The 121,896-nt window shown below is 45.7% G+C and overlaps 2 protein-coding genes across 4 annotated transcripts in view; one reads left to right on the plus strand and one right to left on the minus strand.

Moving 5' to 3' along the window:
* Nucleotides 1–10,375, minus strand: part of PEX16 (peroxisomal biogenesis factor 16) — a 36,324-nt gene extending 25,949 nt beyond the window's left edge. For both annotated transcript variants that reach the window (XM_082271090.1, XM_082271089.1), the window contains exons 1-3: nucleotides 10,209–10,375; nucleotides 4,787–4,822; nucleotides 1,375–1,451 (exon numbers count right to left, since the gene is read on the minus strand). In XM_082271090.1, coding sequence (XP_082127216.1) covers nucleotides 1,375–1,451; nucleotides 4,787–4,822; nucleotides 10,209–10,335 — 240 coding nt within the window. In that variant the 5' untranslated portion in view covers nucleotides 10,336–10,375. The remainder of the gene's footprint in view (nucleotides 1–1,374; nucleotides 1,452–4,786; nucleotides 4,823–10,208) is intronic.
* A 50,959-nt stretch (nucleotides 10,376–61,334) lies between these two features.
* LARGE2 (LARGE xylosyl- and glucuronyltransferase 2) lies at nucleotides 61,335–121,687 on the plus strand. Of its 2 annotated transcripts, none has more exons than XM_082269999.1 (15): nucleotides 61,335–61,476; nucleotides 88,799–88,977; nucleotides 91,445–91,647; nucleotides 93,762–93,844; nucleotides 95,661–95,784; nucleotides 96,932–97,103; nucleotides 97,635–97,739; nucleotides 98,731–98,843; nucleotides 98,930–99,055; nucleotides 100,797–100,949; nucleotides 104,646–104,800; nucleotides 106,644–106,922; nucleotides 111,092–111,238; nucleotides 120,739–120,934; nucleotides 121,020–121,687. In XM_082269999.1, the coding sequence occupies exons 2-15, from the start codon at nucleotides 88,884–88,886 to the stop codon at nucleotides 121,215–121,217; spliced, it is 2,148 nt and encodes a 715-aa protein (XP_082126125.1). In that variant the 5' UTR covers nucleotides 61,335–61,476; nucleotides 88,799–88,883; the 3' UTR covers nucleotides 121,218–121,687. The 2 variants fall into 2 exon arrangements, with proteins under 2 accessions (XP_082126125.1, XP_082126126.1); XM_082270000.1 differs by lacking the exon at nucleotides 61,335–61,476 and adding an exon at nucleotides 73,356–73,462.
* Nucleotides 121,688–121,896: the final 209 nt, after the last annotated feature.

The following is a 121,896-nucleotide window of genomic DNA, read 5'->3' on the forward strand; positions in this document are numbered from 1 at the left end:
TGGAGTTGACAGTGTCAGTGTCACAGTCCCACTATAAGTCGTTGACCACCGCCATTACCATTATTAAAAAAAAAAAAAAAAAAAAAAAAAATAGTAATAAAAATGCCAGTATATTTTATATATTTATATTTATTTATTTCAGGTACTTATATAAACGCTGTCAATTTACGCAGCGCTTACACACACACCGTAGTTGTTAGACTAACTTTCATGCAAATCTAACAATATACACCTTTTTTTTTTTTTTTTATCAAAGACAAGTAGCAGAATACATTTTGGCCTAAATTTAGAAAAAAAAAAAAAAAAAAAAAAAAAAAAAAAAAAAAAAACACAATTTAGATTTTTAAAAATTTTTTATTGGATAGGTTTTATAGCAGAAAAGTAAAAAATATTGGGGTTTCTTTTTCTAAATTTTTTAGGCTTTCTTCGTTTATATAATAAAAAAAAAAACACCCAGAAGTGATGAAATACCACTAAGGCTCCGTTCACATGTGAGCGTATGGATCGCGGGCAGAACCGCTGCGGTTCCGCCCGCGATCCGGAGATTTATTGCAAATCGCGGGACGCCTAGCGTTGCCCGTTGATTTGCAATAGCCCCCCAAACGCCGAGCGATGTTGCCGCGATTTCCGCCTGCCGAATCGCGGCAACATCGCGCAAACAAAATCGCGGGACGCAATACGCTCCAAAGAAGTACAAGAGCTTCTTTGGAGCGTATTGCGTCCCGCGATTTTGTTTGCGCGATGTTGCCGCGATTCGGCAGGCGGAAATCGCGGCAACATCGCTCGGCGTTTGGGGGGCTATTGCAAATCAACGGGCAACGCTAGGCGTCCCGCGATTTGCAATAAATCTCCGGATCGCGGGCGGAACCGCGAATGCAGCCTTAAGAAAAGCTGTATTTGTGTAAACAAAAAAAAAAAAAAACTAAAAATTATATAAAAATGTAGCTTGTGTAGAGTGCTGCATAAGACCCCGTTCACACTGGGGCGACCTGTCAGGCGACCTGCCATAGATTAGCACAGGACCCGTTCTAATAGGAGTGACACAAGTCGCTCCGACTTAGAAAAAGGGTCCTGCACTACTTCAGGGCGACCTGGAGCGACCTGCATTGACTTTAATGTTATGAAGTCTGTGGCGGCCGCTCCGAGGTCGCGGTGCAAGCTGCGCACCACGACTTCACAGGTCGCCCCGGCAAGTCGGGTCACCCCAGTCACCCCAGTGTGAACGGGTCTTAATGTGCAATTACCAGTAAAAGTAGCACAGTGCTGAATAGCAAAAAATCTCCTGGTCATGAAGGGGGTAAAACCTTCTGGAGGTGAAGTGGTTAAACCATGGGTGGAATAGAAATAAAATAATCCCCCCCCCCTAGTACTCACAGTGGGGGGAGGTTTCAGCAGCTCTTTCCTCAGGATCCCGTCATTCAGTAAGGCCAGAAGATTGGACGATGAATAAACTGACACAGAAAAACAGGCTGTAAGAACACTAGAAGAAGCAGCCAATCGCAGAGCTTCATTCACAAATAAATTACACAAATTATCTCAGCTCTGTAATCAGGAGCATTTCATTGAAGGTGGATTTTTGATGCAGACAGTGCGAGTCCCTACATTTGACTTCATATTTTATTATACAGGATTTATATATTGCAGCACTTTACATCATCCTCTTGTGGTCCCTGTACAGTAAAGCTCAGACTGGGAGAGGGAGAAGCAGTCTAGGGAGCCACAGTGAGTTGTGTCGCAGGGATCATGTGCTAATTAGGAACATGCTGCTGATAGGAATGGAGAGAAGAGTAACAGAAAGATGAGCTCATCTGTCCGCTGCTTCTCCTTTCATTGTCCAATCACAGTCTGGGGGAGGAACTAGACCTGTAAGTGTTACTTAACTGCAGCAGAAAAATCTGGTCTCCTTCCCTGCCAGACAGGACTGTGCGGCAGAGCTGAGTAAATCTCAGAACGAGATGAACAGGAGTAGAAATCCTGTGGCGGGTAAAAGCAGTCTCACGTAATGTGTCCTCAGTTGTTGCACGTCCGCAGTCTCTGATCATCTCTTGTTGCACGTCTGCAGTCTCTGACCGTCTCTTGTTGCACGTCTGCAGTCTCTGACCGTCTCTTGTTGCACGTCTGCACTCTCTGACCGTCTCTTGTTGCACGTCTGCACTCTCTGACCGTCTCTTGTTGCACATCTGCAGTGTCTGCTTTCTGTAGCATTACATTCACTGAATCGGGTCCCTCTTCGGCTCTCCTGGCTCCTCCCTTCTCCCTCCTGTTGAGTGCCCCCACATCAAGCAGCTCGCTATGGGGGCTCCTGAGCAGAGTCACAGCTCAGTGTGTCCATTCAGACATGGAGTCGTAGCCAGGCCCGCCCCCTCTTTCCTCATTGGCTCCCTGACTTTGATTGACAGCAGTGGGAGCTAATGGCTCTGGGCTGCCATCTCAGCCAATGAGGAGGGAGAGTCCCGGGCAGCCGAGACACTCCTACAACATCACTGGATAGAGATGGGGCTCGGGTAAGTATTGAGGGGGGGGGGGGGGACTGCTGCACACAGAAGGTATTTTTTAATCTTAAAGTGGAGCTCCAGCCTTTTCTGTGTTTATTAAAAGTCAGCCGCTACAAGAAGTGTATCTGCTGACATTTAACAAACACATACTCACCTGTTCCACGATCCAGCGATGCTGCCGCCCGAAGCCTCCATCCTCTCCCTCTGGTCTCAGCGGCACCGGCATCACTAGCGTGGGCAACCGGCTGTGACAGCTTGCGGCTTCACAGCCGGGTATGGACTGCGCGAGTCACGCTGCCTGTCTTGATTGGCCTGACATGTCCCAGAAGATTGCAGGGAGGGAGGGGGAGAGAAGAACTTCTGCTCTGGGCGCCGCGGTGTTCCGAGTGGGAGCGGGTACCTGTCAAAACTAGGTACCCGCTCCCCCCCCCCAAAAAAAATGACATGCCAACTGTGGCGGCATGTCAGGGGGTTAGGTGGAACTCCGCTTTAATGCATAGACTTTCACTGCCCTGACGACGTCAAACGTACGACGAAATGCTTTGGGAGGGACCAGACGTGACGTCACCACGCCCCTCGGCCGATTCTTACAGGAACGCTGCACCTGGTTCGCCTAGGATTTTTATACATGTTGGTTTACACATTGTATCATGTGAGTGTATCCTCTTATAATAAATAGAATTTCTTTTAACTGTATTACGCTATGGATCCTTCTATTTATTTTCATGGCCCTTGGATTTTGTATATCATCTGCAAACCCTTTGAATGAATTACCCTGGGGATTGCTATGAATGAATTACCCTGGTGATTTCCATGAATGAATTACCCTGGTGATTTCCATGAATGAATTACCCTGGGGATTTCCATGAATGAATCACCCTGGGGATTTCTATGAATGAATCACCCTGGTGATTGCTATGAATGAATCACCCTGGTGATTGCTATGAATGAATTACCCTGGTGATTGCTATGAATGAATCACCCTGGTGATTGCTATGAATGAATCACCCTGGTGATTGCTATGAATGAATCACCCTGGTGATTGCTATGAATGAATTACCCTGGGGATTTCTAGGAATGAATTACCCTGGTGATTGCTATGAATGAATTACCCTGGGGATTTCTATGAATGAATTACCCTGGGGATTTCTATGAATGAATTACCCTGGTGATTTCTACCTGGTGAGGAAAATCCTCAAAAAGCGCTCAAGGCTTGTCCAATAATTTGGAAGCCAAATCTATTTGGTAAGCGGCCAATTTTTTATCACACTTGCTGGTGCCCCCTTTTCTTTCAGGAGTTGGGAAGATTGGCTCTACCTGCATGCTGGGACTTGTGGTTCCTCCCTAAGGATAGTGTTTTCTTCACTACTGGAGTGTGTTTTCACTTTTATAATCCATGGACACTTTTTTAGGATAAGGACACTTCTTGCACGATCTCTATAATATATTTATTTTTGTATTTTTATATATTTATCACTGTGGTTGATGTATGAATTTGTTTTCACAGCACGTCATGTCACTTTGTTGCTAGCGCTGCACTGATTACTATAAGGCCCCTTTTACACTTATGCAACTTGTCCTGCGATTAGGAACTGCAAAAATCGCATGACAAGTTGTTCTCCATTATTTCCAATGAGTACCGTTCATATCTGTGCGACTTGAAGTTGCACCGACTTCAAAGTAGTCCCTGCACTACTTGTGTCCCAATTTTAATGCATTGAGATCCAAAGACATAGGCATTGCTTCAAGCCCAGTCAAAATCACATCAAATTTGCGGCAGCAAAATCGCGGTAAAATCATGCGACTTTTAGGTCGCACAAGTGTGAAAGCGGCCTTATGCATAGAATGCATTAAGATAAAAAAAACCTTCTGACTTTACAATCACTTTAAAGGTCCCCTATATCTATTACATTGACCACCACAGTGTTCACCAATAATAATAAACCAACTACAGTAGAATATGACGGCTGTCTTGTATGGGGAATGGACTCTGCAGACCCCTCGGTGCTTAGCGATCATTCACACCAACCTGCACACTACAACACATGCATGCTGGTCTTTATTTTCTACAGACAATGCGATGCGTTGTTACAATGTATCACACAGTTCACTTTTTTATTTTTTTATTTCAACTTTATTGAAGTGTCACAAAATGATCCTCCATTCATCTCCTCCATTGCAGCACGTTGCGACACACTGCGATGACACGCGGCGTTGCGTAATATTGCGCACATTGCATGTAGCATTATGGTTTCAACATGACACATAGAAAAAGGAAAGATTGTGCTTACCCAGCTCAGACAGCTCATGGGAATCGGTGAATCGTCCTTAGAAAGAGAGAAAGATGAGTGTTAGATTGGAAGGAGCAGTGCAACACAAAAAGATGAACTAAAAGCTGTATCTGATTGGCTGCCACTGGCTGGTACACAATACAGGCAATAATCCCAGCCAGATTAAAAACTATCCAAAGCCAAAAATAAAAAAATCACATTTATCGCAGCTCACCTGTCCTTGGATGTGGTGGCTGCATTCATTTTCTTTTTAGGCTTTTTTTCCACCTGGTAATCCTGCTAGAAAGGCCTAGGGGCCTTTTACACGGGCGATCCGATCCGCCTGTCAGTTTTTTTTAGGCGTATCTGATCGGATCCTCAATGCATCCCTATGGGGCAGTGGATGTCAGCAGAGACATCTCCACTGCTATCCGCTGCTATCCGATCCGACCCTGTCCGTGAAATCCGGACAGATGGAAACCCTATTTTCCATCCATCTGGAGGATCGGATCGGATGAGAATGGACAGGCGGTCCGTTATCATCTGATCTCCTCATAGAGGACAGCGGGGATCTGACAACTCCATCTCTGCACATAGAGCGGAGATGGAGCTGTCATCCGCCTGCTCAGCGGGGATCGGTGGATCGATCCCCCACTGAGCAGAACGGACTCCGCCGGGCAGTGCGCCCGTGTGAAAGGGCCTTAAACACAGAGAGTATATCCTGAATAAATCAAATCTTGGCAGCTTTCTTGTGCCTGGGAGGCAGAGGTCCAGTGCCCAGATTGGTGTCAGTAGGGCAAGGATTGGGGGTCAGTAGGGCAGTGGACGGTGGCTGTATTTACTTTTTATATTTTCTATTATTATTTATACTGTTATTTTTTACAATATTTTTAGGAGCCCCATGAGGAGGCTTTGGTGAAATATCAGGGGTCTAATCAGGGGGAATCTGCACCACATAGGATGATTAGGGTGTGCCAAGGCACACCTGGCACACCCTGTGGGCACACCTATGCCCAGACCACTGCCAGCTGCCTGCATAAATCTTTGAAAGGCTTAAGGCTGCATTCACATGTCAGCGTTTGGATCGCGGGCAGAACCACCGCGGTTCCGCCCGCGATTCGGAGATTATTGCAAATCGCGGGACGCCTAGCGTTGCCCGTTGATTTGCAATAGCCCCCCAAACGCCGAGGGATGTTGCCGCGATTTCCGCCTGCCGAATCGCGGCAACATCGCGCAAACAAAATCGCGGGACGCAATACGCTCCAAAGAAGTACAAGAGCTTCTTTGGAGCGTATTGCATCCCGCGATTTTGTTTGCGCGATGTTGCCGCGATTCGGCAGGCGGAAATCGCGGCAACATCGCTCGGCGTTTGGGGGGCTATTGCAAATCAACGGGCAACGCTAGGCGTCCCGCGATTTGCAATAATCTCCGGATCGCGGGCGGAACCGCGGCGGTTCTGCCCGCGATCCAAACGCTGACATGTGAATGCAGCCTAAAGGGTAACTCCACTTTTGTTGAGAAAATAAAAAAATAAATAAAAAAAAATAAAAAACATTCCCCTCTGGGTGATCTCTGTACATTGCAGGGATTTTAACGAACTTTGTTGCAGATTCCTACCTTTTGTTATTCTGAAGAAATCATTGTCTGTTCTCCTGTGCTGAGTGAGTCTAATTGGAGTGGGTTCATAATTATCTATCTGCTGTGGCAGCTGCAGAGCTCTAATGAGGAAATCTGCTGGGCCTGCATCCCTTTAGATGGAGGCCCAGCAGATTTCCTCATTAGAGCTCTGCAGCTCCTATTGGGAGTATTTTACCAAAAACGACAATATTGTTGCAGGGGATGCCAGAAATCTGACTTGTATCGTAGTGCAGACTTCTGGGAAAATTGGTGAGCCAATCACACAAGCAGGAAATGATGTTTCTGGGGTGTGGTCAGTATACATTCTGTGTACAGAACAGCTCCAGGTGGCCATATTGCATTGCATTTTCAGAAAAATTACAAAAGCTGCAGATTGAAAAGGAAAGTTTGTTTTAATAACATTCAATTACAATATGATTTGTGTCACAATTGTATACGCTATATTGTTTTTTCTTTATTTGCTGATTTTTTTTCCCCCATGAAAGTGGAGTTACCCTTTAAATTCCCAGCAGCTGAACACTGTACTACACAGTACGGCATTTAGGGTCATCTGCTTTCGGTTAGGGTTGCACCATTTTTTTTCCACTGAGTACAAGTATCGATACTTTCAGTCAATTACTGAATGATACCATTACCTTTGCAGTGCGATTTGAGCCCATACAAAATGAACGTGATTGGAACAGGAATACGGTGCGATTCCTGTCCCATTCATATGTGGCTTCCCGCACCGCTCCTGTGTAAACCCAGGCGGCAGTCACTACAACAAGCCTAGGTCCACAGAGGAGCGGTGGGGGAAACCGCATGCTATTTATGCAGGAATCGCACCACATTCCTGTTCAAATTGCATGCAATTAGTTGCAGGGCGATTTATTTTTGTATGGGCTCAATCACACCACAAAGAAATTTGGTTTCGGGTATCAGAGCATTTGTATGGGTATTCATTCAATACTTTTATTGCAGGAATTCTGTGTTTCAGGCGTACGACATGTACGGCCCTAAAGCCCCGTACACACGCAGAGATTGTTGGCCGTAAATTGTCGGCCAACGTCCGATCGGCCGATTGTAGGCTTGTTAGTATGATGCTTCCGACAACCAACTGCGACTTTTTGGCTGAATAAAATCTGGTGTGCATGCTATAAAATTTTTGTTGGCCAACAACACAACGGCCGATTGTTCCTCAGTCAGTACAGATTTCGGCAGACAAAAATCAGATGAGCAAGACTGGGCATGCTCAGAGAAGAAAAAACACACGGAAAGTCAACCATCACATGACATCACTTCTGAAGTTGGTTTTTGTTGGCCAACAAAAGTCCAGTGCAAGTCTAGAGCACATTTCAACCAACAGACAACACTGGACAAAAGTCGGCCGATTGGTCGGCCAACAATCTGTGCGTGTGTACGGGACTTAAGGCTCCATTCACATACAGGCGTTTCGGATCCCCAACTATTGCAAGTAGCGGGACACCCGCGCGATTCTTGTGACTTGCAATGGCACCCCAAACGCGTTGCGATTTTTGCCACTAATGTTGCCCGGTGAATCGCAGTAAAATCGCACAAACAGAATCATGGGACGCCTGTCTCCCAAAAGAAGTACAAGAAACTTTTTTCTTTTGATTCTGTTTGCCTGATTTTACCCCGATTCGTCGGGCGACAATCGTGCCGCGTTTGGTATGGCATTGCAAGTCACAGGAATCGCACGGGCGTCCCGCGACTTGCAATGGTTCGGGATTGCGGACAGAATCGTGGAAATTCTGTCCGTGATCCAAAACGCCAATATGTGAATGGAGCTTAAACGTGAGTACCGCCGATGGCTCTAAACAGCGTCCAGCTGCCAGGGATTTCAGCCTGTCATTGATTTTGGCAGGCTGCTGGCAGTGGGGCCGGATGCTGCACCTGTGCCTCCGGGGTCCAAGAAAGTGCCGGAATTCGATGCACATGGGCCATGGAGCCTAACACACTTCCTGCCCTTTTTAGAACTACAGAACACCTTCCCCCCTTATCTCCAGACATAAGAGGGAGGTTAAAGTAAAACTAAAAGGACATTTTTTTTTAGTTTTGGATAGAGTGGAGAGGGATTAGAACCCCTGTCAGTTTTTATTGCTGTCTGTGTCCCCATTAGGAAGATTCACAATCTCTATTTCTCCTGTTTACCATTATCATTGAAAAAAGAAAGTAAAAGAAAATCCCCAATTTCGGGTTGTCACTAGAAAAGTAATAGATGGGAAATCTTCCAATGGGGACATTGCTTCTGATGACCTGAGGAGCTCCCAAGGATTTTCCTTAATTTGCAGGGATTTCCTCTCACTTCCTGTATGGCTATGGGACAGGAAGTGATGGGAAATCTCCCCAATGGGACACAGATGGCAAAAAAGAATATAAAAAAGGAGTTATTATAACCCTCCTATACTCCAAAATGAAAAAAAAAAGTTTTTCCTATACTCCTACTTTAAGAGATGAGCGTGAAAAAGTCCTGAAATGCGTGTATTGCAGCAGCGGCCGCTATTGGTGGGTTTCCTGTTTCGGATCAGACAATCAGGACGTCCATCATGATAGAATCGGATTTATTGTTGTAGTTCCAGGAAAACAATCTGGTGCTTCAATGTAACTCCAACAACAAACTCTACAGCGCTCTTTATGAATTCCCTGCAGTGTCTGTCCCAATCTCAGCACTGCAGTGCAGGCTTAGGGCTCCCTCACACATGCTTTGCTCTTTGAAGAGTGATCCGTGTTCAGATCGCTCTTCAGAGAGCATTTGACAGGAGGTGAGGTGGCGTTATATCACCTGCTTTAACCCCTTGCACCCCACAGCAGCGCGCTGCAGCCATGTGCATTGCCTGTGGATGGCCCATGCAGAGCGGATCAGTTCACTTGTATGGGTCGCGTTCAGCAGGCGCTGCAACAGCCTAAAAGGTATGGAATAGCTGAGGGGGGTGGTAAAACTGCAGCTCAACCTCTGGGTTTTACTGTCCTCCAACTGCTAGCATGTATGAGCCCTTACATTGTTACAGCAGGCAGTAAGGCGGCAACATAATGGCTTTCAGCCAGCGGTCAAACCCTGTGGTGGGTCACTTTTCAGAGGAGCTGCAAGGTCTGCCGTAAGTGTAAGGGCTCGCCCACATGCTTGCGGCTCCTCTGAAAAGCGATCTGCAGTGTATTACTTTTCAGAGGTGTTCTGACAGGTAGGGAAGAGGCAATGTCACCCCTTCCCTGCCTGCTTTAACCCTCAAAATGCTGACCCAACACACTGCAACAGCTTGCCCTCGCAGGGTGGTTGTGGCACAGCACCATTCACTTATATGGGTCTCATTTGGCAGCAAGGTGCCGTTTCTTTTTGCAAAGCATTGCTGCCATGGCATGGGCACAGCTCCGTGCAACTGCATTGGTGTGGGCAGCTGGATGTGGGATTAGGGGGCGGTAAAACTGCATTTTTTTTCTTTTACAGACTTTAGCGACCCATGTGAATAAGACCTGAGTGTATCGGCGCATAGAAGTCACGGGCAATGCAGGTAAAATGTTGGCACCCGGTATTACCAATCCTCGGTCAATCAATGTTAACCCTTTCCACTACTAATCTTAAAGTCACAATGAAAACGCACATCAGCGCACAAAGGAAACGCATTGATGTAAATGGGCGCTAAGGACAGGCAGCAGGCGAGGATGCAGTATGAAGGGGGTAAGGTTCAGAGTGCGGGGATGCAGTATGGAGGGGGTAAGGTTCAAGGAGCAGATGGGTCACAGTGCAGCCTGACCCCCCTCCCATAGAGGGATATGGGTGTACAGGCGTTGTCACGGTCTATCCTCATACCTGCGATCAGGTAGGACAGCATGCGTACTGCCCCCTCCAGCTGGGTGGCCCCGGTGGGGTTGTGGATGACGAACTCCTTGTACCTGCGGCTCAGCTCCTCCAGCTTCTCCCAGTACCGAGCTGCCATCCTGCTCCCCCAGCTTCACCTCTTCCTGGTGACACCAAACTACCCCGCCTCTGGCCATGCCCATCTGTGGGCGGGGATTACAGATTAACCCCCTGTCTCCCAGACACTTTTCTGCTGTTTTAACATTGCCATGGCGTGTGCTGAAAACGAAGGCGGACAGTTCTTTTATTTAGTGCAAACTGTGGCCCTCCAGATGTTGCAGAACTACAAGTCCCATGAGGCATAGCGAGACTCTGACAGCCACAAGCATGACACTTAGCGGCAGAGGCATGATGGGACTTGTAGTTTTGCAACAGCTGGATGGGCCACAGTTTGCATATCCCTGATTTTGAAAGTCACAGCGCCGCTACAGTGAAAAGAACTCAATAAAACGTCACTTGTGACAGTTCAATAAAGTTCTAAAAAATGAAACAGTGCCAAGTGCTGGAATCAATGCAGGGAACCAGCGTATTCATACCATTCCTCCCAGCGCCGGTGCGTTCAGCGCAGCTTGATGGTGTGAATGACCCCCTTATGCTCCATTCACACCTGCCGCAATTCCAAATCGCTGCAAAGCGCGGGGCGTGTTTACAATGCCTATACCTCTAATGGCACCCCAATGGCAAATCGCAACGTGTGATGCTGTCACCCAAAAGAAGTTCTTAGACCTTTTTGAGCCACAGGCATTGCGGCAAAATCGCAACACGCAAAGCTTGTCGCTCAAAAGGGGCAGCAGCTTCTTGGCTCCTTTCACGCTTCTGCGACAACAAAGTTGTGCGACTCGCATTGCGATTGCTCCATTCACACTTCTGCGACTTGGGATTGCGTCATGGCAAAGTCGCAATGCGCAAAGCTTGTCGCTCAAAAAGGGTCGGAGCTTCTTGGCTCCTTTCACGCTTGTGCAACGACAAAGTTGTGCGACTCGCATTGCGACTTGCTCCTTTTGCATTTCTGCAACTTGGGATTGCGTCGCAGCAAAATCGCAACACGCAAAGCTTGTCGCTCAGAAGGTGCAGCAGCTTCTTGGCTCCTTTCACGCTTGTGCGATGACAAAGTCGTGCGACTCGCATTGTGACTTGCTCCTTTCGCACTTCTGCAACTTGGGATTGCGTCACAGCAAAATCGCAACACGCAAAGCTTGTCGCTCAAAAGGGGCCGGAGCTTCTTTGCTCCTTTCACGCTTGTGAGATGACAAAGTCGTGCGACTTGCATTGTGACTTGCTCCTTTCACACTTCTGCAAATTGGGATTGCGTAGCGGCAAAATCGCAACACACAAAGATTGTCGCTCAAAAGGGGCCGAAGCTTCTTGGTTTCTTTCACGCTTGTGAGATGACAAAGTCATACGACTTGCATTGCGACTTGCTCCGTTCATACTTCTGCAACTTGGGGTTGTATTGTGGCAAAATCGCAATGCGCAAAGCTTGTTGCTCAAAAGGGGCCGGAGCTTCTTGGCTCCTTTCACGCTTGTGAGATGACAAAGTCGTACGACTCGCATTGCGACCTGCTCCTTTCACAAATCTGCGACTTGGGATCTGATTAAAGGGGTCAGGACATGTGGAATTCAGTGCATGTCTATGAGGCTGCATTCACACCTGAGCGACGCGTTTCTGAGCATTTTTTGAGGATTTGTGTGCGTTTTTTTATGCGTTTGTGTACAGCGTTTTGACCTTGGGCATTTTGTAATTAGCCAAAAGAGAAAATTTAATCTGTTCTGTTTCATCATTTGATGCGGTTTTTAGCCTTTTTATCTGCTTTTATTTGTTATTTTATTGATAGATTTGTTTTTTTTTTGTAAGGGGTTAAACGCTGCAAATCGCTGCGGGTGTCAATATAAAGTTAATGACACCCCCTGATCGGTTCACAGATCGCAGTGCGAACCGTGAGATGGTGCAGCAATTGGGTCGCATAGGCGTGAACACCCATGCGATCCAATTCCAGTCCTGCACCATTTTGCTGCGAATGCGATGCGATTTTAGCCATGCAGTTTGTATGAGTGAATTCGCATCGCATGTGATCTGCACAGAAATGCGGTACGAATCACATGCGATGTCTGGGATCGCACCAGTATGAACCCAGCCTTACAGTAATGTGCAGGCTGCAGTGAATGACCTATTTGTGAAAATGCTTGTTCCCTGGCTGTCTCTGGCGTTGGTAACATTTTGGTTCAGATAAAAATGCAGCCAGTGATGTTGGATAAAGATTTCTGACTTTTCTCTGACTTCCCTCATCCGCTAGTTAGCGTCTCAGAAAATGCTGAAGCTGACGGATCAGCATGGGAGCCAGGCAAGCAGCATTTTCCGGTAAAGAGGTTAATAAAGGCAGCTTGTATATTTATTACTGGACGGGTTTATATGAATTAAAATAATAAAAATAAACAGAAACCTTAAGGGGATCAAGGGGACTGCCTTTGCTAGGCCTGCTTCTGAAAATGCCGGCTGCCCGGCTGTTGTGCTGATCCTCAGGATTCAAATATTTCATGCTCCCAGAATCAGGACACATGCAGATCAGACTTCACTTGCTGCATGATTGTTCCAGGTCAGGGAACCAGCAAGTCCTGAAACCAGAGGATCACCATGACAACTGCAATGTTCATAAGGGAGGGTCAGCAAGGACCGCCCCCATCTCTCTTCATTACATGATAAGCCGTCTATAGGAGGTCTCCTCACTACAGCTTATTGGTCATCCATGGAATGTGCTGTAACCCATGGCAACCAATCAGAATAAAAAAAAACTTTATTTAATTAAAGCACATTGGTATCGCTGGGTTGCTATGGTTACAATAAGCAGACATGGCTCCTGTAGTCCCCAGATTGCACATTCCCGTGCTTATATTACAGTCCTGTCCCCTTTAAGAGGAGAGCAAAACCCCAGCAACGCCCCGCCCCTTCATCTGATTGACAGACCAAAGTCCGGGGAACAATGAGAGCGAGGTGCGCATGCGTGTCACTTTCACTTGATCTGGTCTGGATTCAGGCAGGTGAAGCGATAGCCGAGAACATCGAGTGGGAATCAGTTTTATGGTGCTGACTGGGCACCGGGCTGGGAGAGAGAGAGAGAACCAATACCGGAGCCTGGAGACCCAGGAGAAGAAGGAGATGGGGGACAGAGTGTGAGCGGGGGACACAGCCACAGGTAAGAGGACTGACACTGATAGAGGGGGTGTGTGTATAGGGGGGTACAGGGTATGAGGACATGGGGGCTACAGGGTATGCGAACATGGGGGGTACAGAGTATGAGGACATGGGGGGGGGTGTATGGGGGGTACAGAGTATGAGGACATGGGGGGGGGTGTATGGGGGGTTCAGGGTATGAAGACATGGGGGGGTACAGGGTATGAGGACATGTGGGGTACAGAGTATGAGAATATGGGGGTACAGGGTATGAGGATATGGGGGGGGGGGTTGTATGGGGGGTACAGAGTATGAGGGTATGGGGGGGGGGTTGTATGGGGGGGTACAGAGTATGAGGACATGGGGGGGGGGTGTATGTGGGGTACAGGGTATGAGGATATGGGGGGGGTTGTATAGGGGGTACAGAGTATGAGGGTATGGGGGGGTACAGAGTATGAGGACATGGGGGGTATAGAGTATGAGGACATGGGGGGGGGTTGTATGAGGACATGGGGGGGTTGTTCGGGGGTAAAGAGTATGAGGACATGGGGGCTACAGGGTATGCGAACATGGGTGTATGGGGGGTACAGGGTATGAGGACATGTGGGGTACAGAGTAGGAGAACATGGGGGGTGTATGGGGGTACAGAGTATGAGGACATGGGGGGGGGTGTATGTGGGGTACAGGGTATGAGGATATGGGGGGGTACAGAGTATGAGGACATGGGGGGGGTTGTATGGGGGGGGTACAGAGTATGAGGACATGGGGGGTATAGAGTATGAGGACATGGGGGGATTGTTCGGAGGGTACAGAGTATGAGGACATGGGGGGGGGGTGTATGGGGGGTTCAGGGTATGAAGACATGGGGGGGTTTAGGGTATGAGGACATGTGGGGTACAGAGTATGAGAACATGGGGGGTGTATGGGGGTACAGAGTATGAGGACATGGGGGGGGGGGGTGTATGTGGGGTACAGGGTATGAGGATATGGGGGGGGTTGTATGGGGGGTACAGAGTATGAGGGTATGGGGGGGGTTGTATGGGGGGGTACAGAGTATGAGGACATGGGGGGGGTGTATGTGGGGTACAGGGTATGAGGATATGGGGGGGGGGGGTTTTATGGGGGGTACAGAGTATGAGGGTATGGGGGGGGTTGTATGGGGGGGGGTAAAGAGTATGAGGACATGGGGGCTACAGGGTATGCGAACATGGGTGTATGGGGGGTACAGAGTATGAGGACATGGGGGCGGTTGTATGGGGGGTACAGAGTATGAAGACATGGGGGGTTGTATGGGCAGTACAGGGTATGAGGACATGGGGGGTACAGAGTATGAGAACATGGGGGGTGTATGGGGCTACAGAGTATGAGGACATGTGGGTGGGGGGTGTATGAGGACATGGGGGGGGGGTCTATGGTGGGTACAGGGTATGAGGACATGTGGGGTACAGAGTAGGAGAACATGGGGGGTGTATGGGGGTACAGAGTATGAGGACATGGGGGGGGGTGTATGTGGGGTACAGGGTATGAGGATATGGGGGGGTACAGAGTATGAGGACATGGGGGGGTTGTATGGGGGGGGTACAGAGTATGAGGACATGGGGGGTACAGGGTATGAGGACATGTGGGGTACAGAGTAGGAGAACATGGGGGGTGTATGGGGGTACAGAGTATGAGGACATGGGGGGGTGTATGTGGGGTACAGGGTATGAGGATATGGGGGGGGTTGTATAGGGGGTACAGAGTATGAGGGTATGGGGGGGTACAGAGTATGAGGACATGGGGGGTATAGAGTATGAGGACATGGGGGGGGGGTTGTATGAGGACATGGGGGGTTGTTCGGGGGTAAAGAGTATGAGGACATGGGGGCTACAGGGTATGCGAACATGGGTGTATGGGGGGTACAGGGTATGAGGACATGTGGGGTACAGAGTAGGAGAACATGGGGGGTGTATGGGGGTACAGAGTATGAGGACATGGGGGGGGGGTGTATGTGGGGTACAGGGTATGAGGATATGGGGGGGTACAGAGTATGAGGACATGGGGGGGTTGTATGGGGGGGTACAGAGTATGAGGACATGGGGGGTATAGAGTATGAGGACATGGGGGGATTGTTCGGAGGGTACAGAGTATGAGGACATGGGGGGGGGTGTATGGGGGGTTCAGGGTATGAAGACATGGGGGGGTTTAGGGTATTAGGACATGTGGGGTACAGAGTATGAGAACATGGGGGGTGTATGGGGGTACAGAGTATGAGGACATGGGGGGGGTGTATGTGGGGTACAGGGTATGAGGATATGGGGGGGGGTTGTATGGGGGGTACAGAGTATGAGGGTATGGGGGGGGTTGTATGGGGGGGTACAGAGTATGAGGACATGGGGGGGGGTGTATGTGGGGTACAGGGTATGAGGATATGGGGGGGGGGGGTTTTATGGGGGGTACAGAGTATGAGGGTATGGGGGGGGTTGTATGGGGGGGTAAAGAGTATGAGGACATGGGGGCTACAGGGTATGCGAACATGGGTGTATGGGGGGTACAGAGTATGAGGACATGGGGGCGGTTGTATGGGGGGTACAGAGTATGAAGACATGGGGGGTTGTATGGGCAGTACAGGGTATGAGGACATGGGGGGTACAGAGTATGAGAACATGGGGGGTGTATGGGGCTACAGAGTATGAGGACATGTGGGTGGGGGGTGTATGAGGACATGGGGGGGGGTCTATGGGGGGTACAGGGTATGAGGACATGTGGGGTACAGAGTAGGAGAACATGGGGGGTGTATGGGGGTACAGAGTATGAGGACATGGGGGGGGGGTGTATGTGGGGTACAGGGTATGAGGATATGGGGGGGTACAGAGTATGAGGACATGGGGGGGTTGTATGGGGGGGTACAGAGTATGAGGACATGGGGGGTATAGAGTATGAGGACATGGGGGGATTGTTCGGAGGGTACAGAGTATGAGGACATGGGGGGGGGGGTGTATGGGGGGTTCAGGGTATGAAGACATGGGGGGGTTTAGGGTATGAGGACATGTGGGGTACAGAGTATGAGAACATGGGGGGTGTATGGGGGTACAGAGTATGAGGACATGGGGGGGTGTATGTGGGGTACAGGGTATGAGGATATGGGGGGGGGTTGTATGGGGGGTACAGAGTATGAGGGTATGGGGGGGGTTGTATGGGGGGGTACAGAGTATGAGGACATGGGGGGGGGGGTGTATGTGGGGTACAGGGTATGAGGATATGGGGGGGGGGTTTATGGGGGGTACAGAGTATGAGGGTATGGGGGGGGTTGTATGGGGGGGTAAAGAGTATGAGGACATGGGGGCTACAGGGTATGCGAACATGGGTGTATGGGGGGTACAGAGTATGAGGACATGGGGGCGGTTGTATGGGGGGTACAGAGTATGAAGACATGGGGGGTTGTATGGGCAGTACAGGGTATGAGGACATGGGGGGTACAGAGTATGAGAACATGGGGGGTGTATGGGGCTACAGAGTATGAGGACATGGGGGGGGTGTATGTGGGGTACAGGGTATGAGGATATGGGGGGGTACAGAGTATGAGGACATGGGGGGGTTGTATGGGGGGGTACAGAGTATGAGGACATGGGGGGTATAGAGTATGAGGACATGGGGGGATTGTTCGGAGGGTACAGAGTATGAGGACATGGGGGGGGGGGTGTATGGGGGGTTCAGGGTATGAAGACATGGGGGGGTTTAGGGTATGAGGACATGTGGGGTACAGAGTATGAGAACATGGTGGGTGTATGGGGGTACAGAGTATGAGGACATGGGGGGGGTGTATGTGGGGTACAGGGTATGAGGATATGGGGGGGGGGGGTTGTATGGGGGGTACAGAGTATGAGGGTATGGGGGGGAGTTGTATGGGGGGGTACAGAGTATGAGGACATGGGGGGGGGGTGTATGTGGGGTACAGGGTATGAGGATATGGGGGGGGGGGGTTTATGGGGGGTACAGAGTATGAGGGTATGGGGGGGTTGTATGGGGGGGGTAAAGAGTATGAGGACATGGGGGCTACAGGGTATGCGAACATGGGTGTATGGGGGGTACAGAGTATGAGGACATGGGGGCGGTTGTATGGGGGGTACAGAGTATGAAGACATGGGGGGTTGTATGGGCAGTACAGGGTATGAGGACATGGGGGGTACAGAGTATGAGAACATGGGGGGTGTATGGGGCTACAGAGTATGAGGACATGTGGGTGGGGGGTGTATGAGGACATGGGGGGGGGTCTATGGGGGGTACAGGGTATGAGGACATGTGGGGTACAGAGTAGGAGAACATGGGGGGTGTATGGGGGTACAGAGTATGAGGACATGGGGGGGGGTGTATGTGGGGTACAGGGTATGAGGATATGGGGGGGTACAGAGTATGAGGACATGGGGGGTATAGAGTATGAGGACATGGGGGGAGTGTATGGGGGATACAGGGTATGAGGACATGGGGGGGGGGTGTATGGGGGGTACAGGATCTGAGGACATGGGGGGTACAGAGTATGAGGACATGGGGGGGTGTATGGGGGGTACAGAGTATGAGGACATGGGGGGTGTATGGGGGGTACAGGGTATGAGGACATGGGGGGGTACAGAGTATGAAAACATGGGGGGTGTATGGGGATACAGAGTATGAGGACATGGGGGGTACAGATTGAGAACATGGGGGGTGTATGGGGGGTACAGAGTATGAGAACATGGGGGGTGTATGGGGATACAGAGTATGAGGACATGGGGGGTACAGAGTAGGAAGACATGGGGGGCTACAGAGTATGAGGACATGGGGGGGGGGGGGGTGTATGGGGGGTACCGAGTATGAGGACATGGGGGGGGTGTGTATGGGGATACAGAGTATGAGGACATGGGGGGGTTCGGGGGGTACAGAGTATGAGAACATGGGGGGTGTATGGGGGTACAGCGTATGAGGACATGGGGGGGTTGTATGGGGGGGTACAGAGTATGAGGACATTGGGGGGTACAGTGTATGAGGACATGGGGGTGTATGGGGGTACAGAGTATGAGGACATGGGGGTGTGTATGGGGGGTACAGGGTATGAGGACATAGGGGCTACAGGGTATGAGAACATGGGAGGTGTATGAGGACATGGGGGCGGTTGTATGGGCAGTACAGGGTATGAGGACATGGGAGGTGTATGGGGGTACAGCGTATGAGGACATGGGGAGTGTATGAGGAGATGGGGGGGAGGGGTTGTATGGGGGGTACAGGGTATGAGGACATTGGGGGGGTGTATGAGGAAATGGGGGGGTGTCTTTGGTATTTTGGGGTTGTCTTTGTATTCAGCCCTCTGTAGGGTGATTATTTTAATTTCCATGAAACGATATGGAATCCTTTCATTCCTAACACATTACCCAATCTATACCAATATAGATCCTAACCCATTACCCAGTCCATACCAGTATAGATATCCAGCATGATATTTTTCCCCATTGAGATCAGATGTGTTTTCAAAGTGTTCCTTTTATTTTTTGCGCAGTGTATATGGTGACATTGTATGGAGTACAGTATGGTGACATTGTATGGAGTAGAGTATGGTGACATTGTATGGAGTAGAGTATGGTGACATTGTATGGAGTAGAGTATGGTGACATTGTATGGAGTAGAGTATGGTGACATTGTATGGAGTAGAGTATGGTGACATTGTATGGAGTACAGTATGGTGACATTGTATGGAGTACAGTATGGTGACATTGTATGGAGTACAGTATATGGTGACATTGTATGGAGTACAGTATGGTGACATTGTATGGAGTACAGTATGGTGACATTGTATGGAGTACAGTATATGGTGACATTGTATGGTGACATTGTATGGAGTACAGTATGGTGACATTGTAGGGAGTACAGTATGGTGACATTGTAGGGAGTACAGTATGGTGACATTGTAGGGAGTACAGTATGGTGACATTGTATGGAGTAGAGTATGGTGACATTGTATGGAGTACAGTATATGGTGACATTGTATGGAGTAGAGTATATGGTGACATTGTATGGAGTAGAGTATATGGTGACATTGTATGGAGTACAGTATGGTGACATTGTATGGAGTACAGTATGGTGACATTGTATGGAGTAGAGTATGGTGACATTGTATGGAGTACAGTATGGTGACATTGTATGGAGTACAGTATGGTGACATTGTATGGAGTAGAGTATATGGTGACATTGTATGGAGTAGAGTATATGGTGACATTGTATGGAGTAGAGTATATGGTGACATTGTATGGAGTACAGTATGGTGACATTGTATGGAGTACAGTATGGTGACATTGTATGGAGTAGAGTATATGGTGACATTGTATGGAGTACAGTATGGTGACATTGTATGGAGTACAGTATGGTGACATTGTATGGAGTACAGTATGGTGACATTGTATGGAGTACAGTATATGGTGACATTGTATGGAGTACAGTATATGGTGACATTGTATGGAGTACAGTAAGGCGGTATATGTGGGATTGTATATGTAGAACATGAATGCAGGGTGTAAGTTTTTTGTATATTTTGCTTTTAAAGATTTATGTGAAAATATATTTATGGAGATTATTGCAGGATTTCATGTTGGTGAAGGGTGTTATATAGAGTACTATAATGCCCACAAATTGAATTGTATATGTGTGGAATGTACTCGGTATTGTGTGTATTACATCTGATGTGATAGTACATGAGAGTTTATTACACATCAGAATTGATCATGGGGGGTTGGGTCAGGTTGTAGATGTAGTAATCTGGCTGCACACCAGTTTTCTGATTGGTTTTATTATGATGGCAGTGGGGGTGCCGTACCTGATGGCAGGAAACCTGGAGGAATCTTACGGGGTCACAAAGATTACCCGCCTGTCTGTCCGCATGTGGGCCCCTCCACGTCACCTCGGTGTAAGCCAGTTTTGTGCGGCTCCCTGTATTTTTATAGCCTTCACCAGAACAAAATAATTCACGGTGGTCAGCAGTACGAACAGATTTAATTGCATGCTGAATAATTTTCGATTGGCAAATTAAATTCGACTTCCCACTCCATTCATCCCCCGCACAGTAAATGGCAATTATCTGCCACTCTTCTAAAATGAAAACTCTTCCCCTCTGTAGATGAGAGCAGTGCAGACCTCCGGTGATGTACTCTGCCTCCAAGCCAAGGGATCCCCTGCCTACAAATATGAGGAGGCCGGGAAACCTTGGTGAGGATTTGTTTCCGGTCTGTGTGCGGAAAATGTTTCATGCATCATCCCATTTATTAGCTTTTTAATTTTTTTTAGTTTGATCATTCTAGAGTCGTGCTTTAAAGATTTTCCCCTCGCCTTCTAACGTGGTGACAACCGTACAGTTTCTCACAAGCACAGAAAGGGTGGCAGGACTACAGAACACCTCCCCTTCGCCTCTTCTTCATAACATGGAATCAATCTTTGCTGTGTGCAAAACTGGAGGGTGGCAGAATCTGGAGCAGCTTTGCATGTCAACCAATCAGCTTCTGTCTTCAGCTTATTCAGTAAAGGCCCATACACAAGTGCAGATTGTCAGCCGAAAAGATTCGGCCGACGACCGATCGGCCGATTTTCAGCTTGTTAGTATGATGCTGCCGACAGCGCACTTTCGGCTGAAAAGAATCTGTCGTGCAGGCATTAAAATTTTTGTATGCCGACACCAGAGCGGCCGATTGTTCGCCAGTCAGTACAGAATTCGGCCGACAGACCGCAGATTTGCAAGACTGGGCATGCTCAGAAAAGAAAAACACAAGGAAAGTTAACCATTACATGACATCACTTCTGCAGTCGGCTGTAGTCGGCGGACAAAATTCTTGTGCAGTCTTTTGCACTTTTCAACAGACACGACAGCCCTGGAGAAAAGACGACCGATCGTTCGGCCGACGATCTGCACGTGTGTACGGGGCATTAGGCTTTAGAGCAGCTGTGTATGGCAACCAATCAGCTTCTACCTTTCATCTTCAAAGCCTAATTGAACAAGCTGAAGACAGAAGCTGATTGGTTGCCATGCACAGCTGCTTCAGATTTGATAATTTCCCCCAGTGAACCTCATGTAATCTCTGTGTGTGAAGCCAGAATTCCTGATCTGTAAACTTGCTGCAGCTTCACTGACCCAGAAAGTACTAAAGACATTGGATCTGCATGACAGCCAGAGAAGGAGCATTTTCTGGAGGAGAGGTCAGCAAGGGGGGAGATTTTCATGCTTTTTAATCCCTTTGAATGAACTTGGTGTTATGGAAATAAATGCAAAGAAGTGGAAAAGAGGATTCCTCTCCCTTCCTGTGTTGGCTATGGGACAGGAAGTGCAGGGAAATCTCCCTAATGGGACACAGGTGACAAAACAAACTACCTTATGTTATCCAAAAAGAGGTAAAAAATTTTTTACCTTTTTAGTTCTATTCTAAAGCTGAGTTCCGCCCCCCCCCCCCCCCAAAAAAAAAAAAAAAAAAGTCAGCAGCTACAAATACTGGAAATATGGAAATAAATGCAAAGGAAGTCGAAATGTCACCCCCTTTTTGGTGTGTTTTTTTTTTTTTTTTTGTAAATAATGGCAATAAATGTATAATTAAAGGGAAAACTTTTTTTTTTTTTTTTTTTTTTTTATCCCTTTTTGGATAGTGGTGAGAGTGAAAAATGAAAAAAATCTAACGTTTTCTGGTTGTCACCAGAACAGGAATAGAGGGGGAAATCTTCCATTAGTTCTGGTGACAACCAGGGATTCCCTCTTTTTGGAAGAGGATATTTTTTTAAATTCCTTTCTCTTCCTGTTTTGGCTATTGGACAGGAAGTGAAGGGAAATCTCCCTAATGGGACACGTGACAAAAAATAAGTACCTCATCTTATCCAAAAAGTAAAAAAAAAAGTACCCTTTAGTTCTATTGTAAAGCTGAGTTTTGCCTCCTCCCCCCCCAAAGAAAAAAAAAAAAATTTAAAAGCCAGCAGCTACAAATACTGTAGCTGCTGAGTTTTACTATTAAGGCCCGTACACACGTACCGATCGTCGGCATACAAACGTCGGTGGACGAAGGATCTGCCGATTGTACGCGTGTTAGTATGGTGCCTCCGACAGATGTCTGCGCACAATCCGCGGACAAAAGTCTTTCGTGCAAACATGAAAATATTTGTATGCCGACACCAGAACGGACGATTGTTCGCCTGTCAGTACACAATTCGGCCGACAGACCGCAGATTTGCAAGACTGGGCATGCTCAGAAAATAGAAAACACAGGGAAAGTTAACCATTACATGACATCACTTCTGCAGTCGGCGGACAAAATTCTTGTGCTGTCCTTGTGCTGTCTTTGCACTTTTCAGCAGACACCGACATCCCGGGGAGAAAAGAGGAACATTTGTAAGCCGACCATCGGTACGTGTGTACGGGGCTTTAGAGCACTTACCTGTCCAGGCATCCATTCTGGAATCGGCCATCATCTCGGCTAAGGGAAATCCTCCAGTTTCCTACTGCGCATTCGTGAACTGCGCTCTGTGAATGGACCAGCTGTGTGGAGGGGGCGAACTTTTGGCTCACTTTTCCATGGTGATCTGAGCCGGTAGTGGGAGTGGGGTACCTGTCAAAACCAGGTACCTGCTCCCCCCCCCCCCCCCCCCCCCAAATGTGTCAGAGGGGGGAGGAGGCAGACAAGCGGAGCCTCCGCTTTTGGGTGGAGCTCCAATTAACGAACAGCTCCATATACAGTTAAGGCCCGTACACACGTACCGATCGTCGGCAGACAAGCGTCGGCCGACGACCGATCTGCCGATTGTACGCTTGCCTCCGTCAGCGCACATTCTGCCGACAAGAATCTGTCATGCAAGCATTAAAATTTTTGTTGGCCGACACCAGAGCGGCCGATTGTTCGCCAGTCAGTACAGAATTCGGCCGACAGACCGGAGATTTGCAAGACTGGGCATGCTCAGAAAAGAAAAAACACAGGGAAAGTTAACCATCACATGACATCACTTCTGCAGTCGGCTGTAGTCGGCGGACAAAATTCTTGTGCTGTCTTTGCACTTTTCAACAGACACCGACAGCCCGGGGACAAAAGACGGCCGATCGTTCGCCGACGATCGGTACGTGTGTACGGGGCTTTAGGGAAGACCAATGTTGATACGGAGATTATGTTTTGTAGAGATCCTGAAATTGCTGGTTGCCAGGGGCCGCCGGTGTCCTCTGTTTGCACTGTAGACATGTAAAGGATAGCACGATTGTTACATGTGTATAGTCAGAGTTTAATTTTAAAATAATACAATTGTGTGCATGAGCCCTAAAAGTACTGAAGCCAGATATTGAACATTTTTCAGAATGAGCTGAGCAATGGAGGAGGGCCATTTAGGGCTCCTTTACAATGCAGCAGACTCTTCTGTACTTCCTATAAAAATCAATTTGCAATGGATATGTTGCCTCCTCTCTCCGGAGTTCTGCTTTAAGAATACAGTTTTTGCTTCCTGGGATTTGTTGTCCCCCCAGCAAGTGGCTGTCACTGGTTACCAATGAGAAGTGACGCTGTGCTATTCAGCCATCACTGACACCCTGCGCTGGTTGATGGTGTGATCTCACAATGCTTACTTTATTCCCTGGCAGTGTAGTGTGATATTTATAAGGCAGTCAGGCTTAGAAGATGACAGGTGACATGGGGGAGCAGCTTGTCACTGGCAGCACAGTACAATACTCTCCCTCCCGCCTGGGAAGAGAAGCTGACAATCCGGCGCCTGCACTGAGACGCTCTATTTGGAGACGCTCTGTGGTTTTCGTGGCTTTTCTTAGCTTGTGTGGCCTTTGGGCTCCGGTGGGAAGTTATACGATAAACGCTCATTTGTGGTTTAGCACAAAAAAAAAAAAAAAACCTTCCGTTTGTCTTTCATAAATAAATAATGTCTGTGTTCTCTCCTGTCTAAATATTTGCCCTTTAAAGGACCGGTAGATCTAAAACCTGCAACCTGCACAAAATAGATAATTACCACAAAGATTTATAGGACGGTCTTTGTATGTTTCTACTACATTTATTGATGGACACAGCTTCTTCTTATTCTTGACCATGGGGGTTATCACGCCACCTACAGGAGTAGGACACTGGGCAGAAAAAGCACCGCCTATGGGCAGTACTGATTAGTATAAACCTCTGTAGATGGCGCTATAAAATCTTATAGGCATGAATAAGAAGTTGTGTTCGTCAATTAACTCCTAGAAAGTGATTTTACAGTGAGTAACAAAATATCCAGTTTGTAGGCAGGCAGAAGTGTAAAGTTGTGTTGAAACTCCAGGGGGAGCTGTGACAGCCTGGACTCAGAGGAAATGGATTGGACGATGCTAGTTGGCATTCATTCCATAAAACTGAGGACATCTAGTGGTGGCAAAGAAGTACTGTGGGTGATGGCTCCAGATTGAAGATGAGTGATTTTATACGAGCCCATTATGTGACACTTGCCTGCAAATGAAGCCCACGTCGTCTCCGCTGGAGGCTGCATCCATCTTCACTCGTCTTCCTTCCGAAGTCTGCGGACTCCAGGTGTGCTACTGGCCGGAGCCGCGTGATGTTGCGCATGCGCGTGGGAGCCGCCGGTCACGGCACAGGGCTCTGAAGAAACGGCACAGGCAGCCATTCCTTCAGAGCGCATGCGCCGATGCTGTCACCAGCTGCATACAATGTAAATATCTCCTAAACGGGGGAAAGTTTAGGAGATATCATAGGCTTACCTATGGGTTCAAACAGTACCCAGGAGTTTACAACCACTTTAAAGTCTTGTTGTGTTTTTTTTTTTATTACAAACCGGTTATACTTACCTGCTTTGGGTAATGGTTTTGCACAGAGCAGCGCAGATCCTCCTCTTCTCAGGTCCCTTGCCGGCACTCCTGGCTCCTTCCTCCAGCTGAGTACCCCCACAGCAAGCTGCTTGCTATGGGGACACCCGAGCCAAGCCACTGGTCTGTTTGTGCATTCAGACACGGAGACTCTGCCCTGCTCCCTCTCTCTCCTCATTGGCTCAGGCTCACTCACTTTGACAGCAGTAGGTGCCAGTGGCGCCCGCTGCTGTCTCAGCCATAGAGGAGAAAGAGTCCCTGTACTTTGTGGCTCTTGTGCAACATTACTGGATCGAGATGGGGTTTAGGTAAATATTAGGGGGGTTGCTGCACACAGGTTTTTTTTTTTTTTTTTTTTTCTACCTAAATGCATTAAGATAAAAAAACAAACAAACCTGCCTTTAGAACCACTTTAACCGCTTTACCACCGCCCACAGTAATATTACTGCGGCAGAGTGGCTCGTTATCGTCTGACGACGTAGTACTACGTCGTCAGACACTCCCCCTTCTGGGCGGCGCTTGCGCGCCCCCGGAGGCTCACTCCCGCTGTTTTCATTCACAGCGGGAGTCGGGCCAGGGGAGGAGCAGCGGCGATCGCCGCTGCTCTGCCCCGATCGCCGGGGATCTAGTGTGGAGATCCGCCCGCCTGTGTAAACACAAGCGGGCGGATCTCCATAGTGACAGGGAGTGACAGATCGGAGTGTTCAGCATAGCTGGACATCCGATCTGTCCATGACTCACTCAGTCACCTCCCCCCCCACACGTCAGTAAGCACCAGGCATACATTAACCCCTCCCTCTCCAATAAAATTAACCCCTTCCCTGCCAGTGTCATTTTTACAGTAACAGTGCATATTTATAGCACTGATTACTGCAGTAATGTCACTGGTACCCCCAAAAGTGTCAAAAATGTCAGTCAAGGGTCCGATCTGTCCACCGCAATGTCGCAGTCCCGCAAAAAAAATCGCAGATCGCCGCCATTATGCGTAAAAAAAAAAAAAAAAAAAACACCAAAAATGACAGAAATCTTTCCCTTTGTTAGTAAACGCAACAACTTTTGCGCAAACCAATCAAAATATGCTTATTGCTATTTTTTTTTTTTTTTCTTTACCAAACATAGGTAGCAGAAAACAAATTGGCCAAAAATTTTTTAAAAAATTGGTTTTTACATCTTTTTTGGGGGGAATTTCATATAAAAAAATGTTAAAAATATTGTTATTTTTTCAAAATAAACGCTCTTTTTTTTTTGTTTATAGCGCAAAAAGTAAAAATCGCACAGGTGATCAAATACCACCAAAAGAAAGCTCTGTTTGTGGGAAAAAAAGGACGTAAATTTAGTTTGGGTACGGCGTCGCATGACCGCGCAATTGTCAGTTGAAGTCGCACAGCGCCGAATCGCAAAAAGTGGCCTGGACGGAAGTCAGCAAAATCCTCCGGTGGTAAAGTGGTTAAAGCAGGGTTCCACCCAAAAATTGAACTTCCGCTTATATGCTCACCCCCCTTCTGGTGCCACATTTGGTACCTTTCGGGGGGGAGCGGTGCTGTCCCTCTGAAGTTAGGCCCCCCTCCTTCTTCCTCCGTCACTGGGCCAATTAGAAAAAGTGCAGCGTGGTAGGGAGCCAGCTGTGAAGCCAAAAGGCTTTACTGATTGGTTCCCTTATCCTGAATGGTGGCGGCAGCACCTGAGAGCCGATGCCAAAAACGGCTTTGGGTGCCAACATCGTGGGATCCCTGGACAGGTAAGTTCTAATATTTAAAAGACGGCAGCTACAGTATTTGTAGCTGCTGACTTTTCACATTTTTTTTTTTTTTCCTGGGGGGGCGTAACTCCTCATTAAGTGGATTACAATTACTAAAGCACTATGTATCGTAAACAACTGCCATGATTGGATTGGATTCACCTTTCTTTCACCCTTATGCACATCTCAGTGCTGCTGATCTCATACAGCCTTATTGCAGCCACTTCTGTCTACATCAGGGGTAGGCAACCATATGAGCCTTGTGTGCTTGTGTGAGGGAGGTAGGTAGGCCAGGCGCATTGTATGCTAGAAGAAAAGGTGTCAAGTGGTAAGCCTGGCCGGCATGCATGTGACAACACAGGAAAGCAATTGGGAGACAGGAAATAAAGCGTTGTCACCCCATTACAGAAGTGCCTGAACAAGGACCTTAATGGAAGGATTATCTAGTAATGACTTGGAGTCACTGGCTTGGAGCAAGCATGCAGATAAGTAATTTTTCTATGACTTTTGCAGACTTAACTTAAGCCCCGTACACACGGGCCGAATCAGCTGGTTCAAGAAAAAATGGTCAACATTAAAGAGGTTGTAAACCCATATTACTTTTTTTTTTTACAACCTGTAAGAGAAACGCATAATGAGCTAGTATGCATCGCATACTAGCTCATTATGAAATACTTACCTTAGAACAAAGCCCCCGCAGTGCCACCCGCTCACCTGTATGATGAGCGACATGTCCAGTCGCCCGTCTTTGGGATCGCGGCATCCAGCCATCTGATTGGCCGGAGCTGCGGTGACGTCACTCGCGCGCACGCCGACAGTAACGGCGCGGGGCTCTGAAGAAACGGCACCAGCGGTCGTTCCTTCAGAGCGCATGCGCCAGTGATGTCACTGGCTGCATGTAAGGTAAATATCTCCTAAACGGTGCATGTTTAGGAGATATTTACAGTACCTATAGGTAAGTCTTATCATAGGCCTACCTATAGGTAAAAGTGTCAGAGGAGGGTTTACTTCCTCTTTAAGCCTTTGTGTGGGAGCCAATCCAACAGAAGCCAGCTAAGAATGCTGGAAAACCAGCAGCCAATCAGCACTCTCAGCCAATGGCTGAGAGTGCTGACCTAAGTGTTCTGGCAGGGGCGGGGGGGGGGGGGGATTTTTTTTTTTTTTCTTTGTATTGTTTTGTTTTGTTTTTTCCCAATCAACCTGGTGGGTTGAATGGAAAAAGCTCAGTGTACCAGGCTTTAAAGCTGTAGTAAATCCTGAAAAAGAAGGGAAAAAATTCCGGGCCCGCTGCAAGGTAATGGCATAATGAGCTAGTATGCATCTCCTTTATTTATAAGCTTACCTGTAGGTAAAGGTTGCAAAGCGCAGTTTGATGATATGATTGCCACGCATATGCATGGGCATGACATCATCACAGCCTGGCCAACCAAGCAGCTGAAGAGTCGAAACCCGGAAGGGAGAATGTGGCAGCACCTGTGCCTGAAGGGGGCGCTGACGGTGCAGTGCTGGAGGGGATCACTAGCCAGGTAAGTCTGCCATAATGTGGTACATACTATCGCACTATGGCTAAAATCTCCCAGGGGCCCATTTACTTTTTTATTTTTTTTCTGCAGAAGTTTATTTCCGCTTTAAATGATAAGTTCACCTTTGGGAACATGTTGCATGCTCCACCCACTTTTGTTTCACATATGTCACATGTTTCAAATGCTGCAGCTCTTGCCCAATTTTTTATTTTTTAATTTTTTTTCTTTATTTTTTTAAAATCAGCTTGGACGTGCGGGGCTCCGCCCACATGGGCGTGTTATTCATTCACACAGCTGTGTGTGTGGATGAACTACAATCACCGACATCTTTTGCGTCTGTCAGTTTGTAGTTCTCAATGAACAACCTGGGCACTGTGAAGCACTGTGGTGGTTCATTGTTTCTTCCTGTCAGATTGTACATCCCGTACGGGCAAGCACATACAGACACACAGATACTCGGACAGATCTGCAGGAGACCTGCATGGCAACAGCAATCTGCTAATGCAATGCTTTACAGACTCCAAAAAAATAAAAGTAAATAAATGCACTTTTTTTTTTTTTTTTTTTGTACCTGCAAAAATATTTTTATTTTTTTCGAATTCATTTTTTCGAGTGTTTTTTTTTTTTTTTAAATTAATTTCTTAATCTGGGTGAGCGCATACCAGAAACTTTTAGAGCCGGTTCACACTGCTCCGACTTGTCAGGCGACTTAGTTGCCTGACAAGTAGCTGCCAATGCTGTACAATGGAACCGTTGTAATCAGAGCGAGTCGCTCCGACTTTGAAAAATGTTCCTGCGCTATTTTTTGGCGAAGTCTGAGCGACTTGCATTGACTTCTATTATGAGAAGTCGTTTGAAAGCCGCGATGAAGTCGCACTGCAGGGGTGACTTCAAAGTGGCCCAAAGTCGGGGCGACTTTGAGTCGGATTAGTGTGAACCGGCTCTTAAAGTGGTTGTATCCCCTGTGTAAAAATAAAAAACAAAAAAAACCTCTGCAGGACAATGGCATAATGTGCTAGTATGCATCTCATACTAGCACATTATGAAATACTTACCTTAGAATGAAACCCCCACACGGTCGCCCGGCACCGCTGAGGGAGCTGACCTCTTCCCTCGATGTCTCTTCCGGGTTCGGCGGCTCCGGTGCTGTGAGTGACATCACTCCCGTGCATGTGCGCAGGAGTTCACTTTCCGGCAAGGCGCTCTGAAGGTCCAGCAAGATATGCCGGACCTTCAGAGCGCATGCCCTACTGGTGTCAGCGACTCCATGCAGGGTGAATTTCTCCTAAACCGTTGCAGGTTTAGGAGATATTAATTTTACCTACAGGTAGTTATAGGCTTATTATAGGCTTACCTGTAGGTAAAAGTTAAAAAGGGGAGTAAAATACCGCTGTAAGCAGGTGAGCATCTTGTATGGCTTGGATACTCCTATAGTGAGATTTTACTGCTTATGTTCCTGCCAGGGTGGATTTGATTTAAATCAAGTCCATTTTAAAATCACGATCACTAGTAAAAAGGCTTAATTAATTTAAAATCGACTTGATTTAAAATCATAATTTTTAAACCACAACTATTATCTCTGTCCCGCAGCGGCTCCTCCTCTAACCTGCTGTTGACTCACCAACAGTCCCATTTATTTTAATGGGACAGCCGGCTGGTGATGCCGCAGTGACGCAACAAGGTGAGGGACGTGGCGGCAGCAGGGGAGTGGATGGCCGCTAACGGGCGCTGCCAGGAGGGATCTGAAATGACAGGTGCTCTTTAAATGTAAGGACTTCTTGCTGGTAGTTAGTATGAAATTATGTGAATGCATCAATGCAGTGCATGTTCTCTCAGCTTGCAGAGCTTGGATTCATTGAATGAGTTTACCAAAAATGTAAATATTGCAGAATATACAGCCTAATGCTATACAACTAAGCTCCATTTCATGCTGAATAAACTAAATTATTAATGTATCTTAAACAGAAAACTATCTTTACTCCAAGGCATTTTATTCAAATAAGTCTAATTTAAATTAAAAAAAATCTGATTTAAAACATTTTTTTTTTTTTTTTTTTATCCACCCTGGTTTCTGCCCACCTTGAGGTTTTGGGTGTTCCCGCCACAGCTATCACATCTGTCTCGGCTCCTCTTATATTCTCCAGTTTTTTTTTTTTTTTTAAATAAATAAAAATCCGCCAGGCACAGATTTCCCATTGATGGTGACAACAGCATGCATGCAGACACCAGAAGCTCAGCAATTGAGTCCCCAAGGGATGGAAGTAACTGACAGGTGCTTTATCTGTCCAGCATCTAACTAAAGCTGAAATGTCAGTTTTGGGTGGAATTACCCTTTAATTATTTTATTATTTACAATGTAACCTTAAAGGTTAATAAAAACCTTTACATATACCAACTTGTGCTTTTATTTTTAGTCTTTCTAAATGGCTTAAAATAAGCCTTCTGTCAGCTAGCCGTGTAGACGCAGGATGTCCAGCGTCCGGCGCAGGGATGTATGGACCCGGCTCCTGATTGGACAGAGCTGTGTAACCTAATGCTGAGCTGCGCTATCATGTAGCTTTCTGCTGAATCTCAAGTGTTAAGTGGCTGAGAAGTTCAGAGATCAGTGACCACAGCGAGGTATATTTGGGCACCTCTATGTATATCCCTGGATTTTCCTGGTGGCTGTGGGATGTGAGGTCAGCCTTCGGGACCATCTGTCTTCTCTATCCCTGAGGGTGACAGACGCAGGAGCAGTGTGACGAAGGGTGCGAGTGGATTCGGATTCATGGGATGTACATCTTTAGGCCTCATGCACACAGGACGTTTTGGAAACTCTTAAAATCCTTTCCTCCTGGCAACTGCGTTTTTGCAGAAAAAGCACCTGACGCTTGTAAAGGTGTATAACGTGTTAAGGTGCGTTTACAGGTGTCAAGCGCTTGGGCGTTAATTCATTTTATTGGCCAGAAGAATTCTTATTTATTTTTCTTGCTATTGAAATTAATTCACACTCAAGCACTAAACGTGCCTAGCTTTAACCAGTTCTGGCCCGGAAGGATTTGCCCCTTAATGACCAGGCCATATTTTGCGATTCGGCACTGCGTTACTTTAACTGACAATTGTGCGGTCGTGCGACGATGTACCCTAAAAAGTTGATGTCCTTTTTTTTTCCCCACAAATAGAGCTTTCTTTTGGTGGTATTTGATCACCTCTGCGTTATTTTTTGCACTACAAACAGCAAGACAATTCTGGGAAAAAAATAAATATATATATATATATATATATATATATATATATATATATATATATATATATATATATATATATTTTTTTTTTTCGCTTTCTGCTCTATAACAATCCCAAAAAAAAAATCAAAAATTTTCATCCCTTTAGGCCAATTTTGTTTTCTGCTACATATTTTTGGCAAAAAAAATAATCGCAATAAGCGTATTTTGATTGGTTTGCGCAAAAGTTATCGCGTCTACAAACTAGGGGAAAGATTTTGTCATTTTTGTTTTATTTTTACTAGTAATGGCAGCGATCTGCGATTTTTAGTGGGACTGCGACATTGCGGCGGACAGATCGGACCCCTAACTGACATTTTTGACGCTTTTGGGGGGGGGGGGCAGTGACATTACTACAGTAATCAGTGCTAAATAATATGCACTGTTACTGTAATAACACTGGCAGGTAAGGGGTTAACCTAGTGGGTGATTAAAGGGTTAAATGTGACCCTAGGGGAGTGTTTTCTAACTGTGGGGGGATGGGCTTTTGAAATGATCATAGAGACCTGTGATCCTATAAAGAAGGATCACAGTCTCTCTGTGATCATTTCAGAGAGAAGGACGGTCAGCTGTGTTTACAACTGCCGACCATTCTTCTCTCTCAGCGGGGAGCGATCGCGGGTGCCTGGAGGCAATCGTGGCCGCCGGGCCCGTGCATTGGCATCCTTCTGCCTGGTGGGGGCAGGAGCGCGCCGCATTTTCTGAACGCAGTTGCTTTTAGAAAGAGAACCACATCTGCAGAATATAATGGAGTACAGCTGACCCAGGAAAGTTGCAGATGCACTGCGCTTCACCTGTGGTACAGGTAAACCGCAGCACATCAGTGTATAAGCAGCCTTATAGGGGCTCAGAATAATAAAGGTTTGCAGATTCTTTCATCATCCCTTCCCCCCCTCTGCACCCCCTTTAGCTGCAGTGGCCAGGGGCGTAACACGTGGCAGCTACAGAAAGAGTTCTATGCCCTGTCATGGTTGGTGGGTGTAGCACCTGTCAAGCATGACCCATTCAAGTGAATGCGGCCGCTCTGCAAGTGCAGTACAGCAAACAAAGGGTTAAAGCAGGCAGTATTGTTGCTTACTCACCATCTGTTTTAACCCCTTGGCCCCCGTAGAAGCATGCAGTTGCGGGGCACTTGCAGAGTGGCCCCATTCACTTAAATAGGTCCTGATTGGCAGGCAGTAGCACCCACTGAAGGCAACAGGGGGCTTTATTCCTGCTGGGGCATGTGTGCACTTTTTGGCTGCTAAAAGGGAGGGGGGGGGGCAGGGATTGGGGGGTCGAAGAATCATGACTCAACCGCAGGGTTTTTTACCACCCCACAACTTTACATGTGAACAAGCCCAAGGGTGCTGCTGCCAAATACACCTACTAGCTCATTCACAAGTGAAGAAGGCACTGCTGATCTTCTGAAAAGTGATCCAAGTGTGCTTGACAAGTGGTGAGGGGGTGATATGTTGGCTCCTCACCACCTGATTTAAACCCATAATTGCTGTGCAATGCACGCGATTGTGTCACAGTAGTACGGCAATTAGAAGTATAAATCAGATGCGATGGATGGGGGCGACACTGTGCCCGGTCATCTTTGGCTTCTCCCATGTTGTTCAGGCAGATCTCCACCTATTTAAGGTTACCTACCCCTGGCATGGGGGGAAGGGTTGCAACCCCTGGCAGATTATTTTTGCTGTCTTTGTACTGTGTGGGTGGGGGGCGGGGGGTCTGGTGAGCCTCAGACATGTCATAGTACTCCTAAGCTGTAATACACACACATCACTGTTCAGCTCAGGAGCTCATCTTGTCATGCGGGTCATTGCACACTTTGCTTTGTGCACTTCTTTCTGTGCTTGCCTTACTTTTTTTAATTTTATAGAATTTTTTTTTTTTTTTTTTTTTACACTTCAAAAAAAATGCAGCTGTAGCTCATGGATGTGAACTTGATTTTTGCTTAATGAGTGTGTGTGTGTGTATATGTGTATGTGTGTGTGTGTATATATGTGTGTATATATATATATATATATATATATATATATATATATATATATATATATATATATATATATATATATATATATAAAATATAATTTTTTTTTTTTTAAACCAAACTGTCCCCGATCTCTAGGGATCACAATTAAACCAATTACTGCACTCTATAAAATACAGCCGGGCGATGCCAGTGCACCGATGTGTCAATAAGGGACTCATTTGATGTCATTCTAAGCGTCTTTCTGCTCGCAGCGCATTTTATGCACTTGGAATATTTGCAGGTTCAGTAGCAGCAAAACTTCATTGTTTTTAATTGGGTGAAAGGTTTGTATTGATCATCTCTGACACATCACCTTTAACCTCTGGCCTCTGTCCCCTCCGGTGTCTCCTGCTGAGCTCAGTCTACCTCTGACCATTGTGGGGTGTGAGCACAGCTGCCAGGGATAATATTGTGTGTAGGTGACAGCGAGATCCCCTCCGGCTTCTACTTGTACCTGCTGATCGGAGCAAATATTTAACAAGCTGTGTGTGCTTTGGTAGCTTGTTTTTTGGCGTTATGTTATTGTGTTTATTTTAGGCAGTGGACTGGTAAAGTGGACCTGTTAATAGAAACCTGTCAATACTGATAAGGGAGCTGTCAGTAATAAAGAAACAAGGGGGTGGGGGTAATGGGAAACTAATAACCTTCTTCCTTTTTTTTTTTTTTTTTTATTATAAATCATTACTTTTTTTTTTTTTTTTTTTTAAATACATATAATCATGAAATACATATATTAGCTTCTGTCTAGAGATAGAAGGTATTCAGTATTAGCCAAAAATATTTTTAATTCCTAACTAACTGCTTCTGGTAATAAAATTAAATATACATTTTATATTATTATTTTATTTTAAGGCCTCATTCACATGTGTAGAGGAGTGCTTGACGAATTTTGCTTTGAATCTAGGGCCCAGCTAAAAAGGTTAGTAGCCAGTTTTTATTTTATTTATTTTTTAACCACTTGCCGACTGCCTAACGCCGATCTACGTCGGCAGTCAGCCCCTCACAGGCAAAGTGACGTAGGGCTACGTCACTAGCTTGTGAGGGTCTAGGGAGCGAGCGAGCGCCCCCGCGTGGTCACGGACCCCCCCCCCCCCCGCGCGTGTGACCAGCGGACCCGATGTCCGCCGGTCACTCGGCGATCGTCGGGGGAGAGGGAGAATGTCAGGCAGCTTGTGTAAACAAGCCACCTGTCATTCTCCTCGCTGTAAAGACACTGATCACATGGATCTAGTATGTAGATCCGTTGATCAGTGTCCTTACAGCTCAAGCCACAGCCAATCACAGTAGAAAGCACGCCCCTAGGGATACACACAGCCCCTCCCTCCCAAATAAAGTTAACCCCTTCACAACCAGTGTATTTTTACAGTAACAGTGCATATGTATAGCACTGATTACTGTAGAAATGTCACTGGTAACCCCAAAAGTGTCACAAATGTCAGTCAAGGGTCCGATCTGTCCGCCCCAATGTCGCAGTACCGCAAAAAAAATCGCAGATCGCCGCCATTACGCGTTAAAAAAAAAACAACAAAAATGACAAAAATCTTTCCCTTTGTTAGTAAACGCGATAACTTTTGCGCAAACCAATCAAAATACGCTTTTTGCGATTTTTTTTTTTTTTTTTTTTTTCCCAAACATATGTAGCATAAAACAAATTGGCCGAAAATTTTAAAAAAATTTGATTTTTACTTTTTTTTGGGGGGAATTTCATATAAAAAAAAATGTGAAAAATATTGTTATTTTTGCAAAATTGACGCTCTTTTTTTGTTTATAGCGCGTGATCAAAAAATCGCACAGGTGATCAAATACCACCAAAAGAAAGCTCTGTTTGTGGGTAAAAAAGGACGTCAAATTAGTTTAGGTACAGCGTCGCACGACCGCGCAATTGTCCGTTAAAGTCACGCAGTGCCGAATCGCAAAATACCCCCTGGTCAGGAAGGGGGTAAAATCTTCCGGGGCTTAAGTGGTTAACGAACAAATCTAAGGCTCCGTTCACATGTCAGCGTATGGATCATGGCGCGATTCCGCAAAAAAAAAATCGCAGGAAGCATTACGCCCAAAAAAGTACAAGAGCTTCTTTGGAGCGTATTGCGTCCCGCAATTTTTTTTTTTGCGCGATGTTACCGCGATTTGGCAGGCGGAAATCGCGGCAACATCGCTCAGCGTTTGGGGGGCTATTGCAAATCATGGGCAACGCACAGGCGTCCCGCGATTTGCACTAATCTCCGGATCGCGGGCGGAATCGCAGCGATTCTGCCCGCGATCCAAACGCTGACATGTGAATGCAGCCTTACAGGTGGAATGCGTAAGGCCCCTTTTCACACAGGTGGACCATTCAGATCCGCCTGTCAGTTTTTTTGGCGGAGATGCATGGGGTGACTGTTCAGATCCGCCAAAAAACTGACAGGCGGATCTGTCCGCTGGCATCCGATCCGTCAAATCTGGATGGATGGAAACCCTATTTTCCATCCGTCCAGCAGATCGGATGAAAACGGACAGACGGTCCGTTCCCATCCGATTCCCCCATAGAGATGCATGGGGACCTGACAGCTCTGTCTCTGCACACAGCTGTCATCCTCCTGCTCAGCGGGGGATCGGCGGATCGATTCCCCCGCTGAGAAAAACGGAGTCAGTCTGACGGACTCCGTGTGTGAAAGGGCCTTTACATGTTCCCAAAGGTGAACTTATCCTTTTAACCCTTTCACAGCCAGCGCCGGTTTTGCGTGTTTTAAAAAAAAAAAAATAATAATTTTAGGCCTGAAGAATACATAAAACCCCCAATATTATATATTTTCTAAAAGCAGACACTCTAGAAAATTAAAATAGTTCTACTACCAATTTTTTATGTCGCACGATATTACTGCAAAGGTCTAGGAAACACAAAATTTCAGTAAAAAAAAAAAAAAAAAAACAAAGGTTAACTTTAGAGGGTACAAAATTGCAATAAATTACATACATTTTTTTTGGGTGAATATAAAAGCCGAGGTTGCACGGGGGAAAAATGATGCCCAACATGTCAAACCTTAAACATGTCAGTACCCTATATTTTCGCTTTAAAAGCCAGTTTAGGAGAAGGCGGTCTGGTGCTAGAAGTATTGCTCTCATTGCGGCGTGTGCGGAGATATGTAACGTGTATCGCAATCAATGTTTTCAGGCGTAGACGCCCAGCCATGTGCGTTTACATTTGTACGTGCGTATATGTGGGGGATTTTATATGCTTGGGTGTAACTTTAATTTTTTTACATGTAGCAGGATTCCCAGCCATTTTGCTGGATATGGGTCCCCCTGGGTCACCGGGTGCAACAAAAGTACCTTTGTGCATGTTCCCCCAAGTGTGAGCACTGAGACAATCAACAGTCCGGTATCTTTGGGTTTTTATATTTATTGAGAACTTGGATAGGAGAAGGGATGAGTGGGATATTCCTTTTGGCTGAACTGTGCACAATTTATAGGGGACAACTGAAAAAATGCCTGGCGCTGGCTTGGTGCCGGTTAACGCTGGCCTGCTGCCTGTTAACACTGAACTGACTTCCGATCACCTCCTTGTGACTCAGTTCTTTTGAAGCTCCCTTAGGCACTCCTTGCTGAGGTAGCTACTTTATCACTGCTGCACTGCTGAACACTTGTACGATTCAGGGCCCACACCGGGAACCCTCTTTCACACACTTATCTTCAGGGCTTGGACTCTGGCACCCCCTTTCTAAGCTCCCTCCTGGTTATCTGGCTCCTGGATCCCTCCGACCTCCTGGAGTGGTTCCCCTATCCTAGGCAGACCCCTGGGCAGTTCACAGTACTCACAACTCTGCTTCTCTGGAAACTTCTGCCCAGCAGCTCCACTCGGTCCTCAGCACTCTGGATCCCTCTCTGCAGCTCAGCTCAACCTTCTGTCCTCCAGGCCGACTGCCAAGGACCTTTCCTCATGCTGACAGGAGGAGAGAAAGCCGTCACCCTCCTCCTGGTTAGCTGGCTCCTGGATCCCTCTGACCTCCTGGAGTGGTCCCCTATCCTAGGCAGACCCCTGGGCAGTTCACAGTACTCACAACACTGCTTCTCTGGAAACTTCTTCCCCAGCAGCTCCACACAGTCCTCAGCACACTGGATCCCTCTCTGCAGCTCAGCTCAACCTTCTGTCCTCCAGGCAGACTGCCAAGGACCTTTCCTCACGCTGACAGGAGGAGAGACAGCCGTCATCCTCCTCCTGGGACTCTGCTCCCCTTCCCAGGATGCATTGCGGCATATTCTGCCCTCTGGGATAGATGCAAGCCCTGGTGTGCTATTGGTTAGGTTTCCTCCACTGTCCAATAAGAGCCCTCATTGGATACAGTAGGGAGACTCCCTAAACTCAACAGGTACACCTGGAAACACATGACAGCCTAGCTGAACAATCCGGCCCCCCTGATAAGCAGACAGGGCCCCATACCCTTATAGTTTTCCTAGCACCTACCTAGGAGGGTGCTATATATATACAATTTAAAAAAAAAAAAAAACACACAATTTTTTTTAACTTTAACTGTTTTCTTTTTATCATAGGGGACAAAGAGTCTGTGTGTCCCCTTTCTTCCCTCCCCTCTACCTGGCGACACCCGCTATGCCATGGCCCCAGAGTAAGTGGAGTCCAGGATACATAGTGGGGGGGGGACACGCACAGGGTGTGGGGAGCATTAGGGGGCAGCAAAGGTGCCAAGAAGAAACTTCTTGTCGCTATTATGACCTGGCGCTGGGGTTTAAGCCCTGGTGTAGTGCAGAATTCACCTGTGCAAGGGCTATGTTTACCCGCATGGGGATACACAGGTTTTCCATGCACCCCCATGCAGGCAGTACCATTCATGTAAATTGGGTAACCATTAGCTGCATGGACCCAGCCTTTGCTCCCAATGTGACATATTTACACATGCATTGGCCCAAAACACGCACTGTCTGCACTCGGGACTGTGCACCTGCGTGGGTGTCAGATTAGGAGCAGAAGCTGTGTCCATGCAGCTGCTGCATCCCAATTGACATGAATGGGACTGCCTGCTTAGGAATGCATGGAATACCTGTGTATCCCTGTGTGGGTAATCCTAGCCCTCACACAGGCGAATGATGTAGTACACCCATGTGAATGAGGCCCAACTTGTCATCCTAAATCTGTGACCTCCTCTTCTCAGGTCCCTCTTCTGTGCTCCTGGCCCCTCCCTCCTATTGAGTGACCCATCAGCAAACAGCTTGCTATGGGGGCACCCAAGCCGAGCCGCCGATCCCTGTATTCATTCAGACACGGAGCCACAGCTCGGCCCCTCCCTATTTTCCTCCTCATTGGCTCACTGACTTTGACAGCAGTGGGAGCCGATGGCGCCGCACTGCTGTCTCAGCCAATGAGGAGAGGAGTCCCGGACAGCTGAGTCTCTTGTGCAACATCGCTGAATCGAGATGGGGCTCAGGTAAGTATGAGAGCAGCTGCTACAATGCATTGATAGAAAACCTTCTGCCTTTACAATCTCTTTAGGGAAAGTGGCCAATGTAAATGTACAGTATGTGATGCGCTGCATGAATTGTTGACCTTTCAGCCAGCTTCAGACCTCTGGCCCCTAATTCTCCTTTTTTATTTAATACCATTTGATCCATAGATTGGGTTAAGTGCTTCATTATCCAGCCCAGATGTTTGTGGAATGGAGCACCAGCGCTGGAATCCACCTGTATACGCAGAACATCCGGTTATTAGTATTATAAAGGATTACCAGGCAGACGGATGCAGAGGAAAACGGAGAACAAAGATTAGTGGTTGTGCCAAGCAACTTGGGCTAATCTCCTGTTCTCCTTCTCAAGTCTAATCTCGCCGCCATCTAGCCTGGGAAACTGCGGGACTTTGGTGTCCGGCGCAGAGAGTACGACTTCTCGCTCTGTGCGCTCTTTGTATCTGTAATGGCTGCAGAGTGATTGTCACAGTACAGTAATCACATCCGTTTCAGTGAAACCCGTATATGTCCGCTGTTTTATCTGCCACGATAAATAAATGTACACTGATCAGCCATATCATTGTGATCACTGATAGGTAAAGTGAACAATATTGATTATCTCCTTACAATCGTGCCTGAAAGTGGATGGGATATATTAAACAAGTAAACATGTTGTCCCTGAAGTTGATGTATTGAAAGCCGAAAAATGGGCAAGTGTAAGGATTTGAGCGACTTTGACAAGACAGAAATTGTAATGACTAGACGACTGGGTCAGAGCAACTCCATACCTGCAGCTCTTGTGGGATGTTCCCGGTCTACCAAAAGCGGTCCAAGGAAGGAAAACCAGCGAACAGGTGATCGGGATCATGGGCGGCCAAGGCTCATTGATGCACTCGGGAGTATAGACTGGCCTGTGTAGTCCAATCCAATAGATCTACTTCAGCTGAAATTACTGAAAGAGTTCATGCTGGTTCCCATAGAAAAGTGTCAAAACACACAGCGCATTATAGTTTGTGTATGGGGCAGTGAAGCCGCAGACCAGTCCGGGTGCCCATGCTGACCCGTGTTCACAGATAAAAGTGCCTACAATAACCACGTGGGCATCAGAACTGGACCGCAGAGGAAAGGAAGAAGGTGCCTTTGAGGTGTTGACTTGTCCACCAAATTCTCCAGATCTCAATCCAATTGAGCATCTGTGAAAGGAGGGAAAAGTGCCTCTTGAGTGTGGTAAAAGATTTATTACAATATATTACAGTAGCAACTTACATTAAAGTAAGTGGATTTGCATGTCCAGTGCGTCCTGCTCTGGGGGCAGATGTAGGTATGCACAGCATTCAGGTGGTGTCCGACAGCTCTGGAGGACTTGAGAGGCCCGCTCTGTAGTCTTCCGGGTCGCGGTGGACAGGATGGAGAAGCTGGTGCGGCGGCCGGCGGGAAAGTCTGACGTCACTGAGGTAGGAGAGGGCAGTCTGGGCTCACAACGCGTTTCGGAGCAGCCCCCCTAATACCTACCTGAGCCCCATCTAGATCCAGCGATGTCCACAAGTTCCTATGGCCGTCCTGGGCTCTCCCTTCTGATTGGCTGAGATACAGCCACGGTGCCATTGGCTTCCGTGGCTGTCAGTCAAAGTTAGTTAGCCAGCCAATCAGGAGAGAGGGGTGCGCTGAGGCCGAACAGCAGCTCTGTGTCTGACTGCACACTCGGAGGAGCTGCAGCTCGGGTGCCTCCATAGCAAGCTGCTTGCTGAGGGGGCACTCAGTGGGAGGGAGGGGCCAGAAGCAGCAATGAGGGACCCGAGAAGGGGAGGATCCGGGCTGCTCTGTGCAAAACCAACTGCAGAGGATGCAGAGGAGGGAAGTATAACGTGTTTTTTTTTTTTTTTTTTTTAAATAGACTTTACAATTACTTTTAGGCTCCGTTCACATGTCAGCGTATGGATCGCGGGCAGAACCGCCGCGGTTCCGCCCGCGATCCGGAGATTATTGCAAATCGCGGGACGCCTGTGCGTTGCCCGTTGATTTGCAATAGCCCCCCCCAAACGCTGAGCGATGTTGCCGCGATTTCCGCCTGCCGAATCGCGGTAACATCGCGCAAAAAAAATCGCGGGACGCAATACGCTCCAAAGAAGCTCTTGTACTTTTTTGGGCGTAATGCGTCCCGCGATTTTTTTTTTTTTTTGCGCGATGTTACCGTGATTCGGCAGGCGGAAATCGCGGCAACATCGCTCAGCGTTTGGGGGGCTATTGTAAATCAACGGGCAACGCACAGGCGTCCCGCGATTTGCAATAATCTCCGGATCGCGGGCGGAACCGCGGCTGTTCTGCCCGCGATCCATACGCTGACATGTGAACGGAGCCTTAGACCCCGTTCACACTGGGGCGACGCTACTTGCCGGGGCACCGCGACCTCGGAGCGGCCGGCACGGACTTCATAACATTGAAGTCAATGCAGGTCGCTCCGGGTCGCCCCATAGAAGCTCCGGACCCTTTTTCTAAGTCGGAGCGACTTGTGTCGCTCCTATTAGAACGGGTCCGCAGCTTCTCTATGGCAGGCGACCTGTCAGGCGACCAGGTCGCCCCAGTGTGAACAGGGTCTTAAAGGATCTGCTACTGACAGCTTGGTGCCAGATACCGCAGCATACCTCCAGAGGTCTGGTGGAGCCCATGCCACAATGGGTCAGGGTTGCTTTGGCAGAAAAAGGGTGACCTTAAGCTGTACAGTGGGGTGGGAGTTTGTAGGAATATATTTGTTTCTTCCAGCAGGTTCAGCAGTTCCAGTGTGTAGATTTCACCTAGTATTTTTTTTTTAAAGGTCTGTTTCTTGTTTATAATACAGAGAGGGTCAAAGTCTGAACCCGGCAGCTGGTTCCTGTTTGGTTATTTTTCTCCTGGTAATTGTGTGTGTATAACCTGCAGCTCCTGCCAATCTCTCACCTCCACCGGTCACATGTTTCCAGATAAACCTTTGCTCTGTGCTGCAATAGTGGACCTTGTGGGATTCACTTCCATTACTTGTGTAGTCAAAAGCAATAGCAGAACGTTCATTTTTTACTGTTAAATGTGTTTTTCAAATGACTGCCTGCGAGTCTGGTGCAATGTGGGAACTTCCGCAGTGGATTCGCAGGGTTCCCGCATCGCATCAATGTGAACCGGCACTCCATGTCAAAACAAGCAGCAGATTCAGAGATATGGGCAGCTGAACTTTGTATGTGAATTTTGACTTTATTTGTAAAAGCTTAAAGTGTTTGTAAGGGTCCTTTCACACCTGTCCGTTCCGCCGACGGACTCCGTTCTGCTCAGCGGGGGATCGATCCTCTGATCCCCGCTGAGTAGGCGGATGACGGCTCCGTCTCTGCTCTGTGTGCGGAGACGTTGCTGTCAGATCCACGCTGTCCTCTATGGGGGGATCTGATCATCCAATCCCATCCAATCCGTCAGACGGATGGAAAATAGGGTTTCCATCGGTCCGGATTTGACGGACAGGATCGGATCGGAAGGCAGCGGGTATTAGTGGAGATGTCTCCTCTGACATCCGCTGCCCCATAGGAGACGTATGGGGCATCCGATCAGATCCGCCTGAAAAACTGACAGGCGGATCTGATTGGACCGGATGTGTGAAAGGGGCCTAAAGGCTCAAGGTTTTTTTTTTTTTTTTTTTTTTTTTCCATGCTAAGTATGAAGGTAAAAAGCTATCTGTGTGCAGCAACCCCCCCCCCCCCTAAACTTACCTGAGCCCCATCTCTTTCCAGCGATGTGCACGAGAGCCTCGGCTCTCCCGGATCTCTCCTTCCTCATTGGCTGAGACAGTAGCGGTAGTCATTGGCTCCTGTTACTGTCAATGAGGAGAGAGAGGGGGGGGGGTAGGGGGCTAAGCCATGCCCCACTCAATTTTTGAATGGATACACAGAGCCGTGGCTCAGGAGCTCGGGTGTTCCTATAGCAAGTTCCAATGGCACTGCTGCTGTGCAAGTGACCTCCTGTAATCATTTGGCAGCGGGGCAGCTGATGGACATGGCACCAGGAGCTAGCGGAGATCACTGTAGTAGCAGTGGCTTCAGTGATTTCCTCCTTCCACGAGGATCCCACTGGCATGCCAAACAAATACTTACATTAGTCCAAGCTCAATCAATGTACCCAGGTAGAAATTACCATACCATCATACCATTTATATAGCATGTATGTATAGGCCAAACTTTTTTTTTTTTGGTACCATTGCCCTTTGACTTGACACTGTGCAGATGCCTTTCATTGCTCTGGGATAGCCATGCTGCCTTTTGTCACTCTGACTGCTGTCATTAATGGAGAATATATTTGATTGGCGTACCGGATTGGTGTGAATGGTTATTGCACATTCCTGGTGACTATGACGGTGTAATGGCCATGTAATCTGCAGTGTCTTGTTTTGTTTGACAAATAAACATTGATAAGCCCTGAACATGCAATTAATGGCCATAAATCAATCGGAGAGATCATTACTCAGGCTCTGACTTTGATTGGGAATTGTCATGAAGTACTGGCTGGCAAAAATATTCTCCTCATCTATCACTGCTTGCTTTCTGGTTTGCCTCCCATCCAGTGGCTCCCCTTCATGAGGAAATTTAAGTGTGTTGCTTCCTGATCCGAACGCTTTCATGGAATAATATACAGTTTAATGAAAAAAAAAAAAAAAAACAGTTTTGAACAGTCAGCAGGGGGGAGCTTCTTCTCTGTTTTTAATTCTATTCCTCCTGTTGGAAAAACAAAATCAGTTTGAATAGCTCAAGCTGAATTAAAACCACTGAAGTGAATGCATTTGAAATGTAACTCCTAACCCTGCTTATGTAAGTCTATTTGGGGCTTTCGTCTTTTGATTACCTCCAGTTCTCTCATTTCTCTTCATAAAACATAAATTGTATCTGTTTTTTGTAATAATAAAAAAAAAAATCTACATTTTCAAAGTCCCTTTTTTAGCTGAAATTCTTCTTTAGGTTTATAATGATAAAAAAATTGCCTAGCACTGCTTCTCCTGCCTAAATTATGTCCAGTGTTGGAGACTAAAAATGGGTTTTAATGAGAACCAATAAATGTACCCAAAACCATTCAAATTTCACTTTAAAGGGGAAATTTTGGACCAGTATAAAAATTTTGAGCAAGCTAGATGGTATTCCTGTATGTAACGAATACGTCCTATATTGTGTCCATCAGAATATCTATTACCCATTATCTGCAAGTGAGATGCATTGCTTGCTATTATCAGACCATGTATGGTCACCTCTAGGGGCCCATGAACAGTCTTGGCTCTCAGGTATTGGAAGGCCTAGAGGCCCATGAACAGTCTTGGCTGTCAGGTATTGGAAGGCCTAGGGGCCCATGAACAGTCTTGGCTGTCTGGTATTGGAAAGGCCTAGAGGCCCATGAACAGTCTTGGCTGTCAGGTATTGGAAGGCCTTGAGGCTCATGAACAGTCTTGGCTGTCAGGTATTGGAAGGCCTAGGGGCCCATGAACAGTCTTGGCTGTCTGGTATTGGAAAGGCCTAGAGGCCCATGAACAGTCTTGGCTGTCAGGTATTGGAAGGCCTTGAGGCTCATGAACAGTCTTGGCTGTCTGGTATTGGAAAGGCCTAGAGGCCCATGAACAGTCTTGGCTGTCTGGTATTGGAAGGCCTAGAGGCCCATGAACAGTCTTGGCTGTCAGGTATTGGAAGGCCTAGAGGCCCATGAACAGTCTTGGCTGTCTGGTATTGGAAGGCCTTGAGGCCCATGAACAGTCTTGGCTGTCTGGTATTGGAAGGCCTAGAGGCCCATGAACCGTCTTGGCTCTCAGGTATTGGAAGGCCTAGAGGCTCATGAACCGTCTTGGCTGTCGGTTATAAGGTAAGACCTAAAGTAGTTGTTGATTCTTGGGAGGCATCTATAGACTAGCTGCAGGTTTGTGCGTGATGTAGTCTGTCATGCCACCAACAAAGTCGTCCATTCTGAATGGTCTGTTTATGGAACCAATATTGACTTTTGTCTGCTGATGTGCTGACAGATTGACTTATCAATATGCAATTATGGCCTTTGCCTGATAGTTGGTAATTGATGAATTACTATAGAGAATTGCTATGTAGTGTAAGGTTAGTATGTGGTCAGGACCTAATATAGTATTCAGTGCTTTCGCTCGCTGAACAAGTCACGAGTTTACATTTCTTTTCTTTGGGGTTTTCAGTTAAAATTGTAAAGCTGCACCCTGGGCAGGTGTGTAAATAGACCATTGAATTGCATCTAAGGGAGCGGTTTTACCTTCTATGTAAAGGATATTTATTTCTGTCTATCCAGTCCTGAGATTTAAACAGCCCAGCCAGACAATAGAGCCAGATTGGTGACCTGATTTTTTTTTATTTTTTTTTTATTTTTCTACTGCACCAAGTAATACAGCTTGGTCTCCTTCCCACCCATAGTCTGTGATTGGTGAGGTGAGATCAGGCAGATGAGCTGAACTCTCTTCCTCTGCTCTCTTCTCCGCTCACCATGTTGCTCATCGTATTTGCATGTTGTAGAGCCTGATTGGCACCCCTCCTCCTTCCAGTCATGAATGGTGTCCTACACAAGATAAACGAAGTTGGACTATGAAACCTATACTTATTGCATTTTAATTATGTTTTTTTTTTTTTTTTCTTCAGCTTTAAGGGATATTTTTTGCAGCTTTTTTTATCTTGGCTGACCCTTCCTATCTGTACATTGCACTCCCTGAGGGGTAGGTGAGGTGACCCAATTAAATCCGCCCTGTTCCGTCTTGTATCTCTCCAGACTTTTTTTGTTCCTCCGGTGTTGGCTGTGCATTTAGAAATTACCTAATGTATATAATTATTGTGGTTGTACAATGATGCTATCATTTTAATTGCCTCTCCATTATTAAGTTTGACCTTATTGATTTTAGTCCAGCATTTGTTGTTCCTCCCTCTTTGGGGGATGCGATATTTGATGCTTTCTATAATAACTGTGTATGGGTAGAAAACCATTGCAAACAAGGCTTTGGGGGAAGAAAATGTCTCTTAAAGCCGAAGTATAGTGTTTTTTGTTTTAAATCCAAAAAGAACCCCCAAAATTTCTGGTGTCATCAGTTTAATGTCAGATTTAGGCGATCGCTGCTCTGTATATCGTACCTCCTGCAGTTTGGACCAGCTTACCTCCTGCAGTGTGCGGGCTTTCACTGCTCTGCCTCCTGATTAGCAATGTCATCGATCACTGTGATTGAGGAAGTTATCTTCCTTGTGTGACCATAATTCTTCACCCCCCTTGTAGTGCAGGTAGGGCCTCATGCACACAGAACGTTCAAAAACTGGAAAAAACATGCTTTTAGCTGCTTTTTTGACTAGCAGTTGTGTGCGTTCTTTGGCGTTAACCTTTTTTTGTGATTTTTACAGTAAAAGCACACCCTATAATGTGAAAAATCTAAAAGCTTGTTACAGCATTTAGCAGCGGTTTTTGGTGTTTTGTTATTGTTTTTTTTTTTTTTTTTTTTTTTTTTAATTCAAAGTGTATTTTTCTCCAAAAAAACTGAGTTTGAAAGACTTGCGCAAATACAGTGTGACATAAAAGATTGCAACGATCGCCATTTTATTCTCTGGGGTCTCTGTTAAAAAAAAAAAAAAAAAAAAAAAAGAAAGTGTATGTATATATGTATATAGAAAATATATATATATATATATATATATATATATACACACACACACACACACACACACTTTTTTTTTTTTTTTTTTTTTTGCAGAGACCACAGAGAATAAAATGGCGATCATATCAATCTTGTATGTCACACTGTATTTGCGCAGAAGTCTTTCGAAAAAAAAAAAAAAAAAAAATGTGTATGTATATATAATGTGTATGTTTGGGGGTTCTAAGTAATTTTCTAGCAAATAATACTGATTTTAACTTGTAAGCAACAAGTGTCAGAAAAAGGTTTTAGTCTTTAAGTGCCGGTTCACACTATAGCGTGTGCGGCGATCGCATGTAATATCGGAGTGCACTGCTCCTTCATTAAATGCGATCGGATGTGCAGTGCGAATTCAGCCATACACTTTGTATGGCTAAATTCGCACTGCACCCGCACAAAAGTCGCACATGACCCTTTTTTTTTAGCCGCATCAGGATCGGATCGCACAGTGGTTCACACTTGTGCGATCCGATCCTGTGCGTACTGTCAGATCGCACTGCGATATGCGATCAAACTGGGGGTGTCTAACATTTAATTGACACCCCCTGCGTATCGCATATGGCAGTGTGAACTGCCAGATGTGCGTTTGCGATGCGGTAACAGGCTGTGAATTCGCAGCCTTCCCGCATCGCACAAGTGTGACCCGGCACTTAGAGGATAAACTGCCCTCACTTACGGATGGACATTCATTCCTTTGATCTAAGTCCCAGTTCACATATGTGTGATGACAGACCTCACATGTGATTCGGAGCGCACTGCTCTGAAAATCACATCCGATGTCTGTGTGATGCAAATTCAGCCATACAAATTGTATGGCTGAATTCGCTTTGGATTGGGACAGAACATGCACAGGACCCTTTTTTTTTTTTTTTTTTGGGTCCGCAGCACAATCTGATCGCATGGTGGTTTACACCAATGCGATCCAATTAATGTCCAAACTGACAGTTCGCACTGCGGTATGCGAAATGACCTGGGGGGTAACGTTAACTTTGTATTGACACCCCCAGCGATTCGCATATGGCTGTGTGAACTGCCTGCAATTTGAATGCGATGCGAGAACCCGCAGTGGATTTGCAGGGTTCCTGCATCACATATATGTGAGCCAAACCCAAAAAAAAAAAAAATGATACGATACATTGTGTTTTATAGTTATAATGTTAATAAACATTGGAGGCTTCTTTTTTTTTTTTTTTTTTTGTCAGCTGTGAGTGAGCAGAGAACGGCTTTGTAATGGCCCGTACACATGTACCGATTGTCAGCCGTAAATATTCGGCCGACGACCGATCGGCCGATTGTAGGCTTGTTAGTATGATACAGCCGACAGCGCACTTTCGGCCGAAAAGAATCTGATGTGCAGGCTTTAAAATTTTTGTAGGCCAACACCAGAACGGCCGATTGTTCGCCAGTCAGTACAGAATTCGGCCGACAATCAGCAGACTTGCAAGACTGGGCATGCTCAGAGAAGAAAAAACACACGGAAAGTTAACCATCACATGACATCACTTCTGCAGTCGTCTGTTGTTGGCCAACAAAATTCGTGTGCAGTCTTTTGCACTTTTCAGCGGACACGACAGCCCTGGACAAAAGACGGCCGATCGGTACGGGGCATAAGAATCAAGGGCACGCCGTTTTTAAGATGGTGGGGAGGCGAATAGAGATCGTGATTCTTTAACGATTACTCAAGCAGATCTAATGGAGGGGCGTTTAGAGGCAATAAAAAAAAAAAAGTCAGTCGCTGTAAAATGTCCTGTGTGCAGGAGCCCTTAAGAGGGAAAAGCCTGTTTGTAGTCCAGTCTGGGTGACAACCATGACTCCCTTCTATATACACACTGGAGTAAGTATAGAGACTGGGAGTGTTACTGGCAGGATCACCGGGTGACCATATAAAAGGGGAGGAGCCTTAAAAAAAGAAAAGGTATGCAGTCACCACATCGAAGGATTGGAAAGCTGCTATATCCGGTGTGAAATAGTCTTGCTTTCCATTTTACCTGGTTTGGTATCCTTCAAAAGTAGCGCCTCTTGTGTGGTGGGTTTTTTTTTCCTCTTTCAGCGGTAAGACAACTCATACCGCATTTCTGGAAATCAATGCCCCCCCCCCCCTTTTTTTTAAACAGCTTGTTTCTCTTACAGGACAATCCTATCCCCTCTTATTTGGCAGTAGATAGAGAAGGAGCCCCAGGATCTTCCTTGGGGGGCCCCAGTTGGTTATATGTTGGGGTTCACCTTACCTGAGGGGATCCTCTTCCTCTCCCCCCCCCCCCCCCATTCCTGGCCTTGAGATTCCCTTGAGACCCACGCCATCTCTCTTTCTTTGCTTTTCATACTTTGTCTACTTTTCCTCCTCTACTCCACTGTCCCCCCACACTGCAATTATTATCTTTGCTCTGGGCCTGGCCCTTGGGAGGTCAATCCTCCCTTTTTTGCTCCCATAGGGACAGAGAAGGCTGGACTTGTGTTGTATGCCTTCTTTTCTTTTTCTTTCTTTTTGTTTTCTTGTCTGTAATTCCCACTTTAGTACATGCCAGTCTACGTTCTTTGCATCTGGACAGGTACCTGTATATCCATACTCCATTACACTTGACAACCTACTGGCTATTACTTGTATTATTATGATATGTTGAAAACCAAATAAACATATATATTTGACTGTAAACTGATTCTAAAGGTTTGTGTGTTTTTTTTTTTTTATTTATTTAATTGTGCAAAACCACTGCACAGGTTATATATAGAGTAGCCCCGATCCTCCTCTTCTTGGGTCCCCTGTTGACGCTCCTGCCCCCCCCCCCCCTTGACCAGTGCCCCCAATAGCAAACCGCTTGCTATGTGGGCACTGATGAGTGCTTGCTTCTGAGCCCTGCTCTATGCGTCTAATAGACACAGAGGCACAAATCGGCCCCACCCCTGCTCTCTCCTCATTGGCTCACTGTGTCTCAGCCAATAAGCAGAGAGACTCAAGACTGCCAAGGCTCCCATGCACATTGCTGGATCAAGAACGAGCTCAGGTGAGTATTAGGGGGTGTTGTGTGTGTGTGGGGGGGGGGGGACAGCACACAGAGTTTTTTTTTTTTTTTTTTACCTTCATGCATTGAACCTTCAGCCTTTAGAATCCCTTTAATGAAGAATTCCTATGTATGTATGAATGTGAGTTAGGGACCTTTGATTGTAAGCTTCTAGAGGGCAGGGACTGATGTGAATGTGTAATGTATATGTAAAGCGCTGCGTAAATTGACAGCGCTATATAAGTACCTGAAATGAAATAAATAAATTCCTGAATATTTCATACATAGTTACATTGGTACAGCTTGGACCAATGTAACTATGCGTATGCCATACCTGGCCGATCCCCCTGGTAGCTGATAATCATTTAGACACTGCGTCTATAGTGATCTCCCATTTTTTTTCCTGGTCCCATGCTTCACTCTGAACACAGAAGGTCGGCCGCTCCGCTCAGGCGCCATTTAGATATTGCTTTGCAATTTCTGAATAAATTCAAAGTGTTCTCTTTTTGGAGGAAGTGAAGAGGCGATGTGGTGGTGTCACTCTCTTCATCTCATCCAATTGAGAGCGAATCTTCCTTCTAGGGACACAGTAATAAAAACCTGATGGGAGTTCTAATACCTCTCCACTCTACGCAAAGCTAAAAAAAAATGTACTTTAGTTTTACTTTAAGCTTTAGTGGTTTTGGGTTGGGGTCTTGGTTTCGGCACACCTGCTGGGCATAGCAGAAGAACATTACATCCAAATAGATGTCAATATTGGCAGCAGCTGCAGAGAAGGCCGATGACGTCCAGTACAGTCTGTAGGAGGGACAGTATGAATGATCTGTTAGATGCCATTCCAGCGCCGACCATCCGCTGAGAGGGAGAGTTAAGTGGATGAATCATTGTCCCCTCAGGCCAGCAGTGATTAGGTGGCCTTGGGGTTGTTTATTCTCTTAATGGGCTTGTGGTGACAGAAGGATTGTGTGTCCTGGGGCTAGAACACTGTAGGCCTTTCTCTGTACATGGTGTCACTTTTCAGAGAGCGATCTGTAGAATGTTGCTGTCACTGAGACCTTAAAAAGAGGACCTGCATTTTCCTGGTGTCTGCTCCACTGTAATCCTATCATTTTACAGCACCCACCATAGGAATTACAATGGATGGATTCTAAAGCTGATCATAGACGGACCGCAATTCATCCAGTTCAGCAAGGATCTGCCAAATTTCCATCCATATACAGTGGGGAAAATAATTATGGTCCCCTGCAGATTTTGTAGGTTTGCCCACTTACAAAGAAATTATGGGTCTATAGTTTTTATCTTAGGTGTGTTTTAAATGATAGAGACAGAATATCAACCAAAAATCCAGAAAAAAACACATGATACAAATGTTTTAAACTGAGTTGCAGTTTAGTGAGTAAAAGAAGTATTTGATCCCCCTACCAACCAACAAAAATTCTGGCTTCCACAGATTGGCTACAGTATGTGCTCATGTGTTACACGGATTAGTCCTGTCCATTTTTAACAAGATGCTCCTAATGACAACTCATTATGTTTCTAAAAGGCACCTGTCCACAGAATCTTTTTTCCATTCAAACCCACTACCATGAGCAAGACCAAAGAGCTGTTAAAAGACAACCAGGATAAAATTGTAGACCTGGGCTGGAATGGGCTACAAGACCATCAGCAAGAAGCTTGATGAGGAGTGGGCAGACTTACAAAATCTGCAGGGGTTTAAATAATTATTTCTTTCGTTCATTGATAGACAGAGCTCCTGATCTTCATAACCATTGGGTTATACTGCCCCCTAAAGGAGTAGGACACTAGGCAGAAAAGAATCTGGCTATGCCTATGGGCAGTCCCAGGGGATATAAAGAGTAAGGACCTAATTTCCTTGCTGGGATCTCTGGTCCTGGCAAATAATTTCCTTTTTAGATAGAAATTTTTTTCTCCTGGTTTTTTTTTCCTGTGAGATCTACAATTAACTGCCGGCCTGGACGACAGGCTGGATAATCTAGATCCAGTGGTCACCCCAGTCTAGCCAGGGAGCGCACGCAGACCTCAGCTCCGCGCTAGGTCGGCCGTGACCTAGTCCCACTGGGTGGGGGCTCGCCTGCGAGTTAAACGCCTCGGGAGGTCGCATACGACTGGGTCTCGGTCCGAGTCGCAGTGTTTCTTCTGGCCGACAGCACCCTCCACCCCCCTCATTTCAATGGCGATGGGTTCTGTCTGAAGCGGTGACTGCCTGGTTCCTGATATGGTGAGTAGCTGCCCCCTCTCTCTCCCTGGAGGGTTTTGGGGTGGACCAGGGCCTCTCCTTGGGATGGTTGGACCCCCGGGTTCCCCTCCTTCCCGTCAGGCACCTCCCTTTCATCTGTCCCCTATCCTACCCCCCTCCACTTATGCTGGGGCTGTGTGGGTGGTCTGGTCCACCTCCTGGGGATTTTACCCTTCAGTATCTAACGGAAATATAAGTATCTGTTTTGGGCAGATTGACCCTTTTTAAGGTAAATATTTATCGTTTAGAACCACTTTAAAGTGGAACTAAAGGCAAAACCTTTTTTCATTTTGGATAGAGCAGTGGAGGGTTATACCCATGTCAGAATTTTGTTTCACCATCTGTGTCCCATTGCAGAGATTTCACTTCACTTCCTGTCCTCTAGCCAAACAGGAAGTGAGAATAAATCCCTGCAAATCAAGAGGATTTCTTAGGGACCCCCAGGTCATCAGAACTGGTATACCAATTGTAAGATTTCCTTTCTTTTAATTTTCTGGGGACAACCCAAAATTTGGGTAGTTTTTTTTTAACTTTCAGTGATAATGGTAAACAGGACCAATAGAGAGGGTGAATCTCCTTAACAAGGGCACAGACAGCAAAATAAAACTGGCAGGGGTTCTAATCTCTATCCAAAACTTAAAAAAAAAAAAAAGAAAAAAAGATTTGCCTTTTAGTTTTGTGTTCACTCACATTTTAAAGTATTATTTACATTGTTGTATATCTTTTATGGTGTCTCTTGCCTCTATGGCTGCCACTTGGGCATTTCTCACATACAGTACAAGTGTGTTACCGTAGTTCAATCCGACATCTCAGCACGAATATTTATTATATATATATTATATTTTATATATGTTTTATGAAGTTTACATTCCTGCCGTGCTCGCTGCTCTCCTTCCCTCCTCCAGCACCCCTTGGGGCTCCTCACAAGTACAAGTTTGTAGTCTGGCTCCTGTCCAGGCTGTGGCCTCCAGAAGAAGCTGTCAGGAGGATGTTTGATTGGTTATCCTGTCCACACACGTAGATGCTACATTCCACCATCCGGCTCTGTGTGTGCTTATGTCTGTTAATTTAAAGGTAAAACAGAATTTTTGCAGACACCCAATTGTTACCCCAAATTAAACATGGGAAGTAGCAAGAGTTGCTGATCTCCTGCTTGCTCACCGGTCTAAAGATAAACTTGCTGTCTGTTCATAGCATAGTTTATTTAGGGATCATCTCACCCAGAACTGATATTTCAGTTTTTAGATGGTGCCTGGCTTCATGCATCATCCATAGACTTTTTTATTAAAGCGTAGGCACTCTAGCCTGAAAATCTCTGCACCTTCAAGCAGAACTCCAGTTACTTTTTAAAGTGGAGCTAAACTCTGATACTTTCCATTCCTTCACTGGTCTTGTGACCCTTGCTGGCACCGAGATCTTCTACCCAGCTTCTTCCAGGTGTGTCCACATTGGGATATCATCTCTGCTCTGCATTCTGGGGCAGCACAGAGGCTAAGGGGTTAGCACTTCCCCCTGGCAGCATGAGGGTTGCCAGTTCAAATCCCAGCCATGGCACTACTGGCATGGAGTTTGCAATGTTCTTCCTGTGCCTGTGTGGATTTCCTCTCACACTCCATGCTGGTATGAGTTTAGGGACCTTAGATTGTAAACTCCTTGAGGGCAGAGACTGGTGTAAATATAAAATATGTAAATATGTAAAGCGCTGTGTAAATTGATAGTGCCCTATACAGTGGCTTGAAAAAGTATTTATACACCTTTGAAATTTTCCACCAGTGCCACGAATCAGTGTCCACCAGTGCCACGAATCAGTGTCCACCAGTGCCACGTATCAGTGTCCACCAGTGCCACGTATCAGTGTCCACCAGTGCCACGTATCAGTGTCCACCAGTGCCACGTATCAGTGTCCACCAGTGCCACGTATCGGTGTCCACCAGTGCCACGTATCAGTGCCACGAATCGGTGTCCACCAGTGCCACGTATCAGTGCCACGAATCGGTGTCCACCAGTGCCACGTATCAGTGCCACAAATCGGTGTCCACCAGTGCCACGTATCAGTGCCACAAATCAGTGTCCACCAGTGCCACTTATCTGTGTCCACCAGTGCCACTCACACAGACCAAGCAGAGATAATGGAATATATATACCATTTTATTTATATATATATATAAATACACCATATAGGCATGGCTGCAATGTGGGGAATGCCTGGCTAATCTTTCTTCTTCCTGGAAAGTCTGATAACAAGTCGCTTCAATTAAGATAAGGAGGCGACTCCCATTGAAGTATATGGGACAAGTCGGATCACAAGTCGCCTCAAAGTAGTACAGGATCCTTTTCTGAAGTCGGAGCGACTTCAGTAGTGCCAATTAAGACGGCACTGATTGATTAACATTGCTTTTGTTATGTCAAGCGACCTGGGGCGACACAAGTTGCCTCATAAGTCGCGCTAGTGTGAATGGGCTCTTAGAGACACTGCAAAACTAAATGTATTAAATATGGAAGAGAAGCATGTAAAAAATAAGTTGCATTCTAATTATTCAGGTACACATTATAATATGTGTACCTGAATGGGTGCTGAAGACGGTGGGGTGTTTCTTTCTTCCTAAAAAAAAAAAAAAGTATACCATCCTTCCATTGGCACACAGTGATTGGCCATTGTGTTGGTGTAGTGTATTGATGATTTATCCCTCGTGAGGATGAGAATGTACAATTTGTATTATAGGGAGTACAGCTGTGGTGGGGTACACACCTGCCTGGTAGTCCTGTATACTTTTTGGAAGTGCCACATTCTGGGACCTCAAAGTAAGTGACCCCCTTCAAAGCCTAAGAGTTAGTGTTTCCAGACCGAAGAACAAAAATCTCGATTTACCAGTCCTTTAAAGCGGTAGTATACCGCTTTTTTCCACTTTTAACTACAGGTAAGCCTATAATAAGACTTGCCTGTAGGTACAATTAATATCTCCTAAACCGGCACGGTTTAGGAGATACTTGCACTGCATGCAGCTCACGCGAGCGGCGCATGCGCTCTGAAGGTCCGGCGGACCTTCAGCTTTCCTTGCCGGGAGCTTGCCGGAAAATGACTCCCGCGCGCATGCGCGGGAGTGACGTCATCGCGGCTCTGGCCAATCACATCGCCGGAGCCGCCGAACCCGGAAGAGACGCCGAGGGATCATGTCAGCTCCCACAGCGGTGTCCGGGGGTCCGTGTCGGGGCTTCGTTCTAAGGTAAGTAATTCATAATGAGCTAGTATGCGATGCATACTAGCTCATTATGCCTTTGTCTTGCAGGGTTTTTTTTTTTTTTTTTAGGTTTACAACCGCTTTAAAGTGGAGTTCCACCCTAAATTTATACTTACCTCCATCTTCTCGCTCTGGGTCCCCTGAAAAACAAATGAATAATCGCATATTTGTTTTATTTTTTTTTTTACTTACCTCGTAAAGAAGTGAATATACTTGCCTTACTTCCTTCTTCCTCCCTCTGCGGCCACGGCCTGTCGTCACTTCCTGGATTTGCAATGATTCCTGGGAGCTGAACGTCATCGCTCCCAGGAATCATTGCGCCTGCACCGGCCCGGACGTCAGTTCCGGTGCGCGCGTCATCCCCTTCTAAACAGCTTCTGGGCATGCCGCGCGTGCACCGGAAGTGACGGCTGGGCCGGTGCAGTGCATCGTGGGACTGAAGAAGACGGAAGAGGACGCAGAAGAGGATCGCGCTGGCTTCAAGCTGCCCACACCTGAGATGGCAGCGCTGGACAATACTTTTTCAAGGTAAGTATTTCTCCTAAAAGGTAAGTGCAACCCGGGACAGATCAGAGGCTAGCCATTGTGGAATGTACTAGCCCTGACTGTCCCGGGGGTATTTTTATTAAAAAATGTATTCCCAGGGTGGAACTCCGCTTTAAATGTGGTGGCCGCATTTGTTTTCTTGTTTTTACCTGGTGATCCTGCCAGTAGCGCACTTCCCGTCTTAGGCCCTGTTCACACCTGAGCGTATTTAAGCTCGTAAAACGCTCATCTCTGAAGTCTCAAAACGCATAACAAGAAAAATCCTATTAATTTTAATGGCCCCTGTTCACATCTGAGCATTTTGTCACCTGAAGCAAAATGCCTGAAGCTCAAAAAGGTATGTGAGCTTCTTTTTTGGCAGATTTCAAGCATTTTTGTTAGATGTCAATTCCTGCCTCCAAGTCCTAAAAACGATACTCAGGTGTGAATGGAGCCTTATGCTGGCCATACACGCACAGAATTTCAGCCAAAAATGGTCGTTATAGGAAAGATCTTTCGAAAATCGGGCTGTTAGTGAACACAAGTTTACCGACGATTTTGATCGTGTGCCCGACTAATGTCAATTGATCCATAGCGAAAACTTTTATCATTTCCACGAAAATTTTTACGTGTATGGTAAAATTAAACGAAAATAATATTCTGACTCTTATTGCGCATGTTATCGAACGATCATTATGATCATGAAAACGATATGTAAAAGAGTTTATTCTTTCAGTTAGTGGCCAATTCGCTTTCGACGACGAATAATCGTTCAGTCTGAAACCGGCAGAAATTCTGTGCCTGTATGGCCAGCATTGGGATGACAACACTCGCACACTGTGCTCTCCAGAACATAAGGAGCCCACAACAAGAAATTAAACAATGTAACTGATGACGGCTCGCTAGGTTTCTGGCCGAATAAAGGATTTTTTTTTACTTATTGATGAAACCTTTTTTGGTATATTAAAAAGACTGAAAGGGACAAAATAGAAGTTTAGGTTCAAGCTTGCATACGCTTTCATTTTAAAAGGCATTCGGGAGTGGAGAAAGGAAATTGGAACTTGTTGTAGCAAGCAAAGCGTTTTACTAGAGTTTTCACAAACTGTACAAAGCTTGTTTAATTACACTTCAGTATGATTTGTGGAAAGAGTTTTGTGGGGATCAAGAGGAAGAGCAGTACAAAGTACTGGGGATAGCAAACTATCCAACATACTTTAATGGGCAAAGCACAGGTTCACTTTAATAAAGCGGAGTTCCTGCCACAAAATCATGCCTGTAGATTTTATGGCATCCACTTCCTTATCCTTACCTGAGCAAGAATTGGATATTCCCGGCTTTTTTTTTTTTTTGCTTACTTACCTTATTAGAGAGGATAATATACTCCCCTTACCATCCACTTCCTCCTTCCTCCGCCGCGGCCCGCGCCGTCCCTTCCGATTTGCAATGATTCCTGGGAGCTGAACGTCATCGCTCCCAGGAATCAATGCGCCTGCACTGGCCCCGACGTCAGTTCCAGGTGTAGGCGCGTCATACCTTGCTAAACCGCTTCTGGGCATGCCCAGAAGCTGTGCAGGGATGACGCTGCAGACCCGGAAGTGATGTCGGGGCCGGTGCAGTGCATCGTGGGACCGAAGAGGACGCAGAAGAGGATCGCACTGGCTTCAAGCTGCCCACACCTGAGATGGCAGCGCTGGAGAAGAAATTTTTAAAAGTGAGTATTTCAAGGTAAGTGCGAACCGGGACAGATCAGAGGCTAGCCATTGTGGAATGTACTAGCCCTGACTGTCCCGGGGGTATGTTCATTGAAATTTTTTTTCTGTGGCCGGAACTCTGCTTTAACCACTTTACCTCCGGCCACTGTGCCTCTACTGCGGCACAGTGGCTCGTTATCGTCCAGCGACGTACACCTACGTCGCTGGACTACTCCCCCTGTAGGCGGCGCTCGCACGCCGCCGGAGGCGCGCTCCCGCTGTTTTCATTCACAGCGGGAGTCGGGCCAGGGGAGGAGCGGCGGCGATCGCCACTGCTCTTCCCCGATCGTTGGGGAATCTAGTTTGGAGATCCGCCCGCTTGTGTAAACAGAGCGGACGGATCTCCTAAGTGACAGGGAGTGACAGATCGGAGTGTTCAGCATAGCTGAACATCCGATCTGTCCCTGACTCACTCAGTCACCTCCCCCCCCACACGTTAGTAAGCACCAGGCATACATTAACCCCTCCCTCTCCAATAAAATTAACTCCTTCCCTGCCAGTGTCATTTTTACAGTAACCGTGCATATATATAGCACTGATTACTGCAGTAATGTCACTGGTACCCCCAAAAGTGTCAAAAATGTCAGTCAAGGGTCCGATCTGTCCGCCGCAATGTCGCAGTCCAGCAAAAAAAATCGCAGATCGCCGCCATTACTCGTTTAAAAAAAAAACACCAAAAATTACAGAAATCTTTCCCTTAGTTAGTAAACGCAATAACTTTTGCGAAAACCAATCAAAATACGCTTATTGTGATTTTTTTTTTTTTACCAAACATAGGTAGCAGAAAACAAATTGGCCAAAAATTTTAAAAAAATTTGATTTCATATAAAAAAATGTTAACAATATTGTTATTTTTTCAAAATAAACGCTCTTTTTTTTGTTTATAGCGCAAAAAGTAAAAATCGCACAGGTGATCAAATACCACCAAAAGAAAGCTCTGTTTGTGGGAAAAAAAGAACGTAAATTTCGTTTGGGTACGGTGTCGCACGACCGCGCAATTGTCAGTTAAAGTCGCACAGCGCCGAATCGCAAAAAGTGGCCTGGACGTAAGACAGCAAAATCCTTCGGTGGTAAAGTGGTTAAGTGAGATGGCAGGACCAGTGTGCCAGGCAATTATGGTTCCATGTATCTGTAGCCTACACAGAACTCTCATTTACCTGCTGAGACCCCAAAAAAACACTGTACTTCTTGTATAGGGAAGCCTATAACGCTTTCCATTTCCTCCCTCAAGGCAGTTCTCTTTGCTTGAGTGGCCAATCACCAGAACTAACCATTGTCGCATAGGGATGTGGGGAGAACCTTAGGCTGGCCAAACTCAATACTTGTACAATTTTCCTTTTTAGATTTACCAAAACCATATAATATGAGGTCAAACCTAAACACTTTCAATTTGTATGCAATCAGGCCGGCCCTTGCACTACATAATTTAAGGTAAATCTAAAGAAAATTGTATAATGTATGACCAGCCTTAGCTCCAACTGGGCAAGGTGAGTGCCTACTTAAGAGGAAAATGGCCATCACAGGATTGAGTGGTAGGTAAGTATAAGCATCAGAGGGTGTCTCCTTTCCAGCATCCCAGTTACTTTGTCTTGGATGGGCAAAGCACTGGTTAATGTGGCACTTCATTGCAGTTCTATTTATCCCCAATCTGACCAATCCACCATGAGATGCTCCAAAGCCTGACACTGTTTGTGGCAGCTGCAACCCGAACTTGGGTGAAATCTATAATCTTATGCTTGCCACACACGTCGCAATCTGTACATTTCCCTTTTAGCTCTACCAACAACTAGTGCAAGTGCCTGCACGATTGCATACAAATTGAATGAATTGTTTATGTAGGTCCTCCTATTACATGGTTTTGGTACATCTAAAGTAAATTGTGCAGAGATTGGTTATGGTCCTCTTTGCTCTTCCATTTCTTCCAAGCCAGCCAAATGGCTTGGGGGGTTCCTGTTTGATGGCAGTCCATCAGACGCTGTATATATGTACGTTTTTTTTTTTGGAGTTCATCAAGGATGCTACTGAGAAGAGCAAGAGAGAAACAAAGTCCCTTTTGTGGGACTGCTGATCAGCACTTGAGCACTAAAAAAAACTTTCACACAAACTTTCTGATCAGAAAAACAGGCAGACCTGATTGGACCCTCCACTCTTCTCTATGGAGTGGTGGATGTAAACCATCTTGTCCATTTACACCTGCCTACCTCCAATCCGATCTGTTCTGGCAAAAACAAACGAAAGGGGATCTGTTCCCCTCCGTCTGGCCAGATTGGATAAAAGGACAGTCAGGTGTAAACGGACAGCCGTCTGTTTACATACATTTGCCCATAGAATAGAGCGGGCTCTGTACGTGTCCGCTCTGCATAGGCGAAGTGGACACAGAACGGACATCCATCTACTCCTCTCAGCAGGGGATCAGCAGACATATCTCCTGCTGAGTAAAAACTGATCAAGCCCATGTGAAAGGGGCCTTTATGGTGTGTGTGTGTGTGTGTGTGTGTGTGTGTGTGTGTGTGTGTGTGTGTGTGTGTGTGTGCTTTTGACATTTTGAAATGCACATTAAACGCAAGTCCTCAGGTTTCCATCAATGGTAAATGATCCATCTATGCCCAGCACTAGAGCTGGGCATAGATGACTCATTTAAACCAGTGGCCTCTAAACTGCGGCCTGGGGGCTGAATGCGGCCCTTTGCTTGCATTTATCCGACCCTTGGGGCACATTTCATTCCACTGATGCCAATAATGGGGCGCTGTTCCTCCCACCGGCACCGACGATGGGGCGCTGTTCCTCCCACCGGCACCGACGATGGGGCGCTGTTCCTCCCACCGGCACCGACGATGGGGCGCTGTTCCTCCCACCGGCACCGACGATGGGGCGCTGTTCCTCCCACCGGCACCGACGATGGGGCGCTGTTCCTCCAACTTTTATTCCCAAAAACCACAGTCTGGCCCCCCTAAAGTCTGAAGGCTCTTTTTGTTTATAAAGTTTGGAGACCCATGGTTTTAACAAATGGATTCCTTCCTCCACATAATTGAGGTGAATGGAGGAACCCTTCCCACTGAGACATTGTATTCTGACAGCGTGGACTCTGTCAGAATACACTGATTGGTGGCTGCAGCGACTGATCGAGAAACATTTTCCAACAAGCCATTCAATGGAAGTCCATCATTAGATTGATTTTTGTTAAGCGGGAATGGCCACACAGCTGGTCCCTGGTGAACCAGACGAATTTCAATCCAGCTATAGCCAGCTTACTTCTGTGCTTGACCCTCTTTGCCTGGTCTTGCATTCCTTTGGTTGCAGCTGGTCCTATTGAGATGCGTTTGCATTGCAGTCAAAGAAGGTCAAACAGGCTTTTGCATTAAAATGTACATGTTTCAGCAGATGGAAAAGGCCGTTTGCAAACAACCCCCATCCCTACATTCTACTCTCAATGGAAATGTGTGTTGTTTTTGATCCTCCATTATTGGAAAGTTCTGATTCTTTATACAGCATGGCAGAGGTGACCTCTGGCAGACTTGTTTCTCAGACTTCGTCCCAGCCTACTGTAGACTGATAAAGCTGAGTGGATGCCATTCCTTGCAGAGTTGGGAGGTGGCTGTTGGCTGGGGGGGAGGGGGGTTGTATCTGCAGGTGTAGGAGGGGCAGGGTTTTTTTTTTTTTCTCTGTATTCTTTGAAGCTGAGAACAAGCAGGAGGATACAATTACTGCCCCCCTTCTGCTGCAAGACAAAAGTAAAAGTTTTCCTGACTGTGATACACTGGGCTGAGACAACTTTTCCCAAGAAGGACGGTTCTGCACCCTGGCTACAACTCATAAGGTGAGCACTCACCACGACTGACACTTGGACTTTGTGGACCAGCAGCATCTGCTCACATCTGTCTGCTCTTAGTGCAGTATAGGGTTAAGATTTGTATAGCAGATGATTGTGCCTGGCTTGCATGCCAGGAATGCAAAGCATCATTTAGGGGGCTGTTCTGGGTTCAGAGATGTCATGATTGCTTCCAGCCATAAAGTAAACCCAGCTTTATTACATTGGGAACGTTTTTTTTTTTTTTTCTGTGCCCTGTCCCTTTTTAGTATTTGTATTCCTGTATCCGGTTTTAGATTTGGCCATGGGTGCTGTGTGCCTCTCTGGCTATTGAGGGACTATTGCGTGCCAGGAAAGTGTTGTCCTTGTAGAAGTTTTAAATAGTATGCAAGAAATAGAACTGTTAAATCTCCGTTACTTTTTTATTTATTTTGTAAAGCTGCCTCTAGTGAAGATATTCACCACCCTCTGTTCTGGTGATCTCTGTCACCGAGAGAAAATGTGATGAGTATTCCTAAAAGGGAGGTGGGCTCTTCCAATATGGACATCTGTTCCGGTGACAACTGTCTAGAAAGAGTTTTGCCTCATTTCCTGTTGTGTCTCGGGGACAGGAAGTGAAGTGGAATCTCTTAGGCCCCTTTCACATGGGGCGAATCCGTTTGGATGGACTCCGTTGATCCGCACTGAGCAGATGGATGACCGGTCCGTCTCTGCTCACTGTGCAGAGACGGGTCAGAGCCCTGCTCCCCTCTATCCTCCATGGGAAGATCGGATGAAAACGGACAGCCTATCTGTTTTTTATCCGATCCGACACGCTATGTGCGCCATCCGTCTGTTTTCTCAGCAGATCTTGTTGGAACTGATGCCAGGCGGGTGTCCGCTGACATTCGCTTCCCCCATAGAGGAGAATGGGTGGCCCAATCCGGTCTGCCTGAAAAACGGATCGTGTGAAAGGGGCCTTAGAATAAAGTTTTGGCTATATATATATATATATATATATATATATACACACACACACACTTTGAGCTGCTTATAGGTGGGATTGACTGTAACAAATAAAGTTGAGTGGCCTATGCCGTTAGCTGTTTTTTTCACTACAGATGGGTATAAAGGTACAGAAGATCCGATGAGGGGGAATTTATGAAAACTGGAGCAAGCAGAATCGGGAGCTCATTTTTAGGCCCGGGTCACACTAGAGCAATGTGATTTCAGGTGCAGTTATGTAGCGGAAGTTGTTTGCAATTTTGGCACGATTTTACTTTTGTGCTTATACTACTACTTTTGAGGTACAAAGGATTTGCCTGGGAAGAGAGTTGAGGGTTAAAAAGAAAGAAGTACAGACTAAGCTTGTTTGCAGGTAGTTTTCTTGTGGATGTTCTGCACTCCTGTGACCCGTTCTTAGCTGACAGCACGCTGAGCAGAGAGAGGTGACTGACTGTCACCAGCTCTATGCTCATGGAGCACTAAACAGAGCGATCAGCGGTGTTTTGATTACTCGGTTCTCAGTGTGGGGACAGCTGCAGCATCAGACCGATGCTGCATCCACCTAGGTAAGTATGATTTCTAACCCTTAAAAAGAAAAACCCCAACATATCTTTCTCGTTCATCGACAGACGCAGAGCTGCTTAATCATAGACTATAGGGTTATGCTCCTCCCACTAGTGGGAGGAGCATACCCCTATAGTCTATGATTAGGCAGAGCTGCGTCTGTCAAACTTCAGAGAAAAGGATTTTACGGTAAGTTTTTTTTTTTTTAGTTTTTTTTTTTTTTTTTAAATTGCTTTCAAAAATGTCATCAGAATCACATGCAATGTATGGGGCCAAAATCGTTCTGAAATCACACCAAAGTAGTATAGAAACCTTTTCCCAAAATCGCTCCATTCTGAGTTGCATTGATGTGAGCAAGCACTTAGTTATTTTGTCAACCCGAAGATAGAAGCTAAATGGTTGCCATGCACAGCTCACATGATTTCAAAGCCAAACATCAGTGCGACTTGCACTGCCGATTTTCATTGCGGCTTGCGACTTCGTTCAACAGAAGTCTATGCAAGTCTCAATTAAATCGGTCAAAAGTCATGCAGGAACATTTTTCATAATTGCTGCAACATAAGTTGCGGCGATATGAATGGCTCTATTGCCGGCAATGTGGTGCGACATGCGATTTGGAACTGTCAAGTCGTACCGGTGTGAATGGGGGCTAAAATTGAAAGATAGATATGCAAAAGATTGGTAAAAACAAAATGCAAAAACTTAAGGCATACAAATCATTTTTTTTTTTTCTCCGGGTGACTTTTACCTGTGAAAGATCTTTTTATGCAGGTAAACCCATGTTCACACTAAATGCGGGTTTAAAATCATGCGAGTTCAGCTGAACACAATTTTGAACCCGTATTTCAGCTTCACGCTCAGCATACATGTTACTATCTAAACATATGATCCTTCTAAAGGCCCGTACACACGTACCGATCGTCGGCATACAAACGTCGGTGGACGAAGGATCTGCCGATTGTACGCGTGTTAGTATGGTGCCTCCGACAGATGTCTGCGCACAATCCGCGGACAAAAGTCTTTCTTGCAAACATGAAAATTTTTGTATGCCGACACCAGAACGGACGATTGTTCGCCTGTCAGTACACAATTCGGCCGACAGACCGCAGATTTGCAAGACTGGGCATGCTCAGAAAATAGAAAACACAGGGAAAGTTAACCATTACATGACATCACTTCTGCAGTCGGCGGACAAAATTCTTGTGCTGTCCTTGTGCTGTCTTTGCACTTTTCAGCAGACACCGACATCCCGGGGAGAAAAGAGGAACATTTGTATGCCGACCATCGGTACGTGTGTACGGGGCTTTAAATCACCTTCATATTTGCCACAACTATATTCTACAGGGACCTGCCTGAACTATCTAATCAGTGGGTGTGTAATCAGGCAGGTCCCTAGTTGTTGGCATATTTATGAAGGAGACCTCGTGGATGGAATCAGTCTCTGAACGCCCCGGATTATATTTTGTGACAAATCTACAAGCATTGTTCCATTGTCTCAGCAAAGATTTTTTTTTTGGCATGCATATTTGTCCAATTTGAACGTTTTGTAGTCTCATTGTGCATCATTACAACACACTGTGAGCCTGGGAAATTGCGTCGTGCGGGGGCAGAATTAACACCTACATTGCCCAAATAATGCTAACAGAGCTCAATGCGAAAATGATATCGGGTGCACTAAGCAAAAAAAAAAAAAGGTGTTCTGCTTCACACTGGGGAACCGTCGACTCGGGATTGTTCCTTATATTAGAGAATGTTTTCTTCCAATAAATAAGATGGAACAGCTTACACTCTTCAGGAACCACTACAACTGTCAGGTAGGCCCATCTGTTTTTCTATGGGGCTCATAGATATTCGGGGGCAGTTTTGCAATCTGGAAAGTTTTGGCTGCATTGAGTTACAATCCATTGTCTGTGGGCAGCCGTAACAGTCCTGATCATCATTACACTGGGATTATCTGCCTAGGACCTCTTCATTGTCCTAAACAGGGACGCATGTGATATTGTTGGGGGTGATAATTTCAGCAAGCAGCTTTCTTCTTCGACAGATCTAATCTTACTAGCAGGTGAAGGTTTCCTTATTTGCTTAAAGAGTAACTCCACTTTGGTTGAGAAAAAACTGTCTCCTGTGAGAGTTGTATGTAAATTGCACGAACTTTAATGCAGATTCCTACTTTTTGTTAATCGGAAGAAATAGCGGATTGTGTCCATGTGAAGAGTGAACAGGAGGGATTTCAGAATTATCAATAAGCTGCTGCAATTGAAGGGCTCTAATGAGGAAAGTGCCAGGGCCTGCATCCCTTTAAAGACAATCTCCTACACAAGTGTTATTCCGGTAAGGTATTGAATGACTCCACAATACGGAGATATAGCCTCAAGCCTTGCTGCCCTCAGACTGGGGACATCCTGAAGACACTATAAAGAACAAACCAGAGAGGGCACACCAGCCTAGTGCATTATCCCACATTGTTTAACCCCTTCCTGCCAATGTAACACGTATATGCAGCCCCACTGCACTGGGCTTTGTTCCGTGGGGCCGCATATATACGTATCTCCTGTTGTGCTGGGAGCATGCCACACAGAGCACTCCCAGCATAGGGGGCAGGGTCCTGCCGAGAGCCCCGGGCCCCATAAGAATGATCAGGACCCGGATCTCCCGATTCCAGGTCATATGATCGCTGTGGTAGCCTTTGATTGGCTACTTTAGTGATCAGCCACTGTGAAGCCTGTCCCTATATTTATTTATTTATATTTTTTTTTCTCTCTCTCTCTCTTTTTGTGAGTGGAGAGGAAACAATGTATCTTTCTCTTTCCTTGCAGAGAGGAAAAAAAAGTGTTTGTAAATATTAAAAAAAGATACATAGACAAAGCAAGGTCCATTAAAGCGGAGTTCCACCCTAAAATTTTACTTTGGTCCATCTTCTTGCCCCGGGTCACCTGTAAAACAAATGGATACTCGCAATTTTTCTTTCTTTTTTTTTTTTATAACTTACCTTGTTTTAGAAGAAAATATACTCACCTTACTTCCTCTTCCTCCCCTCGGCGGCCACGGCGAGTTGTCACTTCCTGGCTTGCAATGATTCCTGGGAGCTGAACGTCATCACTTCCAGGAATCAATGCCTGCTACATCTAACTGCATAGTAATGAATAAAAAAAGAAACATTTGATGCGTTAGGCTACATGTACACTAGCCCAGCCTTTTACATCCAGGGTGCTGAGGCACTCTGGTGTGCTGTGGCACCCTGGTGTGCCTTCCTGGGTTCTTCAGGGGTGCCTTGGCAAGGTATGACGGCGCCTGCACCGGAACTGACGTCGGGGCTGGTGCAGGCGCCGTCATACCTTGCCAAGGCACCCCTGAAGAACCCAGGAAGGCACACCAGGGTGCCACAGCACACCAGAGTGCCTCAGCACCCTGGTTGTAAAAGGCTGGGCTAGTGTACATGTAGCCTAACGCAGCAAATTTTTTTTTCTTTTTTTATTCATTACTATGCAGTTAGATGTAGCAGGCTTCCTGGGGTGCTCCTGCCCCCCATCTCCAGCCTCTTGTCACATGTCTCTGCTCTACGAACTTCTTCTTCTCATGCTCCGCTATGTGGGAGTGCGGCTGCTTTGGAAATAGGTAATTTTTTGTGACACCAGCTTATAATTTTACAGGTTTGCTTTTATTTAATATGTCTCATCACTAATATTGGAAGTGTGGTGCAGTCAGGTGCAGACATAGAAGTACACAGTAGGTAGGTTTCATCCCAGCAGTTTATTTTGATATAGCCGGCATTTAACACCACAAGCATTTTAAATTGTACCCTGTGCACCGTGCTCATGAAGCTGCAATGCATAACTTGTGTGTACAAATGACGCTGAAGTTTTATATATAAAAATAAAAAAGTGCGACTGTATCCGTTCTGTCGCTAGTCTGTCACTTCCTATGTAAGTGTTTTCAGCCGCCGGTGCCAAGAAAATGAAACAAAGGCTGATTCTTGAACGTGGCTCCCCCAGACAATTGCTGTGTGTAAGTTTATTATGTAGGGGTGTGGGTGTATGTACATAATGCATGGATATATTATACTGGCGGTAGTATGCAGGCATGCAGAATCTGGGATGTCACAATGTGACCCGCTATCGCTGACCTTGAGTCTTGGACTTCACACACTTTGTATCTTTCTGGCAGTTTCTATTCGGGTCTCCTGATGGGAGTTCAGTCTGGAAGTTTCTTGTAGTAGACGGGAGCTGCTTGCATGTTTGTCATGAAAGGTGGATTGCATTTTGTTGCTGATATGTTTTTGTACTGTTCCTGGGCTTCTATTTAGCAGAGGATTTTTCCAGCAATAGTTGAAAGGAGAATGCTGATGGACAGAACTGCTAAGAAATTATTTGCTTGGTTCACCATGTTTGTGTTTTTTGGGGCATATTCCTTTGAAGGTGCCACTCATCCGTTGGCCGGATTGCTAAATCTATTTTATGAACTCCTATTTTAGCTTAGAGGCCTTATAACTTTACCTTCTCCAGGCAATTGTAGAGCAGGGGTCAGAAGAATTGATGATTTCTTTCAATCTGGACTTTTTATTTAAAGCGGAGTTCCGGCCTCGGAAAAGTTTTCTTTTTTAGAAAAAAATACCCCCGGGACAGTCAGGGTTAGTACATTCCTCAAAGGATAGGCTCTGAACTGTCCCAGGTCGCACTTACCTTTTTTTTTAGAAGAAATACTTACCTTGAAAATTTCATGTCCAGCGTTGCCATCTCAGGTGTGGGCAGCTGAAGCCAGGGCGTCCTCTTCGGTGTCCTTTTCCGTGTCTTCCTCGTCCCAGAATGCCCTGCATCGGCCCTGCTCGTCACTTCCGGGGTAGGCGCGTCATCCCTGCACAGCTTCTGGGCATGCCCAGAAGCTGTTTAGCAGGGAATGACACGCCTGCACCGGAACTGACGAGCGGGGCCGGTGCAGGCGCATTGACTCCTAGGAGCGATGACATTCAGCTCCCAGGAGTCATCGCAAGCAGGAAGTGTCGGCGCGGGCCGCGGCCACAGAGGGAGGAAGTAGAAGGAAGGTAAGTATATTTTCTTCAAAAACAAGGTAAGTAAACAAAAAAAAAAAAAAAATTGGGACTATTTATTATTTTTCAGGTTCATGTCAGCAAGCGGATGGCCCAAAGTCATCTTTGAGGCCGGAACTAGAGGAATGCCAGTTTTTTTCCCTTTTTTTTTTTTTTTTTTTTTTTTTAATTTAGAAACCCTCTCACCAGTACTGGAGCCAGTTTTTCACTGGTCTTAGGATCCCCTGTGCTGCCACCTTAGCTGTGCAAGCCGGCTATGGCATCCTGCTGTTTTACAGCTTGCTCCCCACTGTCAGAAAAAGGTACCCGCTCCCATAAAAAAAAAACCTAACGGTAGAGAAGAGGCAGCTAAAGCTGGTCATAGTTGGATCAAAATATTGGACGGCCCAGCAGGGATTGGCTGAATTTCAGTCCATGACCATTCCCGTGCATGAGAAGTGCATCCAATGATCGACTTCTCACAAACAGGACTACTGGAAATTTTCAGTTTGATCAGCGTTGCAGCCAGTTGGCTGCAGCGCTGATCAGTGTATTTTTATACCTGAGGAATCCCCACTGTCAGAATACAAAGGTGCAGTGGCAAATTCGTTAATCCATCTCAATTGTGTGGATAGAGAAATACGTTGTTTTTTTTTTTAAATCCCAGCATTAGGATACACCCCACTAACTATTTGTGCCTCCACACACTTTCCTGAATCCTCTATAGAGCAATGTGCCCGGCTGTAGCTCTTCTCTCCCTTCCTCCTTCTCTTATAGGTGTCACGAGCCATGGGCTCCTGCTGCTGTTAATTTAATCCTGTAAGGGGAGGGAGTGGGGGCAGGGCAGGGTCTTACTGTGTGCGTCTGTGGATGCACACAGTCTGGCTCTGAGCCAGTCTGCATGGGTGCCCTCGTATCGTACTGCTTACTATGGGGCACTCGTAAGATGAAGGGGAGTGGGCCGGCGGGGGACCATCAAAGAAAAGGTATGGGGCTGCTGTGCAATATTACACAAAGCCTGTAAGTATATATTTTTAATTTAAAATAAAAAAAAATGCCTTTTAGAACCACTTTAGGTGAAGGTCTGCTTTAATTTAACTTACAATATTGCAGGATATCAGAGTATATTGTCCACTAGCCAGATGCCACTTGGTTAGCCAATACAGTTTGCCTGCACACAAATTACATTTTCAAGCATGTTTTTTTTCTTTTTTTTTTTTCAACATCCTAGATTCTGGTTCATTTCCTGGGCTGCCAAATGATGCCCTGATATGTGCAGACACCTATAGTGACCACACTTTGATTTTATTGTCTGATCGATGTGTAATTCAGTTAAACTGATCAAATCGGCAAGCAATCAAATGGCCTTCACTTCCCTATCAGTCACTTTGGACTTGATTTTTATCTGGAAAATTATCGATTTTTTTTGTTTTGCATCAATAGGTAGCACTGGGATTTGTTCATAAATACGAATGTACGTTGATCAGATTTTGAGACAGCATGGTGGAAACAGACATCTTAGCGTAACTATCATTTAAAATCCACTTCTACATATGTGGCGTATTGATCTAATTGGTTGTTGACTGTAGGTTGATTATTCCTATTAAAGGGCTTGATTTGGAAAATAAATCGATCATTTAGGCTCATTTCCACCTGAGCATAGCGCAGCAACCGCTGCTGCAGCGTGTTTTTTGAATGTGTCTTTATTTTTCAGTGCCGCGTTTTGAAGCAGCACCATTCATTTGAATGGACCTCTCTCCACTCCACTCCACTCCAAAAACGCTCCAAAGAAGCTCATGTTCCAAATCATGGCACAGAGCCAGGAGTGTTTGGCGTTGCAATTTTTACTGCGATTAAACTGATTTGTCGCTTGACAATCGCAGGAAAATCACCTGCGTTTGGGGTTCCATTAAGATAAAATGGCATTGCAAACCTGTTGCGCATTTTGTCGTGATTTCACCCGTAAATCAAGCCGCTCAGGTATAAACAGTGCCTTTTCGAAGTGTGTTAGCTACTAGGGATCGACCGATTATCGGCAAAGCCGATATATCGAGGGCCGATATGCACTTTTTCCGATATATCGGAATCGGCCCCGGAGGTTGCCGATATTTCGGGAAAGTGTTTGTACCAGAGTGATGCCTGCAGCTAGAGGCATCACCCCGGAACCGGCGTCCATAGCTGACGGTCGGCTGTCTTGTGATGACAACCAACGCGGCTGAGAAGCCGCTGTGCTGTCATTACAAGGAGCGGGAGGAGACGCCAACCCCCCCCCCCATCCCCGCCGCCGCCTTCCACTTGTGGGACAGGGGACCCGGGCAACCAGCCTGCATGGCCGCCAAAGACCCAATCAAAGCCGCATTTGGCTCTGACTAGGTCTCCATGCAAAAACCTGGAAGTGATGTCATGGGTGACATCACTTCCGGGTACTGTCTGGCGCCAGATTTAAAAAAGACGGCATTCAAAACAGCCTTGGGGTTTTGAATGCTTTTAAGTGCAGAGGAGGGGTTTCGGTCTTTTAGACCCCCAGATCCCTCCACAAAAGACCTGTCAAAAAATAAATAAATCAATTTTTAAATGTACAAAAATATCGGCCGATACTGATATGCATTGGCCAAAATATCGGTATCTGCAACGAAAAACCAATATCGGTCGATCACTAATGGCTACCAGCAGAAATTGGCTCAGTGTATGGCCAGCATTAGGTGCCGTGGGTGGACAGAGGTCCCTAGGATTGAGGACACACCATTCCTCTCCTCATCCTGCTCCAGAAGCCGCTCACACCTTCTGCCAATTACAGATTTCCCAGCAATTTTTATATACTTCATGAGCTTTTAATGAGGATTTACAATGCTGGAAAGCTGTCATTCTTGTTCCCTAGGGCAGCACTGAACGGGTTCCATCCTCCACATGACTATCTCAATGAGCTGTTAAATTGGGGAAGGTTCAGGCTATTTCTGGCCACCCTGGCCTTAAACAGGTTAGGATCTGTCAGATCGTCATCATTTATGACAGAGGTGTTACACAAGAGCCTGCCTCTGACTGATATAAAATTGAAATGGCTTGAAACACAACAACTATATAGCAATTGAAATGCTGCATATTGTTGATAATTGTGTTGATCCAGCAGCTATTCTCAACAAGGGTTCCTCCAGACGACTTTGGGGATTCCCAAAGCTGTGGATGATTGACCTCAGATTTCATGGTGCTGCATAATTCTGGGTACAAAGCCACTTGACAGAGCCAGCGGTATGACCTCAATAATCTCTAAAGGGTTAGTTCACCTTTTAGAGAAAAAATGTAAAGGTGAGCCAACACCAGACACCCTTCTCCATCCCACCCAAACCTCCGGGGTTTCCAAGCTGTCCGCATTCTTCCTCCTGACCATCAATGAGATCTGAAAATTATTTGACTTGTATTTTGGGGAGAAAAGGTGTGGGGATAACAATCGCCTGTTCCTGGCATTTTCAGGCAGATTGGATAGTGATTTGAGGTCAGCCAGGCTCTCCAGCTGTAAAGCCTAGTACCCACGATCAGAAAATTGTATGAAAAATACCGCTTTCCAACCAATCCTGCGATATTCTGATCATTTAGTATACAGCTTTTGAGAGACTATTACGGCATTTCATCCGAAATTATCTGAAGGGACAAACACACATTTTTCTTGTACGATACCTACGTATGATTTCCATTTAAACTATACAGTATTCATCCGTAAAAAATTGGAAGCACAAGATTACGCATGCTCGGAAACTAAATAATAGAATACATTATATCACTTCCGAAAATGTATTCTACCGTACATAAATTTTCATAAGTTGAGAACCCTCTTTACTTTCGATTATGAGCATGCAAAAAATAAAAATAAAACGGACAATCATTTGTCTGAAAATATCCTCGTGTGTTCATGATTAAGGGAAAGAAGTCAATTGGGAAGGTCTAAAACTTGCCCCTACAACTATTGTTCTCCCACTGATGAGATTGTATCAGCTTCTGCTCCCAGCCCTGTCCATCTTCCTTACCTATTGACTCAAGCTTGGCTATACATGGTGCGATTGTATTTCCAGACTGTGTTGATTGGTGGGGGGCAAATATACCTCCTGAGGAGCTATTGAGTTCTCCTAGCGGGAGGGGGGTGGGGGGGGATACCTCCTGGGGAGCTATTGAGTTCTAGTGGGAAGGGGGGGGGGGAATGCGGGGAGCAATCCCGGCCAGGAGAACGCAGTGTGTCACAGGCAATAATTGCATTAAAAATCCAACAGGCTGGTTGTACCCAAGTTGATTAATCAATCAAGTTGGATACAATCTGCCTGCCCATACATGGTGAAGCATTGTGCAGGTGCTGTCATTTCTACACCCTCTATCATGCTGTGATGCCTACACCCCGACCCTGTAATACCAGACCTACTCTATGTACGGGGATACCCATTGTGAGAGTCCATTGTTCACTGCCGATGCATAAAGTATTCAAAGGCCCATTTCCACCTTGGCCTTACACTATATTGTGCATTGTTTGGTGTATCAATACCGAACACTTTTTGTCCCCAGTGCGCCACAACACCGCACGTTTGTGGTGCACCGATGGTCAGGTGTGTTTATTTACTGCATGAATATGAGTAAGGGGGGGCTCATTCCATACGGGGTTATAAGGGGATCCATTGGAAAAGAATGAAGTGGAGGAGTCGCAGTAACCAGTCGGTGCTTGGTGTACTGCAAATCCATTAGAAAAGAATGAAGTGGAGGAGTCGCAGTAACCAGTCGGTGCTTGGTGTACTGCAAATCCATTAGAAAAGAATGAAGTGGAGGAGTCGCAGTAACCAGTCTGTGCTTGGTGTACTGCAAATCCATTAGAAAAGAATGAAGTGGAGGAGTCGCAGTAACCAGTCGGTGCTTGGTGTACTGCAAATCCATTAGAAAAGAATGAAGTGGAGGAGTCGCAGTAACCAGTTGGAGCTTGGTGTACTGCAGACAGAGCTGCAAAAATCAAATGGTTAATGCATTTATCTTCTTGCTCTGCCCCTTGAGATGGAGAAAGCTGTTGCTTGCGTTTAATCATTTACTGTTTTTGAGAATGAAGTCAGAACTGATCAATGTGGACCACAGGTCATTGGGTTCTAGTGTATCGTTGGCCTTCATCTATGAAGCTCGCTCTCTCTGTTGACGGGGCTCTTTAAAAACGTTCCTTTTGTTCATGATTAGGAAAGTTTTGACCTTGAACTTGAAGTTAATTACCTTTCTTTAACTTTTGACACGTTTTCTCACTCGCCTCTCCACACCTACTCACACCTCTGCTGTCCCCTCCCTGTATTCAGCTTCTTACCATCTGTGGTTTCCACCTCCTCCTCTTCACATTCTGCACAGAAGGGGTGTACAGACAAAGCCGCCATCTCCTGTACTACAATACCCCAGGACTGATTAGGAATGCAGGTACGGAAAATAGTGCTTTGCTTGACGATTGCACCTCCGATTTGCTGTTGTCCTCGTGCACTGGTCCTCTTTTGACAAGACTATTTCGGCTTTTAATGGACTTTGAGTGGGTTCATCTGCACGTTGGCATCCTTAAGGTTTTTGGACTCCACATTGAGATCTCTTAGCTTTCATTATCTTTTAATGTTAAATTGTTTAACATCTTAAAGCTTTGCTTGTCGACTCCAGAACTTATGTACTGTATCCCCAACAGGTTATGGTTTTAAGATTTTTTTTTTTTTCTCAATGAGAACAGCTGCAGTTATTTACTGATCCAATGACCTAAAAAGTCTAGCTAAAACTTTTGTTTGGTGAGGAAGGATTGGAAGCCGTGTCAGGTTCTTACTGCTATCTTCAAGGGAAGCTTCCCTTCACTCGCTGTCAAGGGCAAGAAAGGTCTCACCATATGGGAAGTGAGGGCAAATCTGCACCCGGGACACAGATGTCCTGCCAATAAAAACTAACCACCTCCTATTAAAAATACCTGCAGATTTGACTTTTTAGGGGTTAACTGAGATCTGAAGTAAAAATAAATGCTGCTAAAATGCTGGGTGACTGGTCTTGTAATCCCCCCCCCCCCCCCGCCTCTGTAGTTTATGCACAGTGCAGCACAGTAATGTCACTGCTACTTATTTTTGGGTTTGCGAAGGCATTTGTTGCACACAGAGCGGATTTATATGCTTTTTTGCCATATTTCAAATTCGTTTTTTGTGCCCAGAGTTCAGCTTTAATAAATATGGTTCTGCACCTGAGAGTACCACGTGGCTAATGAGACTCTACACACGTGCTGCTAAATATAATTCTTGTAGTGTAGAAAATACTTTACTTAAGTGTTACTCCAAATTTTTTTTTTTTTTTTTTTATGAAACATTTTATTGAAAATTTTTTATAGGCATACGGGTAAGGTTACATTGAATGCATATACAGAATTTAGAGAAAACCAAAATGCAGTTTAAACAAACCTCAGTAGTTGTAGCAATAAAACATGACAAGCGGCACATAATTAATAATAAAGAACCTATTGAAACATATGAGGCTCGGTTCACACTTATGCGATGCGGGGAAACTGCGAATTCGCAGCCTGTTCCCGCATCGCAAACGCACCCCCGGCAGTTCACACTGCCATATGCGATACGCTGGGGGTGTCAATGTAATTTTAACGACACCCCCAGTTTGATCGCATATAGCAGTGCGATCTTGCAGTTCGCACAGGATCGGATCGCACAAGTGTGAACCGCTGTGCGATCCGATCCTGATGCGGCTGCAAAAAAGGGTCCTGTGCGTCTTTGCTGCGGCTGCGGTGCGAATTTAGCCATACAAAGTGTATGGCTAAACTCGCACCGCACAGCCGATCGCATGTAATGAAGGAGCAGTGCGCTCCGACATTACATGCGATCGCCGCATCAGTGTGAACCGGCACTAAAGGAGAATAGGCACATGAGCTAGTCCAGAAAGTCAAGGCAATTTGAGCAATAGGGAGAGCGTTTGAGTAACAAGAAGGGTTCGGACTAATAGGGAAAGCGCGCCCTGAAGGCGAAAGGCACTGTGGGATCCCTTGGCCATATTAGAGGGAGATGCGGTCCAAACTTAGGAGGCACCTGGGTACACGAACGGGGGGGAAGACACCCCCAAGGGGAACACACTGTGTCCGCGGTCCCCGAACGTGCGCCCGAGGGGGCTGTGAGAGGACCTTACTCGGAGATAGAGGGAACACGGGGATCAAGCAGAAGGGTGGGATAATTGGTAGGTGCGGATAATTGGTAGGTGCATGTGGACTACTAGGTCGTCCACAATATTTTAGGGGACGGGGGGAGAGATAAGAGGGTAGAAGAAAAGGGGTGGGAGTGTGGCGAGGAGACAGTAACAGGAGGAGTGGTCAAGGAGGAGAGAAGAAAGCGGGGAGAGGGAGAAGGAAAGAAAAAAAAAAAGGGGGGGGGGGAGATATAAAAACGGAAGAACCCGTCACATCTACGATTGAAAGAGGGAGAAAGCTACCGGTTAGCCTGCCGGTGTTACTCCAAAATTATGTATACAGATTATTTATTTCTATTTAATTTTTTACCCTGGTAAGCCTATAATATTAGGATAATTGGCTTTTTTATGTCTTCAAATGGTCAAACATTCATTGACACCGACCAGGCTTATCCCGGTATGGACCGCCCTCTGCATTTTTCTCTCCATAGAACCTTTTTTTTTTTTTTTTCTTTTTTTTTGTTTCTCCTTCACACTGGTATTTTCTACACCACACAACGGTTTGCGTTACTTTAACCCTTTCTCTTTGATTAACATCACTGTAATGGCAAAACTCAACATGGACAACATTGCACGACCTTCTTACTGGTAACAGGGCTTGCCACTGGGAACCCTGTGGTCAGTGTGAAAGTGATATGGCAACTGCTGTCAGAAATTTGTATTGGGGGGACTTTAATGACATTTTATTGGTACCTGTAAAAACTGCCTTGCATGGCCCCCTGGGGGTAGAGTTCACATGCCAGGCCATGGCAGTAAAAAAGGGCAATTGCAGGCAAAGTGGTAAATGCATTCCAGGCAAAGCTATAGGGACTAGAAGCTATACAGGCACCATTTTACCTAACAATGGATTTGTAATGTACTTTTGTGATCAACTCTACTCTGCATAGGAAGTTGACACTTTTTGTATGCTGTTCTATAGATTCTCCACCCCACCTCCTGCCTACTCTTCGGAATAGTAGTGAAATCACCGATAGTAAAGTCACCCAAGTACTTCCGCCCCCATCCATTACAGCAGTCTTTCTCAATCTTATTCCAATGAAGAAACCCTTGAAATTACTTGTCCGTCTCGGGAAACCCTGCAAATACTATATTGACTGCTCATGGTACGTTGGTGGTATAGCCACTTGGAAGGATGCTGCTTACATTTGTGGTCAATTATGGCACTTTTCCACTGCAAGCACCGGCTCGGCTCTGCTTGGCCCTGCTTGGCCCTGTTTGGTTTTCCACTGCTGGTACCGCATGGTACGGCGTTGGAACGGTTCGGTACGGTTTGGTATGGTTTGCTTTTCCACTAAAGTAGTACTAAAGTAAGTGGGTGGGATAACGATTCTCTGACCAATCAGTGGCTAGTAGTGACAGTCAGCTGCATGCAAAGGATTGTGGGATATGGTACCGGTATGGTACCTCTTGGAACCACAATCGAGGTGGTACTGTTTTAGAGAGCATTACCGTTCGGTTCCATGTAGTGGAAAAACGCTGCCATACCGAACCGTTCCTACACCGTACCATGCGGTACCAGCAGTGGAAAAGCACAAAAGCGAGCCGAACCGTTCGGTTCCATGCAATGGAAAAGCGCTATTTGAGTTTTCAAAAGTGGCAGAAATTGCCCATTGCTTGGGACCCCTAGCAACCTCTGGAGGAACCCTAGGATTCCATGGAACCCTGGTTTGGAAGGGCTGCATTACAGACTAGACACGCTTTGTTGCAAGCCTGATTTAGCTTTCAGGTGTTTTGTAAAAGACCAATGTCAGGTAGCTGTATTGGCTAAAGCCCCGTACACACGTACCGAATGTCGGCCGAACGATCGGCCGTCTTTTGTCCGTTGCTGTCCTGTCGGTTGAAAAGTGCTAAAGACTGCACACGAATTTTGTCGGCCAACAGCCGACTGCAGAAGTGAGGTCATGTGATGGTTTACTTTCCGTGTGTTTTTTCTTCTCTGAGCATGCCCAGTCTTGCTCATCTGCTGTTAGTCAGCCGAATTCTGTACTGACTGGCGAACAATCAGCCGTTCTGGTGATGGCCAACAAACATTTTATAGCCTGCACACCCGATTCTGTTCGGCCGAAAAGTCGGAGTCGGTTGTCGGAAGCATCATACTAACAAGCCGACAATCGTCCGATCGTTCGGCGGCCGAATATTTACGGCCGACAATCGCTACGTGTGTACGGGCCTTAAGTAAAAAAAAAAAAAAAAAAAAAAGATTTGAGGACTTTTGCAGGAGTAAGCAGCCTGAATCCTACTCTGCACTTTGCACTTTCCTCATGATTGTGCATGGGTCTAGCTCAGCTTTTCTCAGCTTTTTTTTTTTTTTTCAGTCATTGCTCCTGTAAAAAGAATGCAAAGCCTTGAGGCACCCCAGTCTACATGGGACCCCCCACCCCCCTCCCAATCCTGGTCAAACTGGGTCCCATGCTGGCAGCACCCTTGTGCCACCCAGGGTGCCTTGAAACCCTGAGCTAGCAAATCTGCTGTCGAGCCAGATTGTTACTTCTTCCAGTCATTGCAAACGTTCTCTTTAACATCCGCTCTGTTTATTGGGTGGTCATTAGGACATTGCACTAGAGAACGTTGGTTTAAATGCAGAAATTCTTGTCCTCATAAACTTGGTATTGCTCAATCCAAGAATAAATTTGTGTGTTTTTTAATACGTTAATAAATGGCCTGAACTAATGAACCTGCGCATATAGCTGGAAGCAAATCTTCCTTGGAGCTACCCCGGTGCTTCTATAACGACCTTTATTAACAGAGGCTTCCAGTTAATGGATTAGAAATTAAAATTCCACAGAGCAGCCGTGAGTGGTGTCATTCATTATGAGCAGTAATGGCGAGGAGGGTGTGCGCGCTTCATATAGGGGGCGGCCAGGCCCGTAGGGAGAAGCGTTTCAGGAATTTCCAGAGTTTACTAATTATTATCCTTTTTTTTTTTTTTTTTTTTTTTTTTTTTTTTCCCCTCAATATGTATTTAAGAGGGGGATGGGAGACGTTAAGTTTTTTTTGTTTGAAATTCTTTACTCTTAGCACTCCCTGGACTGGCTAACTTCTATGTATTTTTCTTATGTATTACTCCTCGATCAGCCAAGTAGTGTAATTATGGCGCTTTTCCACTGCATGGAACCGAACGGTTCGGCTCGCTTTTGTGCTTTTCAACTGCTGGTACCGCATGGTACGGTGTAGGAACGGTTTGGTACGGTACGGCGGCGCTTTTCCACTGCATGGAACAGAACGGTACGGCTCTCAAAAACAGTACCACCTCGATTGTGGTTCCAACAGGTACCATATACGGTACCATATCCCACAATCTTTTGCATGCAGTCACTATTGGCCACTCATTGGTCAGAGAATCCCATCCACCCCATTGTTATCCCACCCACTTAACTTTAGTACTACTTTAGTGGAAAAGCAAACCATACCGTACCGAACCGAACCGCTCCAACACCGTACCATGCGGTACCAGCAGTGGAAAAGCAAGCAGGGCTGAGTAGAGCCGAGCCGGTACTTGCAGTGGAAAAGTGCCAATAGAAGGAAACCAGGCCAGATTGAGAGTAAATGGTTTTTAGGGTTTACAGATTAAAGCGGTTGTAAACCGCTGGGTGTTTAATTTTTTTTTTTTTTTTACGGACCTGCAAGGTAAAAGCATAATGTGCTAGTATACATTGCAAACTAGCACATTGTGTGAAACCTACCTGAAAACGAAGCCCTCCAGTGATGCGATGTAATCGCTAGAGGCAGCGTCCATCTTCACCCGTCTTCCTTCTGGATCCGCAGGCTCTGGCTGTGTGCCTGGCCGAAACCGTGGTGACGTCACAACCGCGCATGCATAGGGGAGCCGTCATTTACAGCACAGGTTTCTGAAGGAACGGCCCGGGTGACCATTCTTCAGAGCCCATGCGCAGGTGACGCCATTACTCATAAAAAGTAAATCTCTCCTAAACGGTGCACATTTAGGAGATATTTACAGTACCTATAGGTAAGCTTTTATTATAGGTTTACCTAATAGGTACAAATTATGCCTTTTGAGTTTACTTCCTCTTTAAGTAGATCTAGGCCAATTTATTTATTGTTTAGGATAGAGTAGGGAAGGTTTAGCCCCGGTTCACACTACAGCGATACAGGGTTCCCACATTGAATATGTGTGAACCGAGCCTAGGAAATGTAAAATTTTGCAGTTGTCACCAGAACAAGAGGTGAGGGAAAATCTTCCAATATGGCTCACTTCTGGTTATAGCTCCAGGACAGACTAAAAATAGCCGACCGGGGTGGTTAGCAACCTTTTTTTTCCCCCTAAACATTAAACTGATCTTTAAAGCGGTAGTAAAAGGCAGAATTCGTTTTTTGTGACCTGAAAAGTAATGTCATATTGTGCTAGTATGCATCGCATACTAGCACATTATCACATTACCTGAAAACAAAGCCCTCTAGCGATGTCCTGTCACTGCTTGCTAAGACTTCCATCTTCACCCGGTCTTCCTTTCGGGAGTCCGGCTGTGTGACTTCTCGGAGCCACGATGACGTCACTCCCATGCAAGCGTGGGGGAGACGCTGTTTACGGCACAGAGCTCTGAAGGAACGTTTTAACAGGGGTGTGTAGACTTTTTATTTCCACTGTATAGGTAAGCCCTATCCTTGGCTTCTCTATAGGTACTAGTCAGAGATGGGAGTTTACGTTTTTATAATGCCCATGAGGCCTTGAGATACATACAAGTAGCACAGTGTACCTGCTTATAATTCATCCAGACATTACTGTAGTGTCCCAGGCTTCCCTATTCCCTGGATGGTAATCCGGTTATCTGAGAACCCCTGCTTGTGGTTTGGGAGTGTTGTTCCCATCCTCAGTCACTGCAGGCCTTTGTCTCTGAAGGGAAGAAAAAGGAAAGGTTTCACAGCAAAAACAGGATTCAAATCTTTGCATGTGACTAGTGATTTACATGGGATCAGAGTTGGAATGTGATACCGTACAGAGAAAGATTAGAAATTACGCAGCACGGGTTTTAGTAAAAATGCTTACAGGGACCCTTTTCAGCTCTGCTGCGTTTTTTTTTTCTTTTTAATTTCTTTTTAAAGTGGTTGTATAGGCTACAGGTTTTTTAACTTTTATGCATTCTATGCATGAAGGTATAAAACCTATGTGTGCAGCCCCCCTAATACCTAGCTGAGCCCCCCCAATACTTACCTGAGCCCCATCATGATCCAGTGATGTGCACGAGAGCCTTGACTCTTTGGGGACTACCGCTCATTGGCTTAGACAGCAGCTGGAGCCATTGACTCCCACTGCTGTCAATCCAGTCAGTGAGCCAATGAGGGGGCAGGGCTGAGCCGTGGCTCTGTGTGAATGGACATGCAGAGCAGCGGCTCGGCAGTGAGCATGCTTGGGTGCCTCCAAAGCAAGCTGCTTGCTCTGGGGACACTCGGCAAGAAGGGAGGGGCCAGGATGGCCTGTGGGGGGGGGCCTGAGCAGAGGAGGAGCAAAACCACTGCACAGAGCATGTAAAATAAAAATGTATCTTTTAATATCACTTTACCGTTTTCCAGGCTGTCTTCTGTTTTGCTTGGAGAAAAAAACTAGTGCACAGAGCTCAATAGTTTAAGCTGAAATTTCCACACAGGCGAATGAGCCAGAGCAGTGGTGACTAGGGGTGCATCGATCCGACTTTTCTAGTCCCGATACCGATACCTGGCATTGTGTATCTGCCGATAACGAAACCGATCCGGAACTACACAATATGCATGCGGCTGCAGTACAGAGCAAAGCCACTGCTTCATGTGTGTGGCTCCTCCATTCACAGGCGGAGTGCATCTGATATCACTCCGCCTGTGAGCCGGACCTATACAGGAAGTAGCGGCTCAGTGCAAGTAAGGGACGGCTGAGCCGGGACTCAGCAAAACCAGATCGGCCCGTCGTGGATCGGTTAATTTTACCGATTCCCCCGATACAGCTATTTTGGCAGTATCGGCGCCGATATCCGATCCTAATATCGGATCGGTGCATCCCTAGTGGTGACTCCCCCTCTGGCTCCATGACTGCTCTAGAACTTTGCAGGGTTTGTTAGATAGTCTGAGGGCAAACCTCCTCTGCTGTGCTTTCTGTAGAACACCCATAGTGCCCCTGGACACCTGAGTCATTGGTCCAGCGTTTAGCTCCTGTAGATGTCAAAGCTGAGCAGATTGTAAAATGGTTTGTATCTTATGTGGTGTGCCTGTATCTTCTCTGTTAATACAAGTGCAAAATGCAGTCTGCGGATTAGAAGATCCTATCCCACTCTCCGATTAGAGAGCCAAGCTACTCCAAAAGTAATCCCCCCCCCCCCCACAGCCCCAGAGGAGGAAGGGCAAGGAAGGTACCAGAGATCAGCGAATACTTGTCTGACAAGCCCAAAATTGTCCTTTTTATTTAACGTCCTGGGACAGAATCTGAGAACAAGATGAATATCTTCAGGTGTCTGCATTCCTGAGGCTGACAGCTGCATACTCTGGAAGACACCGCCAGGTTGTTCTAGGCACATTTCAGGCCGATTACTGCTTCTTTAGTTAATGATTTCCTTATATAAACCCAAATAAAGCAGCATTTTATATACTTACAATCATATACCCTTCATCCGGTTTAAATAGAGCTGACCTGTTAACCCCCCTCCATGTGCACATGCAGGATACGAAAATCCGCTTTTGTCAAAAACAAAGCTTTAGGTCGGACAGAAACCTCCCGATCTTACCTATGTATCTAGGTCAGTGTTTCTCAACGTTTTTTTCATTTAATGCACCCTTTAAAATTCTGCACAATTTTTACGGCACCCCATTCTAAAATCTAAAAAACGAACGCAGCAACATCCACCCATGTAGAACACCAAAAATTTAGAGGTTGAAAGGGTGGCCAATGAAAACTGGTGGCTTTGTGTAACTAGTAGGCGGCTTGATGATCCTACTGCTGGCTTGTATACAATTTTGGGCAATTTTTAGGTATTTTGCCAAGGCACCCTTAAACTTGAAGGCACCCCAGGGTGCCCAGGAACCCTGGTTGAAAAAGGCTGATCTAGGTCATGGTGTGTATATATAGTTAAAGTTTGTGATTTGTAAATGATTACCTTCTGCAACAACCCATTCAGTTTGAAATAGAAATTAAAGGCCAAAACATTTGTGTATAAATATAAAAAAAACTTTATAAATACCTTTTTTTTTTTTTTTTTTAATGTGATCACCTTCCCTCTGTTCTCAGCTGCATACGAGGTGAGGGAGGAGGAGAAGCAGCAGCAGCACACTGAGCTTCCCAGTGAATGGCTGTGAAGGGGAAGGGGCATGTCGGGACCAGTCTGATCATTGAAAGAGAGCAGGCTGCGTTCCCTGCATAACTAGAGAACTGACCACACTAGGAATGTTGTGCTTGTATGCCTAGTGTAGTCCGTTTTTAATAGGAAAGCAGAGGGACTGTCAGGAACACCAGGGATTTCATACAAAGAACAGGAGACTTTCTCATACAAGTACGTGGTACAACAGGCACATATAAGGAATATGAAATGTTGGGGTAACAAACCCTTTAAAGTCAACTGGACTTGTTCTGTAATGATGGACATTCCGTAGCTTTCCCAATCTTGTTCCTGAATCAAGGCTCAGGGAGTCTTAGGGCAACCCTAAAGGATGGTAACAAGTGCTTCCTGCATCGGACCAGGCGATGGGCTCATTCCTGGCTTTTCAGTAAGAAGAGAGGTGGCTTTTCAGTAAGAAGAGAGGTGGCTGGTGACAACTGCGCGTTCCTGCGATTATATTGGAGATGTCACAAGAAAACAAGTGGTGTGTCCTGAAATTGAGCAGGGTCCAGGTTGTCCTATGACCTCTTCCTCTCTCGGAAACCTGTGCACATGCGTTATGTCAAACTCTGCGCTTAGATAGGTCCATAAACAGCCACTCCATACGGATAGATGCTGGGCTAATGAGGGATACCTGGAGGTGTAAAAAGTTTAAATATAGTAGAAAACGCTTGTTGTAATTCCCCGGTGAGTGGTCGGTGCATTGGCTTGTAGTGTCCTCCTATTACCCAAGCAAGCATATAGGTTAAAAAAGGCCGGCAAGCTTGATCTTTCGAAATGATTGAGTTTAATAATCCAGGTGTAGTATAAAATAATACAGTCCAGGTGTAGTATAAAATACAGGGCTTACGCGTTTCGACGTGCATTCATCATTGTGGAAGATCAAACTTCTGGCTTTCGTTTACCTATATAGGTGTAATAATTACCTAATGGCAGAGAGGCTCATTACAACACATATTTTACAACTAGGTAAATCTCCTCCCTTGTTTGGAAGCATTCGTTTACTTTATTGATTACTGTTAATTTTTGAAGAAGGTTTTCAGCAGCAATATCTTTTATTTTTCCTGGTGTCCGTGTCTTTAGCCATGGATTATGTGCATAATACTGTCCATATATTATCCAGAAACCATTCCCATCTAACGCTGGTCCTGCTTTTCCCATATTTTATGTGTAAGTTGTTGGGAAACAACGCAGGAAATCTCATATCCCGACACATCAAATACTTAATTGCTTATTACGTGTTTGTATTGGGCTTTTTATGAGAAATGATGCAGGAAATCCCACAGCCCACAAAGCTCAGAAATCAGACTGAGGATTTCCAGGAGCTTACATTGACACCAGTCCCTCCCTGCGTCTCCTTTTATCTTCCACTGTAAACTGTGTAGACTAATGCTGCAATAAGGTGTGTCAAAGGGATTGGGATGGCCGATCCCTAAAATCTCAACCTAAGGGATAATATTGAGCAGTGCTGGTGTTTGTGTCCTATATCCCAACCTTACCTTGATGTAAACCTAAATTAGCCCTCACCTGTCTGATGATGGTCTAATGACGAAAACAAATAGCAGCTAATATTCATTCTTAGTCACCTCTCCTCCCCCAACCTTCTGATGTACAAAGAAGCAGCAACTTTTCAATGATGCAATTTTATATGGGTTTCCTCCCTGCATGAGGGTTTGCAGTCTTAGACCGACAGCACTATGGAAAGCCGTGGAACCATGTCTGGCTAGCAACGCTCTTCCCTGTTTTGTGTAATCTGCTAGGTTTAAAAGCACAGAAGTTGATTTACTAAAACTGGAGATTGCTAAATCTGGTGCAGCTGTGCAATGGTAGCCATTCCGCTCCCAGGGTTTCTTGTTAAAGATAAATTAAACAAGCTAAAGTTGGAATCGGATTGGCTACCATGCACAGCTGCACCAGATTTTGCACTCTATTAATAAACTTCACAGTCCACCTTTGTGACCATGTTTTAGGTTATACCCATATGTAGTGTGGAACATGAAACGTATTTGCATTATCCCACCCACAAACTGCCCCCACTTTTTTTTTTTTAAAGTAAAGCAAGTTTATTTGTGGTTTGAAATAAAAAAAAAAAAAGGTACAGAAACGCATAAACATACGATTTGCAAAAGAAGGTACACAGTGGGATTAACATCATGTGAAACAGGTAAACACATTCACTATTCAGTATAAGGGGAAATTGTACATTACACCATATCTACCCAAAAGGCGGTGTGGCACATACTCAAGTATAAAATACCGCTCATACAAGCAAAAACGGTGGGTTCAAGCCTAAAGCTGAACCCCGTCTACACCAATGATGTCCAACCCTTGAAGGACTAAAGTAACAGTTCAACAGAAGGCCTAGGCATTGCATGTCCGTGTATTCTCCAGCCAACGACTCCAGTTTTTGTCGGACTTGTTAGGGCACCCTCTATGTTTTTATAGCAACCTTTTGTACCGAAGGGTAGAGTTAACTTCAGTTGTCCAGTCCTGAAGTGTGGGAGTGTGAACTCGCAACCACATTGTGGCTATGAGTTTACGTGCACGAAAGAGTCTCGTGAAGAAAGGTAGTAAAAAATTTGTCAATGTCATCATCGGGTAAAAGACCCAGGACACAGGGTTGAACGTCCAGCTGCAAGGGAGATCCCAGGTGATCATGCAGAAATTTTAGGAGTATGACTGGATGTCCAGGCAGGACCAAAGGAGATGTATGAATGTACCCGATTGTAATGGGCAGGGGGGGCAGCAGGAATTATAAGAACGGCGTTATCTAGAAATTCTGAGTGGGGTGAGATAAGCCCTGTGCAAGATGTACAGCTGGGTCACACAATCCGAGAGTTTGGGTGAGGACAGTCTAGGGCTATCCAGAATGTCGTCCCAGTCTGCCTCATCCAAGGAACCTGCGTCGGACAACCACCAATACTGCAGACGTTCCACCTGTCGATCAACCTCAGCACTGCGCAATTCAGTATAAAGCACAGAGATGAGACCCTCATGCGTGTCACCCATCAGCACCTCCAGCAGAGGTGTATCTTTCAGGGTGGGGATTTGTGTAGGGAATTGTGCACATAGCGTGTGACGCAACTGCATGTAACGGAAAAACGTGTGGGGGGAGGTCGTATTCAGATTTTAGCGAGTGAAAGGAACGGACACCTGAGTCACACATCACTTGGCCTAAATACAGTACTCCCCTGTCCACCCAAAGATGACACAAACTGCCCCCACTTACCCAAATCGTGGGGTGCTTATTACTGGAAGATCTTGCTGTCTTTTGAAATTGGCTCAGCTGTGTGTTGCTCCACTCTTACAACCTTGTAATCCATTCACAGGGACCTGTGAGCAGAACATTTCCAAGTTTCATCCATACGGCGGCAGAGGGACTCGTAGATCCCAATAGGTTTCGGAGTGCCATGATGTCACACTATATATTCCAGCCTGCAGTTGCTGCACCTGATCAGCAATCTTCAATGCAAGACCTTTATTAGATATACTTTTTTTTTTTTTTCCATTGGTCTGGGTGTATTTTACCAACTTTTTGCAAAAGGTTATTTAGATAATGAATCCATTTATAACCATTTTTTTGTTCTTTTGAAGTTTGGCTTTTCCAAACTTGTGCTTTCCCACAGCAATCTAATATCAGATTTTGAGAGAAAATTATAAACCATTAGCTTCCTTTTTTATAGTAATGGAAATACCAGGACAAAATTATTTATATAGTCTCCGTAAAATGAAAATTCTAAATGGCATAGGGCAAATTTAATAAAGTGGTGAATTTTCCATGTGGTTTCAAATGTTAAATGCTTGATTCATCACCAGTGAATGTTTGGTGATAGTCGCATTCACCACTTTATAAAATATGCCCCTAGATGTATACATCTGATCTGATAGAGATCCAGAAAGAAAACTTGGGTCAGAGGAAGGACCATTCTTGATCTTGGTTTTCTTCCTAATGCAGACTTGGTAATGTAGGGTTTTTCCTTTCTTACGGTCAGGTTGTCTCTTGAATCGAGTATGAGACAAGTGAAGGGGGAATTCTGCTTCAAACTGAGATCTTCATTAATAGATTTCCTCTACACATCTAATCTTAAAAAGGAAATTTGTGATGTAGCCTTTTTGGGTGGGCTGGAAGGAAGTCTGTATGTGTGAATTCCCTTTGCGTCCCTTCTCATTGCTTGGAAGTTTAGGAGCTTGTTGGAGAATTAATTGGATGGTCAGTGCTCCGTGAGATGGCTTTGATCATTATCTGGGAAATAAGCTGCTGGTTACAGCTATTGTTTCACAGCTTTGGTAATTAACTAACTATTTATTTTAGTAGGCCTGTCATCCAGGCAGAGGATTGGCACCTGATGTCAGTGCTTCAAAGAGGAAAACTATACAACATGTTAGCAACTGGATATCACTGGTTGTTATTAAAGTCATACTAATGGATCGAAGGATTGGAGCACCATACAGACATGTTGAGATAGAAACAGGAGGTTTTATCCCAAACCTGTGGCAAACACCATACCCAACGCGTTTCTGCAGCCTCACTCCAACCCCCCTTCCTCCCCTTCCTTGTCTGGGCTTAAGAGAATGACTGTTGGGGGACTCGGCTATCGATAATCTTTGTATATTAAAAAGTATTGATCTCCTTCAGCAGCTGGAAGATGAAGCACTTAAAGAAGATGTAGATTTTTTTTACTCTACAGATATTCCTATTTTTTTCAACTGCTCGAGTGTCCCAACAGCTTTTCCCCAAGGTCCTAATTAAGGGGGTTGTGTGAGGTCCCCGAAACGCACTGGGCTATTGAGTTTGCTAAATGTTTGGAATAAAAACCACCTTTTTGATCTCAACATTTTGGTACAGTGGTTCAATGCTTCAATCCAACCATTTTACTTCTCCATGAAGGTCCCTCTGTGCATGGAAGCAGCCAACCCATCACCCAGATGCCCCATAGGCATATTACTAACAGTTTTTTTTTTTTTTTTTTTTTTTTAAATACCTAAAATAGGTACAGAGTAACATCTACCGATTGCAATGATGGCGGACCTTGGCACCCCAGATGTTTTGGAACTACATTTCCCATGATGCTCATGCACTCTGCAATGTATTTGAGCATCATGAGAAATGTAGTTCCAAAACATCTGGGGTGCCAAGGTTCGCCATCACTGACTAGGGTCTGTAGTGCCATCTTATCCACAATCTCAACCATTGAAGTCCTAGGCTGCCTTAGGATGAAGGGCCCCTGAGTACATGATTACAGTTTCAATTCTAAAGGTGATTTTATACCAAATCGTATAAAGAGATCCATTTGATTTTAGTGTTTTCTGAGTCCATACAAATCCTTATCTAATTCTCAGCCCTGATGAAGGGGTTGTTTTGTTGCCCCTGAAATGTGTTTTGATGTTTTAGTTTGGTTGAATGATGAATAATGAGAGAAATCCGGAAAGGGGAACCTACCTACCTATCTATATATATATATATATATATATATATATATATATATATATATATATATATATAATGTAAATGATCTAATAAACCTGCCCCATGGAGATGTATATTAGAGTTTAAACTACTAATTTAAAAATCAAAAATATTGCTGATACATCTCAATTCTGTTGAGGTACAGTAGTCCCCCTTTAACATGGTCTAAGCAGTTTAGACCTCCATTCTCCATCCATTACTTCATCCCTGTGGCCTGAGTCTGCTCTGATTTAGGCCCCGTTCACACTTGTGCAACCTAAAAGTCGCGCAATTTACCTGCAATTTATTTTTTTTTTTTGCCGCAATTTTGCCACAATTTTTTATTTATTTATTTTTTGTATAAATCTGTTTATTAAATAATTTTGCCACAATTTTGACTGGACTTTAAGCAATTCTAAAATGTCTATGGACCTCCAAAATGCATCAAAGTCAGACCAAAGTAGTGCAGGGACTTCTTTGAAGTCGCACAGATATGAACGGTACTCATTGGAAATCATGGCGTATGACTTGTCATGTGACTTTGCAGTCCCAGGTGGCACAAGTGTGAGAGGGACCCTAATGTTTAACCAGCACTGATCTAACCGGTTTGCAGAATTGCCTGGTTCACAGGACAACCAGGAACTAATCCCCTTGTCTTGTGTCTTTTTATTATTGTCGTGTAATATTTCAGATTGGATGATCTGTACCCCGTTTGATGATTGTTTATTCTTTCTTGAAAACGAATAAAATGTCCTTTTAATAAAAAATAAATTAAATAAATCCTTTTTGTTGTCTCATTGACAGATTGTAGAATGTTGCCTTCGGTGATCCTGGACTTCCCCACCTGACCGTTCCTGGAAGGCACACCAGAGGCGCCTGGGACCGAATCATGCTGTGCCGCAACAAGTCCCGCCTCTTGATTGTCACCATTTTGCTGCTCTCCGTCGTGACCTGGCTCTACCTGTCTGTCGGTGACACCGGATGTGAGTGTATTCCCTCTGTACTTCACATGTGGGATAGTAGGGCCTTAAAATTTTATAGCCAAACCCTATTTTTGTCTGCTTTTTGGATGGAATAAGGAATTGATGAAGTGATGCCAAACCTACAATATTTACCGGCCATTATCCCTTCTCTTTATGTATAAAGCTGTTAACTTGAGTGAGTCGCATTCAGTACTGCCTGCCAAATGGGCCTATTTTTTCCACCCCATGTGTGAATGAGGCCCTTAAGAGGAAATGGGCTCTAAGTTGTGCAGACCCAGATCAGTATAGTAGGTGTATAGCCATACAGAGTAAAACGCTTATTGTTGTGGCTCCCGGGAGGTATAGCTGCAGCACGTTTTGCCCATAGACCTACATTACAAAAAACTCTGTACATGGCTATGCATGCGTAAACGCCGTCGCTCACATTTGCATGCGTGCACACCTATTATTATTCCAAGCATACAATTTTCTGTTTTAAAAAAACATGCTTGTGCATGTAAATGCAAGATTGAGGAAAAAATATTCCTTTTCGACAGATCCCAGCCCCACACTTCCTGATTCTAGAAAAGAACGGACAGAAGGCGCACCAGCCTAGCGCATTATCTTCAAACCGTTTATTGTAAATAAAATTTAATACACATCCTACTCACAAGGCAAATGTGAAACACGGGCAAAATATATACAATAGAGGCCCAACAGGAATCTCCACTGAGCATCCTCTGCCGGTGCAGGCTGTGGTGAGATGTAGCCCTCCAAAAAAAAAACACTTATGCGTTTCGGGATGTCCCCCCCCTTCCTCAGAGCTAATTGGAGGTATGAGTGGCAGAGCTATTTGTACTTAAGAGGTCACGTGACTGACAGCAGTTGCTCCTCCCCTTAGTGGGCGGATCAAACAAAATAATAAATACATGCATAACAATACCACATAGATTCAATACGTAATGACCTCCATGATACAATAGAATCAAACATTGCAAAATTGACTCCTAATATTTTGCATGATCGTTGGAATCCTAAAATCCGTCTAGGTATGATTGCAAGGGCAAAAATAGTATTTAATAGTCTATCCCTGATATAGCAAATGTTCCCTGTAACTGAATAGTCTTTGCTCCGGTTATATGTAGGATCAGACCGTCGCACTTCCTGATTTCTTGCCAAGGCAAGAATGACGTTCTAGGTTTTCATTTTTATTTATTTTCAGTTGGGTAAATCGGAAGTGTTGCATATGAATTTCATGCTTGTGATTTTCACCTAGTTGGTAGTGGTTACATATTGGCCAAGCAAAATTTAAATAGCATTTATGAAAGAAAAAAAAAAGTTGGTTTGAGAGCTGAAGCCCAGATTACATGCACAGCTGAAAGAGGCAGAGAAGTGACTCACTCAATCCCTCTGCCCTGCAAAGCCCCAAATAGAGAGACTGTCTGAAATAAAAAAAAATAAAAAAAGACTTCTCTGCTACTTCTCTGCTCTATCTATAGAACACCCAGAATCCTCTGCAAAACCAGTGCCTTGGGTGGACAGTCTAATACATGTTTATTTGTGAATAATGACTAGACAGAGTTAAAAAAAAAAAAAAAAACCTCAGTTAAATATATGAGGAAAAAAAAAGATGAAATAAACAATTATAGTTCAAACAGAACCAAAGGCAAAACTTTTTTTTTTTTTTTCCATTTTGGGTAGAGTAATGCCTCGTACACACGCATCGATTATTGGCCGGGAATTTTTGGCCAACGTCCAATCGGCTGATTTTCGGCTTGTTAGTATGATGCTTTCGACAACCGACTCCGACTTTTCGGCCGAAAAAAATTTGGTGTGCAGGCTATAAAATTTTTGTTGGCCGTCAACAGAACGGCCGATTTTCCATCAGACAGTACAGATTTCGGCAGACAAAAATCAGATGAGCAAGACTGGGCATGCTCAGAGAAGAAAAAACATACGGAAAGTAAAACCAGCACATGACATCACTTCTGAAGTAGATTTTTGTTGGCCGAGAGAATTCGTGTGCAGTCTAGGCACATTCCAACCAACAAAACACAACTAGGACAAAAGTCGGACGATCGGTCGGCCGATAATCGTTGCGTGTGTACTAGGCTTTAGGGAGTCATAACTCTATACTTTTTATTTATTTTGCCATCTGTGTCCCATTGGGGTGATTTCCCTTCACTTTCTGTTATAGCCAAAACAGGAAGTGAGAGGAAATCCCTGCAAAGTAAGGGAATGCCTCGGTGATCCCCAGGTTACCAGAACTAGTGTCCCTATTAGAAGATTTTCTCTCTTTTAATTTTCCAGGGACAACACAATTTGTTTTTTTCTTTCTTTCTCTTTTAATAATAAACAGGACAAATAGAGAGGCTAAATTTCCCCAACCAGGACACAGACCGCAATAAAAACTGACAGGTTTTCTAATCCCTCTACTCTATCCAAAACTGTAGCCATGATTGTCTGAGTTTTGTATTGCCCCTTTCAGATGGTCCGTCCCCAGGGGTTGCCGCTCCGCGTCTTCCCCCCAGAGTTCCCTCCCATCAGGATTTGGAAGCCCGCCTTCAGGAGGCAGAGGAGGAGAACCGAAGGCTGCGCCTGCAGTTGGTGGAGCTTAGAGGTGAAGATCAGGGAATGGATGGAGACAACAGCAGCCAGTGTTCTCAGAGGAGTCTGACTGAGAAATGCGAGGTGAGTGACTCTACGTCTGGAGTTCATTACCGCCACCGTGTATCGTCTTCTGCTAAACATTTAGTGACGTCCCAAACTTTCCCACAACAAACCCCCACTGCTGCTTCACTTGCTAGAGAAATATTTACTCATTCCTCATTTAGGAGTGGACCAAACAGTCAACAGTTTAGAAAAACTATTATTAGCAATGCCCAATCTAGTTAAACGTGACCGGACAGGAATCAAAATCCTCTTTTGGGAAACCTTAGGTGGAAGCTGTCTTCCAGGCTTCTATTGGATATCAACTGACTGTCAGAGAATTATTTTCCGCACACACAGTAGGTGAAAATGTGAGATGTCCTTTATAGGAAACTACTGCTTGGAGGCAGGGATGTAAATTAAAAAAAAAACAATTTCATTGGGGACTGCATCAGTAGTATGGTTTCCCTCAAAGGGCCAGTTGTATCTGGGGTGTGCTATGTGCAGAGTTCAGGGTTACGCTATGTACAGAGTGCAGAGTTCAGGGTTACGCTATGTACAGAGTGCAGTGTTCAGGGTTACGCTATGTACAGAGTGCAGAGTTCAGGGTTACGCTATGTACAGAGTGCAGAGTTCAGGGTTACGCTATGTACAGAGTGCAGAGTTCAGGGTTACGCTATGTACAAAGTGCAGAGTTCAGGGTTACGCTATGTACAGAGTGCAGAGTTCAGGGTTACGCTATGTACAGAGTGCAGAGTTCAGGGTTACGCTATGTGCAGAGTTCAGGGTTACGCTATGTACAGAGTGCAGAGTTCAGGGTTACGCTATGTACAGAGTGCAGAGTTCAGGGTTACGCTATGTACAGAGTGCAGAGTTCAGGGTTACGCTATGTACAGAGTGCAGAGTTCAGGGTTACGCTATGTACAGAGTGCAGAGTTCAGGGTTACGCTATGTACAGAGTGCAGAGTTCAGGGTTACGCTATGTACAGAGTGCAGAGTTCAGGAGTAAGTTACGTGCAAAGTTCAGGGTTCTGCTATGTACAGAGTGCAGAGTTGAGGATTGGGGTTACGGTGCAGAGTTGAGGATTGGGGTTACGGTGCAGAGTTGAGGATTGGGGTTACGGTGCAGAGTTGAGGATTGGGGTTACGGTGCAGAGTTGAGGATTGGGGTTACGGTGCAGAGTTGAGGATTGGGGTTACGGGGCAGAGTTGAAGATTGGGGTTACGGGGCAGAGTTGAGGATTGGGGTTACGGTGCAGAGTTGAGGATTGGGGTTACGGTGCAGAGTTGAGGATTGGGGTTACGGTGCAGAGTTGAGGATTGGGGTTACGGTGCAGAGTTGAGGATTGGGGTTACGGTGCAGAGTTGAGGATTGGGGTAGGGTGCAGAAGTTGAGGATTGGGGTAGGGTGCAGAGTTGAGGAGCGGGTTGGGTGCAGTATGCAGAGTTGAGGAGTGGGGTACGCAATGCAGTGTGCAACTCAAACCCCCCCCCCCCCCCCAAAGCTTCCTGCATCTCTGTTCTCTTCTACCTTGCCTGACTCCAGTACCTCCCTGCGTAGGTGATTCTTCCTCGCTTTGCAGGTAAATAGTTCTCTCTCTCAGATTGGGGAGATCTGTCCCCACCATGAGTGCGTGAAGGGATCTGTTAGATTCAGGCGCTGCTGAGAGCAAAGCTGCCCTTAAAAATAACAGAAGGTTTTTGTGTTTACAAGTGACAGCGGGAAGCAGGAGTGGAAGGTGAGATCTGGAGGTGGCGGAATGGAGTTCTGTCATTGTTCCAACTGCAAAACTGAGTACAAGGGCAACATGACAAGGACTTGTGTTTTGAAATATGTGGCTTCGCGTATCATATGGGCCACTATTGCTGACTTCTGAAAATACTTGTTTGCCTGGCTGTTAAGCGTGCCATTGGCTACCATACTTCTCAGTTGCTAACCATAAACAAGTATACTGATCGGGTATCCTCACTTCACTCTTTGCTTGCCTGAGGTCAGCATTTTGCAGCCACAAGGTCTGAATTATTAGCCAGGCAACTAGCATTTTCAGAAGACGGGTTTAGCAGCAATGGTCTGCTCCTCTGGGTACATGCGTGTATGAAGAATGTAGGTTTTGCCATCCATACTGAACGCCCCCATCTCTTTGCCTCTCTTTCAGCTTATTCACGTTGCTATTGTTTGTGCCGGCCACAACAGTAGTAGGGATGTGGTGACTTTGGTGAAGTCCATACTGTTCCACAGGTGGGTAGTCTACTGCTTCATAACTCTCCATCAGAGTGCAGGTAATGCCCAACTCCAGCCCAAACTTTCACCTTTTTGGAAAGAACAGGAAAAAGTTACAGCTTCTTTCAGGATTTAGGGCTTCTATAGGACAACAGTGAAAAAAGTCTTAAAGTTCTATTTAATCCCCCAGTTTTTAAAGCACTTTCAGCAGCTGATTAAATAACTTACAGAGTATAGAGCTTCTTTATCATTTAATTAGGGCCGGGACAAGGGGTGGGCGGGATGGACGGCTGCCCTGGGCAGTGTGGCATCATGAGAGGTGGGGAGGGGATTTGTGTTGACGGGGAATTTGGGGGGCGGCAGGGGGTTTGGGGTATTTGGTGTGGGGGCTTGTGCTGGGAGAATAAATGGGGGGGGGGGGGGGAGTTTGTGCTGGGAGAGGGAATGTGTACTGGGAGGGGATGGAGGGTTTGTGTTTGGAGTTATTTTTTATTTTGCGGGGGGGGGGGGGATTTGTGCAGGGAGGGGGGATTTCAGTGGGGTGGATTGGTCCTGGGGGGGGGGGGGGGGTTTGCTGACATATAATGCTCATACATCTTGGGGGGTGGGCGCAGTTTGGCATGTTTGCCCTGGGCTTTAGATGACCTCACCCCAGCACTGCATTTAATCCTTACATATGTTCCTGTCTTTGTGATGGTGGTGACATGATCACTGCCCCAGGTTTCCTGTCTTAGGGTGGCTCCTTTCTCTTCCAGGGTTCTGTGGAGCCACCCCTGCATGCACAGACTAGAGTTGTCTCCCTACACTGTGTACATCAATGGAACCACAGGGACCCATAGTCTAGGACAGTGTTTCTCAACTCTGCGCCCGGTCCTCGGGTTACACTAACAGGCCAGGTTTGCAAGAAAACTGAAATACATGACAGGTGATATCACTTGCTGCTCAGTGATTGCAGTATTGTAGTCTGCATCTTCCAAGGTAATACTTAAAATCTGGCCTGTTAGTGTGCCCTGAGGACCGGAGTTGAGAATCACTGGTCTAGTTTGACAAGACATTCCCATAGACACACTCCTAAATCCTTGTGGACAGCCTTCCCAGAAGAGCTGAAGCTGTTATAGCTGCAAAGGGTGGGCCAACTCAATATTGAACCCTATGGACTAAGAGTGGGATGCCATTAAAGTTCATGTGTTTGTAAAGGCAGGTGTCCCAATACTTTTCACAATATAGTGTATGTTGCTGGTGGTTTTTTGACTGGTAAACGAATGGCCACTAGAGGGAGTGTATGCAGATCTGTATATAAAATGAAGTAATCAAAACATGGACCAGCAAGAGGGTAAAAAAACTATAAATGTAATCAAAAGCTCAACGGCATTATATTGTGTTGTCCCTCCAACATCTCGGGGCTTAAGAATAGACTCTTTTGTAAATGTATTAAATGGCACAACAAAAGCTATGGCACTGCATTGTTTGGGAGTCTGAGGCATGCTGGGAGATTTCAGCAGAGCCAATGTAACGCTCCCAGTGAGCATGCTCAGCACTCCTACCTGGACTGTTTGGCCTCATAGGAATAGTGGGATCTTTCTAAGCGAGTCAGATGATCAAATTAGACTTGACAATAATGATAGAATAACGCCGCAGGGAAGTATTTAATGAACTTCTCAGCCGCTGCCGTTATGAGCTATAAGACAGGCTGACCTTTTATCCCCTTCACATTTCTGTGCTGGCCGAGGGCTTTATTGGTGGAGTAAGAGGGACAATATTGTGTAAATCTCTTATTTATAATCCCGGTGTTTTATCTGTTCTAGATCTTTTTTGTGTTGTTTCCCCTTCGCAGGAGGAATCCGCTCCACTTCCACCTGATCACAGACTCGGTGGCTTTGCGGATTTTGGGTAACCTGTTCCAGACATGGATGGTTCCGTCCTTGTACATCAGCTTCTATAATGCCAGTGACCTCAAGGTACCATATCCAGAACTGAGAGCATAGATATGTGGCAGCTTTATCCATGGCATCCAATCAGATTCCAGATATTATTATAGTGCAGAATGGATAGCAGGCACCTCATTGGCTGTTATTGGCAACCCCTTTATACCTTGTGTGTGTTTCCAGTAGTTTGTGTCTATTCCCCTCCCAAAACAGAGGTGTCACTTCTGGACTTGTTTGTTCCATATCCTAGAGCAGTGGTCACGGGGGCCAGATGTGGCCCTTTTGCTTGCTTTTATCCAACCCAATATTTTATTCACTGACATCAAGAAAGGGAATCCTTTCTCCCAATGACACCAATAGTGGGGCAAAATTCCTCCCAATGACATCAACAGTGGGGCCCAATGACACCAATAACGGGGCACAATTCCTACCAATGGTGGGGCTCAATGACACCAAAAACGGGGCACAAGTCCTAACAATGACACCAATGGTGGGGCCCAATGACACCAATAACGGGGCACAAGTCCTAACAATGACACCAATGGTGGGGCCCAATGATGCCAAAAAACGGGGCACAATTCCTACCAATGACATTAATGGTGGGGCCCAATGATGCCACTAACGGGGCATAAGTCCTAACAATGACACCAATGGTGGGGCCCATGATACCAATAACGGGGCACAAGTCCTAGCAATGACACCAATGGTGGGGCCCAATGACACCAATAACGGGGCACAATTCCTACCAATGACCCCAATGATGGGGGATTGTTCACTCCCACTGATGCTCTGACATTTTGTACTTCCAATGGCCACAGCCCGGCCCTCCGGTCTGGCACCATCAACCATGCCACGTTCAAAGTCACCTAAATCCCCTTTCTTCCCCATTCTGATGCTCTGTTTGAACTTCAGCAAGCAGCAAGTCGTCTTCACCACATATAGATACCCAAATGCATTGAATTACTGCCATGTGATTGGCTAATTAGCGATTTGTGTTTTCAAGCAATTGAACAGGTGTACCTAATAAAGTGGCCAGTAAGTGCGTAAACTGATGGCGCTATAGAAGTACCTGTATTAAAAAAAAAAGAGAGAAAATTGCTCACAAAAGCTTGTATATGGAGTTATATTTTATTTTCCTAGGAGAAATCTGGCAATATATAACTTTTCTGTCTCTTCGCAGCCAGAGGTCTCCTGGATCCCCAATAAACATTACTCTGGAATATATGGCCTAATGAAACTAACCTTGACCAAAGCACTGCCGTCCGACCTGTCAAAGGTCATCGTCCTGGACACAGACATAACGTTTGCCACTGACATTGCTGAGCTGTGGGCTATCTTTAGAAAGTTCACAGGTAAGTCCCGGAGCTGCTTTGCTTGTCCTGTACAACAGTGGTCCTCACCCCGGGCCTACAGGGCCCACTAACAGGCCAGGTTTGCAAGATAACTGAAATACATCCCAGGTGATATCATTTGCTGCTCAATGATTGCAGTACTCTAGTCTGCATCTCCCCAAGGTAATACTTAAAATCTGGCCTGTTAGTGGGCCCTGAGGACCGGAGTTGAGGACCACTGCTGTACAAGGATGTAGGTTTTCATGTCATCTCTTACCATGAACAAGCTCTCCTGCAGTGTACCTTGCTGTAGGAGCACAGCAATATAGTCCTGACCGCAGCTTATTGGTTTCCCACCCCGATGTGCTTTTTTTGCTATCTGTGTCCTTTCTGCTCCCTTCCTTTTCTGAAGACCACCAGGAAGTAAGGGGAATCCTTTATCATGGGGACACTGATGGCAATAATGCCTGACAGGCTCCAAGATTTCCCTATACCACCCAGTGCTGACAATGTTGGTGTAATCCACTTACTGATGTGTTTGTGTTTTGACAGGGGACCAGGTTCTGGGTTTAGTGGAGAATCAGAGTGACTGGTATTTGGGAAATCTCTGGAAGAACCACAAACCTTGGCCAGCGCTGGGCCGCGGCTTCAATACAGGTAATTTTCCATTTATTTAGGTCTATAGCATCAGCATAAGTCCATTGTCTGTCAATTCAGCTTCACCAATATATACTTATGTTCTTACCATTATATGGTTTAAAGGGGAACCCCTTCATGAGAGAATTTGTAAGCAGCCTTCTGACCTTTCCTTTGATGATGTTCTTAGCCTGGCTGTCATTTTTAGTGGTTTCAGTGCTTTCCATTGTAGCTGACCCAGAACTGTTAGAGAATTTTTAGGATTTTGCTTCATGCATGTTCTGAGTCTGTGACCTATATATATAATAGAGCCATGCATATTGAGAAGGAGGTCCTCTTTCATGGGTAAGTGAATAGATAGAGCTGAATTCTAGGGCTGTCCTTTTGGTGTTGGTATTCGTGTGTGTGTGTCTGTGTGTGTGTGTGTATAGAGAGAGAGATAATATCATTGGTATATATTGTCGGTTTACTGGGCTTATCAGCTTCTACACCCCAAAAGGTTCCCACAGTTACATGGTTTGTAGTGCAAAACATCCGATCTAATAAGATTAAAGCACCACACCACATATTGATAGCCAAGATACAATTTCATTCCAGTATAGCAGTGGTCCTCAACCCTGGCCTACAGGGCCCACTAACAGGCCAGATTTTAGGTATTACCTTGGGGAGATGCAGACTAGAGTACTGCAATCACTGAGCAGCAAATTATATCACCTGGGATGTATTTCAGTTATCTTGAAAATCTGGCCTGTTAGTGGGCCCTGTAGGCCAGAGTTGAGGACCACTGCAGTATAGGATCACATAAAAGATCAAAAACTAGAAACTAATAGTTTTGGGGTCCAAGAAATTATCCCCTTATCAGGCCTTGAAATAGAAAACCATGTATGTTAAATGGCTTGATGTTGTTGGTATTTTTATCAGTGTAGTATCAGGCACTGATCTCATTAGCATGTGGTTTTCCCACCCTACCACTTACCGTATAGAGGCGGCTTACGTATAATCTTTTCCGCAGGGGTCATCCTGTTGCTCCTGGACAAGTTACGTCTGATTGGCTGGGAGGAGATGTGGCGTGTGACAGCAGAGAGGGAGTTGATGAATATGCTGAGCACCTCCCTTGCTGACCAGGTAAGAAGAAAGGGGCGATGGCTGCATTGTCTGCACACGCTCACATTATACCCTATGTGATCGGCGGATCTATCTCTCACATCCAGGATATATTCAACGCTGTTATAAAGAGCTCCCCGAGCCTGGTGTATCAACTCCCCTGCTACTGGAATGTGCAGCTGTCTGACCACACACGCTCTGAGCAGTGTTACAGCGAGCTAGCCGACCTTAAGGTGAGAGCACTATAGGTTGTTCACTCTTCATCCTTCCTTGTTCCTCGCTATATTCTGCACAGCATGTTCTTCTTCTATCCTGCTACCATTTGCGGCCCACACCATTTGTTTATATTATTATTAATATTATATAATACTGGAACAGTCTTCGTGTAATTTTTGTATTAAAAGAATCTTTTGCTGCAGTACCCACCATTTTCCAAACACTATCCTCTGCCAATTTTCAGCACCATGATCTATTTTAGAGCCAGTCCTCTTCCTGGGTGAATGATGCCCAGTATCCTCTAACCCATATCCTGGGAGCCCAGGCTGTCGTGGACACGCCCCCTGGGGGCAGGCTATAACTGACATTTGGTATAGGGTTCTTGGAGGAAACGGCGCTAACATATGAGTGCCGCTCTATCCAGGTGGAAGGACTGCCCACTTCTACCACCAGAAAAATGAAAAGACCAGTAACATTACATGACAACTGGTTTTGGAGACGTATACAGTAAGTAAGCACTTCCCGCCCACCCTGGCGTAACGGATCGGCAATCATGTGACCACTGTGATTGGCTCTCACAGCAGTCACATGATCGGAAGCAGGTCCTGCCTGCTACCAATGTCTTTTCATGGCTCAGCTGTTTTTGGCAGCTCCGTCTTTGTTCTGGGAGCGTGCAGAGGGTGCTCTTTCAGCATATAAATATTGCCTGCCCAGTGATGCATAAGTGTGGTGGGTGTTAAAGCCCAGCTTTTTGCCACTGCACATATGGCTTACTGTGGCGTAAAGGGGTTAAAGAAACAAAGATAGAAGTGGAGACACCACTAGCATTCATGTTTTTTTTTCTGAAGTGGACAATTAATGGCACTTTTCCACTGCAAGTACCGGCTCGGCTCTACTCGGCCCTGCTTGGCCCGGTTTGCTTTTCCACTGTATGGTACTGCATGGTAGGGTGTTGGAACGGTTCGGTACGGTACGGTACGGTATGGTTTGCTTTTCCACTAAAGTAGTACTAAAGTTAAGTGGGTGGGATAACAAGGATTCTCTGACCAATCAGTGGCTAGTAGTGACTGCATGCAAAGGATTGTGGGATATGGTACCGGTATGGTACCTCTTGGAACCACAATCGAGGCGGTACTGTTTTTGAGAGCTGTACCGTTCGGTTCCATGCAGTGGAAAAGCGCCGCCGCACCGTACCGAACCGTTCCTACACCATACCATGCGGTACCAGCAGTGGAAAAGCACAAAAGCGAGCCGAACCGTTCGGTTCCATGCAGTGGAAAAGCGCCATTAGTAGATTCTTGGGGTCTCCTATTAATTTGATTTCTGTGCTGAGTTCCCAGGCCTGCTGTGCCCATTATAAGGAGCTCCCACTTACCCTTCTGGACTTTATATCTAATTTATATTCTGAAGGCTGTAACCAGACGAGCTGGAACACTCAGAGGTGGTGGGCAAACATCTAAAGCTCCCAGGTGAACAGGGACAGAATAAGTAAGGAGATATTTGCTGTTGGGGCATCAAAGCTATAGGAAAAGGTGGACTGATTAAGCCCAATGGATATCACCTACAACTTTTGTTTAGACTGGCCCTTTAAATTAATTTTCAGTAGAGCCACCATAAAGCTGGCACACCAAGCTATGTAATACGGCAATAGTTCATGAATTTATTAGACATAAGTCTTATTTTCTGTTTCTTGCTAGGAAGAGTATGAATGGAAGGAATTTTAATTCTAAATGTTGTCCTTTGTTTCCCCCCATGCAGGTGATTCACTGGAATTCCCCCCACAAGCTCCGTGTCAAGAACAAACACGTTGAGCTGTTTCGTACTCTCTATCTTACTTTCCTGGAATATGATGGGAGCCTTCTGCGGCGGGAGCTGATTGGCTGCCCCGGTGACAAGGAGCAGAGCAATGAGGTGGACCCTTGTTATAATTTACACTGACAAGCTCACATTTTATATTATGTTCTGCGCGGTATAGTCGGATGTACAAACGCTTGCTCAGACATGCACCAGAGACGCTTAGAATATAAATCCGTTTGTAAAAATGAGAGCCAGATAGGAGAGCATGCAGGAAGAATATAGTAAAAAATAAAATGTATACAGTATCTCACAAAAGTGAGTACACCCCTCATATTTTTGTAAATATTTTATTATATCATTTCATGTGACAACACTGAAGAAATGACACTTTGCTACAATGTAAAGTAGTGAGTGTACAGCTTGTATAACAGTGTACATTTGCTGTTCCCTCAAAATAACTCGACACACAGCCATAAATGTCTAGACTGCTGGCAACAAAAGTGAGTACACCCCTAAGTGGAAATGTCCAAACTGGCTTTAAAGTGTCAATATTTTGTGTGGCCACCATTATTTTCCAGCACTGCCTTAACCCTCTTGGGCATGGAGTTCACCAGAGCTTCACATGTTGCCACTGAAGTCCTCTTCCACTCCTCCATGACGACATCACAGAGCTGGTCGATGTTAGAGACTTTCTGCTCCTCCACCTTCCGTTTGAGGATGCCCCACAGATGCTCAATAGGATTCAGGTCTGGAGACATGCTTGGCCAGTCAATCATCTTTACCCTCCGCTTCTTTAGCAAGGCAGTGGTCGACTTGGAGGTATGTTTGGGGTTGTTCTCATGTTGGAATGCTGCCCTGCGGCCCAGTCTCCGACGGGAGGGGATCATGATCTTCTTCAGTATGTCACAGTACATGTTGGCATTCATGGTTACCTCCATGAACTGTAGCTCCCCAGTGCCGGCAGCACTTATGCAGCCCCAGGCCATGACACTTCCACCACCATGCTTGACTGTAGGAAAGACACACTTGTCTTTGTACTCCTCACCTGGTTGCCACCACACATGCTTGACACCATCTGAACAGAATAAGTTTATCTTTATCTCATCAGACCACAGGACATGGTTCCAGTAATCCATGTCCTTAGTCTGCTTGTCTTCAGCACACTGTTTGCGCGATTTCTTGAGCATCATCTTTAGAAGAGGCTTCCTTCTGGGATGACAGCCATGCAGACCAATTTGATGCAGTGTGCTGCATTTGGTCTGAGCACTGAAAGGATGACTCCCCCACCCCCTCAACCTCTGCAGCACTCATACATCTTTTTCCCCAAAACAACTTCTGGATATGACGCTGAGCATGTGCACTCAAATTGGTCAACTATTGGCGAAGCCTGTTCTGAGTGGAACCTGTCCTGTTAAACTGCTGTATATGGTCTTGGCCACTGTGCTGCAGCTCAGTTTCAGGGTCTTGGCAATCTTCTTATAGCCTAGGCCACAGGTGTCAAACACAAGGCCCGCGGGCCGAATGCGGCCCCCCAGGCCATTTCATGTGGCCCTCGCACCTCTCTTGCGGCACCCCTCTTTTGTCTCTGCTCCCACCTTGTCTCAGTAGTCAGCAGCAGAGAGGACAGAACTACTTTGCCAGATCCTGCACTCCTCCATGCAGCTGCAGAAAGGCTAGTCTTTGCCCCCCCCCCCCCTCTCAGCAGTCCGCAGTAGAGAGGAGAGCAGAACTCCTCCATTCAGATCCTGCACCTCTCTGTGCAGCCGCAACACCACCTTGCCCCTGCCTCCCCTGGTCTCAGCATTCAGCAGACTCTGGAAGCTGACTCCAGCCCTCCTTTGGTTCTCCTCCAGCCCTCCACTTTTCCATCCGCATCTTTTTCCTGGCAGCAGCACAAGGTAAGGGGGTGCATTGTGATGTAAGGAAGAGTGGGTGACTCTTGACTTCTCATGTAAGGGGGCGTGGGGTGCTCTGGACATCCAATCTTACAGATATAACCGGCCCTTTGAGGGCAACCATAATGCTGATGCGGCCTGCGATGAAATTGAGTTTGACACCCCTGGCCTAGGCCATCTTTATGTAGAGCAACAATTATTTTTTCAGATCCTCAAGAGAGTTCTTTGCCATGAAGTGCCATGCTTAACTTCCAGTGACCAGTATGAGTGAGTGAGAGCGATAACATCAAATTTAACACACCTGTTGCCCATTCACACCTTAGACCTTGTAACACTAACGAGTCACATGACACCGGGGAAGGAAAATGGTAAGTGGGCCCAATTTGGACATTTTCACTTAGGGGTGTGCTCACTTTTGTTTCCAGCGGTTTAGACATTAATGGCTGTGTGTTGAGTTATTTTGAGGGGACAGCAAATTTACACTGTTATACAAGCTGTACACTCACTACTTTACGTTGTAGCAAAGTGTCATTTCTTCATTGTTGTCACATGAAAAGATATAATAAAATATTTACAAAAATGTTAGGGTTGTACTCCCTTTCGTGAGATTGTGTGTGTGATAGATATATATATATATATATATATATATATATATATATAGTCCTGCTGTGATCCTCGTAAATGGTGTTTGTGCTCTTTAGATTAATGGTGGTGCCCCACATGGATTTACACTCACCACAATTTTATGACAACCTATCGCTAGTGTGGTCTACTGCGCTTTGTAGGGTATTCCCCTAGTTGGTCACCGGCACTTTGCAAAACAAAACCTCCACTGTTCTTCTGGTGGTTAGATTCCAAAGTCACATTTGCCGGTCCAATGTGAATATCCAAGTCCTCAAGTTATCCCCTTGGAAGAGAAGTGGGAGATTACAGGTACATTCTTGAGGTCTGTATGCTTCCTCTGGATTCCGGTGTTCCCAGATTCTGCTGATACAATCCAACTGAAGAAATTGCAAGGCAGGTGGTCAGTGTATATCCATGTGGTGCACTTTGAGCACAAGTGGAGCAGAGCACCATCATTAGTCTAAAGCGCACAAGCACCATTTCCAAGGTTCACAGTGAGACTTGATTTATCATTATTTACCGGTTTTGTTTATGCAGTTGCACAGGTGATATGTTACATTAGTATCTAGCGTAGTTTTTTCTATTTTCCTATATTTTGCCTGCACATCTGACTACTCCTTTAGACCAATGCCAAGTTTACAGCTCTCATTTTTTAATATTGCACATTTGAATTGAGTCTTGGGATCATGTGACTCACCTTTCTGCCACATGACAGCACTAGAGTCTCACCATTGGCTGCTTAGGCATCCACTCCTGTCACATTGTGTGGGTAGAGAGTCCTCAGCCTTCCTTAGACATTACATTACAAAGGTCTCAGGGCTTCCTCTGTCCCAGGGGCTGAACAGAGCAGCATGGTTCCAGAAGATGGCTATGTGCAGCAGAGAGGGTGGCTGGTAAGTACACCAGTTGCTTTTCCCTGCATGGACAAGTTCACTTAGACCCCGTTCACACTGGGGCGACCTGTCAGGCGACCTGGTCGCCTGACAGGTCGCCTGCCATAGAGAAGCTGTGGACCCGTTCTAATAGGATCGACACAAGTCGCTCCGACTTAGAAAAAGGGTCCGGAGCTTCTTTGGGGCGACCTGCATTGACTTCAATGTTATGAAGTCCTTGCCGGCGCAGCTCGCACCGCGACCTATGAGGTCGCCCCGGCAAGTCGGATCGCCCCAGTGTGAACGGGGTCTTAGTCTTCCCTCGAATCACTTTAGTATGTTATGTGACAGGTACACTTCGTTATAATGCATATTTCTAGGTTACATTTACAATTGTCATTTCTGGATTTCGTACACAGGTTGCTCTGGGACAGCTGGACGAGGAGGACGTCTGTTATGACTTCCGCAGAGAACGTTTGGCATCCCACCGTGTCCACCTCTCCTTCCTCCCTCATCAGACGCCCCCAGAGGACCCTAACGATGTCACCCTGGTGGCTCAGCTCTCCATGGATAGGTTGGTTTGGCTCCCATGACTTGCACTTTGAGGGAAAAACACTTAAGGTGGCTTCACACGCTCTTGCTGTGCTTTTGTTAAGGTACAGCTAACCCATGGATTTCCTGCAGATTAGCTGTGCTTTCTCATAGACTTCTTTTTAGGTCCTGAGGTTTTGGTGCCTTTGGTTTCAGAAGTGCACTAAAGATGCAGCATGCAGGAGTTTTGGTGAATTTTCTGAAGTCGACCAAAACCGCAGGACCTCACAGAAGTCTATAGGAAGGCACAGCTAACCCGCACAAAACACATGGGTTGCTGAACGTTGCCCAAAGTGCAGCGGGATCGCATCGGGACAGTGTAAAGCCACCCCTAAGGTATGACTTTTAAGTGTTAAAGGACTCCCGTACTTACAGAAATCAGGGGCTGTTATTGATTACCTCCTGAAAATGTTATTTGCTTTACTCTCATACCGATCTAATGTCTTCTGTACTGTATCACTGATCTGAAACATGTAGATTAGGATTTTACTGGCTGGGTGCTTGATCTAGGTCAGTCTTTCTGAGAGGACAGAAGTTAGAGGTATAATAACCCCCTCCCACCGACAGAACGCAAATATGCGGCCTTGGCTTTAAGGGGTTGTATCGGGGTGATACCTGCAGCTAGAGGCATTACCTCGGAACTGTTCAGAGTGGATGGTCTTTCTTGTAATGGATGTGGCAAAGCAGCCGGTCGTTTGTTATTACAAGAAGCGGGAGGGAATGTTGTTGCCCCCCCCTCCCCCCTTCAGCAGCTCTCCTGTCCCACCGGGAGCCCTGAGCGACCAGCCGGCACGTCCGCCAACTGCCCGAAGACCAGAACCAAGCCGGATTCAGCTTTGATTGGGTTTCCGATGTAGAAAAACGGAAACAATGTCATGACATCACTTCTGGTTACTGGAGCCCTAAAGACGCCAGATTTAAAAATAAAATGACTGACAGTATTCAAAACAGCCAAATTTGGCGTTTTTGAATGCTTTTAGGTGCAGAGGAGGGGGTTTGGGGGTCTTTACAGGGATGTTTACATTCCTTGTGACTGCAATAAAAGTGATCAAAAAATGTTTTTAAAAAGACAGTGTTAAAAAAAACTAAATAAGAAAAAAAAAAATTAAAGCACCCCCGTCTCTCCGTGCAGAAGAGAGCGCATATGTAAGTCGTGTCCGCATATGTAAACTGTGTTCAAACCACACATGAGGTATCGCAGCGATCGTTAGAGTGAGCAATAATTCTAGCACTAGGCCTCCTCTAACTCTAAACATGTAACCGTTAAAATGTTTTAAAGTTCGTCTATGGAGATTTTTAAGTACCGTAGTTTGTAGCCATTCCACGAGTGTGCGCAATTTTAAAGCATGAACAACATATTAGTATACTGGCGCAAGTAAAGAAGAAAGCCAGTGGTTTCTACCTTACACAATTAAAATGTCTAATACACATATACACATGAAAGAGTCCATATGTATATAAAAGTCCTTGGCACTGAAGGCTGCTCTGCCACAAGTAAGAAGGGAAACTTGAGGGATACTGTAGAGAAAAGACAGGCGCCACTCTAAGTGCACTAGGAAGGTTTAATAAAGCACGTCATTATACACCAATATACTCACAATTGAGCAAGTATGGAGGGCAACATATTGTATGTAATCATGTCCGTCCGTAAGAAGAGTTCGTCAGGATGTCTCCAGCAGTCTCTAGTAATCCGCTGCAGCCGATGGATAGCGGCACTTCCTGGTGACTGGGACGCTGGGGTTGCATCCGGCGGCACTTCCTGGTCATGACGTGATGGATGGAATGACCCTTTCTGGATCCAGAATTATTATTTTTCTTTTTCCTAGGCTTCAGATGCTGGAACTTATCTGCCGCCACTGGGAGGGCCCCATGAGCCTTGCCTTGTACCTATCTGACGCAGAGGCTCAGCAGTTTCTGCGCTACGCACAAGCTTCTGAGGTGCTGCAGTCTCGGACCAACATTGGCTACCACGTGGTGTACAAGGAGGGCCAGCTGTATCCGGTGAACCTCCTGAGGAACGTGGCGCTGAAGAACGCACAGACCCCCTATGTCTTCTTGTCTGACATAGACTTTCTGCCCATGTATGGACTGTATGACAGCCTGAGGTTTGTTTTATATTTATAGTGCATGTGTAGAAATGTATTCGTCTTGAGAATCTCCAGAAAATGTCTTTCTCTTTCAGTCTTTGTGTGAAGCTCTAAAAAACGGCAAAGGCTAGGTATAGTGATTGAAAGGAAAACCTTTTTTTCCCCTATCAAATTGCCACCAAATTGATAACCTACTAAAAAGTGATAATTACCCATACCACTGACTTGTTTGGTGATCCAAGAGAAAAGTCCAATCTTCCAGAGTTAAACATAAAAATTAAAATGCCATATTTTGCAGCATACCAGTCAGATGTGGTGGCTGTATTAGTTTTCTTTTCCATTACTTTTATTTTTACTTGGTGATCCTGCCAGTAACACTTGTCCCCGCGTGGCAAAATTCACTCTCCGTACTATAACCATGGCGGACAGCTTTATCACCCTAGGCTGATTTTGAATACAGAACCTCCCCCCCGATCTGTATAACAGAGGGAGCTGTTCTATTCTGTAGTTCAGATGTAAGCTGGGCACGGGTGATATCGGGTTGTCAGAGATTAAAGGAAGTTATGAGCCCAGTGGATTTCTGGCAGGATGTTTTTTTTGTTTTGTGTTTTGCACTCATGAACAAATATAACCAGCCCTCAAAAATTCCACTCGCCTGCTCGCATTTTGCGAGTGGAATGATGAGGATGGCGAGTAAGGGCTGCGCTGTAAGAAAAGGGTGGAGCCGGGGCGCAGAGCAGTGCGCCCTGAGCCCACCCATTGTGTGACAATAGCGAATGAATATTTGCTATTGTAACACGGATCCTCCTCCTGACCAATCAGGGAGCGGGTCCGAGACCCGTTTCCTGATTGGCCGAAAGGCGAACAATTGCCATTGGCCAAGGAGGAGGACTCAGGAAACGCGAAGGATTGAGGAGAAGCCGCCGCTGCATCAGGTAAGTGCACACTGGTTTCTCGGCGCGCTGTGGGCACTCTGCATTGAAAGGGGGCACGCTGTTGGCACTCTAAAGTTGTTGTTAATATTTTTTTGTAACTTAATTCTGAATAAAACATTTAACAGTGTCATTTTATGAGATATTTTACGATGGTGTGTTTTAGGGGCGGAGCAGGGTAGGGTTTGGGTGGGGCAACAAGTGGCGAGTAACTCTTAGAGCCCATTCACACTAGCACGACTTGTGAGGCGACTTGTGTAGCCCCAGGTCGCTTGACATAACAAAAGCAATGTTAATTAATCAGTGCCGTCTTAATTGGCACTACTGAAGTCGCTCCGACTACAGAAAAGGGTCCTGTACTACTTTGAGGCGACCTGTGATCCGACTGTCCCATATACTTCAATGGGAGTCGCCTCTTCCAAATCTCTTCCAAATCTCTTCACAAGTCTCTTCCAAGTCTCTTCAAGTCACGGGGCGACTTTCTGGTCGTGTGAACCGGCTCTTAAGGCCTGGCTAGTAGCTCATGAATTTAAATTTTGAGCCCTGGATAGAACTAAACACATGTAATATTGTGTTTTAACAAATATAACAGAGCAAAAAAAGTCCACTCTTGGGATATACATACGCTTAAAGCCAAAATATGAATGTTGCTCTTGGCTTTTTTTTTTTATATAAAGGAAGTTTATATATTTTTTTTTCTCTGGCTCTTTAAAGTAAATCTGGCACATACACTCTCAGTAGTGAGCTTTGGAGCATTGACCGCTCGGTTGACATTCCCCATGCTAACTGGAAAATAGATTAAGTAGAATAAATATTTTGGATTTTTGGACTTATTGGTTTGCTGTTTTGATGATGCAAAGACACTGCTGGATTCAGAATGTAAAAAAAGATCCAAAAAACGTTTTTTTGTTCCACATTCCACATTAGGCAACTCGGGATCTGTCTTTCTGTCTGTCTGTCCTGAACAAAATTATGAATGCAACACTTTTGTTTTTGCCCCCATTTTTCATGAGCTGAACTCAATGATCTAAGACTTTTTGTCTTGAATCATGCTGTCTAATCAGTATATTGATATGCCACACCTGTGAGGTGGATGGATTATCTCAGCAAAGGAGAAGCGCTCACTAACACAGATTTAGCCAGATTTGTGAACAATATTTGAGAGAAATTAGTCCGTTTGTGTCCATAGAAAAAGTCTTAGATCTTTGAGTTCAGGTCATGAAAAATGGGGGCAAAAACAAAAGTGTCCTATCTATCTATCTATCTATCTATCTATCTATCTATCTATCTATCTATCTATCTATCTATCTATCTATCTATCTATCTATCTATCTATCTATCTATCTATCTATCTATCTATCTATCTATCTATCTATCTATCTATCTATCTATCTATCTATCTATCTATCTATCGTGAGTACATCCCTCACATTTTTGTAAATATTTTATTACATCTTTTCATGTGACAACACTGAAGAAATGACACTTTGCTACAGTGTAAAGTAGTGAGTGTACAGCTTGTATAACATTGAAAATTAGCTGTCCCCTCAAAATAACTCAACACACAGCCATTAATGTCTAAACCACTGGCAACAAAAGTGAGTACACCCCTAAGTGACAATGTCCAAATTTGCCCGAAGTGTCAATATTTTGTGTGGCCACAATTATTTATCACGAACGCCTTAACCTTCTTGGGCATGGAGTTCACCAGAGCTTCACAGGTTGCCACTGGAGTCCTCTTCCACTCCTCCATGATGACATCACGGAGCTGGTGGATGTTGGAGACCTTGCCTCCACCTTCTGTTTGAGGATGTCCCACAGATGCTCAATAGGGTTTAGGTCTGGAGACATGCTTGGTCAGTCCATCACCTTTACCCTCAGCTTCTTTAGCAAGGCAGTGGTCGTCTTGGAGGTGTTTGGGGTCGTTATCATGTTGGAATACTGCCCTGCGGCCCAGTCTCCGATGGGAGGGGATCTTGCTCTGCTTCAGTATGTCACAGTACATGTTGGCATTCATGGTTCCCTCAATGAAATGTAGCTCCCCAGTGCCGGCAGCACTCATGCAGCCCCAGACCATGACACTCCCCCCCACCATGCTTGACTGTAGGCAAGACACACTTTTGACTTGGTACTCCTCACCTGGTTGCCGCCACACACGCTTGACACAATCTGAGCCAAATAAGTTTATCTTGTTCTCATCAGACCACATCACATGGTTCCAGTAATCCATGTCCTTAGTCTGCTTGTCATCAGCAAACTGTTTGCAGGCTTTCTTGTGCATCATCTTTAGAAGAGGCTTCCTTATGGGATGACAGCCATGCAGACCCATTTGATGCAGTGTGCGGCGTATGGTCTGAGCACTGACAGGCTGACCCCCCCACCCTTCAACCTCTGCAGCAATGCTGGCAGCACTCATACGTCTATTTCCCAAAGACGACCTCTGGATATGACACTGAGCCCATGCACTTAATTTCTTTGGTTGGCCATGGCGAGGCCTGTTTTGAGTGGAACCTGTGCTGTTAAATTGCTGTATGGTCTTGGCCACCATGCTGCAGCTCAGTTTTTAGGGTCTTGGCAATCGTCTTCTTTTAGCCAAGGCCATCTTTATGTAGAGTAACAATTCTTTTTTTCAGATCCCCAGAGTTCTTCGCCATGAGAGTGAGAGCGATAACACCAAATTTACCACACCTGCTCCCCATTCACACCTGAGACCTTGTAACGAGTCACATGATACCGGGGAGGGAAAATGGCTAATTGGGCCCAATTTGGACATTTTATCACTATATTTATATTCTATTTTATCATTATATTTGGACATGTACTCACTTTTGTTGCCAGTGGTTTAGACATTAATGGCTGCACATTAGAGTGAAAATATAAAATATTGGCTTGATATACTGGTGTGCAAACTACATCCTTTCTTCCATTTGAAGAACAGTGTCACCCCACCTGTCTTTACCACCCCAGCACCAAAAATCAAATGGGATAATCCCAGCAAAGAGTGCAGCTGAGAATCCATTACAGATGTTGAGCTTAGTTTCAGATGCTTCTAGGTACTGTCTGAGTCCCTCTTGCCTACCAATCATTTGCTTTTGCATTCCCATTTGACTTGGGGAGAAAAGCACTTTTGATGCAAACAAAAGCCAGTGTATACAGGCCCTTCTAAAGCTTCTTATCAGATTTTTCTATGAATGCACTTTTGTCAAGCCTATCCCCCATCGTCCTATGTAACAGCTTTTCTCTTCTCCCCTCCAGGAAGTCCATAGTACAGGAGGACATGGCTAACACCCAGAAGGCCTTCATTGTTCCAGCCTTTGAAACTCTGCATTACCGTCTGTCCTTTCCCAAATCCAAAGCAGATCTTCTCTCCTTGCTGGATATGGGGATGCTCTACACCTTCAGGTAAGACTAGGCACAATGTGTAGCACGCGCTTTGGTGAAGTGTCACCCATTCTTTTCCCTGCTTAAGCTAGTTAAACCAATGTCAGACAGTGATTTTGTTGCTAGTAATAAAGAAGTTGCAATTTGATTAAAGGTCTGTGCTGTGATTCCAGGGATTTATAGCTCAGTCGCTGACTCTTAATTTGACTGGAAACTGGAATGTTGACTGCGATCCAGGTCTTCTCATCCAACATCAGTACCTGGCTTCAGAAATGCTCCTTTGGCTGGATCGGCACAGGTTTCCAAAGATGGGCTCTGAAATCTAGTGATAACCATTACCAGAAGAGTGGAGGCTATTACAGTCACAAAAGAAGGCCAGTGCCATATTAATGGCTCGTTTGGCTGTACTTCTCTTGTGGATCACAGAAGTGCAGAGCATTCTGCACTCCTGTGACATGTTTTCTGCAGACAACGGGCTGAAGTCCACTGTCTTCTGACGTCTCACAGAGCCGGGGTTGGGATCCATCTACATGCATAGACTAGCACCTGGCTCAGCCTCTCAGCGAGCCCCTGAGAGCCTGAGCCAGCTGCTTCCACCCCCAACACAGCCCAGCACTCAGGTGAGTGAGGAGGGGGCAGAGCAGAGAGTGGTGACTGATAAGTCAGCAGCTCTCTGCTCGGGGAGCTGTGAGAATGGAGGGATCGGCGGTGTGAGATCGCTCAGTTCTCAGTATTCGCATCAACAGAGGACAGATGCAGCAGCGGACTGATGCTGCATCCATCTAGGTACAAGGGAAGAAATGGGTGCCTCCTTATAGGACTTTCAGAGCCTTTTATATTGCTTAGTGCTAAAAATGTATACCAAAAACACAAGGTTATATATAAAAAATATAAATTCATATTTTATTAGAAATGATCATATAAAAATGCATATAAACAGCTGATGTAAAAAAAGAGGGTTTTAGAGCAAAAACATGTAATGGGTAAATGTATATGTACAACATAAAGACTGTGGCTAGAGCAAACTACTATTGGCACATAACCCTAGGAGAAACACCCGACGCGTTTCAGAAATTCCTTTCTTTCCTCAGGGGTGTACATTAGACTAGGGTGCAGCATTTCAGAAATGAAACCAGCAATAGATTATATCCATACAGTAATGTTTACAGAGGCAAGTCTTTAGAAAATTGTTTAAATGCGAACAGACACTTACATTCCAGTACATGCAAACCCAGATTACATCAGCCAGATCAGTTAAAAACCCAGTAATTATGTCCGTCCGTTTGCTTGGCCAATAAAGACAATAACATTAAAGTTCTTGAAAATGAAATGGGGACAAAGGAAGGTCAGCCTGAATTCCAGCAAGACCAAGGGCAGAGGTACAAGGCAGTGGCATAAAATGATGTTTAAGCATTCAGTCTACAAAAGGAAAAGAGCAGACACATTCCTTATGTAATGGAAGGAAGATGAGGCCAAAATAATGCCTGTATTGATATATATCAATCATATTGCCATATAGTGCTACTGAGGTTTAATAGTGAAATGGCTGAAATGGTTCGATAGTAACCTACACCTCTAAGGTAAATGTATATACAGTAAAACCTTGGATTGTGACCATAATTCATTCTGGAAACGTTTGTAATCCAAAGCACTCTTATATCAAAGTGAATTTCCCCATAAGAAATAATGGAAACTCAGATGATTCGTTCCACAAGTCCTTCAGTTTATAGTCTATATATAAAGATTATAGCAATGTGATAGGTTGTGTAACCATAAAATGTCCATCCACAATATGCAGCCTTCCCCAAGGGGATTAGAAGCAAAATCTAGCAGAGCAACAAAATATGAGAGATGAGAGGCGCCTCTAAGTGTAGCAATATGGTTACATTTAATGAAGGTTCAACATTTAGCAACTCACATGGTTGATGATTAAAACAGACACATCTAAGTATGCAGGCTTCCGGGGTAAAGCTGTCCACATAGACCATGTCTGAACCACCGGCTCTCACCAATGTCAGTCTGCAATCCTGACCGGGAAGAATAATCTGCAGTAGAGTGATCTGAAAGTGAGCCTTTGAATCACTCGTGGAGTGCAGCGGGGAAGGGATGATGAAGATGGCTGTGCAGAGCACAGTCTATGCGGACATCTTTACCCCAGATGCCCGCATTCTTAGATGTGCCTGTTTTAATCATCAACCTTGTGAGTTGTTAAATATTGAACCTTCATTAAATGTAACAATATTGCTGCACTTTAGATTTTTTGTCCACATCTTCCTTCCATAGGGATCATTAGGAATGTGTCTGCTCTTTTCATTTTGTAGACTGAATGCTTAAACATCATTTTATGCCACTGCCTTGTACCTCTGCCCTTGGTCTTGATGGAATTCAGGCTGGCCTTCCTTCGTCCCTATTTTCAAGAACTTTAATGTTATTGTCTTTATTGGCCAAGCCAACAGACGGACATCATTACTGGGTTTTTAACTGATCTGGCTGATGTAATCTGGGTTTGCATGTACTGGAATGGAAGTGTCTTTGGATTTAAACAATTTTCTAAAGACTTGCCTCTGTAAACATTACTGTATGGATATAAATTATTGCTGGTTTCATTTCTGAAATGCTGCACCCTAGTCTAATGTACACCCCTGAGGAAAGCAAGGGATTTCTGAAACGCGTCGGGTGTTTCTCCTAGGGTTATGTGCCAATAGCAATTTGCTCTAGCCACAGTCTTTGTCTTCATGTTGTACATATACATTTACACATTATGTATGTTACACACACATGTTTTTGCTCTAAACCCCTCTTTTTCTACATCAGATGTTTATATGCATTTTTATATGATCATTTCTAATAAAAAAAAAAATATATATATAATATATAATGTGTGTGTGTGTGTGTGTGTGTGTGTGTGTGTGTGTGTGTGTGTGTATGTATATATATATATATATATATATATATATATATATATATATATATATATATATATATATATATATATTCACCTTATGTTTGTGGTATACGTTTTTACCACTAAGCAATATACTAGATATACTAGGCTCTTAAAGTCCCATAAGGAGGCACCCATTTCTTCCCTTGTTCCATGTTAATTGGAATGTTGGCCTGTTTTTCCATTGACCTCCCCCACTTTTGTCCCATATTGCATCCACCTAGGCAAGTATAAATTTGCAAACGCCCCCATACTTCTCTTTTAATAGCTGTGGTTTTAGAATGGGATGTCTAACCAGCTCAAATATCTGTGATGGTTGGGTGTCTACAAACATTTGGCCATACGGTGTACTTTCAGAGATGCTTTATAATAACCTAGAATGTATACTTGCTAAGACTACACGTAGATACAGCAATTTCTCTATCGCTCATTGACAGACGTAGTCTTCTTGATTCTCAAGAGCTGGGTTATGTTGTCTCCGCAGGAGTAGGACTAGGCAGAATGACAAAACGTTCTGGCTCCACCCTAGGGGGCAGTCCCTGAGGGTATATCCTCCCTCTCTCTGCTACAGGGAATCAGTTTTTTTCTGTCTAGTCAGGAGTAAGGACCTAAGTTCCTTGCTGGGATCTTTTGGTCCTGGCAAGACTTTTTTTCTTTAAGAAAAAGACATTTTTTAGGTAGTTTTCTCCAGTGTTTTTTTCCTGTGAGATCTTCAAGCAAAAATGCCGGACTGGGCGACACTTGTGGTCACCCCAGCCGGCCTACGAGCGCGTGCAGACCAGGCATTGCGCTTGGTCGGCCGCGACATATTCAAGTAAGTATGCGGGGCCGGGCGACGGGCTGGATGTGAGATCCAGCGGTCACCCCGGTTTCTGCCTAAAAGCGCGTGCAGACCAGTGCGCTGAGTCGGCCGCGACGGAGTCCCAGTAAAGGGACTGACTTTGCGAGTTAAAAGCTCGCTTGGACGCCAGGACCAGAGAGTCGAGGCGTCCACAAACCCCCACCTCGGTGGAGAGGGTATTGTGAAGAGAGGGTGCCTGTCGGTTCGGTATGGTGAGTAAAACGTTCCCTTTTTTCCTCATTTATGAGGCAGTATATATTATGGGCCCCTCCATATATGGTCAGTATATATCTGACACTTACAAGTCCCCCTTGTAATACAGCATGTGTTTGTGGGAAGTGGACTTGGTTCAAGAGCTAACACTCTACCCAGCAGACTGTAACATTACAGCAGACATAGGAGGTATAATCCTACCTTATGTGCAGTGTATCTCTGTAGATCCATATGTCACCTCTCAGCAGAGTGCAGGTGGATGTGCTGGGAAGACGATATCGGCGGTCCGCCGCCATTTTGCCGTAGACCGAATGCATGTATGTCCTCAGGTCACGCCGGCCGCCATGTTTTTGGAGTCTTATGTCTCTTCTATGGGGGCGGCCATGTTTTGTGAGCCCAGCTTCCTCGTGGAGGGCTGGGAACGCCGGAAGGCGTACACAGGGGGCGGAGCCACGCCTTCTGCCCGGGAAAAAGCAAACAGCTCCTTCCAGTCTGTGTAAGACAGACGCTGGCTGCAGTTTGTTGGAAACTGCACTGCATCGGTTGGTGAGCCTTGGGGGTCCCTCTCTCTCTCTCTGGGATCGAGAAGCAGGTACTCTGAGGGGCGCTATTGCGCTAGGGGGAGACACACAAAAAAAAAAAAAGTCTTTTTGTTTATTGCTGGCAAAAGTGTCCTGTATTAACATGGACCCTGCCACTCATGTATCTCCTCCGGATCCCCTCGAGGGGTCTGCGGGATCCTCCAGCACCCCATTGACAATTGAATCTTTGTCAGCCATTATGGAAACTTTTGTGTCCCGGGTGGAAGTGGCTTGTCAGGGACAGGGCGCAAGAAAGCGACCCCCGCCTAACCCCTTATTATCTGAAACCTCGGATTCAGACTCTGAGCCTATTTCTGCAGTTGCAGGTACTTCATCTGGTATTGGTGTCTCGGGTCCTGTCTCTTCAGACAGTGAGGAGGATGTTTCGGCATCTGCCATAGCCCGAGAGGAAGCGTTGGTAAACGCACTCATTGTATCTGTTCAAGAGACTTTAAGGTTACAGGGTATTCCATCAGAAATAGCTGAAACTGAGATCCCTTTTGGGACTAAAAAGCGCATCAAAGTGGCAAAGGTTTTTCCATTGCCCAAATGTTTTGGCAATCCAATCGATGAAGAATGGCGTCTGCCAAAACGCACTTTTAATATTTCCAAACGCATTGACAGGCGTTATCCGTTTGAGGAAACCCTTATTAAGATATGGACAGAACCACCTGTGGTGGATTCACCAATTGCTAGATTGAATAAAGCCACGGTTATTCCTTTAGAAGACGCTCCGTCTTTTAAAGATCCAGTGGATCGCAAGATAGAAGCTATGTCTCGCACCATGTTTTCCTTGATTGGATCAGCTTTCAGGCCAATAATTGCTATTGGTCTGGTTTCGCAGGCTGTAACTGAATGGACCAAGTGGTTACGCCGGGACTTAGAAGAAGTCCCTCAGGCGGTATCAGATTTGTTGGAACAAATGATACAGGGGTTACAGTTTGTATGTGATGCGGCGTTAGACGCCACTCCATTAATGGCGCGAGCATCAGTCTCAGCAGTGGTTCTCAGGCGTACACTGTGGCTAAAAGGTTGGATAGCCGACCAAGGTTCCAAAAAAGCATTGGCTAATATCCCCTTTTCAGGAGAACGTCTATTTGGAGCCAACTTAGATGAGATCATTAAGGATCTCACCGGTGGAAAAAGCACCTTTTTACCGCAAAATTTTAAAGGTAGAGGAACTCGTCAAAGACGAGGGCCTTCTTTTTCTGCTCACAAGAGGTTTTTTCGTCCAGCGGGTGAAAAAACTAAGTCCTCCAAGGTTCCTACAGGAGGCGTCAGGGGTCGTTGGTCGGGCAAGCAAAAGCCCGCCCCCTCCAGACCTGAAGATAAACCATCCAAAGCCTGAAGGTGCGCCCCCACCCATAATTGGGGTGGGGGGACGTCTTCGCAGGTTCCCGGATCCATGGCTTTCCAGAATCCCGGACAAATGGGTTTGCGAAGTCATAAAGTCAGGGTACAAGATCGAGTTTCGATCTCTCCCACCGGCGCGATTCTTCCCTTCCAATATCCGACTATCTCCGGATCGTCTAGAAGATCTGCGGAGAGCAGTCACAGATCTACTACAACAAGGAGTGGTAGTCCACGTTCCTTGGACAGAACGGTTTCAAGGGTTTTATTCAAACCTGTTTACAATACCCAGGAAAGAGGGCAAAGTGCGTCCAATTCTGGACTTAAGAGCACTCAATTCTTTCGTCAACATAAGAAGATTCAGAATGGAGTCCATTCGCACGGTAGCAGCCTTCCTGCATCCAGGGGATGTCCTAGCGTCCATAGACATCAAGGACGCCTATCTTCACATTCCCATTTTCGCAGGACATCAGCGTTTTCTACGCTTTTCCGTAGAGGAGAACAACTATCAGTTTGTGGCGTTACCTTTCGATCTCGCCACGGCTCCGCGGGTCTTCACAAAAGTGTTGGCCCCAATGTTGGCACTTCTGCGCCAAAGAAGTATATCGATTCTAGGTTACCTAGACGATCTTCTGCTTCATGCAGAGTCTCCTCAGACCTTGCTACAAAACATAGAAATTACTATGATTTCTTTACAGGAATTCGGGTGGCTGGTGAACCAGCAAAAGTCTTTTCTGGTTCCCACCCAGAGGCTCGAATATCTGGGTCTAATTCTAGACACAGTCAGGACAAGAGTGTTTCTTCCGGTAGGGAAACTTCGAAAGATTCAATCAGCAGTCCAGTTGTTACTGTCCAACAGCTGGTCTTCCCTTCGGACTTGCATGAGGGTTCTGGGGTTGATGGTGGCTTCATTCGAAGCAGTCCCATTTGCCCAGTCCCATACCCGAATTCTTCAGCAAGAGATTCTCCTCAGATGGAATCGGAATCCGGAATCCCTGGACAATCAGATACGATTGAGCAAACAGACCAGAGAGTCTCTGGTTTGGTGGCTTCGGTCTCCAATGCTCAGCCAGGGAAAGTCATTTCTGCCAATATATGGACGATAGTGACCACGGATGCCAGTCTATCCGGATGGGGAGGAATTCTCGGTCAATTATCTGCCCAGGGACTTTGGTCCCCGGAAGAATCCAGATTACCGATAAATGTATTGGAACTGAGAGCGATCAGACTTTGTCTGATTCACTGGACCGAGCAGCTCCAGGGCAGCCCGGTTCGGATCCAGTCGGACAATGCCACGGCCGTGGCTTATGTCAATCACCAGGGGGGCACCAAGAGTGTCCGAGCGGCCAAAGAAGTGGCTTGCATTCTTCGCTGGGCGGAACGATTTGTTCCAGCAATCTCTGCGGTGTTCATTCCGGGGGTGGAGAATTGGCAGGCAGATTATCTCAGCCGTCAGACCCTGGATCAGGGGGAATGGTCCCTCCATCCAGACGTTTTCCACCAGTTGTGCCTACGGTGGGGCACCCCGGATGTGGATCTGTTGGCATCACGATTCAACAGGAAAGTTCAGAGATTCGTGGCTCGCTCCCGCGATCCTCTAGCAGAAACCGCAGACGCACTGATCGCCCCGTGGGGGCAATACCAGCTAATATATGCCTTCCCTCCTCTCGCGTTACTGCCAAGACTTCTTCGCAGGGTAGAGGAGGAAGGAATCCCAGTAATCCTGGTAGCTCCGGACTGGCCTCGTCGAGCTTGGTACGCCGACATGGTCAGACTGGTGGCGGACGTCCCGTGGAGACTTCCTCTCAGAGAGGATCTACTGTCTCAGGGACCGATCCTCCATCCTGCTTTACGATCGCTGGCTTTAACGGCCTGGCTGCTGAAGGACAAAGGTTTGTCAGCTTCAGTTATTCCTACTCTAGTTGAAGCAAAGAAAGCGACTTCCAGAAAGATTTATCATCGCACATGGAAGTCCTACATTGCATGGTGTGAACCTTTGGGGTTCCGTCCTCGGTCTTATTCGATTTGGCTTTTCTGCAAACAAGGGGTTGAGCAGAAACTGGCCTTGAGTACTATCAAGGGTCAGGTCTCAGCATTAGCCATCTTCTTTCAGAAGCCTTTGGCTACTCATTCCTTGGTGCGGAATTTCATCCAGGGGGTGCGACATCTGGCTCCGCCAGTGCACGCGCCGTTACCCCCCTGGGATCTTAATTTAGTGTTGTCGGTTCTTCAGAAACCTCCCTTTGAAGATATTAGGGAGATTCCTCTACCCACGTTGTCCCAGAAGGTGGCCTTCTTGGTGGCTATTACTTCTGCACGCAGGGTGTCAGAACTGGCCGCATTATCTTGTCGTTCACCATATCTGGTGGTTCATAGAGATAAGGTGGTTCTTCGTCCGAATCCATCCTTCCTACCAAAAGTAGTTTCAGAATTTCATCTGAATGAAGAAATTGTATTACCTTCCCTGTGTCCTAAGCCCAGTCATCCTCGGGAATTTGCTTTGCACTCCTTGGATGTGGTCCGGGCGATCAGGGTATACTTGAAAACGACAGACTCGTTTCGCAAGACGGATTCACTTTTTGTGATCCCAGATGGACCCAAAAAGGGGTTGCCTGCATCTGCCGCGACCATTTCCAGATGGATCAGACAGACGGTAGTGCAGGCTTATTCTATTAAGGGTCGGGAGCCCCCGTTCCCTGTTAAGGCGCACTCCACTCGGGCACTTAGTGCGTCATGGGCCTTTCGCCATCAGGCGTCAGTGGTCCAGGTGTGCAAGGCGGCTACCTGGTCGTCGGTGCATACCTTCTCTAAACATTATAAAGTTGATGTTATGGCATCGTCTGATGCCTCATTTGGCCGCAAGGTTTTGCAGGCCGCAATTTGAGGAGACCAGTGGTCTACCTCGAGGGTTTTTTCCGTTGGAAAATTTTTCTTTAGTCTCATTCTTTGTTTATAATGAGCCTTTAAAACTTCTAGTTTGGCACCGGTTGGGCCTACTAGATTGGATTTGATTTTGTCAATCCCACCCCTCATTTGTGGCACTGCTTCTGGATGTCCCAGCTCTTGAGAATCAAGAAGACTACGTCTGCCAATGAGCGATAGAGAAAAATGGATTTTTGTAAGAACTTACCGTAAAATCCTTTTCTCTTAAGCTCATTGACAGACGTAGTACCCGCCCCTCTATCATTGAGTTGGGTTGGGTTAATTTCTCTGTACTGCTTTAAACAGAACTGATTCCCTGTAGCAGAGAGAGGGAGGATATACCCTCAGGGACTGCCCCCTAGGGTGGAGCCAGAACGTTTTGTCATTCTGCCTAGTCCTACTCCTGCGGAGACAACATAACCCAGCTCTTGAGAATCAAGAAGACTACGTCTGTCAATGAGCTTAAGAGAAAAGGATTTTACGGTAAGTTCTTACAAAAATCCATTTTTTTCTTCTTTCTTCCTGATATGCTGTGATGACAAATGTAAGTGCTGCTACCGGGCTCTGCAATTGGTTATTTGGGGAATTGCACAGAATTCCTGGACAGCAGCTTCATCAGGTAAGGTCCTGTCATCGTTTGTATTGTAACCCTAAAACTTTGTCTCTCCAGATACCATGTGTGGAAAAAAGGACACGCTCCGACCAACTATGCCAAGTGGAGAACAGCGACTACGTCATACCGTGTTGACTGGGCCCCAGACTTTGAACCATACGTGGTTGTCCGCCGAGACTGTCCCGAATATGACCAGCGTTTCCTGGGCTTTGGCTGGAACAAAGTGTCCCATATCATGGAGCTGGATGCTAAGGTACGATGTTCTGTCTATCACCCGATCTTTTCCTAAGTTCTCCTCAAGGGGTTATTATAAGTTATATTTTGTGCCATTTCTCCAGGGTTATGAATTGGTGGTGCTGCCCAACGCTTTCATTATCCACATGCCTCACGCGCCCAGCTTCGATATCTCCAAATTTCGCTCCAGCGAGAACTATCGCGAGTGCGTCAAAACACTAAAGGAAGAATTCCACCAGGACTTGTCCAGGAGATACGGATCAGCAGCTCTAAAATACATTGCGGCTGAGAGGAACCGGTGATGGGAACAAAATAAATTTGTTCTGACTAACTGCAATAGAGAGGTAGGACTCCTGAGAGACGGACCTCGCCGCGCTCACACTGAGTGGATCGAGCCGCATTGTGCCTGTTGGCTCCACTGCCTTACCCGGAGAGGGAAGCCTGCATTGTTCTTATGGATCCGCGTGCCTCAGTCAAGAACCGCTGCAACGGTTGAGCGCTTCAACACTACATAGGTTTCTCTTCTTGCCTTCGGAGGCATCTGCAGACAATCAGCTGAATCCCACCATCTCAGGCCTGATGCCAATATGTAGTCAGACACTGAAGTCTTCGGAAAGACCACTTATCCCGATTTGATGTAAGAATGTTATATATTTTATTTATTTATGATTCATTTCAAGTCGGACATTGTGCTGAGGACAGGACGGGATTCCTGCTTGATACTTGATTACATTTTTTTAAGATATTGAATAAAAACATGTACGGTTTCTTATTTGGTTTCCTATTTCTATTTTATGTCACAGAGGTGCCTGAAACCTTGTGCAATTAGCTGCTGGGAAAGGTTTTGGGGGGTAGGGGGGTCACGGATTGTAGGTTAAAGGAGAAGTATGGGAAAAATCATCATGATAGTCCTCAATTCAACTAGTTTTAAGGCTCAACATCATAAAAAAAAAAAAAAATTAATGAAGTTCTGTACAAGTA

The sequence above is a fragment of the Pelophylax lessonae genome (genome assembly GCF_965119305.1).
Source record: "Pelophylax lessonae genome assembly, chromosome: 10".
Taxonomy (NCBI): Eukaryota; Metazoa; Chordata; class Amphibia; order Anura; family Ranidae; genus Pelophylax; species Pelophylax lessonae.

Bases quoted from the DNA above. Each gene is read 5' to 3' on its own strand.
- LARGE2 (XM_082269999.1), top strand. From the start codon at position 88,884: ATGCTGTGCCGCAACAAGTCCCGCCTCTTGATTGTCACCATTTTGCTG. The intron at 97,740-98,730 runs GTAATTTTCCAT...TCTTTTCCGCAG, and splicing joins GGGCCGCGGCTTCAATACAG to GGGTCATCCTGTTGCTCCTG. The intron at 100,950-104,645 runs GTGGACCCTTGT...TTTCGTACACAG, and splicing joins ACAAGGAGCAGAGCAATGAG to GTTGCTCTGGGACAGCTGGA.